General features: G+C 39.0%; 3 protein-coding genes and 1 long non-coding RNA gene across 5 annotated transcripts; 2 read left to right on the forward strand and 2 right to left on the reverse strand.

Annotated features, from left to right (window-relative positions):
* The first annotated feature begins 60,387 nt into the window (after positions 1-60,387).
* On the forward strand, positions 60,388-69,719 carry LOC110869223 (copper-transporting ATPase HMA4). Its single transcript, XM_022118509.2, has 9 exons — positions 60,388-60,433; positions 61,575-61,834; positions 63,088-63,833; positions 64,285-64,756; positions 65,511-65,678; positions 66,283-66,537; positions 66,640-66,762; positions 67,892-68,377; positions 69,244-69,719. The coding sequence occupies exons 2-9, from the start codon at positions 61,577-61,579 to the stop codon at positions 69,631-69,633; spliced, it is 2,898 nt and encodes a 965-aa protein (XP_021974201.1). The 5' UTR covers positions 60,388-60,433; positions 61,575-61,576; the 3' UTR covers positions 69,634-69,719.
* A 1,109-nt stretch (positions 69,720-70,828) lies between these two features.
* Positions 70,829-82,006, reverse strand: LOC110869222 (GTPase Der). Of its 2 annotated transcripts, none has more exons than XM_035982066.1 (12): positions 81,491-82,006; positions 76,231-76,298; positions 76,035-76,118; positions 75,654-75,950; positions 75,426-75,565; positions 74,667-74,754; positions 73,958-74,140; positions 73,045-73,206; positions 72,743-72,936; positions 72,020-72,170; positions 71,788-71,953; positions 70,829-71,133 (listed from the first exon to the last, which is right to left on the reverse strand). In XM_035982066.1, the coding sequence occupies exons 1-12, from the start codon at positions 81,867-81,869 to the stop codon at positions 71,069-71,071; spliced, it is 1,977 nt and encodes a 658-aa protein (XP_035837959.1). In that variant the 5' UTR covers positions 81,870-82,006; the 3' UTR covers positions 70,829-71,068. The 2 variants fall into 2 exon arrangements, with proteins under 2 accessions (XP_035837959.1, XP_021974200.1); XM_022118508.2 differs by having other exon boundaries at positions 76,231-76,301; positions 81,491-82,003.
* A 7,910-nt stretch (positions 82,007-89,916) lies between these two features.
* LOC110867242 lies at positions 89,917-90,548 on the forward strand. The gene is made up of 3 exons (XR_004877523.1): positions 89,917-90,111; positions 90,247-90,329; positions 90,460-90,548. It is a non-coding gene; the product is annotated as an uncharacterized LOC110867242 (long non-coding RNA).
* Positions 90,549-118,117: 27,569 nt separating this feature from the next.
* Positions 118,118-118,786, reverse strand: LOC110867241. The gene has a single exon (XM_022116367.1). The coding sequence runs from the start codon at positions 118,784-118,786 to the stop codon at positions 118,118-118,120; it is 669 nt and encodes a 222-aa protein (XP_021972059.1).
* Between the last annotated feature and the right edge of the window lie 25,393 nt (positions 118,787-144,179).

Genomic DNA, 144,179 nt, shown 5'->3' on the forward strand with positions numbered 1-144,179 from the left:
GCTTAGTGATGAAATCCATGGCAATGCTCTCCCACTTCCAAACGGGAATTATTGGTTGTTCGAGCAAGCCAGAGGGACGTTGATGTTCGGCTTTTACTTTGGAACACGTAAGACATTTAGAAACGAAGGTGGCTATATCCTTCTTCATTCCAGGCCACCAATAGGAAGTACGCATATCATGGTACATCATATGAGCACCAGGGTGAATAGAATATTTCGTGTTATGGGCCTCCTTCATCAGGAAATTGCGAAGATCGTCACGATTGGGAATCCAGATGCGATTGAGATAGTATAGAATACCATCGGGTTTGGACACGAGACTATTCTCAGCACCACATTGCATTTCGTTGTAGAGGTTACCCTCATTAACGGATGTATACTGGGCGTTACGTATGCGATTTTGAAGATCGTGGACGAGTTGGAAACAACGGATACTTTGGACGTGAGTTTTACGACTAAGGGCGTCGGCTACTACATTCGCCTTACCCGGGTGGTATTTGATTTCGCAATCATAGTCGTTTAACAATTCCACCCAACGACGTTGACGCATGTTTAGTTCCTTTTGATTGAAGATGTGTTGAAGGCTCTTATGGTCGATGAAGACTACACATTTAGTACCATAAAGGTAGTGTCGCCAAATCTTCAATGCAAAAACGACCGCACCAAGTTCAAGGTCGTGAGTAGTATAGTTTTTCTCATGAATTTTGAGTTGCCTCGATGCGTAAGCGATAACTTTGTCACGTTGCATAAGGACACAACCAAGACCAAGGTTTGAAGCGTCGCAATACACAACGAAATCATCGTTACCATCAGGAAGCGTTAGGATAGGAGCATTGCAAAGCATGTCCTTGAGCGTTTGAAAAGACTCCTCTTGTTCGGGACCCCAAACAAAAGGTCTCTCTTTTTGAGTCAAGGAGGTCAAAGGAACAGCGATTTTCGAAAAGTTGGAGATAAAACGACGATAGTAACCAGCAAGACCAAGAAACGAACGGATTTCGGACGGAGATTTAGGTGCGACCCAATTTTTCACAGCTTCGATTTTTGCGGGATCAACGTGAATACCAAGTTTGTTGACAGTGTGACCAAGGAATTGAACTTCTTGTAACCAAAATTCACACTTGGAGAATTTGGCATATAGGTGTTCAGTACGAAGGAGTTCAAGAATAAGGCGCAAGTGTTGCTCATGCTCTGCTTGCGTCTTGGAATAGATGAGGATATCGTCGATGAAGACGATCACAAAACGGTCCAAGTATGCTTTGCACACGCGGTTCATTAAGTCCATAAAGACAGCAGGTGCGTTGGTCAAACCAAAGGGCATGACCACGAACTCATAATGACCATAACGCGTACGAAAGGCGGTTTTAGGCACATCTTCTTCGAGTACTCGAAGTTGATGATACCCAGAACGAAGATCGATCTTTGAAAAGCAGGTTGCGCCTTGCAATTGATCGAAGAGGTCATCAATGCGAGGAAGAGGGTATCGATTCTTGATAGTAAGCTTGTTGAGCTCACGATAGTCAATACACATACGAAAGGATCCATCTTTCTTCTTGACGAACAACACGGGAGCGCCCCAAGGAGAAGTACTAGGGCGTATGAAGCCTTTGTTAAGAAGCTCTTGAAGTTGACTCGAGAGCTCTTGCATCTCAGAGGGTGCTAAACGATAGGGGGACTTAGCGACAGGCGTAGCGCCAGGCACTAAATCGATGCGAAAATCGACAGAACGAGCAGGAGGAGGACCAGGAAGGTCTTCGGGAAATACATCCGGAAAGTCACGTACAACAGGAACGTCACTTATGCTTGGGCCTTTATCCTTCTTTTCCACGATGTGGGCGAGAAAGGCGAAGGTACCCTTGCGTAAGCACTTGTTTGCCTTGATACATGACATAAGCTTAAGGCCTTGAGAAGGCTTTTCACCATAGACGTGTAGAGAATCACCATTTGGAAGAGGCAAGCGAATAAACTTCTCAGAACAGACAACTTCAGTACGAACTCGCCCAAGCCAGTCCATACCTACTATGACGTCGAAACTACCCATTTGCATAGGTATGAGATCGATTGAGAATGTATGATCGTTAAGGATTAGAGAACAATTGGAGAGAACAGAATTGACATTGACGGTTTTACCATTAGCAACTTCGACAGCGAAAGATTTTGGCAACTTAGAGCGTTTACACTTGAGCAAAGACTCGAATTCTAACGACACAAAACTTTTATCGGCACCAGTATCAAATAGGCATGAAGCATAGACATGGTTAATGAGAAACGTACCAGTGATGACGTCGTTTGCATTTTGAGCCTGAGCTGTGGTGAGAAGGAAAGCTCGACCCCTAGCGGGTTCTTGAACCTGTTGTTGTTGTTGGGGTTGTGGCTGTGGTTGTTGCTGTCGAGGTTGTTGTGGTTGATATCGTTGAGGACACACATTGGCCATGTGGTTGGTATCACCACACGTGAAGCATGCTCGCACAGGAGCGACTTGATTTGGAGCCAAAAGAGCTTGGTTTTGGTAGGCCTGTGGGGGGATACGACAGTATGGCGAGAGATGCCCATACCGGCCACACTTGTCACACTTTCGACAATGAGCGTTTGGGGGGTGATGATATCGGCATTTGTCGCACTTTGGGTGCGTTCCAGTATAAACCTTGCGTTCACCATTGAAAGCAGGCACAGTTTGAAGGGGTTGTGGGTTTGGCGGAGTGACGACCGCGCAGTTTTGGCTTGAAGCCTTCCGCTTCTTGCCTTGGTTTCTCTTAGATTGCTGGGAGGGTTTAGACTCATTAGGAGAGTCAATGGTGGCTTGGTGCGCATTCTTTGTTGAAACCTTGTCAAAGGTTCCACGAAGAACACAATTGTTGTTAAGTTCGGTAGCGATGCGGTACGCGTCTTCAATGGTTTGAGGGTTGGCAGATGCAAGATGGTTTGTTAAGGAAGGTGCAACACAACGAATGAACTTGGCCACGGTTTTGGGGGCGGTTTCTACTTGACCAGGGCATAGAACACTAAGCTGTTTGAAGCGTGTAATCAAACCATCCATGTCACTCCCTTTTTGCGTGAGGTTCCAGAATTCATTTTCCAACTTTTGGAGTTCGTGAGGGGGACAAAAGTGATCCTTCATAAGTTGTTTGAGATCGTCCCACGGCATAGCGTGTGCGACCTCGTTTCCTCTCTTGTTACGCTCAGTTGTCCACCACTCAAGTGCCTTTTCACGAAACACACCGGTTGCATTCAATGTTCTCAACTCGTCAGGGCAACCACTTTGTAAGAAGGTAAGCTCGATGGAGTCAAACCAATTCATCATGGCGGTAGCGCCATTCTTGCCGGTAAATTCTAAGGGTTTGCAAGCCATGAATTGCTTGAATTGGAAGGTGGCTTTGGGTTTGTCGGCCTTTGAGTCGACCGAACCATGTGGTGAATCGGTTTGGATCTTGCTAACAATGTCGGGTAGGACCTTTGCAAATTGTTTAGCCATAAACTTCATACAATCCTTTTGGGACATGGCGGAGGAGGTCGAACCCTTCTTTGACCTTTGTCTCTTGGATGAACTAGAAGACATCTAAAAGATTTGAAAGAGAAGGGAAAGGATGAGACTTTGATCATTAATTGAAAACAAGGTTCGTGTATGCAATGCAAGTAGATGTTCAAGTACCAAGTAAAGTTCACATAAAGCATAGGTTCCCAACACACATTCAACATGTATAGCACATAAGTTGCGAATAGGAAAATATAAATTTAGTTGGTTCATGAGAATTATTATTGTTTGTGATTGCGATAATGTGCGACATGATTAAAACGACATTTCGAAATGAATGAACGTTCAAGTATAAAATCACATATAAATTGAGATACATAAAAGAGAGGCTCAATAAAACATAGGAATGTTTCGGGTAGAGAAACGTCGACAATTCCAAAGTGGGTCGAAAGTCCTTTCGATTTAGAGATATTGTGCTTTGGCCTATAAGTAAGATACTCTCGTCGAGAAGCGATTAACGGTATCTTACCCTTCCGGTTACTACACATCTCTAAATGATTGGAACATTCGGGACTTTGGCGAGAATAAAAATCAAGGAATGGGACTTAATCGACAAGATGCGGGTTTCACCCCTAACTTGACGATTTCGTACCCTAAATGTGGTTGGTACTTGTCGGCCAAAATAAAATTTTGACACTTTGACAAGGGTCCACTAGAGTTGAAATGGAAATTACCATTAAGTTGTGGATGTCACTCCTAGCTTAATGGTGAAATTTCGTGCAAAAATAGATTAAAGGTAGAGTGAGAGTCGTTTACCAAATTGTGGGTTTCACGCCTATTTTGGTAAATTCGTCTCGATAATGTATCAAGAATATATAAAAATATAGCATAAGTGTATTTGTGTTTGCCTTAGGAAAGGCACATAAATTTATTAACAAGAAGTGTAGCTAGGAAGCATGTAAGATAGAGCACAAATGTTTTAAACAACAAATAAGAGACAAAGTTCCTAAAACTATAGACTAGGGCAAAAGCATGGCAATTTTCCTAATTCCCTATAGTTATGGCTCTGATACCAATCTGTCACACCCCAACCAATGGCGGAAACATCGGGATGAGACGAAGTGTGAAGATTGCTCGAGACATCATAACACTATTTGTGACAATAATTTAATAATCCAAGTTTCATTTCATAACTTCAACTAGTCAACATTACAAGAAATTCCAAATACAACAAGTTTAACCAATACAACATGATAACATAACAAAATTTGATACAACATATTCAACCCTAACGTCTATATGTGTATCTAGGCATCAACGCTACTTCTTTTATAGCATCATCATCAACCTGTAACATGTTTAAAATACAATTCAATGCAAAAGCAAAGGCGAGTATACAAGTTTGGTACGTACATAGCATAAGATAAAAAGTGTGAACAATTCCTCATGGCAAGCATATGATTCAAGATAAACATTAAATATGGCATGTGTCTAACATATCAAACCAAGAAAACGCAATATGCTCAAGACATAACCTCAAGTTTACGGGCGGGTCGTTAATCCTATAGCGCTACATATGTCAAGGTTTGGCTCGTACGAAGTTAATGATAAGTTCAACACATAAGAATAACCCAAGTTTAAAGTATCAAGTCATCACGTATACAAGCATGTTATAGGAACGTTCATGTGTTTAACAAAGTGTTCATGTGTAAGTTTTTCAATAGGTAAACATGTTACACCCCAAAAGTGGTAAAAGTAAAAAAAAGGGGGAAGTACGAGTATACTCACGGTTTATAAGTGGTGACTTGAAGTTCCGAGAGCAAGTTTGTGGATGAATTAGTTCGGAGCACCTTGTCCTTCTACACAAGGAAACGTAGGTGTGTGAGGTTGGCGTATAACGGAAGATTATAGATTCGGGGTTTTTAAAATATAGAAAGTAACATAGGTGAAAATAATCATCTTGTACACATAACTCTTGTTCTTGACACTATTGAAACTCAAAAGAGTTGGTATGATTTCATGGATTCTAAGATCCATTAGAGTCGTAACAAGGGCATGGTCATAGATGATGTAACGTCCACTTAACAAATAACTATTAAGTCATCATCAAGTCTTAGTTACTTAGATGTATACATATAGAATAACTTAGATATTATATAGTTTACAAGTCTTAAGATTCAAGCATGAGGTAGGAGATTAATGTCTCCATTTAGGTACCTCTTTGTGTCATAGAATACATACATGAGGTAGGAAGAACAAGCTTCCATTTAGGCACCTCTATTGTTCACCACTACACTTGTTGTTATAAACAACAAGGAGGGTCATGAACATACAAGTATCAAGGTATTAACAACAACTAATCTATAGCAAAACATCAAGTAATGAGTGGATTCTTATGAAGGATAGCCCAAGCTAATCCAACCATCACACATTCAACAAGTTTCACACTTGAACATTACTTGTGGGTAAAACCCTAATTAAAAACAGAAAGTTTATGAGGTTTTAACCTCTGATTTAGATGTCTCAACCATGTTTTTAAGCTTAACCAACCATAAGAGGGGTTGTAAGCATTAGGACATTGGTTTGAGATGTGTTTCACACAAGTTAGATGAAGTTTGTATAAGTTTGAAACAAAACAGAAAGTTTTTGGTCAATTTCGGAGCAATTCCAGGTCTGATTTCTCCAAGGAGAAGTCTAGGAATCGAACCCCATGATTATACAAGCAAGTAGGAAAAAGAATCGAGTGAATCGGATAAGAATTGAGTGAGTTATGCTCATTTTCGTGAAGGGGTGTCAATCTACTCGAACCTTTGCTTTCAGCTACGGTTTGGAGGATGTTTTGAGAGTTTTTAGTGTTGCAAAAGTGGTAGGGAGGCTGGTTATAAGTGGTATTTATAGGGGGAAGGATTAGGGTTTCAATGGGTTGGGCTTTGGAAGTGTTTAGAAGGGGTTACACCTTGAAACTAGCCCACAAAACCCAACTATATGGGGCTGAATTTTGCTGAATTTGGGTTGCCATGTTTCTTTATTTTTTTATTTTTTTAAAACATTATAATGAGTAATTTTGTTAGTTAAGTTGTGTAATAATATGCAACAATGTTTCCCCTAACTTGTAATAAGGTGAAATATGAAATAAAACATGATTTAACTAGGTAAAAAGTGTAATGTACAAGTATGTAACATGTTTGTAAGTGACAAGTATATGTCACATATTTACAAGTTCAACATATGTTTGTAAGTATCACAAAGAAGTATCAAATGATCTCATGATTAATCGTATTATGGTGTATGTATAGTATGTAACAAGGAAATGCAAGTTTTCATTCATGATCAAAATCTCGAGTTTACAACGAGTACTAGAAGGAACGAGTACAATGATACAAAGCTTCCAAAATTAGCAACACGAGTAAGACAAGCTATAAATAGAAAGTACAAAACACAGGGCGTTACAATAGGCTTGAAAAAGTCTGTAGCCGCTTATGTAGCCAAATGCTTGACTTGTGCGCAAGTCAAAGCTGAGCATCAAAAGCCGTCAGGCTTGCTACAACAGCCTGAACTTCCCGAATGGAAGTGGGAATGTGTAACTATGGATTTTATTACCAAGTTACCCAAGACGAGGAAAGGAAATGATACAATATGGGTTATAATTGATAGACTGACTAAGTCAGCACATTTCTTACCCACCAACACGCACAGGGCCACGTGGCATCACGAGGGCTCGCCTGGTGCCACCTTGTCGGCTCGAGACAGCCTGGGGTTGCCTGGGTCGCGCCCTGCGAGGACTCAGTAAATTTTGTTTTATTTGATTTTTAATTAATATAATTGTATTTTAGGCCCGTTTTCATATACATAGTGTATTTTAGGATGTATAGGGATACTTTAAGGGTGTCGGGAGAGTTGTTATATAATTATACCAATTACCCACCAATTTACCAACCCGTTAACAATGTAAGTATGTTGCCAATACGCTTGATAAACGACAAACAATTCAAATATAATAAACGTTTCACAAAACCAACACAAGTGGTCAAGATTTACCAGTTAATAAGAATCAGATAAACAAAGTTCAATGTGAAAATCTGGAAATCAATCATCCGGGGAAAGTCGCATAAGATAAAGGTAAAGTCCTCCAAGTTTCAGATTCTAGGTTCACACCAAACTCAGTTTAATCATTAATTGGACACCACATAGACATGGTGCTGAAAGTCGGTTAATTTAAGTGGTAATAAAAAATAGGTCTTTGTCATCAGATCTTTTATAATTTAATTACCCTATTTACTAATGTGAGTCAACCTACTCTATGTCACCCAACAAGCTACAAGGTTTTGTCATCAACCGAGCAAGTTGTAAAGCAAGAACTCAAACACATGCAAATAGTATAAATAAACCAACTCATCAAATTGTTTATACGACGTTGTCAATGTCAAAAACAAATCCAAATATAAATAAACTATGAAAAGTATTAAACCCTACGAACCGTCACCCGAAGGAAATCACATAGAACTAGTCGTGCATATTCGTCATGTCCCGTGCACCTTGAACTCCGTGTCAGTGCCAGCAGCCGTGCAGCAGCCAAAAGGCTGCTGCCTTATTCCCTCCGTGTGACAACTCGAGTTTCCAAGATTCCACTTTCGCATTTATTGCACGTTCACTGTTTGTTTAGTTGTTTACTTGCACAATTGGTTTGCTTTGTAACTGTATATGTTTTGATTCGATAAAGTGTATTGTAATTGTGCATGGTTATGTGTTACTTATGAAAGATTTGACAAATGCATGAACTTGGTGGTGAAACTGTAAATTACATTGTGATAGGTGTGCCTTATGTAAAAGATGATACTTAGGGGTGAGTAGAGTAGTTAGTGAAATTTCAATCACTCTTAACCCTAACCTCCTTCACTAATCACAACACAAAAATCAATATACGTACTTTCACATTCTCCAATCCTCTCTACAATCACCTTCTTCATCATTGGCACAAGCTCTCAATCATCACTCTTGATTCCTCTCTTTATCTCGAATCAATCCAAGGTAATTGTTTAATGATTGTTTGTTGTTAATCGTTGATTGATTGATTCATGCTAAAACCCTAGTTCTTCGTATGATGATTCTGTGTAATGATAAATTCTGATTATTATGAAATGTTTATGACTAGAAGTGTAATCAAATGATTGACAATGAGATGCTTGTAAGATATAATGCTTGATTTACTGATTAGATTACTGCAATGCAAATGTATGATATTAGGGTTCTTGATCGTAACTGTTACATTGCCTGGGAATGATCGTAGAAACGTAACTGTTCCAATGAAGATTGAATGTGCGCATAATGATGTTAGTTAGGTCCGACCTTTTGAAACTTAATCTGACTTTTAAACGCTTATACATGGTCTGAACTTTAAAGGGGATCATAGTCCGAACTTTGATGTTATAATGGTCCGAATTTTTATTGGAATGTATGATCCGAGTTTCAATTGTAAACACATGTTCCGACTTTGTGATATAACATATGGTCCGAAATTATGAGTGAATGTTTGTCCGAATTTTATAAGGGTATATGCTAGTCCGTGTTTTGTATAAATGACATGAGTCCGAGTTTTGTATAAGTGACATGAGTCCGAGTTTAGGTGATAGGTTATGGTCCGACTTTTGAATGAAACAAGGGGGATCCGACTTCTAGGATGATTATAAAGGGTCCGACTTTTAAGCTCACATGATCCGAACTTGTGAAGGCCATTGGGTCCGAGTTTCCTTTTAACTATGATGCCTTGTCCGACTTTGTGATGTACTTGTCCGACTTTTGTGGTGTTAACCTTGTCCGACTTTTGTTGTGATATATTGGTCCGACTTTTGTTTGTGATACATGTGGTCCGAACTTCATAAGATATTCATGGTCCGAACTTTGCAAGTGATGTGTATCCTGAGCTTTGTTAATGTTTATACAGTCCGAGATTGTTGAGTTGTTAACAGAATCAAGTAAATGTTGAATGAAAAACACTTAGTCCTGCCACCACTGTATGTATGTTACTGTATGTTACTTAATCGATACTGTATGATCATGAATGATACGTGAGCTATGTGGATATAAACTGATTGTGTATACATGCATAACTATAGGACTTGACTGATTTCTTGTGAGCACATAGTTTAGCATACCGCGCAAACCAAGGTGAGTTCACACTCTTACCAAGGCATGGGATTCCCGGGTTTTGGGAATGGGATTGAAGGAGTGGATTTGTACTTACACTGTTACTAGACTATCTACCATCGTCCTCGGATGCGCAGGATACATACGTAAAACCTACGTATACTTGTACACATCACTGTCCTCAGGTTGCGAAGGACACTTACGTAAAACCTACGTAAACTTATACTCACTACTGCCTCGGTTGTGTCAGGCACTTACGTAAAACCTACGTAAACCCCCGCGTACCCCTGTCCTCGGTTGTGAAGGATACTTACGTAAAACCTACGTAAACTTTGTACGTACTACTGTTCTCGGGTTAAGGAGAATACTTATGGTTACAAATAGTCTAGTGTATATACAACTATGGGAAACCCCCACCAATAGAACATACTATCGGCCCAGTAGAGCCACACGTTACAAACGAACTTACTATTACGAACTTACTATTACGAACTTACTTTCTGTGAACTCGCTCAACTAGTTGTTGACTCTCTGTTACATGCCTTGCAGGTCGTTAGGTATACATGGAGCTTGCACTGGGAGGCGCGGTCGTTGTGGACAAGGATCGCGAATGCTTGATTTAAACATTTTGACATTGCATACTTTATTTATAATTGGGCTTTTACTCACACGCTTCCGCTAAACGTTGAATTTATACTCATGTTTGAAACACCTTTCATATGGATTGGTTTGGTTTAATGACATTTACTTTTACTATATACGTTGTTCTATATGATTGGTGGCTTGATCCTGGTCAGTCACGCTCCCAAGCGGTGATACTCCGCAGGTGGATTTTGGGGGTGTGACACTCCGTCCCACAAAATTGCCGTCCAAAGAATATATCTTGTGATCTTCTCACCAAATTTCCTCTCTGACTTGTGAGCCATTGTTTATTTTTGTTCTCCACTATCTGGCCCAACCCATGACCTCATCGTTGCCGAGGCCCATTTACATTTTTCTTTTAGTTAACGAATTACTAACTCATTAAACCACATTTAATTTGTAGATAACTCAAGAGTATATCTTTTCTTTCTTTTGATTTCTCGTGGCATTTAACAAACCCATTTAATTGTTATGTAACCACATTTAAGATATCATCATTATTATTATTATTAATCCATTATTTTAGGCTTATTTTCTTCATAACATATTCAATACAAAAACGGATCAATGGAACATATTTTATACCAATATCAATGCATTTTACCATAACTAATATTAAATAACGTGTATCTAAAATGCACGTATCACATCCCCACACTTATCTTTTTTAATCCCGACAAAATTATCTACAATGGAATCACAATCAGAAACATCGGCATTCGATATATTCTTTTAATTTATTAGCAAGCCAAACCACACGTTAACCAAGATTGCATGTATATGGTCCACTTAAACCCAACCGCCAGCTTCCAAGCCCTTATTCACGATTCATTTAAGTTCAAGTAATTTATAGTCATCTATGGATCTCACAATCAAAAGACTACAACTCCACCTAATCCCGTTTCAAGCTTATAAGATTAAAAGATAATAATCTACCGTCTTATATAAAAAACCCTTATGCTATTCCGATTAAACTTTTGATGGATAGATGGATGATATTGCGTGCTTTTCATGTTTTTGTATACGATCAGTTTAGCGGACATACCCCACACGAGTCACCATCCCCATGGTTAATGCCATAAACTTCACATATTTTTTATAACTCCACCTAGAGGGTATGTACCGCATGAATCACTATCCCCGTGGTAATACCATAGGCTTGGCTTTTTCTCTTTTTTTCACATGTGCTCAAATGAATTGATGGAATATTTTTTTTCAGGCGCCACACTGTTTCGGATTTGTTTTCACAAAAAGAAACAGGTGTGCCAATTTAGTCGGAAAAACTTATAAGCTATTTATTTATGGCGTACCTCTTATACTCTCCATGGTTTCAGTTTTATCACAGCTTCTAAGTCGAGAACCCACAAGATTCCTAATTTAAGTTATTTTATATCATTCCTAAGAAACTTTTCAACTTCCTGGGCCTACCCACATATCTTAAATTAGACGCGTGACCGACCATTCATTATCTCTTATATATAATAATCAAACGCCAACGAGCCAATTATATCTATCATTTTCCATTTATTGCAAAAACTTTCTCGAAACATTTTCCATTTTTTTCAATTTTTTTGGATTTTAAAATTTTTCAATTTCTTTTTTCAAAATTTTAATTTTTTTACGACACAAACGACTAAGATACACTAGACACAACTAGACACTAGTCTCCTCTCCCCACACTTAATTCCTACATTGTCCTCAATGTGGAAGAAAACTACGACTCAAAGATAAAAGAAAAAAAATATATGTACAAAAGATTGGAACAGACTCCCCTGGTTAAAGAAGCAGGATCCTCGTGAATATTCCAATGCGACCGTATAGTACTTCTTTCGCGGTCGCGTTCAACAAAAACTTGGGCTGCTCTCTACAAGTGATGTTCAAATCATCGCCGTCCAAATGGAGATTGAGTATCGACAGTTCTGACTGAATCTTGATCTGATAAGCTCTATTCATGTTTCGAAGAATTCACCTGTACAAACTCAAACAGGACACCCACAAAATTGTCGTCCAAAGAATATATCTTGTGATCTTCTCACCAAATTTCCTCTCTGACTTGTGAGCCCTTGTTTATTTTTGTTCTCCACTATCTGGCCCAACCCATGACCTCATCGTTGCCAAGGCCCATTTACATTTTTCTTTTAGTTAACGAATTACCCTGCAAAGAATTGTCAAAACAAATATGTTTAGTTTTCTTTTATTTCTCAAAACAATTACTAACTCATTAAACCACATTTAATTTGTAGATAACTCAAGAGTATATCTTTTCTTTCTTTTGATTTCTCGTGGCATTTAACAAACCCATTTAATTGTTATGTAACCACATTTAAGATATCATCATTATTATTATTAATCCATTATTTTATGCTTATTTTCTTCATAACATATTCAATACAAAAACGGATCAATGGAACATATTTTATACTAAGATCAATGCATTTTTACCATAACTAATATTAAATAACGTGTAGAGAAAAATGCTCGGATAGTCCCTGTGGTTTGCTCATTTTTCACCTTTAGTCACTAACTTTCTAAAATTACACCTATAGTCCCCAAGTTTTTGAATTTCGTTCCCGGATAGTCCATGGCATGGATGGGGGTTAGTTTTTGGTGTTAGGTGCGTGTGAAATGACAAACATACCCTTGCTATCAAATTAATAACTAAAAATTTGAAAGAAATATAATTAATATTTTACAAGTTATGTAGGACCCACTACCCACCCTACCCACTTCATCTTCCCCAATCCACACCACCATCACCATCTTCACCTTCAACTACCACCACCATCTACCCCCCCCCCCCAGTTCACCGTAACCATTACTGCCACAACCATCCCCAATTAAATCAACTTTCCAAACACTCTGCAAACCTAACCTAAACAAAATCACTTTCACAGGCACCAAATCTAGCACAAAACAACAATCAAATTTGAACTTAAATCACAAAACTAAATCTCTGTGTAAATCAATTAATCATCACAAACTGAAACAAAAAAATATAAAACTAGCATTCATCAAAAACCATAGATTCGTAATTAACATCAATTCGCAACAAACATCAAAATAATTTTCAGAATTTGAAAACTACATCACAAGTATCAATCACACAATGTAACATCGATTCATAACAAAATCGAAACAATATCGCGATGAAATGTACGAACAGGTGAATGAGAAATCATATTCGCTGCGATTGAAATCTTCATAAGCAGAGACCTGAGATGCGTTCGTATTGAAGCTCCGATGAACGGAAGGTGTAGTAGAAACGAAGCGAATAGGAAGAAAAACCTTGTTGAAGAGATTTGCTGCTGCAGTTGTGCTTCTCTTGAGAAGGGTGGAGGTAGCCATATCTTACTGATGTTGATATGAAGGCGGCAGAGTGAGCTAAAACCAAAATCGAATTGGGTTTTCCAGTTAATCAAACAAGGAAGTACCCTGAAGCTAGAACCAGGTTCCTTCTGTCCATCATCATCATCATTGATGAAAACAACATCAATAGATCGAAACGACGGTGGTTGTGGCGGGGGGGGGGGTGATGATGGCGGCGGTGGTTGTGGCGGGGTGGTGATGATGGCGGCGGTAGTGGTTGTGGTGGAAGTGGTGGCTGTGACGATGGTGGTGGCGGTCAGTGGTGATGGCGGCAATGAAGGTGGAGGTGGTACCAGAGAGAGAACGAGAGAGAAAGGGATAATCTCAGATTATTGATCTGTGTGTATGTATTTACAAAGATATATTTATTTTATACTTATTTAATTTATTTTGTTTTATTTTATTTTATTTTATGTTAAGGGCATTTTAGTCATTTCACACCCACTTAACATTAAAAACTAACCCTCATCCGTGCTAGGGACTATCCGGGCACGAAAATTGAAAAGTTGAGGACTATAGAAGCAATTTTAGGAAGTTAGGGACTAAAGGTGAAAAGTTACGAAACCACAGGGACTATCCCGGCACTTAACTCTAACGTGTATCTAAAATGCATTGATCACTAACACGTCGTAACTTCAGTGTTGGTGGTCGCTGATAGTAGTGTGGTATTGGTGTTCGCCCCCGTCGCTACGCGGGGTGCTTAATACTAGTTATACATATAATTAGCAAACTATAAATGATATTACACTTTTAACCCAAAAGTTTTCATCTTTCTAATCAAATAGTTCAGTTTTTCATATCAGTTTAAATTAAGTCATCCAAATTTTATGTTAATTTCTCATTAAAAGACCAAAATACTCTTCGTCCATTTTTAAGCTAAGGCCTTTGGGTATACTTTAACCCAACTTAACTCCATCTAAGTGACACATCAACATTTTTTCCTCATTTCACTTTACCTCACTCTAAGGAAATGGTTAACATGTTAACACATAACTCATTTAATGCACTTTAACATTGGGTTTTTGTCTAAAAAAGAAAATAATAATTAATTTAATCTCTTAACATTGGGTTAACATGTTAACACATAACTCATTTAATGCACTTTAACACAAGGAGGGAGTGGTTTGCAATGTTAGTTAACATGCCATGTCATTGTTAACATTATAGATGTTAGAGTACACCCCATGTGGAGGGTTCAAATGAGAAGAAATTGTTTGTAAGAAGAAAAAAGAAAAAAATTCAACCAATAGAAATGCTTCATTAGACTTCATTTAATATTTGTACTTAATGTAATTATAAGGGTATATTAGTAAACTTACATACATCATTAATTGGTAGTTTCATATTTAATAACTAACTATATTAAATTTGTAACTTATTTTTAAGATATATATTTTTCACAAAAAATAAAAATAAAAATTCATTTATAGTGTAGGATAAATACGAGGTGTGTAGGATGTGTAGGATAAATTTCAATATGTGTAGGATAAATTTCGAAATGTGTAGGATAACTTTTGATGTGTGTAGGCAAAAATATTTAGTGTGGAGGATTATAATCTTAATGACTAATTAATTAGTCAAACACAATAATAAATGAGATGAGAAAAAAACTATTTAATGTTTTACAATTATACCCTTTTATTATTTTTCTTCTCAATAAAATTTTCTTCTTAAATGAACCTTCCCCTACACCCCATAGCCTAATGTTATATCATTTTGTAATAATAAATGGAAATCAATCTGGACACATCTCCTTCTCTTATGCATTTTTCTCTTTTAAACAATATTATATTATTTTTTTTGAACATCATTAAATAATACTTAATTAAGTATAATTTAGATTATTACATTAACATACACAACACTAAAAAATAATGTTAATAATATTTTTTTCTATATACATGTTATTAAGATAGTCAAATAATAACCGGAGCAAAAAAGCGTCGACTATTAAGCCAAGCAGACCACCTTAATAATACAAAATATATAATTTTGATATAAACAATAATTAATAATTAAACCAAATAACATCTAGTGTCACACCCCTATTTCCACGTGTCTCACCGGTGGGCCCGGTGGGGGATTACCGTGACGATGTTGGCAACAATATAGTCAAACCACACAATTATATAATGCACAGCGGAAGCATAAGATAATTATATAAATTTCAACCTCTGATTGTAATATCAAAATGTATTACAGGGTTGAATATATCCACAGCGGATCGTAAATAAAGGTAAAGTATTGTTCCATTAGATACTGCAATCAAGCTTGCGAGGCTTATCCCGACGCTAGGGAGCTAATACCAGCCAATTACGTTTAGGTACCTGCACTTAATCTTTTTGGGGAAAATACGTCAGTTTACACTGGTAAATACATTCAACTGACACATTTGAAAATGTTTAGTAAAATTTATTTGAATGCACTAGGCACAAACTCTTTTATAACTTGGGAAAATTCATAATAATCTTGTGAACGTTTTACATGTTCTTTTATGCGTTCAGTAGCCCGGGTCGTGCCGGGTTAAAGATTTATAGACACACCACGTTTGCGTAAAACCGTAGTACAGAAACCAACGGCTACGTCTTTTAGTTTTTAATGTCGACACTTTATACCGGGTGTACGCCTACACCGGGATGTCGATGGTCGTGGCCATTTCGTAAAATGATGCCGAGGATATCCGGGACAACGGTCATTAAACCCCCCAAAGGCTTATAAGCAACAAAACTGTTTAAATGAGCCAATCATATTTAATCAATTAACCACCTAAGCGATGGAAGTATATAATGCTCAATCAAGCGGTATTAATATACCGTAACCCAAGCCCATATAGGGGAAATAAGTCAAAAGTATTTACCTTTGCAAGTATTAATCCTTAATTTAGATCAAGTCACCGATAGCTTTTACTGGGGCTCCTAATCTGGAACGAAGGTTTTAATTAACCTCTTAGAATCCTAACGGTCCTTGTATTAGCCGTAGCTTTAAACCGGTTGATTCCGATATATAGATATGGTTAATTCGCACGAAAAGGCGAAAACCGAGAATGGAGTATGATTTGGACCCAACAAGTTCAGAGACTTGTTTTATATGGGTTTATAGTTCATACTCTGGATTTTGGGGTTCAAATAATATAATTTGACCCATATCGGCTATTGCACGAAAACTAGTTTCATGAGCCGTACCGTGTGCGCAAATAGGCGAAACGGTTAACCATAAGAGTCGTACGCTTATTTCCTAAGTCAATATGCCTTAAAAGTATTTTGGTATCAGTAGGATACCTTCCGTAATGCCCGTAACGAGTTTAGGTTTATATTATGCCCCGTAGGGGCTTTTCGGTCATTTTAAAGACTTTAAAAGGGATTTTCGAGTTCTACAGGAAATCTGAGTTTCCCGAACAGCTTTTAAAGCTCAAAATACTTTATTTATTATTTAAAACCAGTGGCAACTGGAATCGGGTCAAAAGACCTTGTAGAACTCTCGTTTTGGCCAAAAAGGGCATATTCGGTATTTACCGAACCGTAGCCATAACCGCAGGTTATGAGCAAGGTAAAAATTTTTAAAAATCTTTAAAATTCCCAAAATATTATTTTACCACAGTGGGTAAAAGTTTTGGTGATGAAAACTTGGGTTAGATGGGCGTTATGCTAATTGCGCCGTTAATTACAAAACTTTCTTAAAAGTGCGCCTTTTAGCATAACTCTCATTCTAGACCTCGGATTGACGTGAAACTTTAGGGACATGCTTATAATTTAACAAGCAAGGTTTTGGTCCGTTCACGTGTCCGAAATACTTGTTTTAATTTTAAAAGGCCGTTACGGTCAACTTTTAGGCGAATGACGGAAATGCGCTAAAGACTCGGATAACTCATGAACCGACCACAGAGGCCTATACCAACATGTGACCTGGTCCTAAGAGAGTCCTAAGGTATATTTATACCTCACTAAAACGGGTCAGAACTGAAGTCAAAGCAAAAGTCAAACTTTTGCGACTTTCGGCTCCGAACCGGTTCAATATAGTAAATGATCGATTCAAACGAGCGCAAACAAGTTTATATATACTTATTATCATATTTTATGATTGTCAAAACAGGTTCCATAACATATACATTACAGATTATGCATAAATCGCTAAAATAGCTTTCTGTTGACTTTTTAACCGCACGTTTGACTCGATAATTGACATAGTTAGAGTGGTGATCAGGGGGAACCATTTTAGAGGTTTAATACCCACATAAATACCAACTCATAACCATTTTTGATTCGTCATAAGACTGAATCATTTGCGAGTTATTGTAATGACAACCGTTAGTTACGACGGTCGCATTTATGAGCTATAACTATGGAAATGTGAAACCAAAATGGTTATGAACGACTTACAGAAGTTGCTTCTTGATTATAGAGCAGAAGAGAATGCTTGGGAGCACTTAGAATGATCAGAGAGGTGTTGTTTGATTTGTGTGAATGTTATGTGCCAAACTTGGCTATTTATAGCCAATGTCAAGCAAGCATGATCATTACAAGCACTACAACAGGTCAAGGGTGATGGGTAGGTGTCCCCTGAAGTTATGGGTCAAGTGTAGGGTGCCCATGCCTCATACATTGGTGTTTGATCATTCAAAAGCTCCAAAAGCCAAGTAGTTACAACCATTCTGCATCTGGGCACTTTACGCGGCCCGCATGGGAGTTCCCATGCATTTTAATGCGGGTCGCCTAAAGGTTAAGAAATCAGGCGAATTAGTGAGGAGGCTCGCGGCCCGCCTCAACTAATCCCTAACCTTCACGCGGGTCGCCTAAGGTTATGATTTCAGGATTTTTAAATCTTTTTGTAATAATTACAGAATCTGGCCATTAATAACGAAATCTTTCGTAATGATTCACCTGACCTTTCGGGTTTGAAGGGGTAACTTTGCGGTTTGGCCCTCGGTTATTTACCGATAGGGGCCTCGTGTTAATTACCCGCATTATTAAGTCCCCGGTTTATTTATTAATTATATTGGAAAGCCTTAACTTTCACTGTTGACGCTTTTAACCCTTCTTCTACGAATTCGATCGTAACTTTCTCGTTTCATATCGAAACTTCGCGAAATTCATATATATTATTTTAGTGAGGGTAAAATACCGTTACAAAGTCTTGGGAACGTTAAAGGGTCACTCAGAGGTATTATTAAACATGTTGACACAGTTAACCCCTGTAGTTTGTAATCTCTCACTTTCTTCCGCGTTTTATTTTTGTACGATCTATAATTTATTCGTTTGAAGGTTTAAGCATTATTTAGGGATACTTTACAGTATATTTACCCTTGTTGACATTTATAACCCTCGAATTTATATACTTTCAAGGTTTGTCAAAATTAGTCCTTTATTTATTATAGATGCCACGTGTAAACAAATGACACGTGTTAACACATCATTGGACACAAAAATTCGAGGTGTTACATCCTCACCCCCTTAAAATAAATCTCGACCCGAGATTTACTCAAATAAATAGGGGTATTTTTCTTTCATTGTAGCTTCGACTTCCCACGTATATTCAGGACCTCTACGAGCATCCCATTTGACTTTTACAATCGGTACGTGCTTTCTGCGAAGCTTCTTCACCTGTCGATCTTCAATCGATAAAGGTTTTTCTATGAACTTTAAGCTCTCATCTATATGCACATCTGTGTGTGGAATCACCAACGATTCGTCGGCGAAGCACTTTTTGAGATTGCAGATGTGGAACACATTGTGAATTCCACTGAGCTCTTCAGGCAAGTTCAGTTTATAAGCAACTGATCCGACTCGTTCAATGACCTCAAAAGGCCCTATGTATCTCGGACTCAGTTTGCCTTTCTTGCCGAAACGCATCACCCCCTTCCAGGGTGACACCTTAAGTAATACTTTTTCACCCACTTCGAAGTGAAAATCCTTACGCTTTGGATCAGCGTAGCTCTTCTGCCTATCGCGGGCAGCCTTGAGACGTTCCCGGATCTGGACAATCTTGTCCGTTGTCTGGAATACAATCTCTGGTCCCGATAATTGGACCTCTCCTACTTCCGCCCAACAAACAGGCGATCTGCATTTCCTACCATATAATGCCTCAAAAGGCGCAGCCTTTATGCTGGTGTGGTAGCTATTATTGTAGGAGAACTCGATCAGGGGTAGGTTTTTATCCCAGTTACCACCTAAATCGATCGCACATGCACGAAGCATGTCTTCTAGCGTTTGGATAGTACGCTCACTTTGACCGTCCGTCTGTGGATGGTAAGCCGTACTAAAGTTCAAACGTGTGCCCAAAGATTGCTGGAAACTTTTCCAGAAGTGAGATGTGTATCTAGTATCCCTGTCGGAGATAATAGACACAGGTATGCCGTGTAAGGCTACAATCTTATCAACATAAAGTTGGGCTAACATATCGGAGCTATACGTCTCCTTGATGGGTAGAAAGTGAGCTGATTTAGTCAGCCTATCGACTATGACCCATATTGTATCGTTTCCTTTCCTGGTTTTGGGTAACTTGGTTATGAAATCCATAGTTACGCATTCCCACTTCCACTCGGGAAGTTCAGGCTGTTGTAGCAAGCCAGACGGCTTTTGGTGCTCGGCTTTGACTTGAGCACAAGTCAAGCACTTTGCTACATGGGCGGCAACAGACTTCTTCAAGCCTATCCACCAATAATTTGCCTTTAAGTCTTGGTACATTTTATCAGCACCAGGATGGACTGAGTATTTGGAACTATGGGCTTCCTGGAGAACAACATCTCGTAGTCCCCCATAAATCGGAACCCATATACGTCCATTCAGCCTAAGAATTCCATCCTTGCTAAGAGTCAACTGCTCCTCAGTTACTCCCAGCTTTTCATTTGGATAATTAGCTTCCAACACAGCCTCACGCTGCGCAGCTAATATCCTTTCCATCAAATTATTTTTAACTTCAATGCTCTTGGCATTGATTCGAATGGGTTTTACCCTTTCTTTCCTGCTCAATGCATCGGCGACTACATTCGCCTTGCCGGGATGGTACCTGATTTCACAGTCATAATCATTCAGGGTTTCCATCCAACGGCGCTGTCTCATGTTCAACTCCTTCTGGTTGAACAGGTGCTGAAGGCTTTTGTGATCTGAATAAATCACAAATTTAATACCATAAAGGTAGTGCCTCCACAACTTCAGTGCAAATACAACGGCACCCAACTCCAAATCATGGGTGGTGTAGTTCTTTTCATGCACCTTTAATTGCCTTGAAGCATAGGCAATCACCTTGCCCTTCTGCATAAGCACACACCCCATGCCTGTGTGCGATGCATCGCAGTAAACTACGAATTCATCTGTACCTTCCGGTAATGTCAACACAGGTGCGTTGCTCAGCTTCTGCTTCAGTATTTCAAAGGACTCTTGCTGCTTTGGGCCCCAAATGTACTTTTCTTTCTTCTTGGTCAAAGAAGTCAAGGGCGCAGCAATCCTCGAAAAATTTTCGATAAATCTCCGGTAGTATCCTGCTAACCCCAGGAAACTACGAATCTCGGTAGGCGTCTTTGGCTCTTGCCAGTTCATGACTGCCTCTACCTTAGCGGGATCCACTTGGATACCACGCTCACTCACAACGTGTCCTAAAAACTGAACTTCTCGTAGCCAGAATTCACATTTCGAGAATTTGGCGTAGAGTTTCTCACGTTGTAGTAATTCGAGAATGCAACGGAGATGCTTCTCGTGGTCAGCTTGATTCTTGGAATAGATAAGGATATCGTCGATGAAGACTATGACGAATTTGTCCAAGTACGGCTTGCAAACGCGATTCATGAGATCCATGAACGCAGCCGGTGCATTTGTGAGCCCAAAAGGCATCACTAGGAACTCGTAATGACCATAGCGAGTCCTAAATGCTGTCTTATGTACATCTTCATCTCTGACCCTTAGTTGATGATAGCCCGACCTTAAGTCGATCTTTGAGAAGTAGCTCGCTCCTTGCAGCTGATCGAACAGATCATCGATCCTTGGCAAAGGATATCTGTTCTTTATGGTAACTTTATTCAGCTCTCTATAGTCGATGCACAACCGCATCGATCCGTCCTTCTTCTTTACAAATAGGACAGGAGCTCCCCAGGGAGATGAACTAGGTTTGATAAAACCTTTCGCCAGCAGTTCATCCAACTGGGTCCTCAGTTCTTTCATTTCCGTTGGCGCTAATCTGTAAGGTGCTCTGGCTATCGGAGCTGCTCCAGGAATGATGTCAATTCTGAACTCCACTTGTCTATCTGGTGGCAAACCAGGTAGTTCTTCAGGAAAAACCTCGGGGTATTCAGAAATGACAGGAAGATCCTCGATCTTCGGCTTTGGTTCTTCAATTATCACCTGAGCCATGTAAATTACACAGCCTCTGTTCAAACACCTTGAAGCTTTCAGCATAGATACGTCTTCGGGCAATCCGTAATGCGTATCCCCTCGAATGGTAAGAGATTCACCACTCGGAGTCTTTAAAACTATTTGCCTTTTGCCGCAAATGATTTGGGCCTGGTTATGGGATAACCAGTCCATGCCTAGCACGATATCAAAACCCGCCAATTTGAAGGGAAGTAGAGATAAAGGAAAAGAATGGTTCCTAATGGATATTTCACATCCTTCTAGAATAGTAGAGACGGTTTCTATCGTGCCGTCTGCTAACTCTACTTCGTATTTTACGTCAAGGGTTTTGATTGGCATATTTAGTAGTTGGCAAAATTTCTGGTCTACAAAGGACTTATCAGCGCCAGAATCGAACAGTACTCTTGCAAATATATTATTTACGAGAAAAGTACCTGTAAGCACATTGTCGTCCTTAACCGCTTCCTTTGCATCCAAGCGGAAAACTCTCGCATTTGATTTCTTCGTTTCTTCCGCCTTCTTGGCATACTTCGGGCAATTACTCTTTATGTGCCCCTTCTCGTTACAATTATAGCAGGTTGCGTCCTTTATCTTTTTGCACTCCACTGTCTTATGATCCTTGGACTTGCATAGCCCACAGGGTGGAGTCTTTTGTTGCGACTGTGAACCAGACGCAAACCTACACTTTCCGGAGTGAGGTTTCTTGCAGACCTTGCAGTAAGGTCTTCCATCAGCTTGCCCCTCCTTCCTTGCCTCCGACCCTTTCTTGCCCTCACCGTTTCCACGGTGCTTTTTACCGGACTTTCGTGAGGTATCATCCTCACGCTTTCGCTTCTCAGCCTCCTTGCTCCTTTGTGCCCTCAGACGGACAGCATCAAGTGTAAGAGACAAGGAGAGGTCAGTAACTGACCTGAAGGTCGTCGGCCTAGAGGCCTTTACGCTGGCCTTAATCGCCGGCTCTAAGCCCCCAATGAATCGGGCAATTCTTCGTGGTTCTGGTGTCACAAGATATGGCACCAGGCGTGACATAGTGTTAAAGCTTGTCAGATAAGCTTGACAATCCAGGTTTGTCATCACTAGTGAGACAAAATCAGCCTCAATCTTCTCAACCTCGTGCTGAGGGCAGTAGTTCTCTTTTATGAGGGTAATAAACTCCCCCCATGTCATTTTGTACAAGGCAGACTTACCTGAAGCCTGCACCAGAGCTCTCCACCATGCCAGGGCCTCGCCCTTGAATGACTGGGACACAAACTTAACCACGTCCCTCTCAGCGCACCCGCTGATGTCCACAATCGTGTCCATCTCGTCCAGCCAGGTGATACAATCAACCGCACCCTTCTCCCCTGTAAATTCACGGGGCTTACATGATACAAAGTATTTGTAGGTGCAACCCTTAGCACTTGACGCATCAGTATATTCTCTATCGCGATGAACGCTGTGCTCAGTAGACGAGTGCTTGTCGTCATCTTTCTTGGGTTCAGAGGGTGGTTTGGAGTGTGTCTTTGGTTTAGAGGGTGGTTTTGACACAGTTCTGCCTTGGGACTCAGTATTTTGACGATCAATAGCTGCCTGGACAGCATTGTCAATCAGAGCCTTCAGTTGTGCGCCTGTCAAATGCACTGACGCGTTGTCATAGTCATCTTCGTTTGTGTGGCTGTTCTCTCCATCGGGATCCGCCATTTGTAACTTGAATCTGTTACAGAAGATAACAAAATTTTAATTTAGGAGATTATCATATGATTGTCTTTTATGACAATTTGTCAACCATGGTACAGAGACCATATTTGGTTAACTTTTTATTAAATATTAGGATTTGAATATATCCTATTTCAACTATATAATTAGTATTGGCGGCATACAGCCTAATCATGATGATGTTTTATAATATTAGCCGAGATCCCAGAGAATCAAAGGCATAGAGAATTGAACCGTAGTTCTTTCATCTCTTTCTGACAGAGAGTCATAGACTACCACTGCCTTTTGTCCTTATAAGACAATTATTATGGCCCATAGGCACTACACCTCTAATGGATGTCTTGATAATATTGGCCCGTAGGCACTACATCTCTAATGGATGTTTTAATAGGGTTGGCCCGTAGGCACTACATCTCTAATGGATGCTTTAATAATACTGGCCCGTAGGCACTACATCACTAATGGATGTTTTAATAGTTCTGGCCCGTAGGCACTGCATCACTAATGGATGTTTTAATATGTTGGCCCGTAGGCAATGCATCACTAATGGATGTCTTTATAATACTGGCCCGTAGGCACTACATCACTAATGGATGTTTTAATAGTTCTGGCCCGTAGGCACTGCATCACTAATGGATGTTTTAATAGTTCTGGCCCGTAGGTACTGCATCACTAATGGATGTTTTTAATATTGATCACCTTCATTGGTGATTTAACCCACGATTTATAAATCATTTAGTTGGGTTTTGAAATCCTTAAAAGGATTAATGTATATGAATGACGTGCGTGATTATAACGAATCACATCTGCCATGAATGTTAACATGCGTACAGAGGTTAACAGGGAATCAGAATCTTTTCAGTTAGGTCGTACCATCTTGATTAGATCTTAAAAGACCCCAAGCTAGGTTTCACCTTTTTAAGATTCTTTATTTAGGCAGATCAATATAAAAGGAATGGTTTTGATTTATTTTTATATATATTAAAACAACACTCATAACATACATTCCATAATATCAAATACAATTACATATTGCCCTAAACGGGTCTTTCAATTAATACATACCTCCATAGAGGTTTTTTTTTTTAAATAAGTGATAAGTCCACGTAGGGACTAATACAAGATAGGTGTCCATGCAAGGACTAAAGATAAGTCCACGTAGGGACTAAAATATGATAAGTTGTCCACGCAGGGACTTATTTTAAAGTAGAAATTACAGTAGTACAACGATTAAGGGCTAATGGTCACGTTTCTTCTTTTTGCCCTTTAGTAGGTTCGCCAAGCCCTTGAGAAATCCTCGGTGGCTTTTCTTCTCTTCCTCGAACTCTCTCTCCACGCGATCTAGTCGATGGAGTATTTCTTCCTGTTCAGGAGGAGAAAATCGTGGTTGTGGCGCTTGATGCGGAACGGGAGGTCTGGGAGGTATTGGATACCCATGAGCTGAGTAATCCGGTGGTCCCATGTTTCCATGTGCTCCGTCAGGGTAGCGCGCATTATATCTAGCCGACACCACATATGGGTCGCGCTCATAGCCGTAGTTGTATTGTGCTTGTGACGGTTCAAACGGGTTGTAAGCCGTCGGACCCGTATAAGCAGGTATGGGTTGGTCATACCCAAATGGTGGCGAATTTCGTGCAGTAGGTGCGGAGTTCGCCTCCTGTATAGGACTTGAAGGTCCTTCTTCATGTAGTGGCGGATAGTGGCTACTACTAGAATGCCGAGGAGTGCTGAAGTGGTTACCCCCTCCTCCTCGTGTAGACATACGAGCATTGGTCCTCCTACGCCTCGGCGGATCAGGTATAACTGGTTGTGCCGGTGGCGGAGGTGGTGGCGTAACTGCCTCAAAGCGTGAATCCTCAGAGGGATCCTGTGGATGTCTCGGTTGCGACGTCTGATGAGATGGTGTGTTGTACCACTCATGTCGGTCAAACAAGGCCATAAAGTTGTCTGGGCCTTGATACTGCGGACCATGATATGAAGATCCATCAGATACTTCTATCGGATGCGTGGGCGTACCACGAGCTGGTTCAGTTGGATCCTCATCTTCCTCCATGGGATCTTCAGAAAAGTGGTCTTGTGGACCTAGCGGAACAAATCCTGAAGGTTCCTGTATGTAGTCAGCCGGATTAAACTGAGCTACGTAGTATGGACTAGGGTCATCGTAGTTCCGGTGTGATACCGAACGTTGTAGAGGTATGAAGGAAGGTTGTGGGTTGTTGGGATTATTTTCTGAATCTGGCCCAAAGGAGTGCCGGTAGGATGGCGTTGAGCTGTGCGAAGTGGAATGCCTCGCTGGTTCGTAAAGATCTCTTCGTCGTTGTGGCTCTTCGCTCCTAGTCATCGAAGGATGTCTTGTACCAGATGGTCCAGCTTCTTGATCGTGATGTGTCACGATTTCTCCTCGGCCTCTTCGTCCCCTTCCTCTTCCTCGGAATATAACAGGTGGCATTTTCCTGCTCCAAAACTTATTAAAAATCAAATCGAAAAATAAAGACAAAAAGGAGTATTAATCCGAATTTGTCCTAAGTTCTTGTCTAGACTCAAGTATGTGCAATTGTGTCACTGAGATTAAACACAATAGGATAGTGTTTAATTCACTCAATGTTGGCTCTGATACCAACCTGTCACACCCCTATTTCCACGTGTCTCACCGGTGGGCCCGGTGGGGGATTACCGTGACGATGTTGGCAACAATATAGTCAAACCACACAATTATATAATGCACAGCGGAAGCATAAGATAATTATATAAATTTCAACCTCTGATTGTAATATCAAAATGTATTGCAGGGTTGAATATATCCACAGCGGATCGTAAATAAAGGTAAAGTATTGTTCCATTAGATACTGCAATCAAGCTTGCGAGGCTTATCCCGACGCTAGGGAGCTAATACCAGCCAATTACGTTTAGGTACCTGCACTTAATCTTTTTGGGGAAAATACGTCAGTTTACACTGGTAAATACATTCAACTGACACATTTGAAAATGTTTAGTAAAATTTATTTGAATGCACTAGGCACAAACTCTTTTATAACTTGGGAAAATTCATAATAATCTTGTGAACGTTTTACATGTTCTTTTATGCGTTCAGTAGCCCGGGTCGTGCCGGGTTAAAGATTTATAGACACACCACGTTTGCGTAAAACCGTAGTACAGAAACCAACGGCTACGTCTTTTAGTTTTTAATGTCGACACTTTATACCGGGTGTACGCCTACACCGGGATGTCGATGGTCGTGGCCATTTCGTAAAATGATGCCGAGGATATCCGGGACAACGGTCATTAAACCCCCCAAAGGCTTATAAGCAACAAAACTGTTTAAATGAGCCAATCATATTTAATCAATTAACCACCTAAGCGATGGAAGTATATAATGCTCAATCAAGCGGTATTAATATACCGTAACCCAAGCCCATATAGGGGAAATAAGTCAAAAGTATTTACCTTTGCAAGTATTAATCCTTAATTTAGATCAAGTCACCGATAGCTTTTACTGGGGCTCCTAATCTGGAACGAAGGTTTTAATTAACCTCTTAGAATCCTAACGGTCCTTGTATTAGCCGTAGCTTTAAACCGGTTGATTCCGATATATAGATATGGTTAATTCGCACGAAAAGGCGAAAACCGAGAATGGAGTATGATTTGGACCCAACAAGTTCAGAGACTTGTTTTATATGGGTTTATAGTTCATACTCTGGATTTTGGGGTTCAAATAATATAATTTGACCCATATCGGCTATTGCACGAAAACTAGTTTCATGAGCCGTACCGTGTGCGCAAATAGGCGAAACGGTTAACCATAAGAGTCGTACGCTTATTTCCTAAGTCAATATGCCTTAAAAGTATTTTGGTATCAGTAGGATACCTTCCGTAATGCCCGTAACGAGTTTAGGTTTATATTATGCCCCGTAGGGGCTTTTCGGTCATTTTAAAGACTTTAAAAGGGATTTTCGAGTTCTACAGGAAATCTGAGTTTCCCGAACAGCTTTTAAAGCTCAAAATACTTTATTTATTATTTAAAACCAGTGGCAACTGGAATCGGGTCAAAAGACCTTGTAGAACTCTCGTTTTGGCCAAAAAGGGCATATTCGGTATTTACCGAACCGTAGCCATAACCGCAGGTTATGAGCAAGGTAAAAATTTTTAAAAATCTTTAAAATTCCCAAAATATTATTTTACCACAGTGGGTAAAAGTTTTGGTGATGAAAACTTGGGTTAGATGGGCGTTATGCTAATTGCGCCGTTAATTACAAAACTTTCTTAAAAGTGCGCCTTTTAGCATAACTCTCATTCTAGACCTCGGATTGACGTGAAACTTTAGGGACATGCTTATAATTTAACAAGCAAGGTTTTGGTCCGTTCACGTGTCCGAAATACTTGTTTTAATTTTAAAAGGCCGTTACGGTCAACTTTTAGGCGAATGACGGAAATGCGCTAAAGACTCGGATAACTCATGAACCGACCACAGAGGCCTATACCAACATGTGACCTGGTCCTAAGAGAGTCCTAAGGTATATTTATACCTCACTAAAACGGGTCAGAACTGAAGTCAAAGCAAAAGTCAAACTTTTGCGACTTTCGGCTCCGAACCGGTTCAATATAGTAAATGATCGATTCAAACGAGCGCAAACAAGTTTATATATACTTATTATCATATTTTATGATTGTCAAAACAGGTTCCATAACATATACATTACAGATTATGCATAAATCGCTAAAATAGCTTTCTGTTGACTTTTTAACCGCACGTTTGACTCGATAATTGACATAGTTAGAGTGGTGATCAGGGGGAACCATTTTAGAGGTTTAATACCCACATAAATACCAACTCATAACCATTTTTGATTCGTCATAAGACTGAATCATTTGCGAGTTATTGTAATGACAACCGTTAGTTACGACGGTCGCATTTATGAGCTATAACTATGGAAATGTGAAACCAAAATGGTTATGAACGACTTACAGAAGTTGCTTCTTGATTATAGAGCAGAAGAGAATGCTTGGGAGCACTTAGAATGATCAGAGAGGTGTTGTTTGATTTGTGTGAATGTTATGTGCCAAACTTGGCTATTTATAGCCAATGTCAAGCAAGCATGATCATTACAAGCACTACAACAGGTCAAGGGTGATGGGTAGGTGTCCCCTGAAGTTATGGGTCAAGTGTAGGGTGCCCATGCCTCATACATTGGTGTTTGATCATTCAAAAGCTCCAAAAGCCAAGTAGTTACAACCATTCTGCATCTGGGCACTTTACGCGGCCCGCATGGGAGTTCCCATGCATTTTAATGCGGGTCGCCTAAAGGTTAAGAAATCAGGCGAATTAGTGAGGAGGCTCGCGGCCCGCCTCAACTAATCCCTAACCTTCACGCGGGTCGCCTAAGGTTATGATTTCAGGATTTTTAAATCTTTTTTGTAATAATTACAGAATCTGGCCATTAATAACGAAATCTTTCGTAATGATTCACCTGACCTTTCGGGTTTGAAGGGGTAACTTTGCGGTTTGGCCCTCAGTTATTTACCGATAGGGGCCTCGTGTTAATTACCCGCATTATTAAGTCCCCGGTTTATTTATTAATTATATTGGAAAGCCTTAACTTTCACTGTTGACGCTTTTAACCCTTCTTCTACGAATTCGATCGTAACTTTCTCGTTTCATATCGAAACTTCGCGAAATTCATATATATTATTTTAGTGAGGGTAAAATACCGTTACAAAGTCTTGGGAACGTTAAAGGGTCACTCAGAGGTATTATTAAACATGTTGACACAGTTAACCCCTGTAGTTTGTAATCTCTCACTTTCTTCCGCGTTTTATTTTTGTACGATCTATAATTTATTCGTTTGAAGGTTTAAGCATTATTTAGGGATACTTTACAGTATATTTACCCTTGTTGACATTTATAACCCTCGAATTTATATACTTTCAAGGTTTGTCAAAATTAGTCCTTTATTTATTATAGATGCCACGTGTAAACAAATGACACGTGTTAACACATCATTGGACACAAAAATTCGAGGTGTTACATCTAGGCTAATATAAAAAGAATAAATTAATATTAACCTATAAAAAGAATAATTAATCAAATAACATCTAGGCTAATAATTACTAATTAAATTAAGGATCTGTTAGAAGTGTATAAGTCGATGAACGGAAGCAAGAAGGGGAAAAAGATTGTGCACGGGATTGTCATTGTCACCATGTGGTCGATGTGGAAAGCGAGGAATGATTCGATTTTTAATGGGAAGCGGCCTAACATGGAAAACATCGTGGCGAGTGTAAAGTCTATCACGTTTTTATGGGCTAAAAGTAGATTAAAATGTAATAGGGTTGTTTGGAAGGATTGGTGTCGTTTTCCATTGTATATGTTGTAATTGTTGTGTGAGCCGTCGGTCTGAAGTCCGGTCTTGGCGTTTTGTGAATGAAAGCTTTTTTCCAAAAAAAAAAAAAAAAAAAAATCAGTTATGAAGCCGGTTTAACATGTCGTTATTTTTATAGTTCCTTTTTTTGTTTTGTTTTTGTCTAATCTTGACTCAAACCATCATCACCACTATAAATTATGGTTGTAAAGTTGTCTCTCCACACATTTTCAACATAAACAATATGAAATTATGGAACATAAATATTTATCAATGACACTACTAAAAAAACATGCATTTGTTATGGATTTTCGTTATGAAAAAAAATCAGTCGTAAATTTTGCAACGAATTAGGTGCAGATTTGCTTCAAACATGTTTTGCTACAAATTAGCTACGGATATTTCATAGCAAACGAAATCCATAGCAAAACACATAGCTAAATTGGGGGAAATAAATATAATAACTATATTTAAGAAAATCGATAGCAAAATCCGCAGCAATACCATGAAAATAAATATTCATAAATAACTAAAAAAAAGTTAAATAAAATTTGTAGCAAAACTGATGATATAATTGTTTAAATATAAATAAATAAAATTCATAGCAACAATAGATTTTTGCTCCGGAAAAATAGGTTGCAACTTTTGTTATGAAACCGAATAGCTTTTTTTTGAACGGTTAATTTCTTTAATTCCATCTGTGGGACTTGAACCCAAGATCTTGCTATTCCCAACCTATGTGTTTTAAAGGCTTTGTCTTTGCCAATGAATCACCATCCCATTGGTATGAAACGGAATAGCTATGCACACGTTTTGCTACGATATTTTGTTGCAACCGAATTTTTAGCGAAATTTACAGCAAGATTGAGAAAAAAAAACCTTTTAAAAAAAATACTTGGGCAAAAATCATAGCAAATTTGAGAAATAAACATTTTTAAAATAATTAGAAATATTATAATAAAATCGGTAGAAAAACCGTAGCAAAGAAAAAAGAGAAGTAATCATTATAAAAACTAATTTAATAGAGATCGTAACAAAATCAGTAGCAAAATTAGGGCCGTTCAAATCGCTCGCCGCTCGTCGCTCGCTCGACGCTCGTTCGAAAACTGCTCGGAAAATGCTCGTTCGATTTGTCGCTCGGTTGCAAACGAGCCGCTCTGCTCGGTTCAGTTTGTAAACGAGCCAAGCATGAGCAAAGGTCCGCTCGGCTCGGTTCGGCTCGAATTATTATTTTAATTAGTATACATATACATATACCTATACACATACATATATAAACATGTATATACACACACATATATATACACAAGTATAAATTATACATAATACATACACACCTATATATGTATACACACTTAGACATACATATATACTTAAACATAAATTAAATTATAAATTAAATTGATAGTTTTATATGTACCACTCTATTAGATAATTGGTAAACGATATACAAATTTACAACTATATTTATACGTACTAGCCCAACCACGCCAATAAAAAAATTAATATTAAAACTAAAAGTTAAACCCTAAACCGATAAAAGATAGTTTGTTCATCGCCTCAATGTTTCATGTCGTTACCCTAAGTCGATCATTTCCTGCTCTCAACGTAATTGTTTGTGCAATATGATCATCGCCTCGTCGGCCTCAACATTGTTATTAATAAGAAAAATAGTGTGCTATTAAATGTGCATATTTTTAAAGACATAAAAACTTGAGACCCAACATTGTCAATTTCTTTCTCAGCAAATTTAAATCGGGCAACACGGTTGTCCAAATCGCTCGAATTTCGCTCGGCGCTCGCTCGAAATTTTTATTGCTCGAAAAATGCTCGATTGATTTGAGGCTCGGTTTTAAATGAGCCGCTCCGCTCGGTTCGGTTTGTAAACGAGCCAAGCACGAGCAAAGGTCCGCTCGGTTCGGCTCGGCTCGTGAACAGCCCTAAGCAAAATCAAGAAAACAGATGTTAATAATAACTGAATAAAATTCATATCAAAATGCGTAGCAAAAAAACATATCTTTAAATATTTAAAAAAAAAACTTCATAGGTAAATGAAAGATGAATATTTAAAAAATAACCAGACATAATTTAAATAATTTTCTAAAAACTTCATAGGTAAATTCAGATGGCGTGAATTTCAACCTCAATCTCTACTCGATCTCGTTGTTATTATCTTCGCCAACTCATATAGTATTTGCTAAACCTAATTTCTAGATTGTTATACATTTTTTTTTTTTTATTTTGCCAGTTCTTTTATTATCTTTTCTTTTTGTATGTATCTTGAAGCTGATAAAGTGTTTTGTTTCCAGGAACTCATAAACTATGTTGCTTTCATCTGGAACAAGATCAAACTTGATTGTTGAATTGAATGATTAATATTGGGTTTGAATCTTGAAATATCCGTACTTTTATTTTAGTTTATTGTAGAGGTGGAATTTTTAAAACTTTTACTTATAAACCCAGGGGTGAAGCATAGAGAGAGGGGGGGGGGGGGGGCGAACTTTTCACTTAGTAGTGTTCTATATGTAGTTTTCGTACATAAATTTTTGGGTATATACGTTTTCGACCCCCTCTCCCCCCGTCATTTGAGTCAAGTTTCGCCACTGTTATAAGCTGTACCGGGATAGTATTCATCTAAACGGGTCAACAAATAAATTATTTTAGAAAAGAAAAAAAAAGGAACTCGCTTCAAATAGGTTGATGTAGCTGATAGTTGTTTAACTTGATTTTTAATGCATACAACATTTAGTTCATTTTATCCATACATGTTGATCATTCTTGTAATAATTAATTTTAACATAAATTTACTAGTGCAATAAAGTATTTTTAATACTTGACCACATATGCAGGTTGAACTTGGATGTGTGCTCAGAGGTCCACTACAGTAAACAACTAATAATTATGTGAGTAATTACTATTTGGTAATTATTACTAGTCCATTTAAACTTTGGTAAATGTATATTAGATAGTAAATTGCCACACGCGTTGTCGCGGTGTTTCGTAAAAAAATACGCTAAAACATGAACCAACCGAAAACGTACATAAAGATAAACACGAAAACGTATTATATTTGACCCGACTCATTTCCGAAAAAATTTACGTCGAAATTAAATCAACTTGAATTTTTATACCCACACTTACATAAAAATAAACACGTAAAACTCGACTACAAAGTCTTTAAGAAATTAAGAGGTTGTACGTGAATGCTAAAATTTGAAGGGTAAAAATATACAAACATACAAAAGGACAAATAAAACAAAATAAAAAAAGAAGTCAAAACAAAACCACTGTTCACAGTGGTTGGTAATTGTATTATATCAAATGTATGATAGGTCAATTTGTAAACTTGAGGTTTGCCCCGGAACTATATATCTGTTTGAAGATTAGAGTTTGAACTCTTCATTGTCGTTCAATGTTTACGTAATATTATGTAACATAATTAAGTTTTTCTTTTATATGTTTGGCATATTGCTTCATATATGCAATCCGTTTCATGAACTTGTAGAAGCAAGCACACTGGCTTTTGATTATTTGCTTCAAGATTGAACAAACAAGTAACGAAGTTAAAACAAGATATCGTAGAGAAGTATGCTATGACAGATAACATCGAAGAAAATGCAAGTAAATTGTTGTCACAAAACCTGCCAAAGAATTTTCCGTCATGTTAAGATATAGGTTTACCGTTTATCTTAGAAAAAAATTATAATTCATGTTTTTATTGTCTTGCTTTTGAATAATTTGAATCTTTATTGTAATACATGTGGATATTGATATTTGATTATATAATTTATCTTAGGTATAATTTGTATCTATTTATTAAGATTTGAGTACATTGTATATAAGAAACATTTAGAAAATTATATATATATATATATATATATATATTATATTGAAAAGCAAAAACTTTACATAACTTCTAGCAAACATCATAAAAAATCTATAGCTAGCTTCTTACCAAAAACCTTACAAAGTTTGTAGCAAAGTATAGAGCTAAATAATGTAGCGGAATTGTAGCAAAAACAATAGCCAAATTTGTAGCAAAAACTCTATCGTATTTAAAATTTCATAAAATTTTGTAGCTAAAAATCCATAGCTAAAACGTTGTAGCAAAATCCATAGCAAGCATTTTCGTAGTGGGAGGCGTAACTAAAATAGTGATGTTATTTTTTGTAGCTAAAATCGTCGCAAATATGATATCAATAGTTAAATTTTGTAACAAATAAATTAGCGACGAGACTTGTAGTTACAGACCAAATCTGTAGCAATTCCGTAGCAAAATGGGTGTTTGCTACGAGTTTGGACGTACCAAATATCTATTTTTGTAGTAGTGTATATACAAATATGAAAAGTTAACCCATAAAGAATCATTTGATTTATCAAAAATGCCTATCAATGGATCATGGCATACATTCGCATTTGGTTTTGCATGGCTTTTGCTTTGTTTTGTTGGCTTCCTCTTATTAAAGATTAAAATCCTATTAAAGGCTTCATGAACTTGCATAATGTCTTAACTTATTCATTAAGGTTTGTTTGAGCATCATCAAGATTAGTTAAGATCCCGGATCGAGTCGTGCTCTCATGACTCATGAGCAACCTTTGATAGAGATGATTTCAATACATTAGGTATTTGTTATATTAATAATTTGATGTGTTTCTTCTTTTAAAGCTTTAATACCCACTTTTCCTTTTAAAAAGGGGCCAATTCATATGCCTTTTCAATTTACAACATGTTGCTAATGGTAAGTCGTGTAAAAAGAAGACGAAAAACCAAAGTTACCATTTGCCATTGGTTGCATGATCAACATATTTTATAACTCACATGAATCGAAAATCGTCCAAATTCATAGGAAATGTTAACGTTGTTTTGAGCTTTTAATTTGTTGGATATCCTCGTGTTACCCACATTTAGACTTTAAACTTTACACAAACTTTTGTTATAGTGATGTATTACATATCTTTCATTTGGAAACGACATATTTCAAATCAACTTATTAATAACACTAGTAGTAAAACTCGTGTGCAAACACAGGTTGTTTTTAAAAAACCATGCATACCACATTTTAATAGAAAATATAGATAGGTGTATAGATATTGTAATTTTTGGTTTAGTTTTTCGTTTGATTAATATTAAAATAGTCATGAGTTATTCTTACAAATCTTGTGTGTTTATGCATTTGAACTCTGATTTACAACTAAAGAAATAATCAGCCTAAACAAATAATCAAAAGTAGTCACTACCTTTCACCGTAAAAAGTGAGAACTACTATTTTAAACAGTGATATCTGGTTGAAAGTATGTGTAAACAAAGGTTGTTTTTTAGAAAACCATGCATACTATATTTTATGTGTAAATGTAATAAGTAGCCTAAGCATGTGTTGTTTTTGTATATATTTTACAAAATAATTATAACAAAATAATTATAAACATATGATATATGTTCCAGAAAACTAAAAACAAGTAGATATTGGTAAAACAAGAAAACGTTTTTATACCTAAAAAAATTAAGTAGAGAATTTCGGGGAATTGAGAATCACATAAACATTTTTACGTATTGCAAGAATAATAATTACATGTAATGGGATAAATAAATATTAGGTAAGAATCACATAAATATTTATCATTGATTTGGATAAGATTTAACGATTTTTCATTGCAGGGAAAAATAAGAAAACAATAATTTGATTATGGAAGAAAATAAGGAACCGATTAAAGATTTTAAAAATGGGTCGATGGTGGATCAGGATAAGCTAAAAAAAGTGGAAAAAAATTGTTAAAAAAAAAAATTGATACTCACATTTACTTATTTATCAATGTATAAGATTCAACATTGAAATACACACTAAAAATAAACATTAATGTTTTCTGACGTGCCCTTCAATATGTTCCAGAAAGGCAAATACAACATATTTAGGACGTGGCAATACTTCAAATACCAATCTAGGATTTCACATTTATATCTTTCACTAGTATTAAGCCCCTTTGTTGCAGTGGTTGTCGTAAAATTGTGTAAGTAGTCCTAGGGGTGTAAATGAGCCGGGCCGAGCCTGAGCCCGACTAGACTTGAGCTCGGCTCGTTATGTTTTTATGAAGCTCGAGCTCAGCTTGGTTCGAGCCAACTTATTTGAGCTCGAGCTCGGCTCGAGCTATTTTGAAAACAAGCTAAAAGCTCGGTCTAAGCTCGCTTCAATATCGCTTAAACGAGCCAATCCTCGGCCCGAGCTTGCCTCGCCAATGTTATCATCATTATTAATGTGTTATATATAAAAAAAGATAAATTTTATTTGGGCTCGTTTAGGCTCGCGAGCCTAAACGAGCTTTGTATTTCAGGCTCGGGCTCGATAACTAAACGAGCTCTATTTCAGGCTCGAGCCCGGGCTCGTTAAAGCTTGGCTTATTCGAGCTTTTAACCGAGCCGACAACGAGTAGCTCTCGAGCCTCTCAGCTTGTTTACAGCCCTAGTTGATACTAATTCCGATTTTTCTAAACTTTAAGGTTAAAAATGGTTAAAAGTTGAGGGTTAAAAAATCTAGGCTTTAGTACCAATCTAGGTGTTTTTTGTTTTTTCAGAGGTAAATGTCTGCAGTCTGCGGACCATATCTGCAGACATCTGCAGCAGAAGAGGTGGACCAAACCTCTTCAGTCTGCCAGAAGAAGACTGTTTGTTTTTTAACCTCTGCAAGCTGCTGAACATCATACAAATTCTAATTACCATTTTTACACGATGAATATCATAATCAAACAGTATAACATGCATGCGTAACACCAAAATTAACAAATCATCTTCAATAGCAGCAAATTCAGCAATCAATTAGCAAACAAATCGTCGAACAACTGGTGTGCATTTTATCAAACAGTTGGTGATCACTATACTACCACTGTTCTAAACATTGTGTTCTCAAACTCATCATCATTATCATCATATACACAATCCCATTTGTAGAAAGATCACACCAACATATACTAAAGAGTAAAAACACTTTTTTTTATCAATTTATTTCAATTTTGGCCCAAATAAACACCCAACAAAATTCTGAAAAAAAAAATTATTTCATGATCATACTTCCGTCAAAACCCTAGGCTACCCTCATTTGCCTCAATTAAAGGAACTGCAAAAAAGGAGTGGAATTATAGGACACAATACATACCTTTCTTCAAAGCATATAACCTTTGAGTGGTGGAGAAGATGTTGGAGGAGGTGTCGGCTGGAGTGGAGGGGCGGCGGAGGTGGGTGTCGGCTGGAGTGGAGGGGCGACGAAGGTGGGTGTCGGCTGGAGGAGGAGGGCGACGAAGGTGGAGGGGGTGGCGGAGGTGCATGGCAACGGAGGGGAAGGGGTGGCGGAGGAGGTGAGGTGCACTGGAGGAGGAGATGGGTGCTAGGGTTCGGTGTTTTGAAAGAGGAAAGATTGGAGAAGAGGAATAAAGATGGTGGGCCTTGTCTGCACGAGGAAGTGGTGGGGAAGAGGTTTTTTAATGAAACCTCTTCCAAAAAACAAACAGGCTGCAGACCTCTACGTCTGCGTGGTCTGCGTGAAGAAGACAAAAGAGGTTGTGAAGTACTTTTTCTAAAAAACAAACACCACCTTAGTCATTGAATTTCCAATATTTTCTATTTTTATCAATTTAGGTTTATAAAATAACTAGTAATGAGACTCGCGCGACGTGGGTACATCACAAATGTAGAATGGATTGGTCTATCGTTATGTGAAACACATGTTTTGATGTATCTTATCTAACTCAATAGCATTGTGGTTGGATCAAAATGTAAAGTAATTGAGTTTATATTATACAATCATTACGTGTTTACATATGACCCAACTCACACATAGGAAACGTAAAAAAAACATAATCAAGGTTGAAATATTAACTCTAGCGCGTTGCGGCGGGGTCGAAACGTATAGTAACTTGAATTTATACCGTATGAGAACATATTATATTTGACCTTATTTGATTCGGAACTAAATTTACGGCGAAACGCCGAATGAGAGCATATTATATAAAAATAAACACGTAAATTTTGTTCGAAACGTGCGGCAACGCGCGAGGCAATTTACTAGTTCTTTGACAAATTATATTGTACTTACGAAAAAATCATTTGTTTATAACTTTTTGTTTTTTGTTTTTAATTTTATTTTATTTTAAGTTATATTAGTCACACCCCCCAAATTGCCACCTACGGATTCTACCGCGAGGCGTGTGACGTACCAGGATCTAGCCACTAATAATGTCGAACTATAGTAAACAATGTAAAACACGAATATCATGTCCAACATAAATAGTGTATTTCAAAATAAACATTTCAAAACAAATTACGTGTTCAGCGGAAGCATAAGTAATTGTCAATCAACCAAAATCTTATTGTTTCGAAAACATAAACGTAACAGTAAATGTTTCAATAAGTAACACGACCCATGACATCTCTAGCTCCTCATACTGCAAGTTCCAATCCATGGATGTTTCCAACGACCTGCAAGCATGCAGAAAAGTGTGTCAACATAAAGTTGGCGAGTTCACAGTTTTGTTTAACGTAAATCATGTAAGTGTTTAGTTTAAAGACATATCAAGAATAATAAATTCGATACCGAATGACTGTTATATTTGTTGTGCCCTTATCAATGTCTATCAGCATTGATCAAAAGTGTTTAAGTCCTTAGTTCACGCCCGGATCCCAGCACGGTGTGAGGTTTGTCAACACTGATAGCGCTAACAACTAATACCCTGTTGCCTCCCAGCCAACTAGCTCGGTAGTAAGTAAGGACTTTCATGATAGAGTTTGAGTTTATTAATCAACATCGAATTTAAACTACAACATTTAACAAAAAAGTATTCCTCCCAAGAATATTAGTTTGTCCCCCCGGGATGCATGCTTGTGAAAGAGTAGTGAACTCACCTTAGTTTGCTCGGTATGTGTTAACGTACTTCTAGCGTTAGTAATATGTTAGGCCCGTTACACGCGACCTAATGTACAATATATGTAAGTAAGTATACGAGTAGGGTTTGCTATACCCTAAGTGTCCAAACAACCAAGTGTTTATGTGATCAGATTAACATGTTTATCATACAGTAACACAGTGGATTCTCTTGTTGGTGACATGCCATGTAATTTATAAGAACTTATAAATTTTCATGTTGGGACTTAGATATATAATTTATCAATAACCACAGACTTATACGTATATATATTCGGAACATGTGCCACTTAGAATAAACAAATGTATACATAAAAAAGGCAATTAACATGTAACAAAATAAACTCGGATCACATGATATTATTCGAATACCCTCCTTTTATCTAACAAATTCGGAAACATTATATATAACAAACGCGGTAATCATCATACTTATATATATATATATATATATATATATATATATGTATGGAACTGCAGGCCCATATAAGCCCAGACATCATCATGGCCCAATATCAAATTTACAAAACTCGGACCTACCTCAAGAAACTCAGAATATTAAATTAACTCACATAAATTTGGAATATAAGCAGCAAACTCGGACATGCGTTTTTCACCATTAAACCCGGAACATAGAAAAAAAAAAAACCCAGCCAATCAGAAAACTCGGAACCTCCTTTATATTCATGTCCGGAATTAATAAAACCCGAGCCCATTAATTTATGTAGACCCGACCCACTACTCATGCAATATATACATTAAATTCAGAACATCTTAATCGAACTCAGATCACCTTAATTCTTTAGCAAGTTTGGAACAATTATATATATATATATATATATATATATATATATATATATATATATATATATATACGGACATATGATAGAAACTCGGGCACCCTTTTCTACAATAACCCGGATACTCAGAGCCCAATAAACCCGGCCCACTTAGAAGTAAATTCGGAACATTATAAGGAACCCGGACCATATCTACTTCGGATTTATTCTTAAACTCGGACCATCCTACACCTTTATATTAAATCCGGACTCGTGTTATACGCGCACATAAACAATCCCGGATTCAAGTGAACTCGGATATCAGGATTCATGCGTAAACTCGGAACATCATCATCTATATTAACTCGGAACACATGATCTTGATATTTCCAGACTTTAATAAACTAGGATATGAATCTTTAATAAATAAACTCAGAAACATGATAATATAATATACTCGGACTCTTGTTTGTATAATAAACTCGGACTTTGTGACTTCACAAAGTTGGACTAGTTAACAACCGCACATTAACAAGCAAAACCATAGTTTTCAATGTAACCGTTACAGTTTACGATCAAAGCCCTAATCAAATGTTACGAATCAATTAGCATATTAACAGTCCTAGCATATCAATTGCATCACTAATCTCTAATCTTTGATAAACAATTTACACATTTACATACAAATAATCACACATTCATCAGGCATAATCAATTAATCACAGATGATTGTTTGGGTGTCTAGGGTTTGCATGAATCAAAGGAACAAAATAACAACGTGTAATATAAACATTACCTTCGATTCGATATAGGGTTTGTTCTTGAAGAATTTAAAGATCAGAATTGCCAATGATTTTGTGTGAGATTGGTGTAGAAATGAATAGAGAAACTGATGATTAGGGAACTGTCGTATGATGAATTATGAGTAGTTTTAGGGTTGCAGTAGATTATTAAAGTTTCTAACTTAACCATAAAGCACCCCTAATTATGTAACTTTCATACAAAGCATATAACAACTTATAATTTACAATTAAGGCATATAATTCACGTATTTGTCATGCAATACATAAGTTTCGTATAAACCGTCTGTTTATAATTATTATTCATGTTAGTCACCAACTTTCGAGAGTTATCATGTCGCAGCCCCCGACCCTTGCCCGGAGGCGGGTGCCGCGAGCTCAGATCGATGGTATCGGTGTTTATTAATTTGGCAGCGGAATACATCAGGACCGTAGTTAGGAAATATTTTTATCAGAGTTAAACACCAAACTTTTATAATAATAAATCATTGGGATAAAACCCAAGTTCATTTGACAATACATTTGTAGGGATAAACCCTAATTATTTAAAATAAAAACTCCTTTTTATTTAGGTAACTTTTATAGCCACTTTTCCAAGCCTTCAGTGCTCTCCAGCTGGCTTCTATTGGCTTTCATATTTTGTTACCTGAAACGCGTTTTAAAAAGATTTTATCAGCAAGAAATACTGGCGAGTGCATCCTAGTTTAATCAAAATAGTTTTATCACTTTACAATATTGAGGGCACCCGCAATTACATTTGCTTATATCTGCTCAATTACTCATTCAGTACTGTCAACACCTGACTTGTAGGTCATATTACTCATTGGCTAACTCTTTGTCCAATGGTAACGTCTTTCACATTTTGTATACAAAACCCCAACATACCGGCAATAATTGTAGAATCACAAATACTTAATTACTTTTAAGTGTTTATTTAAAACATTTGAGGTTTTGGTAAACCTTTTGACTCACAAGAATATATTTAAAAAGGTGACAAAAAGAGAATGTACTCACATTGTTTACTTAGGTAAAACTAAAGCTTCCTGGTGTATCTCCTGATTACTATCTATTAAAATTAAACAATGTACACGTGTTAGTAAGATAACCCAAATCACATTAACCGTACAACTCGAGATAGAACTCCAATGACTGAGTCAGGCAGAGCCTTGACATGCATTACGTAGTCCTAGATCAATCGGGTGTAACACGAGACAGAACTCAAACGACTGAGTCAGGCAGAGCCTTGGCATGCGTTACTGTCACACCCCCAAAATCCACCATGCGGAGTATCACCGCTTGGAGGCGTGACATGACCAGGATCGAGCCACCAATCATATTGAACAACGTAGTAAGTAAATAAAATCAACCACAATACAATTGGTGACCAAAGCTAGTTAACTAAGTTCGAATTAAACAGCGGAAGCATTAAAAGTAAAACCCAAAACATAAGTCCATAGTTCATAAGTTTAAAGTCTAAAGCGTAAGTTTAATAAGTTCATAAGAAGTTAAATATTAAACACGGAACATAACAGTCCGTATCCCACAACGACTCCTTCCTCATGCAAGCTCCAAGCATTTAACGACCTGTAAGGCATGTAACAACGAGTCAACAACAAAGTTGAGTGAGTTCACGGTTGGTTGATTAGTTTTAAGTTGTTTCTGAAAACGTGGTTTGTCTTTCGTTGGCGTAATTGCCGTGGGGGTTACCCCGTAGTTGAAAGCATGATTAACCAGTTCATTCTTTATTACCCAAACCGTATCCATGATCAGTGGGGGCTTCCCCATGTGAACCACTAGACTGTACCATATCGATTACTAACGCAAATAAGTTGTGCCCTACATCAGTGTCTATCATCACTGACAGTTTGCCATAGTCCATTAGTACACGCCCGTCCGAACGGCACGGTGTGAGGTTTGTTAAACCTAATAGCGCTATTAACTAATGACCCGCTCGCCATTGGCCTCGGCGATTAAGTCGATATAAATTGAGGGACTTCATGATAGAGTTTTGTCTAGTAAGTTTAAGGTTGTTGTCCTACCCAAGGAGGACGAACGTACGTAGTTCTACCCAAGTAGAATACGCAGGATTAATATTGGCATCCTACCTATGGAGGATGGCCGTGCATATCCTACCCAAGGAGGATATGTAGATTCCGTTTTAAATTCTTTTACCCATTCCCAACCACCGGGAATCCCATGCCTTAGAAAGTGTGTGAACTCACCTCGGTTTGCTCGGTTAGATTCTCAAATATAGCTAACAGTCAAATTCGGTCAATCACGTCCTAGTAGGATTACCACTTAGTTTATTAGTGACTTCAAATAAGCACTAAGTTTCTACACGCATCTACCACATAACATGCATCATTTTAACGGTTTATGCCCATATAAGCTTCCCATCTATTCCCCACTCATAAATAAACATACAACATTGCACGTAATATTTTTATAGACATATAACATGTTATATCACTCTCGGATAACCTACCCGACATTTAGACACGCAAATCACTACTTATGTCGTTTCAGCTTTATATTCAAAACTGGGCTGTTTTCGGGGATTTTAATAAAATAGTTAACTTGTTCCAAAAATTCCCAACTTTTTACAGAAGGTGCTAAATGATCTAAATATTATTGTGTAAAAATATCGGGATCTAATTCATCACCAATATTTTATTAAAAATCATTTTCTGTACTGCAATCAGATTCATTACTTTCTGACTGCAGTCCACGGAATAATTCATTAAAAATTTATTGTAAGTCGGATTGACGAAATTCTAGTAGGACAATTACTAGACATCAGTGTCCATCTACAGTACCAATTTCGTGATCTAACTCTACACAGAATTCAAGTTATGACGGAAAACAGAACACATATTTTCAGCAGTAAAAATGCAGCTCTAGCTGCTGTTACAAAACGACACTTTAAAAATAGTAAACGAAGTCCAAAAATTATGATTCCAGTGCCATTAGAACCGTATTTCATAATACATAAATCTAGGCTTCAGAAAATACATTTTTCGTTAAGTTACGGTCTAGTTACAGCCAACTGAAGTTGGCTGTAAAAACCAACCAGCTTTCTATTTTAGTTCCCTACCTTCTAACGCATGTTCGATTGATTCTGTTAACATGTTTAGTGATCACAACAACATCAAACATCAATATTAACCAGCAAATTATCAGGAAATCAGCAAGAATCATAACAACATCATATTAACATCACTTCATCTCTAGACTAGTTTATGTTCAAGACTTTCTTTAAGGTTCTTTAGAGTTTCTTATCATTTTGATCACTACACATCTTTAACCACCTAAACAAGATGTAAGAAGCAAAGATCTAAGTTCTTACCACTAGTTCAAGACTAGGGATGTTCAACAGGAGAAAAGTGGTGGTTAATAGCGAATAGAGAATGTCCTTCAACTTCCGAGAACACCAAGCTTCGTTGTATGACCCGTAGCACCTTTGTATGCTTGTGGAATAGATAGAACAAGTTTGAAAGAATGAGGGTGATGGTGGTTGGTTTGGGGTCGGTCGAACAAGAGAGAAGAGAGGGGAGATGTGTGATGTTGAGTATTGTGAATGATGATAATGAGAATAACTAATGAATTTATAATAGAGTTCTTCCAACATTTTTATTAACCATTGGTCACAATGTTTCTAATGTACATAACATATCCATTAAACAATTAAGGAAAACAAAGGGGTGTCCCCATGTCTCATAACCGGTTTGGGGGGGGGGGTAAAGGGTTGGGTTTCAACTAAATGGTTAGGGAATTAGTTAGGATTAAGTTGTTAAGTTAGTGCATGAAGGTGTGTTATATAATATAAGGTGTGTTAGGGTGTTCGGGGACCCTTACTAGCTCAGAAAAATAAAAACAATGCTTCTAGCATTATTTTGGTGTTCCAGGTAAAGTCCGGTTGTTCGGTTCGGTGTTGTTCCGTTAAAGTGCTTAATTAATCCGTAAAGTGTCTTTTATGTATATTTTTGTAACACTTTTAATTTCTAACACTTAGGAAAACACATAGGACTATTTAATGACTTTTCTGTACACTATTAGTATGTTAACAAGTACATGTAAGTATAACACAGTAATCAGATAGCAGTTAAGTAATTCCACACAGTCGTCAAGCACTTTAATTATCATTAATAAATTGTATGGAATACATGGAATTTTGAGGGTTTTCACAGTTACGGATCCCTAGATCGATCGTGTAGGGTTACAAGCAGGGTTATAATACTTACAACGAGGCAGAGCTTCGCTTTATATGAGTATAATACCCGAGTATTATAATTGCTACGGAAAGTTGAGAGAGATTCCACAATTTGAACGACTTGCAAATGAAGCCGATCGTCCCTATTTATAGGCTGATTCGTAGGCGGCTCGAGGCCCGCGAAGCCCATCTCTAACTCTCTCGCGGCCCGCGAGAGCACACGTGTCGAGTAAAGCTTGGTCGAGTCAATGTATAGGTTAGTCGTGTCACTGGACACGTGGCACAATGCAGTGTCGAGCAAGCAAAGCCAGTCGCGGCCCGCGACACATAAGGCTAAGGGAGTCGTGCCCCGCGAGCGGCTCCCAGATTTTGTTTTTCTTGATTTTTATAAATATAAAAGTATTTCAGGCTCGTTTCTCGCATCCGGGGTATATTTTAGGACATTTAGGGCTGTCCAAATATGTTTTAGGAGGGTTGTTATATATCATGTGTGTGTTCCGATAATTTCTTGAATTACCAAAGTAGACTCATTTAAGTAACCCTAGTGAAATGCAGTGCTATGAATGTATGTCTAAATTAACTGTGGTTAGGTTAAAGTAGTAACCTGAAATTGCGGGTTGTCACAATATCATCAATGCTTGTGTATTTTTATTATATTGTTTTTCGAACAATGTTTATTGTTATCAATTTATTGAATCTGAAAAGAAAAAGAAAAGACAAACGTTGAATAATATTTTACACTACTGAAATTTAAGAGCTATATTTTAATTTTTCATTTTAAAATCAGGCCAAACCAAGACGAGCCAGCTCGGTTTAAAACCAAGCAAAGCCCAAACTTAGATTTTTAGCTCGGTTTTAAATTTGAGCCGAGACAACTTGATTTATAATCGAGTTGAGCCCGAGTTTGTTCTGGCTCGACTCGGCTTATGAACAACCTTATTTTCCCCCACTTTACTATTTTGGACCCTAGATCTTTATACTTATGAGAAGAGTATCACCATGCCAAATATGTTTTGCTAAATCTCAGTTGCTAGCTTGATTTTGTTTAAGATAGCAAATTTGTCTATCTCCAAAAATTCTTTCGTAATTATATAACCCTATAAAAAGCAACTTGGGTTATGACTTTTCGTTTAAAAGTTGCGTCGATTAGAGTATTATACTATATTTATACATATTAGACACGCGCGTTCATATATATTAATTATATGGAAAACGTAACAAAAAAACATGTCTGTTCGCTGGTTGTTGCGTCTCTAAAACAAACTAGAGACGCTGGTTCGATTCTGTTACACAACATTTTTTGCTACTTCTTTCTTTTCCTTGTTTGCTTCTAGAAGGCAAATTCAATTCAAAATGAAATCGTATCAACCAAAAGATGCAGGTTCGAATCCCTTCCATGCCGTTTTGCTACTTCTTTTCTTTCGGAAGGCACCGCATCAGAATCTAAATAGATGACGCCATGCAAATCATATTCATTTAAATTTAATTAACCTGAACTACATTCTTCAAATATTACACACCGACTTCGACTCCCCAAGAGTAACCATCTCCATTCATTTGTCAGTAAACATTAATTTCTTTAATTGGTCTTTTACAAGGAAATCTCATATTTGATAAATTGTTTTTTATTAAAATTTTACAACCCCTTTTTACTTTAGTTGTCTCAAATCCCAAGTGTTCCTCAAATTCAATCAAAGGTGTTATTTTATTGTTTTAAGAACCATTTTTTTAAACAAAAAAGTTCAATACAACAAATTGTGATAAAGAAACGGAAATCAATCATAGGATATTGTATGTATTCTTAATGTATTCATGAAATTAAAATTAACGATCAAAGGGTATATGAACACGTTGCTGCAAGTTATACCCACCCTGGCGATAGTCTCTGTTTTTACATGTCGAGTTGATTCTTTTGGTTCCGACATCAGACCCGATAAATGGAAGGGAGTATTCGGTTGTCCAAAGAATTGGTTATGTAAGATTAAATATATTATGTATTAATATTTAATCTATAGCCATCATAATCATTTACATGATAGAGATCAAAATATATTAGAACCTATTAAATAATTAGTTGGTATTTGTTGATGGACCATATTACCCTCATTAACTAATTAGGTTTCCTCCTGGGTGCTTATATAAGGAGAGTTATGTGGAGGTTAAGGGTTACTCAGTTACACAATTACACACACCCCATTAGCCATAACATCATCACGAACGACCTCCTCTCTTAACCGATACCCTTTTCGGTTTTCTAAGTCCCCATCATTAGTCAGCATCCTAAGGAGGAACCAGATCACGATGACAAGCATGTCGAACTCCATTACTGGATTCTCCAACGCACTGTCTGCTATAACAGGTATGTTTTATTGTTTTCCTTCATGTACAAACAGAATTGAACCAACATGTGGTATCAGAGCATATGTTGATTAGTCAGTTCTGTTTTGCATCCGAAAATCTGGATTAAATCTGGAAAACAGACTTGAAAACTATAACAGAATCCGTTTTCTGCCATCCAAAATATCATTCCGGATGGATCACGGATGAAGTTTTCATATAACTGCATCCGAGATGCCATTCCGGATGAAATAGATGTCATTCCGGATCATCTCGGATCCATTACGGATCAGACATTCATCCATTATAACTGATCCGAAATCATCAGTCTTGATTTCGGATTAATGTTTGAATTTTCTAATTTAGGGTTCATCATGAGTTCTTGATTAAATTCGAAAAATTCCTTTAGTTTTGGAATGAATTCGGATTATTGGGTGTTTTTGTTCCTGTTTGATCCATTTTATCTAATTAAATTTTCGAAAAAATATGTTTTTCTATTAATGGATATAATTTTCGAAATAAACGGATAAGTGTAATTAACATTTAAACAGGAAACTCAATCCCATAATCCCTAAGATTTCGGATTTAAATCTTATCATCATTAACTGCCTAAATTAAGGATATGACAGCTTGAGGAACACATTTCGAATGATCATTACGGATGATCATTCCGGATGAATATTGTTCACCCATTACGGATCAGCAACTATCTGATCATTCCGGATGAACATTGTTAACCCATTACGGATCAACAACTGATCATTTCGGACTAACCATTTCGGACTAAGCGTCCATTACGGATCAACATCTGCCTGATCATTACGGACCATCACGGATCATTTTGGACTAACTATTTCGGACTAAGCATTAATCATTTCGGATGATTTCAAGGCATATTTCATCCGGAATCATTCATCCGAAATCATCCGAAATACATCCGAAATCATGAGTGTTCATAAAATGTCAAGACTTGTCCGAAATCCTATTATTTCATTAAGCTGTTAATATGAACTAAAATTTCGCTCGGGTGGTTTGCTATTAAATAATTGGTTTTGTAATTATTTAGTTAAATAATCAGAATCAGATAATGTAATGTTTTGCAAAACCAAAATAGCTTAACTTGAATGAGCTTCTGATGTATCATTTCTGGCCAAAGCTGACTTGATACATCTACTTATCATTCAAGTATTACGAAAGCTATGTTAAGTGTGCATCATAAGTATGAATGTTTTAATATCTGGCCAAAGCTGATTTAATTCTTTCATAGATGGCATACTTAACAAGTGCATAACTAAAGTGATTGTTTCAATTTCTGGCCAAAGCTGATTTGTTACAACCACTTTGCACATATGCTTAAATGATTACACTTCTTGCCAAAGCTGTTTTGTCTTCGTTTAAGTAGAATTTTTTTAACTAAGTCTATTATTTTGATGTTAGTAATAGACAATATCACAGCTTCATAATGTAAAATGGTCATTATTTATGCATGCCTTAGTTTAACGTGCCCTTAGATCACATTAGGACTTCTTCCTTAGTATCATAACTTGCTCATCTTATTTCCACTATCAGCGCCCAATCAGGGGATTCCATCCTTGACGGGTGATAACTTTGCTGCATGGAAGGATGCTCTTATGCTTACGCTTGGGCTGCTGGATTTTGATTACGCTCTTAGGGAGAATAAGCCAGCGGACCTTACCACTCAGAGTACTGCTGCTGAGCAGATACTTCATGAAAAGTGGACTAGGTGTAACCGCATGTGTCTCATGTTTATGAAGCAGTCCATAAGCAACGCTATCAGGGGAGCTATTCCTGATTCTGAAGATGCTAAAACCTACTTGGCTTCTGTGGAGGCACAGTTCAAGGGGACGTCTAAAGCACACGCTAGTACCCTTATTCTCAAGCTGGTGACTACTAAGTATGATGGGAGGAGCGGCATTCGCGAGCACATCATGATGATGAATGACATGGCCAATAAGCTGAAGGGGCTGGAAATGGAAATCAGTGATGGTTTCCTTGTTCATTTCATCATTACTTCGCTTCCTTCGTCCTTTGAAGCATTCAAGATCAATTACAACACTCAGAAGGACAAGTGGACAATGAGCGTATGAGGATGGATCGCCATACTGATGTTGCAAACTTCACTACCTCCAATTCTAAGAAAAGGAAGAACAATTATCAGAGGAAGGATGCTTCAAAAGTCCAAAGGCCTAATCCTAATTCTAATACAAGTGCACCTTCCAGCTCTAAGAACTCCTTAGGCAGTATCCGCTGCAAGTTCTGTAAAAAGACAGGACACATGCAGAAGGAATGCCCTGACTTTAAGGAGTGGCTGGCTAAGAAAGGTAACGATTATTTTATGATACTTGAGTCCTATAATTTAAGTGTTCCTGCTAATTCTTGGTGGTTTGATTCTGGTTCTATGGCTCATGTTACCAATTCTACTCAGGGATTCCTTTCAATCCGGAAGCTGGAAAGAAACCAAAGAACGCTTAAGGTTGGGGATGATCGAGAATTAGAAGTGAAGGCCATTGGAACATTACAATTAGTTATGAAAACTGGTTTATGTATTAAACTTTATGATACCTTATATGTTCCTGAGGTAACTCGGAACCTTGTATCAGGACCAAAGTTAGACATGGACGGTTTTATTGTTTCCCATGGCCATCGCAAACTCTCTATCCTCTATGATTCTGTTCTTTATGGTACTGGTATTCTGGATGGTGGTCTCTATAGATTAGAACTAGAAGATAACTTTTCCAAATCTTTGTTGTCATATAACATTAATGAATCGCTCACAAAAATGGAAGAGAAACGAGACTTAGAGACTTCATCCATGTTGTGGCATCAGCGTTTAGGCCACATTTCAAAAGAACGATTAAATCGTCTCGTAAAGGATGAAGTCTTACCTCCTCTCGATTTCTCTGATTTTGGAACATGTGTCAAATGTCTTAAAGGTGAAATGACATTAGCGAATAAGAAAGGTGCCACTAGGACTTCTAATTTATTAGAACTCATTCACACTGACATTAGTGGTCCCTACCAAATCGCTGGCATAACAGGACATACTTCATTTATCACTTTTATTGATGATTATTCTCGTTACATGTACTTGTATCTTATTAAGGAGAAATCTGAACCTCTTACAACTTTTAAAGATTATAAGGCTGAAGTTGAAAAGCAATTAGATCGTCAGATTAAAGTTGTGAGATCAGATAGAGGCGGTGAATATTATGGAAGACATACTGATGTGGGTCAAGCTCCTGGTCCATTTTATGAGTTTTGTAAGGGCCAGGGGATTGTGAACCAATACACCATGCCTGGTACACCTCAGCAGAACGGTGTCGCTGAAAGAAGAAACCGTACCCTTATGAACATGGTGCGCAGTATGTTAGCCAACACTAATTTACCATTATTCCTCTGGACTGAAGCGTTAAAAGCAGCTGTTCATATACTCAATAGAGTTCCTTCTAAGTCTGTCCCTAAAACTCCTTATGAACTTTGGACAGGAAGGAAACCGAGTCTTAAATATATGAAAGTATGGGGCTGCATTGCTGAAGCAAAACTTTACAATCCTTTCCTAAGGAAACTTGACCCTAAAACAGTTACCTGTTTCTTTATCGGGTATCCTGAGAACTCTAAGGGTTATCGTTTCTATTGTCCTTCCCATGTCACCCGTATTGTTGAAACCAAGCGTGCCGCGTTCCTGGAGAATTTCAAGGTCAGTGGGAGCAGTACCAACCCTTACGAAGAATTGCAAGAAGTACAAGACGCGGGGGGGAGAGACTCGTCGCTTACCATTACTCCGATTACTCCTCTTGTACCCAATGCAAATACTGCACCTGAAGCTACTGCACCAACTCCAAATTCACCTCCACAATCAGAACCCATTATACCTCATGACGAAGGCACATCAAACACTCAAAACCAAGACAACGCTGAACCCGATATTCCACTCAGGAGGTCATCTAGGCAAAGAAGGTCTACTAATTGGGATGATTATGTTACCTACCTGACTGAAATGGATCCCGGAAAGCTCAATGATCCTATCTCTTACAATGAAGCCATTAGCAGTGATCAGTCTTCTGAATGGAATAAAGCAATGATTGATGAGCTTGAATCCATGAACAAAAATGACGTTTGGGATTTGGTAGAATTACCCAACGGAGTCAAACCCGTAGGATGCAAATGGGTGTTCAAAACAAAACTGGATCCGAATGGGAACGTTGAACGCTACAAAGCGAGATTGGTTGCAAAGGGCTACACTCAGAAAGAGGGAATTGATTATCAAGAGACGTTTTCACCTGTCTCTCGTAAAGATTCATTAAGGATCGTCATGGCCCTAGTAGCTCATTTTGATTTGGAGTTACATCAGATGGACGTTAAAACCGCTTTCCTTAACGGATATTTGGACGAAGATGTTTACATGAAACAACCTGAAGGCTTTAAACCTGAGGGTCAGGAGCATCTAGTCTGTAAGTTGAAGAAATCCATTTACGGGTTGAAACAAGCATCACGTCAGTGGTATCTCAAGTTTGATGAAGTCATGAAGAGGCAAGGTTTTATGAAGAATCAAGTGGATCAATGCACCTACCTCAAGATGAGTGGGAGTAACTTTACTATACTTGTCCTTTACGTAGATGATATTCTATTGGCAAGTAATAGTTTAGACATGTTGCATGAGTCGAAGCGTTTACTCTCGCATAACTTCGAAATGAAGGATCTTGGAGATGCTTCTTACGTCATTGGCATCGAAATTCATCGAGATAGACACAAAGGGATTTTAGGATTGTCCCAAAGGGCCTACATAGATCGTGTCCTTACACGTTACAACATGCAACAGTGCAAACCCTCCGTCACTCCAGTAGTTAAGGGAGACGTTTTCGGTTCATTCCAGTGTCCGACAACAGAGGTTGAGAAGGAGCAAATGAGCCAGATACCTTATGCGTCAGTAGTCGGGAGCTTGATGTATGCTCAAGTCTGTACTCGCCCAGATATCGCTTATATTTCTGGAATGCTGGGCCGTTATCAGACTAATCCTGGCCTAGATCACTGGAAAGCAGCTAAGAAGGTACTTTGATATCTGCAAGGGACGAAAGACTATAAACTGACTTATAGAAGAAGTGATCATTTAGAAGTGGTGGGCTATTCTGATTCTGACTTTGCCAAATGCAAAGATGACAAGAAATCCACTTCGGGCTATATCTTTATGTTAGCAGGCGGCCCTATCTCATGGAAGAGTCATAAACAACAGTTGACCACAACTTCCACAATGATGGCAGAGTACATTGCTGTTTATAACGCAACCTGTCATGGAATGTTACTTAGAAACCTGGTCACTGGACTCAAAATCGTTAATTCTATTTCCAGACCATTGAAGCTTTACTGTGATAATTCAGCTGCCGTTAGTTTCTCAAACAGTAACAGTTCGACTGGAGCTGGTTTATATCTCGATACAAAATATCTATTTGTACGTGAACGTGTTGAGGAAAATAATCTTTGTATCGAGTATGTTAGTACTAAGGATATGCTTGCGGATCCGATGACTAAAGGTCTCCCTCCTAAGGTTTATGAAGAACATGTTCGGAATATGGGATTTAGTAAAGACCTTATTTGAGCATATTGTACTAGCTTATGTTTTATGATTAATGAAATTTCCTCAGTTTGATTTTGTATGTCTGTTAGAGTATGTTCAACCGGTATAATGGCATATAGACAAATAAAGTTACAAATCAAACAAAGGGCTTACGCGTATTTTGATCATGACGATTAGGTTTTAAATTAAGGCTATAGTATGATTAATGGGGGTCCTGAGTCGCATAATGATTCAACGGCTGTATTTTTCTGCTATAGTACTTGTTTAAGGCTAAAATGAGTGTTAACTCCTGATCAGGCTTATCTAATACTCATAGTAAATGATTACTCGGCTAAGTGGGAGAATGTAAGATTAAATATGTTATGTATTAATATTTAATCTATAGCCATCATAATCATTTACATGATAGAGATCAAAATATATTAGAACCTATTAAATAATTAGTTGGTAATTGTTGATGGACCATATTACCCTCATTAACTAATTAGGTTTCCTCCTGGGTGCTTATATAAGGAGAGTTATGTGAAGGTTAAGGGGTTACTCAGTTACACAATTACACACACCCCATTAGCCATAACATCATCACGAACGACCTCCTCTCCTAACCGACACCCTTTTCGGTTTTCTAAGTCCCCATCATTAGTCAGCATCCTAAGGAGGAACCAGATCACGATGACAAGCATGTCGAACTCCATTACTGGATTCTCCAACGCACTGTCTGCTATAACAGGTATGTTTTATTGTTTTCCTTCATGTACAAACAGAACTGAACCAACATGTTATCGAAACTCAATTTATATTTGAAATCTTGGTTGTATTTGTGACATACCAATAGTAAGCTTAGCGTAATACCGTGATACCGATTCCGATTTTTAAACTTGCATTGACTATTGATTCATTTTTTGATTTACCGTGGTTTTTTTTAGAAATCTTGGTCGTCGTATTTGTTTTGTATCAAATAGTAGGCTTTGCGCGAAACCGTGATTCCGTTCCGATTTGTAAACTTGAATTTCTTGACAGATCTATTATTAACAAACTTTGATGTTTGATTCTTTTTTAATTTAATTGCCGTGGATTACTATCCAGTATCCAGAGACTACCAAAACGAATCAATTTATTTTTGCAAACACTAAATTTTTAGTTTTGTTTTATGTAGTTAGTTGTCTAGCATCATTAAAAAAATTCTTTCAATTATGGGTTTTTGATCTTCCAATGATAACTAGTAAGTTTTGGTCATCAAAACAAAATTAGAAATCTGGATTCTAGAAAACTAATAATCGTATTCTTTTGTAGGGCATGGTGTGAAACTGAAATCAATTGATACATAGATGCCCTTTTACCGATTCACACGAACCAAAATGAATAAAATGACTTTGATTGCAAGTGTATTTTTTTTACTATTGTCAATTGACTTTGATGGAAACTATAATAATTTTGCTGTTGATCAATAATATTAGAATGGACTTATGGTCATTATCTAAATTGATCTCTAATGAGGTAGAGGTTTCTGTAAAATAAAGGGTTTTTTTTTGTGAGAAAGGTAAGAAATAATCTACACCTTGATCTAATGGTTGAGATCATAATGGCAAAATTGTAAATAATGTTTACTATTAAACATATTAATTTTCTGTAAAATAAAGGGTTTTTTTTGTGAGAAAGGTAAGAAATAATCTACACCTTGATCTAATGGTTGAGATCATAATGGCAAAATTGTAAATAATGTTTACTATTAAACATATTAATTTTCTAGATTAAGGGTATATAGGTAAATTTAACATTTTTAAATTAAGAAACTTACATTGATGCACATGTAACTTCCCGCCGTCTTTTTTAAACACCAATAACTTTTTATACGTAACTTTAAAAAAAAAATTACACCATAATAACAATAACGAGCGTTTTTTTATCTTTAATATAAGTACCATATTATTATACTTATATAGAGAAAAAAATATGTTTCGATCAGATGTTTAGTATATAAATGGTGTTATATATTTGCTGAATGGTGTTATATATTTGCTGAATGGTGTTATATACTTACTGAATGATGTTATATACTTGCTGAATGATGTTATATACTTGCTGAATGGTGTTTATAGAGATCTTATAAAAAAATCTATTTCCTATAATTAAGGTGGCGGTTATGGGAAGTTTTTAATTAATTGAATTAATGATAAAATTACTTGTTTACCCTTTTGAATTAATTTAGATTTAGGACACATGTCATCTCCACAATATTTCTCACTTTTCTCACACTTTTAATCTTTTTTACAATAACCTTATCCTCTCTAATGATGGGTAATATTTCTGCAATGAAGAAACTAAAAATGAAAGTTATGCAATTGAAAGGTTAACATATGGAATTATTTACTCGCAACCTTTTGTTTTCTATTATGCAATATGATAAATATTATTTCTAAGAAGCAACAATTGAAATATTGGCCAAATCTCTGATAATTTGGTTTAAAGTTTTTAGATTTGTTTGCATCGTTAATATTAATATGCTTTGATGAACTCACAACTCTAATATCGATGCTAAAGACATTCATAATCAACATCCGCAGCAACGCGCAGCTTAGCGTCAACTCGTTATAAATAAACAACAAGTTTTAGCTTAGTTGGTTGTACTTTTAGCTTTGTGTGATTTAAAAAAATTTGAATTATGTGGTTTTAAATGTTTTTATATTAGAAAATGAAGTGCATTATTAATAAACTAAAATATATATAATCTATTATTTCTCTAATATTTGTTAGATCCAGATATCTAATTAATAATAAATAAAAAATAAACCAAAGAATTATAAAATTCAACATATAACTTTATGTTTTAGAAAATATTTATGTAATATAATTAAATAAAATATGTCTACTTAATTTTAATTACCCAATAAATATTGTCAATGAGTGGAGTGATTTGAGAAAGAATTGGTGTTTTTTGTCACTCAGGTTCGATTCCCACTCTTCTCATTATTTTCTGCGGCATCCAAGTGAAGAGCAAATATGGGTGGCGCCGGTTCGACTTGGATGGGGGCGAGGTTTTACCGATTAATCCACTGTCGTGCCTTCGGGCGGGTGCAGGTCGAGTTTCCGCGCATCTGGGGAGAGCTAAGGGGCTGGCGGCAGCCGAGTAGTCCACCTTGGCCACAACGCCCGGTGTCACGGAAGAAATACAAGATCAGTGGAGCAGGACATTGTCATGTGCAGCTGTGAGCTGTGTGTGTCCTCCACTCTACTCGCCTCCGCATCATTGTCTGATCTTGATAATGGGATCAAGACAGGACACTGGTCGTTCTACAATGGGAGCTCACACTATGACATGGCCCAGTACAACGAAGACATGATCAAATTCAGAAAAATGGCTTTGGGCATACAAGACTAGGCCAATAGTGAGTACAGCCGGCCCAGGAGTGAATACATATTGCATCCATCTGGGTTAAGTAGTGAAGAGCCGAATACTCGCAAAATGGAGACAGTTAGGTTGCGGTATGACAATCGTGGCTCGAGCGAGGGGTTCTAATTATAATTGTACAAAAAGTATGTTAATTTTTTTTGTTTATTTTTAAATTCGATTTAATGAGTCCATGTACGATTATTGAAGTTGAAAGATTAAAAGGGTTTTGGTTAAATCGGTGAGATTTATGGTCATTTGACAATTGGTTTGAAGGTTTAGGTTTGACAAAATAACGTGTGTACACAATGGATTTGTTATAATCGGCACCACATTGGCACCAGGTTTGACAAAATAGTTGCCGTATGGCATGTTTGCTGTCATTGCAATCACATTTTTCGGCTTCTAGATGATATGTAGAAGACTATGCCACGAATAGTTATTCTTACTAATATGTGTACACAATGGATTTGTTATAATCCGCGCTAAATAAAAGCTAAGAGACGCAACGACTCGGCTCGATTTAGTACGACGTATGTGCACGCTTTAACGTGATGTCCGCACGTGTTGTCCGCGGCAACGCCCGCGGGGTATTATCCTAGTTAGTGATTATTTTCAAAGAGAATTATGTCAAATAATGAAAAAAAGTAAAATTACTATTTTCATGAATTTTATAACTATAATTTAAAGATACATTTTTGCCATGTGTGATTATATGTTTACTAGATCTAAAACTACTAAAAGTATCCTTTTTTCTTGAAGCTAAAGGACAAAATGAATATATCACAAAATATAATCATACAATATATTGAGGCAAACATTATTATTATTTTTTCTTATGATTAGCATCATTCAAACATGTATTACTAACTTCTCGAGGTATCATAGACAAAGTCAACCATACAATATTAAGTTCTTGGAGTTATTTATTTCATTACTTATTAATGTGAGAAAAAATGATTTTACATAAATCATGTGTACCATTATTATGAAAAGTAAAAGTTGAAATAAACTTTGTTCTTTCTATAAAGGCTACAATATAGCATACAAATGGCAACCTTCACCCTTTTCTTTTGGTACCATACTCATATGTTTGAGGACATTCTTTTCATCGTCTTTTTCTTTATTAGGAAAAGTACAACATTATTTTCATTATTTTTAACAATTTGGATCCTTTAACAACATATTTATCTCACAATATTGATTCTCTCATCTAAAATAATACTTAGAGGATATTTCTTTAGCTTTAAATGATTCAAACCTCTTGCTGGTTCAGACTGTTTGTTCCGCAAGTAGATGTCTGAACGGTCCATACATTTGCCTCTGAATGGTTAAGCATTATACTGAGTCTGAATGATTAAGACCTCTAATATGAATTGGTTAGACATTTGTCTCTGAACGGTTAAGCATTATACTGGCTCTTAATGGTTCAGACCTCTTACTAGTTCAATACTTAATGGTTTAACACTTAACCATTCAGAAGTTGTCAAAAAGGCTTAGTCTTAATGAATTAGTGTATATTAAAGAGGTCGTAAAATGATCGAATGTGTGTATATAATTATATGAGTTAAATGTCATTTTAGTCTCTATGGTTTGGGCCATTTTGTCAGTTTAGTCCAAAGGTTTCATTTTTCGTCTGTGGGTCCAAAATGGATGAAGTTAACCAAGTGGACTAAAATGGCAACAATGAAACCTTTTTGGAGCCACACACGAAAAATGAAACCTTTGGACTATACTGACAAAATAACCCAAACCACAAGGACTAAAATTGCATTTAACTCTAATTACATACTACATCAAAGCACATAATCACCTCTTTATTATTCTGTTTTTAGTGGTGATAGTGTATATATGATTGTTCTTTTTGTGTATATATATTTCGGCACATAATGTTTTTAACCTAAAAATGATGAGAAATGTTTATATTTAAACAAAAAAAAAGTGTTGCCATGTAACAACACATGTGTAGTTACATATCAACACTTTACTATTGCCCATGTTGCCGGATTTAAACCCACATCACTTTGATAGAGATAATTGGATAAACACCTAATGTCACTAGACTAAGACGTTGATTGTTCCAATATGGCCGAAGATATTATGGAAAACTGGAAACTACTCTAAATTAAATGACACCAATATACATATATAACAAGGGTACACGTATATCTTTATAGACATAAATATACAAAAAAGTTATATGTTTTTAGAATTTATCATAATTCTCTTCGAAATATATAGTTTCACCCACTTTTTTTCTAGATCTCAATTGAAAGCATTTAGAGATAGCAAAAAGTGTGGATATTGAACATAGAAAAGGTAAATCATAGTAGATTCACTAAAAGGCAAAAAAAAGTTATCGAGTGGAAATGAAAAAGGAACCAACCCAAAATGAACGTTATCATCTTTGGTGGGAAATGGCGTTTTTCTTTGTAAAAGATAAAGAGACTCCCATGCCGATGGAAGCCAAAAAGAAAACGATTCTTTCAAGTCATTACCTTCTTTTTTTTTTTTTTTTTGAACGGCAAGGAAAGACGTGCCAACCACCGTGACACCGGGCGCTGTGGCCAAGATCGACTACTCGACCGCCGCCAACCCCTTGGCTCTTTCAGATGCGCGGAAACCCGACCTCCACCCGTCCGAAAGCATGACAATGGAATAATTGGTAAAACCTAGCCTCCCATCCAAGACGAACCGGCGCCACCCGTATTCGCCCTTCACCTGGATGCCGCTGAAAATAATGAGCAGAGTAGGAGTCGAACCTGGGTCACAAGAAACACCAAGTTTTTCCCCAACCGCTCCATCACTACCTTATTGGCCATTACCTCCTACTTTTAACTTAGGGTTTTTCAAATAAACTTAAAATACACTTACTAACTAATTTTATTATTATTATAAACCAATGAATGTAGTTTTTTAGGCTACCCGGGGCGCCCCGTGGTGAGCATTTGTTCACGTGTGGAATGGAGTGAAACACTGCCGCCGGTGGGAATCTTCACGCGTTGAATACATAACATGTCCTCACCATCACGCGTTGGAATTCAGTTGTTTTGTTGTTTTGTGAATGATTTTGATGATGGAGATGAGTGTGTGATGAGCATTTCCACTAAAATCCATCACTAGTGATGGAATAATGCTCGATGACATGCCAGAACTTGATTGGATGTTGTGAGTGATGAAACTCCATCACTAGTGGACCGTCCCTACCCCACTTAAAGACTTGGTTTTGCTATTTAAAAACGGGTAGTAGCGCAACTTTTTGCCCATTTTACCCTCTATTTTGATGTAATTTCTTATGAAGTTTAATATATTACAAATTTATTATTTTGTCAAAAAAAGTTGTTTAAAAAATATATATGGGATACGTTACGTGTTTATGTACGAAAAATATGTGGTTGTCTTTTTAATGGTACACTTGTATAATAATATAACTAACTTTAGTAAATTTAAAACAGTATTAAAATAGCTTTTAGTTCAAATAAAATATTGTACAATACAAATTGAAGATGATCAAATAAAAATTTGTGAAAAAAAGTAAATAGAAAATTTGGTGAAACAAGGAAATGGATCAAGGATTAATATAGATTATTTAGTAGAGATAGGTAGCAAATCGTTAGCCTTGTCACGATTAAAAGAGATTTTCTTATATGATTAAGTTAATACGTGATGATAAGTATTTGTAAAAGTAGGAGTGAGTAGATAAGAATAGAGAATATAGTGAACTTGATCTATTGAGAGAGAGGGGTATTTATACTGGTTGTACTGTTGTGTCATGTGCAAACCCGATTATATATGCATGGTAGATTGTGTCGCTGATTGTCATTGGTTTATAGCGTCTAAGTCATGGATCACAAGCGATGCAACACACTGCCATGTCAGCAGTGGCGGATCCAAGATTTTATTCTAATGGGTTCCTTTTGGTAAATTCTCTTTAATTCTCACTACTTTTTTCTAAATTTTATAAGGTTCTCACTATTTTTTTTTTCATTTTTTCCGAATGCAATGGGTTTCTAGAAACCCACAAATGTGGATTGGATCCACCACTGCATGTCAGGTGCTAGGGTACGATGTATCAAATATAATTTGAGGGACATGAGATGGTTTTCAATTAATATTTAATGACCGTTAGTGTTAATATCCTAATGTGTTACAAAACTGAAACCATAAAACGTAAACCTGTCTGTTATCTGAAAACCATAGTATCTAAAAGTGTTATTTTTTATAGCAAATAAAAATAAAAAATTAAAAATATGTTTCCAATTCCAATTCATGTTATAAAAAATATTAAAAAAAAAAAAAAAACACTTGGCGCGGTGACTGCTTTGGTTGTCTATATATATGTTTTTGAATTCTCAAACTTCATTCCTCCTCTTCTGCTGCAAAACCCTAATCACCAACGTTGCCAGCAGGTAAACCAAACCTCTTGCTCACGTCATATATGTATACATATAGTCATTATATTTTTTCCGGATTCTTATTTGATCGTTGAAGTTTCAATTGCTATACATTTTGTTACAGTTGAACATGACATATACATTTTATTAGGGTTTGAGTTTGTAAATGTATTGTACTTGCCCATGGTGTGCATGGTTCGGTTCGGTTTGGTTTGGTTTGGTTTTGAGCTTCCACTTAACTGAAACCGAATTTTTCGGTTATTGGTTTTTTGGTTAATCAGTTTTTGCCATTGGTGTAACATTCAGCGTCCCGTACCACCAATATTGTTCGCTTTGCTCCCATAGTTGTCACTAGCAAGCGTAGCGATCGCTATAGCACGCTACGTAGCGTATAGGTCTAGGCTCGCTATTAGGGTTGTAGCGATAGATAGCTGTAATAGCAATTAGCGACAACTTTTTTTTGAATATAAATAGCAACTAAATATAGCTATAAAATAGTTGGATTTTAGGTTTTTGTTAAATATACATGTAAAATAGCATACATACCAGGGTATTTTGATATAATATACATATATTTTTTTTAAGTGTATCGCTGTTTATGAAATAGCCGCCTGCTATTTATCGCTATTCGCTATGTAGCATATAGCTACCTCATCGCTATTTGTTGCTATTCGCCATTAACAACTATATGTTTGCTCCCGATGGGTTGAGTATTTCAAGGATTTGTTTTTGGTTGCCGTGTCGGGGACTTTCCAGGAGCTCACACATCCTAGTACTACTCCCACCGAGTATGCTTAACTGTGGAGTTTTCATTCGCTCCATATCCAATGTGCCCAAAACACGTTGGTAATATAAAAAGCATGCCTTTTTTATGAACCACGAATCTCTCCTGGCCATGACCGATTTGGGAGTTGCGTAGGATGTTACAATAAGTCATGTTAATTTTCTCTGTATCGTTACAATTGGTTCGGGTTAGTTAACCGTTTTTGCTGGTTAACTGATCCATGTTGCTGTTCATGTGATACACCATTGGTTATTCATTCGGCTTGGTTAATTCGCTTCGGTTTTGTCAATCATTTCGGTTGATTTAGCTTAAAAATATGTGAATTGCTCATGATTTTTTTTTTTTTTTTTCATTTTTAAATTTGCATTGTAGGAATGGGGAATAATTCAAAGGAAGATATGAAGTTACCATTACTGCAACAATCTAATGACATGAATCTAGATGGTTCTAGATCAATTGGTAATGTGGATCAAAGAGTTACAACCATAATTTTCAAAATTGGTGGAGTTGAATGTGCATCATGTTCAACCTCGATTGAATCCGTGCTTCAGAATCTAAACGGCGTCATGAGCATCACTGTGTCGCCGATTCAAGGCCAAGCCGTAGTTAAATACGTATCCGAACTTGTTAGTGTAAGTCGCAGTTTATATAATATATACTAAAACACAAACCTTTAGCTACAGCGCTAAGAGTTTTGTCTTTTAGTGTAGTTTTTTACTTTTTTAAGTTTCAGCTTTTGTCTTTTTAGCCTTTATTCTTTACTATATTTTACCATAACTGTACATGTTTAGCCTCTCAAATTTAATAAAGTATTGAGTAAACTGCCAAAATGGTTCCTGAGCTTTGGTCACTTTTGCTACTTTAGTCCAAAACTCAAACCTTTTGAATTTGGTCCCTAGGTTTCAATTTTGTTGCCATTTTCATCCAAAATCAAAATCTGGTCAGATTTTTTAGTTAACATCCAGCTTTTTTGTCTTTTTCCTCTCTTTTAATAAAGGGCAAAATGGTCTTTTGACGTTTTATTATAACAAATTAAAAAAAATTGACCATTTTGCCCTTCATTAAAAGGGAGGAAAAAGACAAAAAAACTGAATGTTAACTAAAAAATCATACTAAATTTTGCTTTTGGATGAAAATGACAACAAAATTGAAACCACAGGGACCCAGATTCAAAAGATTTGAGTTTTGAATTAAAGTGATAAAAGTGACCAAACCTCAGGGACCATTTTGACAGTTTACTCTAAAGTATTTTTCCTCATTAGTTAACTTTGTATATATACATGTCTAGTCCTTATACTTTAACTTGATAAGGGTTTGTCTTTTTAGCCCCTGTTCTTTACTATATTTACCATATGTTCCTTCTACTTTAACTTTCATAATATACATGTTTAGTCCCTCTACTTTGATAAAGTATTTTTCCTTCATTAGTTAACTTTGTATACATACATGTTTAGTCATTCAACCATAACTTTGCTAGTATACATGCTTAGTCACTCTACTTTTATATTGAGTGTTCGGGTCGACCCTGCCGCGGAACGCGGATGTAACCCACTAGTTATTATTTTTTTTTTTAAACAAGTAATTCTTGTGTTAAATAGAATACCACTTTCCTCCAATAATAGTTAAACACGTATCCGAACTTGTTAGCGTAAGTCGACGACATTATAAGCGAAGTGAAGATGGTTAGGGTCGGTCGACATTATAAGCGAAGTGAAGACAGTCGGTTTTATCTGGTTCAAAAACAGGTCTAGGATAAAAAACGATCACTTGGGATAACCGGTGTAAATTTGTAATTATGTGGTGTTTTTCGACTGGTCGCCCTGTTTTGGGGTGGGCCGCTTTTTTTATAAAAAAAAAAACTGATTATTTGATTATTGTAATTTAGGCAAAAACAATCAAAGATACCATAGAAGCAGCAGGATTCAAAGTAACTGAATGTATAGAACAAGACATAGCAATATGCAGACTCAAAATCAAAGGCATGTCATGCACAAGCTGCTCGGAATCAATCGAAAGCGCTCTTTTAACAGTCGAAGGTGTCAAAAAGGCGGTTGTTGGTTTAGCTCTCGAAGAAGCGAAAATAAACTACGACCCAAACGTCACCAACACAACACGTATCATTAAAGCGGTTGTAGACGCTGGTTTTGGAGCCGATCTTAGACGATCCGAAAATGACGCAAATAAAGTTCATATAAGACTACAAGGTATCATATCTCCACAAGATATGGATTCAATCATGCAATCTCTAGAGACGTTAAACGGTGTGAATAATGTTGAAATGGATATAAAAGAAGCCATTGTGATTGTTGGCTATGATCCGGATTTGACCGGGCCAAGGTCAATACTATCGTTTATCGAAGATTCTTGCGTTGGATCTAATCGTTATCAAGCGAGTTTACACATACCGGAGAAACAACGCGATACCGAGAGAAACCATGAGATTAAAATGTATAGAAATCAGTTTTTCTGGAGCTGTTTTTTTTCGGTTCCGGTTTTTATATTCTCTATGGTACTTCCAATGGTTCCTCCTTATGGAAACTGGTTAAGTTACAAGATTCATAACATGCTTACTATCGGCATGGTTTTACGATTGATCCTATGCACACCCGTGCAGTTCCTAATCGGTCGAAGGTATTATTTTTGTTAATCGAGTAAAAGGCCAGTTTTGCGACTTTCGTCCAAAGGTTTGTTTTTCTGCATCTGGATTCAAAAGGTTTGAAATCTTGTCATTTTCATCCGGCTTGTTAACTCCATCCATTTTTCCCTGTTAAGTCAGGGGTATTTCCGTCTTTTTTTGTTAAATTAAAGGGAAATTCGGTTTTTTCGAGGGTGTGGTTTTTTTTTACATAAAGTGAAAAAGACCGGATTGCCATTTAAGTTAACAAAAAAAGACGGAAATACCCCTGATTTAACGGAGAAAAATGGATGGAGCTAACAAGCCAGATAAAAATGGCAATATTTCAAACCTTTTAGATTCAGATGCGGAAAAACAAACCTTTGGGCGAAAGTCGTAAAACTGGCCAAATTAATTTTATAAAAAATATTACCAACTTTTATAAATAGTTTGTGAATTCGTGTTCAGGTTTTACGTGGGATCGTATCATGCGTTAAGGCGAAGATCTGCTAACATGGATGTTCTAGTTGCACTTGGTACTAATGCTGCATACTTTTATTCTGTATACACAGTAATAAAAGCATCACTTTCGGATACATTCGAGGGCCAAGATTTCTTCGAAACAAGTACGATGTTGATATCGTTTATTCTTTTCGGTAAATATTTGGAGTCTATGGCTAAAGGAAAGACATCCGACGCATTAGCAAAGCTTATGGATCTTGCTCCGGATACAGCGTGCCTATTAACGGTTAACAACGAAGGAACCATTCTTTCGGAGACAGAAATTAACACGCGATTAATAGAACGTAACGACATTTTAAAGATATTTCCTGGCTCGAAATTCCCTGTTGATGGTATCGTTGTTAACGGTCAGGGGTACGTGAATGAAAGTATGATCACCGGAGAAGCAACACCCGTTGCTAAAAATGTCGGTGACAGGGTACGTTTGTTTGTTTGTTTTCTTTTTTCATTCTAACAATGATACAAGAGGTGTTAGATCAAATGGATTCGGGTTAGTACGGGTCGGGTTGGTTTGACCCAAAACATCTTTTCTCTAGAAAAGTTCAACTTCTTAAATAAAATACACTTTGGGTGACTTTTGACCTGTTTGACCCGTTACAAATACTAGGGGTGTGGAATTCTGACACGACACGAACGTAACACGAAATTCCCGTGTTTGGGTTTAGTCTAAACGGGTTCGGGTCAGTTTCAGGTTGAACACGCGAACCCGTTTAGCTAAACGGGTCGGGTTCGGGTCAACACGGTTGGTTTGACCCGTTTAACCCATGTATATTATATTATATTTTTTACAATATGTTTTATGTCATAAATTAGTTTGGGTCTGTATTTTATGCCATAATTATAACTTAAAAAGAGAAATTGACGTAAGATTTATAATTTAAATGTAAGTGTATGATATACATTTGTGTTCTTTTGTAGTAGATTTTAATATATTAATTTGCGAAAGAAAACCAAAAAAAAAAACGGGTTAAATAGGTCGTGTTCGGGTCAACCCACAAATATTCGGGTCGTGTTCAAGTTCATACGTTTGACATAGTTTTCGGGTTCAGGTCGTGTTAAGGTTCGTCTAAAATTTTCGGATTAGCGCCGGGTTGAACCCACCAACCCGCGAACACGACCCGTTTAGCAACCCTATTAAATACAATCCGTTCTTAAGAATATGCGCTGCACAGGTTATTGGTGGTACAGTGAATGAGAACGGATGCTTGTTGATCAAGGCGACTCATGTCGGTTCAGAGACCGCACTCTCACAAATCGTTCAAATAGTCGAGGCGGCTCAACTTGCTAGAGCGCCTGTACAGAAGCTAGCTGATCAGATATCAAAGTTTTTTGTACCCGCAGTGAGTTATTACTTATTCAGCTAGGGGTGCAAACGAGCCGAGCCGAGCCCGAGCTCGATTAACTTATGAGAGCTCGGGCTCGAGCTCGGCTCGATTCGAGTTTTGTTTTCAAAGCTCGAGCTCGGCTCGTTTGTATTTTATCAAGCTCGGCTCGTTTATTATCTATTAATTAGTATATTAAATAAAAATAATATAAATAACAGACTTTTTAGGCTTGCGAGCTCGATAAGTAAAGCTCGGGCTCGGGCTCGTTTACTAAATAAGCTTATTTTAGGTTTGAGGTCGGCTTGTATACAAGTTTAAATAAGCTCGGCTCGACTCGGCTCGTTTACACTAAGGCTCGATAAGGCTCGACGAGCCTAATGAGCTTCACATGTGAGGCTCGAGCTCAGGCTCGATAAACAAACGAGCTTTGTTTTGAGGCTCAAGCTCGGCTCGGGCTCGATAAGGCTCGGCTCGTTTCGAGCTTTTTCTCGAGCCGATCTCGAGTAGCTCGCGAGCTGCTCAGCTCGTTTGCACCCCTACTTATTACCATTCCTTCATACGGTTAATTCCCAATGTCGGGTAACTTAACAGTTAAAACATATCGTATTCCGAATTTCAGGTGGTTGTGGCTGCTGTTATGACATGGTTGGGATGGTTCATCCCTGGAGTAGCGGGAATGTATCCGAAAAGTTGGATACCAAAGGCAATGGACGAGTTTGAGCTTGCGTTACAGTTTGGTATATCGGTTCTGGTTGTAGCGTGCCCGTGTGCTTTGGGTCTAGCCACTCCAACCGCGGTTATGGTTGCAACGGGCAAGGGTGCATCACAAGGTGTACTCATTAAGGGCGGAAATGCTCTAGAAAAGGCACACAAGGTACTACGCACTTCGGAGTTTCCGATCATGAACTGAATCATAAGTTTATTTACAACTTATTTAATTTGGCATTGGTTTAAGATTGTTATTTGAATTATGTAGGTTAACACGGTCGTGTTCGATAAAACAGGAACGTTAACGATTGGAAAACCCGAAGTGGTTAGCGCGATACTATTTTCAAGAATTTCTATGGAGGAGTTCTGCAACATAACGATTGCTGTAGAGGTATGTAAACGAACTGATGAACATGAAAAAAAGACTTGTTCGTGTTCATTTGTTTAACTTTAACCAAACAAACAAACATGACCCGGTGGCGGACCCAGAAATTATTTGCTGGGGTGCGGATGAGGTGTTCAACCATATTTTCAAGGGGTGCGGGCGGTTTTTTTTGCCTAAAATATACACTAATTTTTTTTTCGAGGGGTGCGGCCGCCCACCCTGGCCAAAGGGTAGGTCCGTCCCTGACATGACCATGTAAACGGACATATTTTGTTGTTTGTGCTCGTGTTCGTTTGTTAAGAAAATGAAATTGTCCGTGTTCCTTTACGTTTGTTCATTAATATTCTAAATGAACATAAACAAACGCAGCGTAGATAAGCAAACACAAACGAGCGTAAACGAACACAGATTAAAATTAAATAACAATATCAAAATTATGGTCTTAATACCAAATCAACAACATTTTAACATTAAGCCACAATTTGGGTTGGACTCTTAACTATTTTCGATGTATATGTAAACAAACATGAATGAACATTCACCGCCGTCAATAAAAGGATGAGACATGTGATCATGATTGTTCATTTAATTTAATCAAACAAACAATACATCGTGTAATTAGGGATGAGATCAGTACATTACCCGTACCTGTATCCGTGCCGAACACACCGGTACCGGATTTGAGCAAAACTGGGTACCAAATACCGCACCAAATATATTGGTACGGTAAGGGTATCACTATGAGTATTTCGGTATCGGTACGGTACCCATTGGGACCACTTTGTTTTTATTTTTTATTTTTTGAGCATTCGTACGGGTACCAAATAGGTAAAATCCGCACGAGTAACAATACGATACGAGTACCATAAATACCATAATAATACGAAATAAAACATAATCTAAAAAAAAACTCTTAAAGTTCTATATAAAATTCGGTACCGGTACCATTTTTTACCCGTACTCATACAGTCATACCGATACTGAATACCAAAATTAATAAAACTGGGTACCGATAAATGTACTGAATACCTAAAATCGGTACGGGTACGTGTACGAGTAGTTGGGGAACTTTCCGTCAAACGGTTCACGAACAGTCCACTTGACGTTTGTTTCATACAATTTCATTTGTTTTCAGGCAAACAGTGAACACCCAATAGCAAAAGCCATAGTGAAGCATGCCAAGAACAGATTACCGAACCACAAGACTCAAACTACCAACGACTTAACAATAAACGAATTCGAGGAGCACCCAGGAGCCGGTGTTGGGTGCAAAGTAGGACCCAAAACAGTTTTAATCGGTAACAAGCGACTAATGCGATCATACAACATCCCTATAGGTCTCGAAGTCGAAACATACTTTTCGGACAACGAAAAACTAGCTCGCACGTGCGTGCTAGTCGCCATTAACGGTAAAATCGCTGGTGCGGTATCCGTCACTGATCCTGTTAAACCAGAGGCTGCAAGTGTAGTATCATATTTACAAACAATGAACATTAAAACCATAATGGTTACCGGTGATAACCGGTCAACAGCAACCGCGATCGCAACGGAAATCGGTATCGAAAACGTGTTTGCAGAAACTGATCCGTTGGGGAAAGCGGAGAGAATCAAGGAGTTGCAGGTAAGGGTGTTGTTTTAGATTTTTAACAAATTTCATCATGCTACTAAAAAAAATATTATCAAAATTTAAACATCATTTAACAAGGGTGTTAATCAAGCCACACCTCGGTATCTTATTTTCACACCCTCTATACGGGTCGGATAGGGCTATACGACCCGTATAGAATAATCTGACATGACAAATATTGGGTCGTATAATGCTATATAGCTCGTATAGATGGAGAAAATATAAGGTCGTATAACATATTATACAGGCCGTATAACATTATATGAGGTTTGCGTCGTATAACATTATATGGGTCGTATAACATTGTATACGGGTCGTATAACATTGTATACGGGTCGTATAATGTTATACGGCTCATATACATGAAGACAAAAAAACATTTTCTAACATATTTTTTGTGCAAGATTCTCCTATACGGCCGTATAACTCTGTGACATCAAAATAAGATTCTTCTATGCGGCTCGTATAGGTTATCGTATAGCTGTAGGGGTGTGAAAATAAGATTTTAGGGGGGCGTGGGAATAGTGGGAGCCTTTAACAATATGACATCAAAATTCAAGGAATTTCAATTTCCGTCCCTGACGTTTGACCACTTTAACAACTTTCATCCAAAGGTTTGTTTTTTCGCATCTGGGTCCTTGTCGTTTCAAAATCTTGCCATTTTCATCCTTGAGATTTAGCAATTTATTGCGACTTTCGTCCCTCGAAATATGGGTCTCAGGAATGAAAATGGCAAGATTTCAACCTTTTGAATGAAAAACAAACCTTTAGACGAAAGTCGTAAAAGTGGCCAAACCTCGGGTTCCAGGGGCTTCGGTTTTGAGTTGGGTCTTGGGTAAAAATAACAACTCTAGTTACAGGAGAAAGGAATGATCGTTGCAATGGTCGGAGACGGAATCAACGATTCACCAGCGCTGGTTGCGGCGGATGTTGGAATGGCGATAGGTGCGGGAACAGACGTGGCGGTTGAAGCGGCGGACGTGGTGTTGATTAAGAGTAGTTTAGAGGATGTGATTACGGCGATTGATTTGTCAAAGAAGACGATGTTTCGGATTCGTGTTAATTATGTGTGGGCGCTTGGGTATAATGTGCTCGGAGTTCCGGTGGCGGCCGGAGTTTTGTTTCCGGTTATGGGAGTTAGGTTGCCTATGTGGTTGGCTGGTGCATGCATGGCTGCTTCTTCAGTTAGTGTGGTTTGTTCTTCTTTGTTGTTGCAAACTTATAAGAAACCATTTGTGTATTCTAGATGAGGAAAACATGTTTGGAAATGGGAAGGAAATCTTTTTAAAACATGTAAAATGTTATAATTAAGAAATAAGTTGGTGTGTGTACTTGATTTTTCAAAGAAATTTTCAAATTGTGATAATATATTTGTTTCTATATACTTTTATTAAAGTTTAAGTCATATAACTAAATTTCCTCATCCATTTGTTATCATGTCTTTATGCAACAAATCAAACTACTATGTCTCAAAACTGATTTAAGTATTGAAGATCCAAAAACCAGTCCTCCGGGAACGACTATTGGATTGAATCGATGATTCGATGCACATGATGAAGATTAGGGGTGTAAACAGGCCTAAAGGCTCGAGAGCTACTCGTGATCGGCTTTGTTAAAAGCTCGAACGAATCGAGCTTTAGCGAACTCGAGCCTGAAATAGAGTTCGTTTAGTTATCGAGCCTGAGCTCGAGTCTGATGTACAAAGCGTGTTTAAGATCGCGAGCCTATAGATGAACCCAAACAAAATTTTAGTTTTTTTAAATATAATATAATAATAATGATGATAATAACATTGGCGAGCCAAGCTTTGGCTCGTTTAAGTGATATTGAAGCGAGTTTGAGCTGAGCTTTTAGCCCGTTTGAGGTTGTTCTCAAAATAGCTCGAGCTCGAGCTTCATAAAAGTATGACAAGACGAGCTCGAGCTTCATAAAAATATGACAAGCCGAGCTCAAGCCTAGTCGGGCTCGACCCGGCTCGTTTAGACCCCTAATGAAGACCTACAAAACAAAAAACCGTTAGGCTTGCTGCAGAAATGGGAGGGCCACACTGTAACCATCCTCTGGCACGATGACTAGTATTTGTTCCAAGAGAAATTAGTGAGAGATAAGGCAGGATAGTAAATTAGTAAGAGAAAACGTACTTCAAATATACTTGGATTTGGGTATTTATTCCCTTAGATTTGGATGACGTCACCCAGACCAGTTATGATCTGGACTGGTATGCGGTTTTACCCCAGTAGTAACCGGAGTATCTGATCATTCCTGAACTGGGTGCCTATCTTTTATGGTCCGGTAGCCGGACCTTTTGGTTTCTGTAGTCCCTTCAAGTACAAAATTATTTTAGTTTTTTAAGTTATTATAAAATTCTAATCATTTGTTGTAAAACATAGATATAGTGAAAAAGATCAGTTGCTTCTATCTCCTTATTTAGGTAAGGCGTTATCGTAACGAGAAAGCGGTATTACACATGTATTAGCAAAAAAAAAGAATACAACATTACACTTCAATACATTTAATGTTGATAGTACAAAAGTGTTGTCTTTCAAACCTATTGCATATTTAAATCTAATTACTACAATCTAAGGGCCAAATTAGTAACGCTATAGTTTGCGTTTTCTCTCTCATGCACCCACGAGCACCCTCGGGTTGACCCAACTTTATAACTGATCTTACAAGATTGATTGCTCATGTAGCAACACTCAACTTCTTATGTGTGAGATTCGGTTTCGGTTTTGATGCTGGAGATTGTCCTGGAAACAATACATAGATGGATGTTATTTCTTTCTGCTTGTGAATGATATCACCAACATGCACAACATTCATAAAACCACAATAAATGAAATGCAGGGTGCTAAACGAGTCGTGTTCGCGAGTTCAACCCGACCAAACCCGAACCCGAACCCGAAAATCGTGTCATACATATGAACCCGAACACGACTCGAATATTCATGGGTTGACCCGAACACGACCCGTTCAACCCAATTTTACTTTTTTATTTTTTTCGTCATACTAATATATTAAAATTAAAATTTAATACAAAAAAAAAACACAAATGTATATAATACAATTACATTTAAATTTTAATTATAAAATCTTATGTTAATTTCTGTTTTAAAGTTATAGTTATGGCACAAAATACCCCCAATTTAATTAATGACATAAAACATATTGCAACAGAATATAATATAAATGGGTTAAACTGGTCAACCCGCCAACCCAACCAGGTTGACCCGAACCCGACCCGTTTAGCTAAATGGGTTCGTGGGTTCAACCTGAAACTGACCCGAACATGTTTAGACTAAACCCAAACCCACAAATTTCGTGTTATGTTCATGTCATGTTTTCGGGTTGTGTCAGAAATTCGCCCTCCTAATGAAACGGTTCGGTTGTGGGTTTTTGCTTACCTGCATCTCTCTCTGACTTCCTCCTACTGCGCCATAATAAACGAATCGGTGTGCCCGAAAATCCAGCATCAGATCTAAGTTGTTTCTCCATGTAACGTCGGTATGTTTCAGGGAAAAGTTTTGCATCATTCACAAAGAAGACAAATGTAGGTGGCCTAATAGCTGCCTGTGCATGGAATTAAATCAGGTATGCGAAAAACAACCGTAAGAAAACAAGAGGAAACACGAATACCTGAGTGCAGTAATATAGGCGGCCTCTCTTCCCGCCTCGTGTCCTAGGTGGCGACTTAAATGCTAAAGCCTCATGAACCACTTGATTCAGTGTGGCTGTACTAAGCCTTCTAGATCTCTCCTTTTCAACTTCACTTGCAGCGACAATGATTCTAAAATTCCATTACAATATTAATCTTTTAATAGCAAGTTCATAAATATAGAATAAAAGGCCATTTTCGTCCTTGAGGTTTGGTCAGTTTTGCAACTTTCGTCCAAAGGTTTGATTTTCCGCATCTGGATCCAAAAGGTTTGAAATCTTGCCATTTCCATCTGGCTCGTTAACTCCATCCATTTTTCTCCGTTAAGTCAGAGGTATTTCCGACTTTTTTGTTAACTAAAAGGGCAACTTGGTCTTTTTCGGTCTTTATGTAAAAAGACCAATACCTCTGAAAAACCGAATTGCCCTTTAAGTTAACAAAAAAGACTGAAATACCCCTGACTTAATGGAGAAAAATGAATGGAGTTAACAAGTCGGATAAATATGGCCAAACCTCAGGGACGAAAATGGCATTTTACTCTAAATATATTATAAATGATTGAAAAATGGAATCCTTTGCGGGCAACTTAAAATGTGACGGCAAAGTGCTGCCACGATCCATTGAGATTCAGTTGTAGGTCACTCATATTTTATATAATAGTGAAATGAAATAAACATATGTGGTTTATATCGATAAAAACGTACCTATCAACGCTGTTACCGGCTATTGCGGTTGAATAAACAATAGGTGCCCAGTTAAGAATACGAAGCTTTGTCCTCACATCATCCTCATAATGCAACGTTGTCTGTTGGTTTTTATTCGGTATCGTATCCCACTTATTTACAACAATTAGACAACCTTTGCCTTCTCTTTCTATCCTTTCGGCAATCTTGTAATCCTGTGACACGAAAGCAAAGTACGACATGACGTAATTAAACTTTCAAGTGAATTCACCTTGCTAATGAACAATTTTCAAGAGAAACCATATTGTTTTTTACGGTTTTACCTGTTCTGTGATGCAGGCTAAGGCCTCGATAACAAGAGCCACCACATCAGAACGTCGAACTGCACGGAATGCTCGGTTAACGGATAAAGCCTCTGTTGTGCTACCTGATGAAGCTACAGCTGCCCGTTTCCTGATTCCAGCAGTATCAATCAGACGAAATTTCTGCAAGAGATTCAACAATCTATAAGTTTTTTTAAGAATTTGTTAAGATGTATAGTTATGGTAAAACTAAAACCGTAAACAACATGTTCGGTTTTTGGTTATTGAAAACCGTTCGGTTTCGGTTTTTTCGGTTCGTTTTTTATAACAAAATTACGTAAGATTCAAAAATAAAAAGTATAATCCAAGATTTAATAACATTTCTTAAATGTTTACATTTAAATTATTATGTTTAACCTCTTTAATTAATACCGTTCACATAAACCTAACTTCTAATCTATGTTTATGTTTCTCCCTCGTTTTTTCTTAAGACATTTTCTTTTATAATACATTGAAAATCATTTAATTTTTATGTTAAATTTTGTTATTTCTTGTAGGAAATTAATAAATCATTTCAAAGATAAATAAACATGTTAACGTTTTTATTATAAATACTTACCATTTAAGAATAAAACTAATAATTCCTAAATCAATATATAACAAACATTAAGAAAATGATTTTTTCGGTTTCAGTTCAATTTTTTCAGTTTTCTGCTCACCCCTAACTTGAGACACAACCGGGATATGTATTTTAAATCAAATCTATTAAAAGTATCGAACTTTTTTATGGTCGAAAAAAAACAGATATTAGACAAAAGCAAGTCACTTTTAAACTTTTAATTGATTTTTCTTATTTTTATAGTTTTCCTGGATGATTTATACACAACTGCCAGTCAAAACAGACCGTATTTTCTTATATAAGAGCAAAACAAACCTGGCCATCAGGTCCTTCAAATTCAGTATCAATAGCATCTCGTGTGGTCCCACTAACTGGACTAACAATTGTTCTGTCTTCTCCGACCAAAGCATTCAGTATGCTACTTTTACCGACATTTGGACGCCCCACAATCGCAATTGAAGGAACATAACCTTCTTCGTTGTTCTGAGCGTCTGAATCCTGAGTGTACAAAATAATAGTTGTCTGAATAAAAATGCCATTTTCGTCCCTGAGGTTTGGCCAGTTTTGCGACTTTCGTCCAAAGGTTTGTTTTCTGCATCAGGATCCAAAAGGCTTGAAATCTTGCCATTTTCATCCGGCTCATTAACTCCATCTATTTTTCTGTGTTAAGTCAGGGGTATTTTTGTCTATTTTGTTAACTTTAAAGGGCAATTCGGTCTTTTTCAGTTTATGTAAAAAGACCAAATACGCCTGAAGAGTGAATTGCCCTTTATGTTAACAAAGAAGACGGAAATACCCCTGACTTAACGGAGAAAAATGGATGGAGTTAACGAGCTGGATGAAAATGGCAAGATTTCAAACCTTTTGGATCCAAATGCAGAAAAACAAACCTTTGGACGAAAGTCGCAAAACTGGCCAAACCTTAGGGATGAAAATGGCATTTTACTCTACAATTAAATTAGAAAACAACATACTGATTAAAAACCAGTAGTTTCTGATTACTTGAATTGGGGATAAACAATACCTCGATTTTCCCCAAACCCGCGCAAACAAGATCAAGAAGCTCTCCCGTTCCCGTTCCAGAAACCGCAGATATGGGAAGTGGTGAAAACCTAATCATTCCATACAGAGTAGTTTAACAAAAAGGTAACTAAAATCAAGAAGAGTCTAAAACTAAGAACTTGAGCTTTGTTGATGGCTGGGGCTGCAAACGAACCAAACGTTAGGCGAACAATTCGTGAACCGTTTGGGGGAGGTTCATTTGTGTTCGTTCGTTTATTAAACAAACGGACACGAACAAGAAATTTTGTTGGTTTAGTTAAATGAACGAACATGAACAGAGGTTGCGTTCGTTCATTTATGTTCGTGAACATTCGGTAACGTGTTCGATAGTTCATTAGTGTTTTTAGTTTTTATATTTTATTTAAATATTTCAAAATTCTGACAAATAAAATATTTAATAAGTGTCGGTGTATTATACATTCTGTTCATGAACGCTTGGTTGTGTTCATTTGTTTCATGAACATTAGTTTGTGCACATTTGTGTTCATCAACGTTTGTTTTCGTTCGTTGCCTAAACTTAACAAACAAACACAAACGAACACGAACAAGTTTATTTCCTTAACAAATGAACACGAACATAAAATCTCGTTCGGTAAGTGTTCATGAACAGTCCGTGAATAAATGAACACGATCAAGGTCTTGTTCGTGTTTGATCGGTTCGTTTGCAGCCCTATTGGGGGCAATTTACCAAAAGTGAAAAAAAAAAAACGAATCAGCTTACCCAACAGACCAAAATTCTGATGCTTGCATTAACCCTTTACGTGGAGACTCACATTTATTAACAGCTAATATGATAGATTTATGTGAATAATTCTTCCGAAGCCAATCCCCTATTTCCACATCAGCTGCATTCAAGCCTGCCTGTTCAAAGTTAGTCATGTAGGGCCCACACAACAAATAGAATACAACGCAAACGAGCAATGAGACGTTGCTAGTTTATGAACCACACCTGTCCGTCAACTACAAATATGATGACTGATGATTCTTCTACTGCGACAGTAGCTTGTTTTTCAATCATCGATGGCATTCTAGCGACGGCTGCTTCTCTAGAAGCGAGTGAAATACCTTCCATGCCAATGGTTGTCGAGACAGATAATTGTTGTTCCATAACATCTGTCGGTGATTTCGAAACTGTGATAACGCCTCCTGTGTCAATCACCATAAATTCCATAGCTCCCCAAAAGGCTCTACCGTACAAACGATCTCTAGTAACTCCAGGTTCATCAACTACGATTGCTCGGTTTCCCTGAAACAAATACATCATTGAGACCATATGGGAAAAGATAGTACAATTGGAAGAAGAGGAGACGCAGAGGGATAAAATTTATACCCCAACGAGACGATTAAATAATGCTGATTTACCAACATTTGGCCTTCCGACAATCGAAACCTTTGGAAGAAGATGATCAGGTACCTGCATTCAGTTGAACAAGTTTTTTTTTTTATCATTATTGTTAAACTTCAAAACACAACATATACAGTTCTATCAACAACAGAATGGTCATAGAAGGATAAGGCTTACTAACATTAACGGCGTTGATACTTTCGCGCTTCTTCTTTCTTCCACGAGCTTCTTTTTCACCAACTGGCTCCTCTTCTTGAACATGAGACAATACCAACACATTTGGCAACCAAATTTAAGCTAGCAAGTTAAATTTATACAGAAGAAACACAGGTTCCTTTGTAAGATACAAGTCAAACCATCACAAATTTTCCATATAAGCTTTGGTTTAGCACAAGTTCAAGTACTTCTCATTTGTCACACATAAATCAAATATTCAAATCTAACGAGTTCCACATAAAACTGAATATATACTCAAACAGTCAGAAATAAGAGTCTATAAAATGGCAGTACCCCCGAATTAATCATTGCGTAATCACTAATCAGTTTTGTAAAAATCGGGATTAATCTGTAATTTACCTATTATATTTCAACTAGTTGGACCAAAAATCGGTAATTGGTCAAAATTTCGGTCCACGTTGGTCCAGTTTAGGTCAAAATCGTTAAAGTACTTAGGTTAACTGAATCACTCGCTCCGGTGAGCCTATTCGAACAGGACTTATTGCTATTAATAATCAGTTGTAATTGAATTGTTTATTGTATTTCATAATGAAAGATTACAAAGACTATATTTAAGGACAAAGTTACACATTGATCCCTCTACTATTAAACTATGTATTTTACTGTCTAATATTCCACCTCAAGCTAAGGCCGGGGAGCGACATGTAGCTTGGATCTAAGTATAAGTATTGAAGACCTTCCGGTTGTATTAATAAGATCTTGGGTTACTCCCTCTATCACCAATTGGTTTTAGAGTGGAACCCCATAGACTTCAATACTAAGAAGAAGAAACCGTTGTGAGGATAGAGGCTTTGTGAACACATCTGCAATTTGGTCATCTGTCTTGATAAACTGAAATAAGAGTTTTCTTTGAGCGACGTTTTCCCTGATAAAATGAAAATCAATCTCCACATGTTTCGTGCGGGCATGAAATACGGATTAGCCGAAAGATAGGTGGCACCAAGATTATCACACCACAAAATAGGAACATATGTCATAGAAACATTGAGTTCCTTTAGAAGCGACTCAAGCCATGTTAATTCGGCAACCGTGTCTGCTAGGGCTTTATATTCAGACTTTGTAGATGACCTAGAGACAGTACATAGTTGTCGATAGTGAATAGCGACAAGGCACCTATAGGCTACGTAGCGAATAGCGACAAATAGCGACGGCTATTTTATAAATAGCGATTACACTTGAAAAAGATTTTTGAAAATTTTTATATGTATATTACATCAAAATACCCTTGTATATATGCTATTTTACATGTATATTTAACAAAAACTAATAGTTAGTAGCAAAAGTTTAGGACTTATATGTTGGGTGTGTGAATGAAAGTCTCAAAAGGTGGTAAATACTTTGTCCCACATTGGTGTGTGAACAAAGTTAGTGGTTGTTTATAAGGTAAAGTCTTTACTTCTGCAAACGAGAGGTGAAACTTAAAAAAAAAAAAAAAGAAAAAACGGTTGCTGCCTTCGCTATTCGTCGCTATGACACCATGAAATGAGATTAGATCCAAGATAAATGGCAAATCCCCCCGTGGATCGACGGTCAACAAGAGAGCCACCCCAGTCTGCATCAGAGAAAGCGGTTGAATCAACAAGCCAAAATGAGAGGTCCCCTAAAGATACCGAAGAATCCTTTTTACCGCGAACTAATGATTCTATGTAGGGGAGTGCATAAACTGACAAACTTTGTTAACCGGAAAGGAAAGAGTGAGGTATTGTAGTGCCCACTATTTGTCTATATTTGACCGGATCATCAAAAGGAGGACTATCGCCAAGAGCCAACTGTGAGTTGGTTACCATAGGAGAGTCTACCGGTTTAGACTGAGAAAGACCAGCTTTATCAATAATTTCAGAGATGTACTTTTTTTTTGTGAGAGAAGTAAATCATTACCTTTGCGAACCACCTCGATGCCTAGAAAATATGAAAGCCGACCCATGTCTTGGATCGCAAAAGCCGTGCTAAGGCACTGAATGATGTGGTCAATGAGTCGGGGATTGTTGCCAGTCAAGATAATGTCATCCACATACACGAGAATCTTGGTTTAAAAAAGCGTGAAGCGCACAAAAGCGACAAGGTCTAAAATCAAAGCGCGAAGCGCAAATCGCAAAAGTGGTGGGCTTTTCGTACGTGAGGCGCAAGGTGCTTATATATTTTTTATACATATCCATCCTATAGGCTTTTAGCATCCCTTACCCAAAATATAGTGATAAATAAGGTTTATATATGATTTAACGTATAAATCATATAATGTACAACCATTTTAGCTGCATGTATAACACTTTAAAGCACAAAAATACCTTCTGTACAAAAAGCGCGCGCCTCAGTGGGATTTTTTTCCAACAAGCTCGCTTTTTTGCGCATTTTGTACAGAGCTCGCTTTATGTCACACAAGGTGCAGCTCTTTGCGCCTAGGGTCGCTTTGTGCTTAAGCGCGCTTAAGGCACGCTTTTTTAAACCAAGACGAGCATATAGAGTAAATTACCACTATGGGAGTAGATAAACAAGGAGGGATCAGTGTTAGATCCTTTGAACCCAAGCTGTAACAAAACCCCTGAAAGACGATTGAACCAGGCCCTTGGAGCTTGTTTGAGCCCATATAAGGACTTGTGAAACAAACATAGATGATCTGACTTTTGCAGATCAGTGAAACCTGGTGGTTGTCGTAAATAAATCGTTTCCTTAAGATCACCGTGTAAAAAGGCGTTTTGTACATCTAATTGACGTAGAGACCATTGCCTCGTAACAGCAAGTGACAAAACCACACGAACAGTTGTGGATTTAACCACCGGACTAAATGTCTCATGATAATCAATCCCTGGTTGTTGGTTAAAACCTTTGGCCACCAAACGAGCTTTGTAACGTTTTATACTACCGTTCTCATCAAGTTTCAACCTGTACACCCACTTACAATCAACAATACTGGCATTAGGAACAGCTGGTACTAAAGTCCATGTACCGTTTCTCATTAAAGCTTTGAATTCCTCTATCATGGCAGCACGCCATTGAGGACTCTTGTTAGCAACAGCAGAGGTGGAGGGTTCGGTGATGGAAGAATCAGTAGAGGTATGAAAGGCAGAAGCATTGTAGGGATTTTTCTGTTTTGGATTTTGTCTTAGATTCGGAGGGGCCTAGGACGTGGTTGATTTTCTGGTGTCGAAGAATGGGTGGGCGGTTGGTGTTGGTCATTGACAATGGGTGGTGTAGTGTGGGTCGGCTATAAGTGAATTGCAAAGGTGGTTGGGGAAGGTTGTCAGGAATAGTATGAATGGGTGGAATCTCGGTATTGGGTGTGGTTTGGTTGGCGGGAGTTGAGGTTGTGGTAAAGTTGGGTGGTTCGGTTAGAGTTCGGTTGAGACATGGAAGTCGAACAAGGAGATGAGGAGGCTATTTGAGATGGGTCGTTGGTGGTTTGGGTCGTGGGTGTAGTGGTTGTTTCAGTTGTAGTGGAAGCGAGTGGACTAGAAGGTTGAGGACTTGGACCAGGAGAGGGATAGGATGAGAAATATGGATCAGGAGAGGATGTGAGAGGTGTAGGGGAAGAGGGTTGGAGAAGAGGAAAATATGCTTTCATTAAACCTTACGTGTCGGGCAATGTAAATGCGATTTGAGGCATTGGTAATTGACGGCTGATTAGGGTTTAGATAAACCAAGAGCATAATAGCTCTGATACCATAATAAGGACAAAGTTACAAAGACTATAGGGGACAGACAGACTGGTAAAACAACACATCAGTAGTAACAGTCACAGATACACTTCTAGATCAACAAGGCCAAAATGTAATATGCGTGTATGTAGCTGTTGGTCAAAAAGCATCTTCTGTGGCTCAAGTAGCGACAAGAAAAATTCTACTTATTAATCCAATCCGATTGATAAGTTTGAAAATTATATATAAAATTTTAAAAACTCCTGTATTATGTATAAAATAACATATAAAATTCCAATCACATTGATTATGTGAATAGGGCCGCAAACGAGCCGAACGTTCAGGAAACAGTTCATGAACCGTTTGGCGGGAAGTACGTTTGTGTTCGTTCGTTTAATAAATGAACGAACACGTTGTTCGTTTAGTTAAATGAACGAACATGAACAGAGGTCGCACTCGTTCATTTATGTCCGTGAACGTTCGGGTTCGTGTTCATTTTTATCCATTCATGTTTGGGGTTTTTAAAAATTTTATATATATTAATTAATAATTAATAATATATATATTGATATTCTTTTATTTTTATTTATTTTATTCCCTTATTATATTTAGGGTAAAGTTCTTGTACAAATAATCTTAACATACTAAACATACAAATTGAAGGAAAACTCAAAAAGACAAGGTGGCATTTTTGTAATTATCAATAACTATCAAAGTTACTCTACAAATATACCTAAAAAAACCTAACCACTCCCCCCACCCCCAAAAGAAACCTAAACCCCCCACCCCCCAAAAACCTAAAAAAAACCTACCCCCCCCCCCCACCCAAGCTAAAATGCTAAAAACTAAACCCCCCAAAAAACCTAAAAAAATAAAAAAAAACACACAAATTATTTTATTTTATTTTTTTAACATTTTTTATTAAAAAATCGCTACTTTTAGTAGCAGCCAAAAAAAAAAATTTTTTTTTTTTTTTTCTAACGAAATGTAGCGATTTTTTAATAAAAAATGTTAAAAAAAAATTTGTGTTTTTTTAGGTATTTTTGGTTGTAACTTTGATAGTTGGTGGTAATTACAAAAATGCCACCTTGTCTTTTTGGGTTTTCCTTCAATTTGTATGTTTAGTATGTTAAGATTATTTGTATTTGATCTTTTGCCTTATATTTATTTATAGATATATAACGTTCGTTTGTGTTCATGAACACTTGTTTGTGTTCATGAACACTTGTTTGTGTTCGTGTGTGTTCATAAACGCCCATTTTTGTTTGTGTGCGTTCATGAACGTTCGTTTGTGTTCGGTACATATATTTAACAAACGAGCACGAACAAATTCGTTTCCTTAATGAACGAACACGAACATAAAATCTCGTTCGGTAAGCGTTCGCGAACTGTTTGTGAACACAAGTATATCCTTAACAAACGAATTCGTTTGCAGCCCTAACCGACAGATATGAAATTATACTTGCAGTACTAAGAGTCTAAGATTAACCTGACCTAAAATTCAACTCAATTACCTTGCTTAAACCCTAGAAAACACAATTGAACAACAAAAAGTTATAAAAAAACACGCACCGATTTTCAATTCCTGTGATAACGAAATCGAGTATTCACGAACGGCCTTAACCGCCTCCAATTCAAGCTCATCCACATCCAGATTCTCATCATCAACATCTTCAAAATCAGCCTCCACGTCATCACCAACTCCACCTAACTCCTCTTCTTCTTCTTCTTCTTCAACTGACTCAAACTCTCCTTCGAACGAACTACACGGTCGAATAACCGTTAAACGATGTCGTTTTCGAATAGATAACGCCGATAGATATAGCGATAGGTTGGAAGATGAAGCCGGAATAAGCACGGAACAAGATGGAGTGGTTCTGGAAACTGGAGAGAGGAGAGAGAGGATTCTAGAGAGAGAAACCTGTGTGGTGGTGTTGTTGAAAGATGACATTGTTGATTCAGAATGAAGAAGATGAAGTTTCGCGGGTAAAACGGATACGATTGATGTTTTATCTTCTTGTAATTTGTTTCAGGGTGTATGGCGTATGATAAACACTTGTTTGCTATATTGCGCGTGTAGTGAAGTTAACCGATTTGGGCTTATTATAGTTCTGGGCTGATCAAGTCCCGTAAGCGAAAGAAGAACATAAGAAGAACCGGAGTAATAAACTATAAGAGCTTGACAATTTTAGACACGGGGCTGTTAACACGAAACGAAACGTTTTTAACAGGTTTCGTGTCTTAAACAGGTTAAAGTGTTTAGGGCACGGTAAAATTTGTGTCAAAACGTGTTAAAGACCTGTTAGTGATATGTTTACGTTCGTAATAGATGTTATGATGATTGACTTTTATGGTTTTTTGTTTTAGATTAAACTGCTAAAATGTTTCCTAAGGTTTGGTCACTTTTTTTACTTTAGTTCAAAACTTAAATCTTTTGAATCTGTGATTTTAATTTTGTTGTCATTTTTATCCAACATATAAATCTGGTCAGATTTTTCAGTTAACATCCAGCTTTATTGTTTTTTTCCTCTCTTTTAATGAAGGGCAAAATGGTCTTTTAAGGTTTTATTATAACAAATTAAAAAAATCTGACCATTTTGCCCTTTATTAAAAGGGAGAAAAAAAGACAAAAAAGTTTGATGTTAACTGAAAAATCTGATCAGATTTTGCTTTTGGATGAAAATGGCAACAAAATTGAAACCACAGTGACCCAAATTCAAAAGGTTTGAGTATTGGACTAAAGTGGCAAAAGTCGCCAAACCTTAGGGACCGTTTTGGCAGTTTACTCTTTGTTTTATATATGCAAAAGATTATTATGTTATGGATTATTGTTATGAACAAGCCTAATAGCAAGAAGATGAGAAGAGATAATTGGGAGAGAAAAGATGTTTATTATTAATGAGTGTGTCATACACAATAGAATACATAGACTATTTATAGGGGTAATAAACTTGGAGAACAAGTTGGTTTATATTAGGAGTTGATAATCTAAATATATTCTTTATAATACTCCCCCTGATTATCAACTTCATACGCTTAATGCTGCCTCATTAAAAACCTTGTCAGGAAAACCCAATGGGACAAAACCTTGACTAAGGGAAAAAGAGTGCAGCGCGTATTATCTCCCCCTGATGATGGTCACTTAAGCTCCTTGAGTCGACGCATCCCGATCCCATGAACTAACTTCTTGAATGTTGAGGTCGGCAATGATTTAGTGAACAAGTCTGCTAAATTTTCGCTGGAACGAATTTGTTGAACAATAATATCTCCATTCTTTTGTAGATCATGTGTAAAAAAGAACTTTGGCAAAATATGCTTTGTCCTATCACCTTTGATGTATCCTTCCTTTAGTTGAGCAATGCATGCTGCGTTGTCTTCATGTAAGATTGTTGGTCCCTCATCTCCCGAAGAAATACCACAAGATCCACGAATGTGTTGTATTACAGTCCTTAACCAAATGCATTCTCGACTAGCTTCATGTATCGCCAATATTTCTGCATGATTAGATGATGTGGCTGTGATTGTTTGCTTTACCGAACGCCATGAAATTGCAGTACCTCCACTTGTAAATAAATATCCAGTTTGAGATCGCCCAGTGTGAGGGTCAGATAAATACCCTGCATCTGCAAAACCAACCAAACCTGTTTTTGATTGATTTGTAAAATACAAACCCATATCTTTTGTACCTTGAAGGTATCTAAATATTTGTTTTACCCCATTCCAATGCCTCTTTGTTGGGCATGAACTATATCTTGCCAACAAATTTAAAGAAAATGATATATCAGGTCGTGTATGACTAGCAAGAAACATTAGTGCACCAACTGCACTTAAATATGGTACTTCTGGACCAAGGATTTCCTCTCCATCTTTGGGAGGTCGGAATGGGTCTTTTTCTACATCAAGCGGCCTTACAACCATTGGAGTACTCAATGGATGTGATTTTTCCATATAAAATCTTTTTAGTAGTTTCTCTATGTAAGTTTCTTGATGCACAAGGATTCCACCCTTAAGGTGTTCAATTTGTAATCCAAGACAAAACTTTGTCTTTCCAAGGTCTTTCATTTCAAATTCTTTTTTCAAGTATTCAACTGCCTTTTGAAGCTCCCCTGGAGTTCCAATTATATTCATGTCATCAACATATACGGCAATTATAACGTATTCAGATCCTGACCTTTTTATAAAAATACACGGGCAAACAGAATCATTTTTATAGCCTTCTTTCGAAAAATACTCACTAAGGCGATTATACCACATACGCCCAGACTGTTTTAGCCCATATAATGATTTGTTTGGTTTGATTGAAAGATGTTCTCGAGAACTAGATTTACATTAGTTTGGCAATTTGAATCCTTCAGGAAGTTTCATGTAAATATCAGTATCAAGTGAGCCATAGAGGTAGGCTGTCACAACATCCATTAGACGCAAATCGATCCCTTCTTGTATTACCAGACTAATAAGATAACGAAAAGTTGTCGCATCCACCACTGGAGAATATGTCTCCTCATAATCAATTCCAGGTCTTTGCGAAAATCCTTGTGCTACTAATCTTGCCTTGTATCGTACAATTTCATTTTTCTCATTACGTTTTCGCACAAAAACCCATCTATATCCAACAGGCTTTACACCTTCTGGTGTGTGGGCCACAGGTCCAAAAACTTCTCGTTTTTTTAGGGAATTCAATTCTGCCTCTATCGCGTCTTTCCATTTTGGCCAATCATTTCTTTGTTTACATTCCTCAACTGATTTTGGTTCTTGATCCTCATTGTTTTCCATTACTTGTAGCGCTACATTATATGAAAAACTATCATCGACGTCGATTTCGCTTTGGTTCCATACCTTTCTAGACATGATATAATTAATTGAGATCTTTTCGTTTTCAGGTACCTGAGGTTCTTCTAGAACTATCATGTCTAGTGTCTCTTCTGGAGACTCATTTTCTTGAGTTATTGTTACCTCGACTTGACCATCTACATTATTTGCTCCCTTTTTCTTTCGAGGATTTTTATCTTTGGAACCGATTGGTCTACCACGTTTTAGGCGTGCATTAGACTCATTACCAACATGTGGTTGTCCTTGTGGGACATCTATTTTAACTGGAGCATTAACAGCTGGTATATGTGACTTAGTCACTCTCTTTGGGTCTGTGAATGCGTCTGGTAATTGATTTGCTAATCCTTGTAAATGAATTATCCTTTGAACTTCTAGTTCACATTGTTTAGTTCGAGGATCAAGATGAGATAATGATAATTCATTCCAAATAATACTATTATCCAGCTGCTTTTTGTCTCCCCCTAATGTTGGGAATGTTGATTCAACAAAATGACAATCACTAAATCGAGCTGTAAATAAATCACCCGTTGTAGGTTCTAAATACTTAATGATTGATGGTGATTCATACCCAACATATATTCCTAACCTCCTTTGAGGCCCCATCTGTGTGCGTTGTGGTGGAGCGATTGGAACATATACAGCACAACCAAAAATCCTTAGATGGGAAATATTTGGTTCCTGACCAAGAACCAACTTTAATGGGGAGGAAGTATGATAACTCGTTGGCCTGATGCGAATTAGTGTTGCCACTACTAGAAAATACACATATCTTGACACGCGAACAATGAGACACGCTCATTTTATGACGTGCGAAAGCATGTGTCAAGAAAAAAATGTCATGGTTTACAAAATTTAATAAATGTATGACGCTCTTTTTTGTGTGTCATCTTTTTAGCGTCATAAAAAAGAACAAGACCATTTTATGACATTCGAAAGCACGTGTCAAGAAAAAAATGTCATCATTTAGAAAATTCAATAAATTTATGACACCCTTTTTTGTGTGTAATCTTTTTTGCGTCATAAAATAAAAAAAAAAACAATACCATTTTATGACATTCGAAAGTGTGTGTCAAGGAAAAAATGTCATGGTTTACAAAATTCAAAAAAATTATGACATTTTTTGTGTATGTCATCTTTTTAGCGTCACAAAATGAAAAACAAGACCATTTTATCACATTCGAAAGCGCGTGTCAAGAAACAGACGTCATAGTTTACAAAATTTAATAAATATATGGCACTCTTTTTTTGTGTGTCGTCCTTTAGTATCATATAAAAAATCAAACTATAAAAAAGTATGTCATGTTTTAATGTTATGTTATATTTTCTAAATTAAATTCCTCAATTTAATTGATAATTACACAACCTCTCATATCCTCGGCTTAGCTCTCCCACGTACCCGAATAAACGCTAATTCCCACTCAATCAAACCCTCCCACACTCCATGATGTTATGATTCCGAAGATTAAAAAAACCCTAATGACGTTGTGATTCCAACAATTCCCAACAACACAGTCTCTGACCGTTTATCAAAGGTTAAGCCTTTATGGCACGTATATTTGTTTGTCAATGTTTAAGTATCAAAAATATAAAACACTATCGAATACGCATTTCATCTCCACGTGTCATCTAAAAATAAACTTATGCTTAAATATAACAAAAAAGAATTATTATTTTAAGCAATCAAAATTTAATTGTGATATATATGTGAAATAGAAATATAATATAAAATACAAGTTAATTTATTTAAGTAAATATATAATTAAAATACTAATATACAATACTTATTATAATATAAAAATAATTATTATTTTAAGTAACCAAATTTGATTCTGATATCTACCTAAACTGAAATATAATATAATTTAAACTAGAAGATTGATTTGTGCGCGTTGCGTCGCGACCAACGAAATTGACATGCTGTTGATCAGATTCACATTTACAATGTGTTAAAGATGTTTTTGTCGGTTATATCTGTATTACTGTCTTATACAAATAAGTAATTCACCAAATAAGCTCAATACAATTAATAGTATCATAATTACTACGTTACATGACTTGTATCCATATAAATAACCTATCGTATTAAGCTCCACGCGTTGCGACGGGGGCGTAAAACCGTGATAAATAGCACCAATGTCACACTATAGCTAACGACCACCAACATTGAAGTTGCGGCGTCTTAACGTGGAAAAATTAGACCGACATATAAAACATAGAAAATGACTAACTCGATATAGGACTCGCGCGTTGTGACGAACTTATTAAACGGGGAAAAAAATAGACGACGTAAACACACTAAACCAAACGTACGTTGTCCCATGTTAACTCGCAAAATTTAGAATGAAGCGTATAACAAAACGTAAAATTATTGAACCACGCACACACATTGTGCCGTGTTAAGCCGCAGAATTTAGATCTAAACGTAAAACGAAAATTTTTGCAAAATATGAAAAACATAGGGGATCAAAGTTGAAAGTAAAAAGGTTGTGAGGTTAAATTGGAAAACTAAAAACTTTTGGGTTAAAACTACAAAATCAAGTAGTTTTGGGTTTAAAGTGAAACATCAATTTTTTTAAACCCCCCAAAAAATGGGGTACAATACTCCAATGCCTCAACTTGTTGTAAATTTATATTATGTAAATTTAGAGTAAACTGCCATTTTGGTCCTGAGGTTTGGTTACTTTTGCCACTTTAGTCCAAAACTCAAACCTTTTGCATTTGGGTCCTGTGGTTTCAGTTTTATTGCCATTTTGGTCCCAAAATGAAATCAGGTCATACTTGTCTTATAAAATCCTGCAATTTTGTCATTTTTCTCAGGGGTAAATCAGGTCATATTTGTCTTATAAAATATGGTATTTATTTATAAAAAATAAATGATCATTTTGACCATGCGGAAAATGACAAAATAACAAGATTTTAAAAGACAAATATGACCTGATTTCATTTTTGGACCAAAATGGCAATAAAACTGAAACCACAGGGACCCAAATGCAAAAAGTTTGAGTTTTGGACTAAAGTGGCAAAATTGACCAAACCACAGGGACCAAAATGGCAGTTTACTCGTAAATTTATAATATAATCACCACACTTGGCAAACTCTAAATAACTTACAAAGTACAACAATTTGATGCATAAAACATACATAAAGCCAAATTAACGTATAACTCAGTTAAGCTCTACAATGTTATAAATTAATAGTATATTATAGAATATAATGTAAATTTATAATATAATCACCACACATGGCAAACTCCAAATAACTTACAAAGTACAAAATTTAAATGCATAAAACATACATAAAGCCAAATGTACAACTAAGTTAAACTCTACAATGTTATAAATTAATAGTATATAAATAACAACGTAATTAATTAGTTTATTTATTTAATTTAATATATAATTCAAATAACTTGATACTAATCTAATAATATCAACTTAAATATTAGCCAAATGGTCCAAATCTCCTCTTAAATGAAATTACTTCAAATTATTTTACTTTACCGCCCAACTTTTCCCTTTCTTCAAAAACCCAAATTCCCTCTTTCTCAAAACCTAATTTGAAGATTCCACATCAAATTTTCCTCCCCACACCATGGATAGTTGGATACGGTTTGGAGATCACCCTCAATATCTGTCTACGATGACATTGAAATTGACGGCGTTAAAGAGTTGTTGGGCACCCAGGTAGTCAGTCTGATTCCATTCTTTGAGTTTATAGATTTGGTTCGTCTTTATTTTGATCTGTTTATGATTTATTCATCCAGTGATGGAAGAGGGTCAATTGTGGATTTGTGGGTGGTTTTGAGTTTAGTAACTGGGTATTTTTAAAGTGCTGATAGAAATAAATGCTTGACACCAAAAACAAGAATTGTGAATTTTGTTTGGGATCCATTTTCTCTCGTCACTCAAGAATTCTACTATTTATTTTTTAGGCATTTTACATTGAAAGTAATCTTGCAAATTAAGTTAATTATATTTAATTAATTCAAAGATATTATTTAATTATCTTTTTAATTGTTTTCTTTGCCACAATTTTGTCAGTTCCTGATGATGATGATGCACACCAACAATAACCATGTAAGACTTTGAGTTTAGTTTGTTGGTTATATACATTTGTGGGTGCATTTGATGGTGTGTAGATACACTGAATTATTTGTGTGTGAATTTGATTTATATGTTGCCCGTCTATTGTTAAATATGAACTTCTTCTGATTTGATGGTTTTTTCTTGGTGAAAGAGGATAATTTGTTCTTACATGTTGATTAAGAGTTTGAGTTCATTTTGTTGCTTAAACTTTTGTTATTTAATTACTTTGGTTTGATTTTGAGGATTAAATTAGTTGGAGGGTATTGGTATCTAATTTGCAAGATTAATATACGAGCTAGGCTGGTAGAAAGATGTTAGTTAAGCTGCTGCTAGTTTTTTATTTAACAAGGTATATATAATGATTTAACAAGGTCTATTTGAATTTGCAACTTCACTGATAATTTATGCTTGGCTGTAGGAAGTAGGGATGCAAATGAGCCGAGCTCGAGCTCGTTTAACTTATGAAAGCCTAAGCTTGGCTTAATTCGGGCGTTGTTTCTAAAGCTCGAGCGTTGCTCATGCTTGGCTTGTTTATTATTAATTAACTAAGTTTATAAATTACAAGTATTTTATATATAATTTAGCTATTTATAGTTTATTTTAGTTCAACTAAACAAAAGGGTTTTGCTTGCTTAACTGATATGGTATCGATCTATCCTCTGCTCCAAGTCTAGTAGCTTAGTGGCCAACCCTTTTTTGTGGCTGTATCCAATTTTTGACGTAGTGACTTTAAATTTATATTGCAATTGTTTCAAATGTCTTGATTTTTTTAAATGTGTAGTGTTCACGTTAGCCGGGAAGTATGTTTTATGAACCCGTCTACAATTTCGCGGGCTGATCAACGCAAACCCAAACCCAAACACATTGAGGATGCAAGTAGAGCGATGGCAGACCGATTGTATAAAAGAAAGGACAATGATATCATCCTATTGCCCTACAATCCCGGGTTTGATTTTCCTTTTAAATAAGTATTAGTAAAGTCCTATTATCTTAATTTATTTTGATTGAATTTTAGATTTTGAAGAAACCATTGAGTGTTAGCAGTACCAAACCTAAAAATAACTACTTGCTATTATCTTGATTCCTTACGGCCTAGAAGTGTCGATGAGCAGTTGAGGCAAATTATTGATACATAAGTAATACAAATTATCATAATGGATGATAAAAGAGTTGGAATATACTTTGATATAATTTTGATTTTTTACAGGGCAATGGCCATGTATGCTTCAGAAAGTGGTGCCAACATAAGGGTTAAACTCGTATGGATTAACGCTAGGGTAAGCACTTAATCCCTTATGTAAATTGTGGTTGTAATGATATTGTAAATATTGAAACCCTTTAGTTTAAACTTAAATCGCAATGGTTTCACATTTCTTGATATTTTTAATTGTGGTAGTGTCCACGTCAGTCAGGAGGTACTGAATGCGGCTACTATGTGATGAAGTTCATGAAGGAGATAGCTTACGAAGGAGTTGAAATACTTGACAATGATAATGTAAGTTTAGGCATATTTTAGTCTGTATATTAGAGAAATATGTACTTATATATCCAAACAAATGCTTAAATTCATATATTATGATTAAATTCTGATTTTTAAGATTTATTTTATTTAATTGTTGTCTCAGGTTGGGAAAGGAGTAGAAGAATACTCGGCTGCGGATATGGATGGCATACGTGAAGATTGGTCGACTTATGTGGTTAACTCTCTTTTTAAGTTATTGAAGAAACACTGATCTAATTATAGAGTTAATTAGATTGGTTTATGTTCCTTTCATGATGGTTAATCTTCTTAAGGATATTTGAGCTCCGACTTGGTAATCAATCCTGCAAAACAGAACACCGTTACTCGTTAAGAGGGGAATGTGGGGGTTTCCCTCTTAACCAGGCTCCGGCGTGAGAATAAGCGACCGCTTTGAGAGTAATTAAGTGCTAAGAGTGAGAGTAGAGGGAATAGAATGTTTAACCTGTGGAATGAGGTCCCTATTTATAGCCGGAGAGGTGTAAGGGGTTATGGGCTGATGGGCCTTGGGCCGGAAGCGGACAACAAAACGGATATGCTCTTTGTCTCACTGGCGTCGACCGCTTAGTGGCTTCTAGACGTTCGTCGGTGCTGGCGCACCTTGATTGGAGCCACGTGTCGTTGTTGTCGGCCTTGTTGTCCTTCTGTCATCAGCAGACAAGTGGAGATCGTGGGACAGTTGTCTCCGTCCTCTGATTGGTGCCACGTAGGCATCCTTGTGTACTTCTCGTCAGGCGATCGTGGCGCACGATTGACCAGAGCCTGCTAGACGCTCATTGGCTCCTTCTACTGCCACTTGTACCTTATGTACCACTGTAGGTAGCTGTGCGCTTCCCTACTGAGTGGCTCTTGTTGGACAGCAAACTAACCCGCGCGGGGTTAGTATGCTCATTTGTTCCATTGTTTTATGCTAAGTGCTGATATCTGAGCCTCTTGTGGGCCTTGCCTCGCGCGGGGCAAACTACAACGTGTGTAGGGCGCGCATGGATATTATTAATAAGTTTTCTGAAATAAGGAGTATGGTCTCGCGCGCAACCTGGGCGGAGGTTTGCGCGACTTTTTGGGACCATACCCCTTCAAGTCCCCCCAGTCCAGTGCTGCACCATGCGCAACGCAAGTGGTTGGAGCTCTGGACTTAATAGAAATAAGAGAAATAAGTGTAATAGGGGAAATGTTCTTTTGATCCTGATTGGTGTGGCGCATGTGGAAAATGTTGTTTTCAATTGCGCAGGTACCAAGGCAAGTCTTTAGGGATTATTGTTTGTCTGATCAGGCGCGCAGGTTTATTGGAGGTGATGTTTAGCTTGCGCGGCTCATGTAACTTTTGCATGAAGTTACTTATAGTTTTTATGGCGGGAAACTTCGAAATTTGAACTTCTGACAAGTTGGTGGGATAAGTCGTTGAGTGCGACGTTTGAGTTGACCTCTGGCACGGGTGTCATCATGCCGTCTGCGGCGGTTGCACTTCGTGTCAGGAGAGTGAGGCCCACGCGCGCGTGGTAACCGTCACCCCTGGTTTCCCGCTTGACGTGGCAGCTTCTCATTGGTTAGCCTAGCGGCGAAAGCGGCACGGTTACCCATCGCATTAAATGCGATGGGTATATATATCCGAAGAGAGGTGAGAGATTCTCACTTCTCTTCGTTGCCTTCTTTACTCTCTCTCAAACTTCTCTTTGAATCTTCAAAGTTGGTTCTTCACATCTTCAAGATTTCTGCAAATCTTCAAGTTTTTCTTCGAGTTTTTTCCCAGATTTATTCTCTGATACGATGAGTGAGGAGCATCAGGAAGTTGCTGCTGTCGAGGAAGGTCCAGTTCCTGTCCTCAAGTGGGATCTAGGGCTTTTTGAACAGATTGTTCGGAGCTTTCGATTCCCACCGGAGTGGGATGCCCGGTATCCGGCTTAGGGCCAGACCGCGGCTGATGCACCACCTGGATACATTACCCTGTATGAAGATTTCTTTCTTCAGGGTAACTTCAGACTGCCGGCGACCAACTTCATGGGCCATATTCTTCATCACTACAACTTTCATCTATCACAGATGAGCCCACCCGGGATGGTTAGGGTTCGGCACTTCGAGTTCTTGTGCCATTCTCATGGCATTGAGCCATCGGTCGATAAGTTTTGGGCCTTCTACCAGTTGCAGAGGACGATGGGTTTCTTCTCCTTTGCAAGCCGTGGTGCGGCGAAGAAGATTCTGCTAAACCCACCGAAGAGTTTCCACGACTGGAAACCCAAGTTCTTCTTCATCCGTGAAGAGGTGTTGCCGATTGCTATGCCTTTTAGGGAGTGGATTGAAGCGATACCCAAGGAAGATCTTCCGATTCCGAAAAATGCCCGGTGGTATCAGCAGCTGACCCCAACCCCAAATCGGGTGTTTGGGGAAAACGTTTTGGTCGCGGCTAAGATGAGTGATCAGTGGTCACCCAGCAGCAGGGAGGTTCCGGTGTTGAAGATCGGTGATCAAGGTTTGTTATCTCTTTGTTCTTTTTTGAAGTAGCTTGCTTTAAGTGTTACTTACTTATGTTCATGTTTAGAGGCGCAACTCTATCAAGCTGCCTTCTCCACATTTGGTGGTTCCATGGGCGTGCGCCCCTTGCGCGATGATGAAGAAAGCTGGTATGACCAGATTAAGGGCAACTTCATGTTTCCGGTTGAAGGTGCCTTTGCTTCACCGCCAACCGCTACTGAAGGTGCGCCATATCCTAAACCTCGTCCTTTGCGCTCTGTGACTTCTGCTGGGAAGGAGATTCTCTATCTTTCCAGCGAGGAGTCAGTAGGGTCTTCCAACGGCGAGCTAAGTTCGTGGTCTAAAATCTTTGCAGGTGTGTTGCGCGATCTGGGGATTGACCCAGAAGAGAAGAAGAAGAAACCCTCGAAGAAGAAGAAGACGAAGGTAGATGCTGAAGTGACCAGCAAGGGGACTGGCCCTAGTCGCGCAACCGCTGCTGCTGATAAAGGTACTCTTCGCCTCCGACAACGTGACTTAGGCGATTTTGTTATAGTCAGTGACTCACTTGAAGGCTTACCGCGCACAGCTAAAACAAAAACTGGAGCAGGCGGCTCAAAGAGCTCTGGGAGCGCGGGTTCTCGTAACCCTGATGCTGGCGCGACCCCTGAAGATGATGAGGCGGAAGAAGAAGATGCTGCTGCCCAACTGATTGGCAGGAAGAGAGGTAGGAGCGAAACCACGGCTGGTGTGGCTTCCGCGCCTACTGCCGTTGTGCTTCCCGTGGTTGGGAAAACGAGCAACTTGCGCTCGTTGTATAAATTTTCTCCGGGTATGTTCTTTGCTTCTCTTGTCAATACTTTTCTCTTTTCTTAAATGTACTTTCATTATTTTTGCAGAGATCAAGAAGAAGACCCCTGAGAAGGGTGTCACGTTCAGTGAGGCTGCGTCGAAGAGGCCGAAGAGGCCGAAGATTACTATTAAGTCCTCTGATACTGCTGCTCAGGACGCCGCGAAGGCTGCTGAGGCGCAGCGAAAGGCGCAGGAGAATCAGAAGAGAGAAGAAGAAAAGAAGAAGAAGAATGAGGAGGAGAAGAGGAGGAAGGATGAGGTAGAGAGGAAGAGGAAGGAGGAGGAGGAGAGAAAAAGGAAGGCTGAGGAGGAAAGGGTGGCCGAAGCGGCGAAGAAGAGGGCCCTGGAGGAGTTAGAAAAGAAGAAGGCTATGGAACAGCCTGTTAATGTCCAAGGGCCTGAGGTCACAAAATCTACCCACTCCGCGCACGTCCTTACTTCTAAGGGGTCAGGACGTTTCTCCTCTAGCGGCGCGAGCTCTGGTGGAGCTGGGGGTTATAACCCAAATGTGGTTGGGGCGAAGGACACCGTTGGCGATATCTACTATAAAACTTACAATGAAGAAGAACGCGACGATACTCCTCACCAAGCCCCTTGGAGCTTAAAGCAAAAAGATACATTTCATGAATTTGCCCCTTGCCGCGAGTGGTTTTTGAATTCGTTTACCCCTGCAGAGGTCAACCGGCAAAGGGCGAAACCCCATGAAATGTTATATCGCACCTTTATACTTGGAGAGGCCAACGCTCGTGCTGCCAACCACCAGATAGTTCGCGAATGGCGAACAATGATTAGAGAGCGCGCCGACTGGGAGGGTTATCGTGAGCGCTCGTTAAAACGCATTGCTGAGTTTGAAAAGTCCAAGGCTGCTCTTGATGAGGAGAGAGCCAAATTTGAAGCCGATAAGAAGGCCGAAGAATGGGGCCGCGAAGGCCTGCAAAAGAAACTCCATAATGTTGAAGAGCAACTGGCCAAGAAGAAGGCCGAGTTTAAACGTATTTGCGCCCAAGACAACGAGCGCGCCTACGCGGCTCGACAGAAGATTGTTGATCTTGAGGCTAAAGTTGCTGATTTGACATCGAAGGTAGAGGAGGCGCATGGAGAGAAGGCTGCCAAGCAGCAGATGGAGGTTAGTTTCTTTGTTTTCCTTTATTCTTGCTATGTTGTTAACAAACCGGCCTAAGTTGTTTTGTCGGCTTCCAGGTTGAGTTATCTGAGGCCAAGGTGCAGCTGTCTAGCAAGGACAGAGATCTCCACGCCAAGGACGCTGAGATTGCGGAGCTCAAACGTCGCTTGAACGAGCAAATCGATAGATGTGAGTCGTTGGAGATCGACCTTGAGGCCGAGAGGGTTAAGGCTGCTACAGCTGAGGAGGCGCGTGCTGTCAGCACTGCCGCGCTTAACGTGGCTCAGACCAACTACTCCGAGGCCCAAGGCATCGTTGACACGCTTGTCTCGGAGGCTGAATGGATGCGCACTCGTGGAGTAGCGCTGGTAAGTTTGTACTTCTTTCTTTTATGATTCCATCTGGTTAAGGGTTGTCCTTAACGCTTTTCTTTTGTTGAAGGTTGCCAACTCCATCTTAAATGCTGGCGAGCTCGATCGCGCCGTTGCTGCTCTCACGGATGCGGCGCGTGCGGTGGGTCATCGAGGAGGTTACTTGGAATGTGCCAGTCACGTTGAGCAGGTGCTAGGGCAAGAATTTGATGTAAGCCATTGCTCGGTGACTGAACGTGCTGATGCTGCGCTTGCACATGCTGAAAACTCGTATGACAACCTTACCTTGCCTATCATGGATCTGGTTGTGGAATCTTTGAAAAAAGACGACTGGTGCCAGCGTCTCAAAGCAGTCCTCGACCCACCAGTTACTGTCGAACTATCCGATGAAGAGCCAGCTGGTGATGACGGTGGAGATGGTGATGATGATGGCAACGATGACGATGGTGAGGATGACGGAGAGGATGATGGTGATCGGCGCGATGAATAGAATAGGTTGTTGAATAGGTTGTTGATAGGCGTTTGTGCCTTGTAATTGTCTTTTGCAACTTGATTGTAAATGCTGCGCTGTTGCGCAAGTTTATTATATGAATCGTTTTCGTTTTTTCCGTTGCAATTATTGCATTGCTGTCAAAACTTAGGTTAAATTAGCTCGAATAAATGGAAGTGTCTTTTAAGTAAAAGGTGACCGCCCGGTCTCGCGCTTTGTTCGCGGAGGACCTTGGAGGCGGTTCTTGTCAACAAATTTTTAAAATGCTGGAGTGTTTTCGCGCTAATCAAAAGTTTAGCATGCATTTGTAACGAAAAAATGTAATAGAAAAACATGTCGTATGTTTTCATTAAGTCTGGAATGGGCGCATAGGCCTTCATACATTAATTGCTAATGGCGTATAGCCGACATAGGAAAGTGAAAACGGGCGCAAGGACGAAGTAAGTTACATATAACATTTGCGCAGTTGTTGCGCGTTCCATGTTCGCGGTAAGATGTGGCCATCTAGGGTGCGTAACTTGTAGGCCCCTTTGCCCAGGACTTCGTGGATCAGGTATGGGCCTTCCCATTTAGGTGCCAACTTCCCTGGACGTTCCGCATTTGACGCTTCATTGTCGCGGAAGACGTATTCCCCTGGGGTGAAGGTACAGATGCGGACCCTTGTGTTGTAGTACCTTTCTAGCTGGGTCTTGTACTTGGCCTCTTTGATTCGCGCGATTTCGCGCCTTTCTTCTAACAAGTCCAAGTCAAGGCGTCTTTCCGCTTCATTGTCAATTGTGTTGACCGCTGTCATGCGTGGTGAGGGTAGGCCAATCTCCGCCGGGATAACCGCCTCTGAGCCATAAACCAAGCTAAAGGGGGTCTCGCCGGTACTTGTTTTTGGCATGGTTCGATGAGCCCATAAGATGCTCGGGAGCTCATCAACCCATCCTCGTCGCCTTGTCCCCAATCTGGCCTTTATTCCCTCGACAATGCATTTGTTCACGCTTTCCACTTGTCCGTTGCCTTGGGGGTGCACAACAGATGTGAAAGTGTGTTCAATTTTCATCTCCTTCATCCACTTCTTGAGATCTTCCGATGCAAAGTTAGTGCCATTGTCTGTTACAATCTTGAGTGGGAGGCCAAATCTGCATATGATGTGCTCCCAGATGAACTTGCGCACAATCATAGCTGTGGTGGATGCAAGGGCTTTGGCCTCCACCCACTTTGTGAAGTAATCGACAGCCACTATGATGAATTTTACGGCGCCGGGAGCATCAGGGAAGGGTCCCACCATGTCAATTCCCCACTGCTGGAAGGGCCATGCAGTGGATACAGGGATAAGATCGTTCTTGGGGCGCAGTGTTTTTGGAGAATGCCTCTGGCAAGAGTCACATTTGCGGATCTCCTTCAGCGCATCTACATGCATACCAGGCCAGTAGTAACCGGCGCTCATGATCTTTGCGCAACCATCCGTGGCCCGGAGTGAATGCCGCAGATCCCCTCATGGATCTCCCTTATCAGGTAGTTCGCATCCTGGGGGTCCACACAGCGCAGTAGTGGCCCCAGGAAGGACTTTCGGTACAAAATACCGCCGTTCATTTCATATTGTAGGGCTTTGTTTTGGATCTTCCTCGCTTCCGCTTTGTTTTCAGGGAGTACCCCTTCTTGCAAGTACTGGATTATCGGGGTCATCCATGAAGGTTGGCCCATTTCGATCACGTTCACTTGTCGCAGCAGCACCGATGGATTCTTGAGTACCTCTATCCTTACATCTTTGGCAAGATGTTGAAAGGAGGTCGAGGCAAGCTTGCTCAAGGCATCAGCTGGCTTGTTTTCGGAGCGATTGATGTGTATAACCTTGTGAGATTTGAATTGTTGGAGCAATTCTTTCGCTTGTTCCAGATACAAAGCCATGACTTCTCCCTTCGCGTCGTATATGCCATTTACTTGACTGGCTATCAGGAGTGAGTCAACATGTGCGCGCAAGCTTTTCACTCCCATTTTGATGGCGAGGCATAAGCCTGCCAGAAATGCTTCGTACCCAGCCTCGTTGTTGGTGTTTTTGAAGTCCAACTTAATGGCGTAAGTAAACTCGTGATTCTCTGGGCTCACTAGGCGCAATCCTGCTCCCGCGCCATCTTCATTTGATGCCCCGTCGGTGTAAAGCATCCAAGTTTCATCTGTTGCATCTTTCTCTGGAGTCTCTATCAGCTCGCACTCCTTGATTTTATCGGCCGGCACTTCTGTGATGAAGTCGGCTAGGACCTGACCCTTAATAGCTGGTCGTTGCCTATACAAGATGTTATGGCCTCCTAGTTCAATGGCCCATTTTGCCAACCTGCCTGATGTCTCAGGCTTTTGCAGTATATTGCCGATGTGGAAATTTGTAAGCACAGTTATCACATGGCCTGTGAAGTATCGGCGCAGCCTTCGGGAGGTGTGTAATAGCGCAAGAACCAGCTTCTCCATTGTGGAATATCTTGTTTCTGGGTCAGTGAGTACCCTGGTGACATAGTAGATCGGGGTTTGTACTCCGTTTCTGTCGACCAATAATACTGACCCTACTGCCTTATCCGAGGAGGACAAGTACAGTACGAGGGGCTCTTTTTCAAATGGTGCTGTCAGGGTAGGGAGTTCAATTAGACACGCTTTCATCTGTTGAAAAGCTGTTTCTGCCTCCGGTGTCCAATTGAACTCCTGTTTCTTCACGCAGTTGCGCAACGTACTGATGAAGGGATACGACTTTGCGGCGTGGTTGGAGAGAAAACGATTAAGCGCGACCAGCCGGCCGGCCAGTCGTTGCATTTCCTTGATGTTTCGCGGTGAGGGCATTCGTTCTATAGCTTGTACTTTCTCTGGATTCACCTTGAAACCGCCGTTTGTGACAATGAAGCCTAGAAACTTCCCTTCTTCCATGCCAAAAGAACACTTGGCTGGATTTAGCTTCATATTTACGCTGCGCAATGAGTTGAACGTTTTCTCGATGTCTTTCAACATTTGGTCCTCCTCGGGACTTTTAACCACTAGATCATCGATATAAACCTCAATATGCTTTCCGATGTCACCTGCAAAGGTCTTGTCCATCAAGCGTTGATATGTCGCGCCTGCATTCTTCAGGCCAAAAGGTATCTTTGTGTAGCAGAAGATTCCAAGATCAGTTCTGAAAGCTGTCTTGTCTTCATCCTCTAGCTTCATCTGAACTTGATGGTATCCTTTGTAGCAATCCAAAAAGCACTTCCATCGGTATGGCGCGAGAGAATCTATTTTTTTATCGATCTCAGGCAAGGAATAGCAATCCTTTGGGCACGCCTTGTTGAGATCGGTGTAATCTACGCACATGCGCCATCCGCCGTTTGATTTTTCGACCATCACGGGGTTCGCCACCCAACTCTGATATCTTACCTCTCGCAAGATCCCGGCTTTAAGCAGCTCACATACCTGCTCGTTCATTGCTTTTGTCTTGTCTGCACCTAGGCTGCGCCTTCTTTGGACCTTTGGCTCAACAGAGGGGTACGTGTTTAAGCAATGCTCGGTGATGTTGCGCGGGACACCGGTCATGTCTGCCGGGGTCCAGGCAAATATATCCATGTTTCGAAACAGCAGTTGCTTTAGACGTGTTATGATGTTTGACGAAATGGCGTGGCCAATTGTCAAAGTCTGCTCAGGGTATTTTCGGTTTAAAACCCATTTCTCTGGCTCGGTCGTGGAGACCTTCGCCGTCTTTGTTGGGCGCAGCTCTTCAGTTGACATTACTTCTTTCTTGGCATATATGATTGCTACTCCTGTCTTGGTTGGGAAACCTATCGCAGAATGAGGCGTTGAAGTCACCATGTTTAGCTCGCCTTGTGTTTCCCTTCCAATAAGTACATCATGCCTCGATTTCACTGGCATTACCATGAAGTTCACATTTGTTGTTCTTGAGTGTTTCCCGTCAGAGAGCGTGACGGGGAAACTGATCTGTCCGAGAGGAAAAACCATCTCGTTGCAAAATCCAGACAAAGGATAATCGACTGGCTCGAGTCGCGCTTTATCCTCCTCATCCAACTGATTGAAACACTGTTCGTAAATGATGTGGGCAGTACTTCCCGGGTCTATGAATATGTAGTCAGTTTCATAATGCCCGATTATACCGGTAATGACGACGGGACGTGTGGCGCGAGGTCCGCCGCGCACTACCGGAAATATAACTTGCTGCTCTTGCCAAGAAGGTTCATAAGGGCGTTTGCCTTTCTCTTTCGCGCTATACCTGGGTCCGTTGACCATGTGAGTCTCTAGTCGTCGGACCTTTTTGTGGTTCCCTTCATCGTGGCGCTGGAGTTGACGGGTTTCCTTGCGTACATTCTTCACTAAATGGCTTAGCTTACCGCTTTTGAGCGCTCTCTCGATTTCTTGGCGCAAGCTATAACAGTCGTCGGTCAGGTGCCCTGAATCTTTGTGAAAATCGCAGTACAAGTTGGGGTCCTGCCCTTTCTTGTTTGTCATTGGCCTGGGAGCCTTGAAATCGTGATTTTCCGTCATCAATACCTCCTTTGGCGTTTTTGTGAGCGGAGTCCAGTGTTTGTCACGATTGTCGTCTCTGACCGCCTTCTTGTAACCAATTCGGTCGATCGTTTCTCGCGCATCTTCTCTGTAGTGCGGCCTGTCATCGCGACCTCTTGGTCTCTCAGACTTCCAGTCATGACTCTTGTATTTGTTACGCTTGTTGTTGTTGTCGCGCGTACTTCCTCTTGAGAATCGATCTTCAGGGTAGTAGCCCTTTCCACCAGCAAGGGACTCCTCAGTTTGCGCGACGATTTTTGCGGCTTCCATTAGTTTATCCCACTCCTTTGGCATTCCATCTTTGCCTGTGATGGTTCGAATGAGACTATCGCAGCGTATAGCCTTTTTGAAGTGACAGCGCATGAGTTGCTCACTGACGCCGCCTATTTCCAGACATTCTTTGTTAAAACGCGTGATGAAGTCCTCCAGACCTTCACCATCTCTTCGCCAAATATCTTCCACTTCGGCTGTGTCGCGCTGGTAGCGACGTTGTTGGCTAAAGTAGCTCAAGAATTGCGTCTTGAAATCTGTCCACGATTTAATCTTCCCAGGCGGAAGGCTGTCAAACCAGGCGCGAGCCGCCCCGGTAAGCGTTTGAATGAACAGGTGGCACCACATGGGCATGTTCCAACCTCCCATGCCGCCCACGCTCGTGAACGTTCTGACGTGATCGTCTGGATCAGTCAATCCATTGAATTTCCCGACAGTCGGGGGTAGCTTCTCTCGTGAAAGCGGCGCGAGTGCAATTTTCGGGATAAACTTGGAGTGTTCCGCAGCTTCCGCTGGTCTGTATGCCAGGCGGAAATCTCTTTCAGCTTCTTCTGTGTAGCCAATGTGTTGTCTTGGCTTGTAGTACTCATGGTTTTTTGGTAAACGATTAAAGACTGACGATTCCTCGTCACCTTCCCATGTGGGATCATACGGGTCCGTTTCTTCCCATTCGTTGTTCATGTTGCGCGGCGTGAGCCGGCTATGAACAGGGCCTCGTTGAAGGTTCGACGGATAGTCGTAGTAACTATCCGTTTCCCCTCTTGTATCGCGCGTGTCTTGTACGCTTAAACGTCTTGTAGGGGGAGGCCTGTTGATTCTGCCTTGTAGATTGGCTGGTGGGGGCACTTGGCGCACCCCCTGACTCTTAGGGGTGACCAAGGACGGTTCTGCCGTCAAAACTGCTTGCTGCGCGATCAACGATTGGTATGCTGCATTGATGGTGGCGATGTTTTTGGCATACCACGAGGCTGGGGTTTCGCCTTCTGGTAAGCCAAGTAATGCAGATACGTTTTGAGGTGGTGCTGTGTTCGAAGGTCCTTCTCCGTTGTTCCCTGGGGTGACCACTTGGGTGATGCGGGTGAAGCTCCCGCGCGGACCCCCAGTATTGTTGATTTCAACTTCGCCGATTTCTTCGATTTGTTGGGCTTGGAAGTTTTGGATTCCTTCACCCAACGCCATGTTAGAGTTGGTTCCGAAACCGAACTATGGAATGGTTCCTTGACCAGTCATAGTCGAAGGATGAAAAAGATGTCAAAGGCTCAAATAAAAGAAGATGAGGTTGGTTACAGAAAAAATCGGTGGGCGCCAATGAAGAAACACTGATCTAATTATAGAGTTAATTAGATTGGTTTATGTTCCTTTCATGATGGTTAATCTTCTTAAGGATATTTGAGCTCCTACTTGGTAATCAATCCTGCAAAACAGAACACCGTTACTCGTTAAGAGGGGAATGTGGGGGTTTCCCTCTTAACCAGGCTCCGGCGTGAGAATAAGCGACCGCTTTGAGAGTAATTAAGTGCTAAGAGTGAGAGTAGAGGGAATAGAATGTTTAACCTGTGGAATGAGGTCCCTATTTATAGCCGGAGAGGTGTAAGGGGTTATGGGCTGATGGGCCTTGGGCCGGAAGCGGACAACAAAACGGATATGCTCTTTGTCTCACTGGCGTCGACCGCTTAGTGGCTTCTAGACGTTCGTCGGTGCTGGCGCACCTTGATTGGAGCCACGTGTCGTTGTTGTCGGCCTTGTTGTCCTTCTGTCATCAGCAGACAAGTGGAGATCGTGGGACAGTTGTCTCCGTCCTCTGATTGGTACCACGTAGGCGTCCTTGTGTACTTCTCGTCAGGTGATCGTGGCGCACGATTGACCAGAGCCTGCTAGACGCTCATTGGCTCCTTCTACTGCCACTTGTACCTTATGTACCACTGTAGGTAGCCGTGCGCTTCCCTACTGAGTGGCTCTTGTTGGACAGCAAACTAACCCGCGCGGGGTTAGTATGCTCATTTGTTCCATTGTTTTATGCTAAGTGCTGATATCTGAGCCTCTTGTGGGCCTTGCCTCGCGCGGGGCAAACTACAACGTGTGTAGGGCGCGTGTGGATATTATTAATAAGTTTTCTGAAATAAGGAGTATGGTCTCGCGCGCAACCTGGGCGGAGGTTTGCGCGACTTTTTGGGACCATACCCCTTCAGTTATAAATCGTATTTTAGGTGTTGATAATGTATTGACAAACAATTCTTTTTTTTGTTAATGTTAAAATATTTGTAGTATACTTGACAAATGATCATGTAATGGATTGTTTTGGTATATATATATATATTTATATTTGTTTTATGAAAAAGATTTATTGTTTTTTGTTATTATACATGTATCCAGGGCAAATTAGTAATTTTATAAAAAAAAATTATACAATTAAAAGCATGACACGTGTAAATGAATGTCATACGTATGTGTCATAATGCTTGTCATGAACGTGTGTGTCATAAAATGAGTGTCATGAATGTGTGTCATTAAAAGGTGTCATAAAATGTGTGTCATGAATGCGTGTCATTAAATGTGTGTCATGAATGCGTGTCATTAAATGTGTGTCATAAAAACATGACACACAAATGCATGTCATGTTAATTTTATGACCCCTCAATCAACGACTCACATTTGCGTGTCATAAAGACCCTTTTATGACACGCAATGCATGTCAAGAAAGGTGTTTTTTCTAGTAGTGTGCTGCATGTAAAATTGCATGTCCCCAAGCATATGCTAGTAGTTTTGATTTCATAATCATTGGTCTTGCAACCATTTTAAGTCGCTTGATAAGCGATTCAGCAAGCCCATTTTGTGTATGTACATGAGGTACAGGATGCTCTACATTTATCCCAATAGACATGCAATAATCATTAAATGTTTGGGATGTAAATTCACCAGCATTGTCTAATCGAATATTCTTGATGGGGTAATCGGGAAAACGTGCTCTTAGCCTTATTAATTGAGCAAGTAGTCGTGCAAATGCCATATTACGACTTGATAGTAGGCACACGTGTGACCATCTAGTTGATACATCAATTAAGACCATAAAGTATCTAAATGGTCCACTAGAAGGATGTATAGGTCCACAAATATCCCCATGTATTCTTTCCAAAAAAATCAGGGATTCAGTCCCCACCTTCATTGGTGATGGGCGAGTAATCAACTTCCCTTGTGAACATGCAACACATGTAATATCCTTGGACTGAAGAATTTTCTGATTCTTCAAAGAATGCCCAACTGAATTTTCTATAATTTTTCGCATCATTGTTGATCCGGGATGGCCTAACCGGTCATACCATATGATAAAATTTTCTTGGTCGATAAACTTCTTGTTTATGACTGCATTTGATTCGATTGCATTAATTTTAGTATAATACAAACCAGAGGCAAGTGCGGGCAACTTTTCTGACACATGCTTTTTACCCGAACTTATATTTGTGATATGAAGGTACTCATCATGTCCCTCAGATGTAGTCTCAAGATGATATCCGTTTAAACGAACATCTTTAAAACTTATTAGATTTCTTTGAGACATTGGGGAAAATAACGCATTGGTTATTTTAAATGGTGTTCCATCTGGCAACACTACATAAGCTTCTCCAAACCCTGTCACACCCCGATTTCCACGTGTCTCACCGGTGGGCCCGGTGGGGGATTACCGTGACGATGTTGGCAACAAAATAGTCAAACCACACAATTATATAATGCACAGCGGAAGCATAAGATAAATATATATAAACTTCAACCTCTGGTTGTAATATCAAATGTATTACAGGGGTTGAATATATCCACAGTGGATCGTAAATGAACATAAAGTATTTGTTCCATCAGATACTGCAATCAAGCTTGCGAGACTTATCACGACGCTAGGGAGCTAATACCAGCCAATTTTCGTTTAGGTACCTGCACTTAATCTTTTTGGGGAAAATACGTCAGTTTACACTGGTAAATACATTCAACTGACACATTTGAAAATGTTTATTAAAATTGATTTGAATGCACAAGGCACAAACTCTTTTATAACTTGGGAAAATTATAATAAAATCTTGTGAACGTTTTACATGTTCTTTTATGCGTTCAGTAGCCCGGGTCGTGCTGGGTTAAAGATTTATAGACACACCACGTTTGCGTAAAACCGTAGTATAAAAACCAACGGCTACGTCTTTTAATTTAATGTCGACACTTTATACCGGGTGTACGCCTACACCGGGATGTCGATGGTCGTGGCCATTTCGTAAAATGATGCCAAGGATATCCGGGACAACGGTCATTAAACCCCCCAAAGGCTTATAAGCAACAAAACTGTTTAAATGAGCCGATCATATTTAATCAATTAACCACCTAAGCGATGGAATTATATAATGCTCAATCAAGCGGTATTAATATACCGTAACCCAAGCCCATATAGGGGAAATAAGTTAAAGTATTTACCTTTGCAAGTATATTTCCTTATTTTGGATTAAATCACCGATAGCTTTTACTGGGGCTCCTAATCTGGAACGAAGGTTTTAATTAACCTCTTAGAATCCTAACGGGTCGTTATAATGGCCGTAGCCTAGACCGGTTGGTTCCGATATATATAGATATGGTTTAATCGCGCGTAAAGGCGAAAACCGAGAATGGAGTGTGATTCTGACCCAACAAGTTCATAGACTTGTTTTATATGGGTTAATGGTTCACACTCTGGATTTTGGGGTTCAAATAATATAATTTGACCCGTATCGGCTAATTTATGAAAACTAGTTTCATAAGCCGAACCGTGCGCGCAATAGGCGAAACGGTTAACCATGAGAGTCGTACGCTTATTTCCTAAGTCAATATGCCTTAAATGGGTTGTGGTATCAGTAGGATACCTTCCGTGACGCCCGTAACGAGTTTAAGTTAATATTATGCCCCGTAGGGGCTTTTCGGTCATTTTAAAGACTTTAAAAGGGCTTTTCGAGTTCTACAGGAAATCTGAGTTTCCCGAACAGCTTATAAAGCTTAAAATACTTTATTTATTATTTAAAACCAGTAGCAACTGGAATCGGGTCAAAAGACCTTGTAGAACTCATGTTTTGGCCAAAAAGGGCATATTCGGTATTTACCGAACCGTAGCCATAACCGTAGGTTATGAGCAAGGTAAAAATTATTAAAAATCTTTAAAATTCCCAAAATATTAATTTATAACAGTGGGTAAAATATTTGGTGACGAAATCTTGGTTTAGATAGGCGTTATGCTATTTGCGCCGTTAATTACTAAAGTTTATTTAAATTGCGCTAATTAGCATAACTCTCATTCTAGACCTCGGATTGACGTGAAACTTTAAGGACATGCTTATAATTTAATAAGCAAGGTTTTGGTCCATTCACGTGTCCGTAATACTCGCTTTAATTTTTTTAAAAGGCCGTTACGGTCAACTTTTAGGCAAATGACGGAAATACGTAAAAGACTCGGATAACTCATGAACCGACCACAGAGGTTTATACCAACATGTGACTTGGTCCTAAGAGAGTCCTAAGGTATATCTATACCTCACTAAAACGGGTCAGAACTGAAGTCAAAGCAAAAGTCAAACTTTTGCGACTTTCGGCTCCGAACCGGTTCAATATAGCAAATGGTCGATTCAAACGAGCGCAAACAAGTTTATATACTTAATATCATGTTTTATAAGTGTCAAAACAGGTTTCATAACATATACATTACAGGTTATGCATAAATCGCTAAAATAGCTTTCTGTTGACTTTTTAACCGCACGTTTGACTCGTTATTTGACATAGTTAGAGTGGTGATCAGGGGGAACCTTTTTAGAGGTTTATTACCCACATAAATACCAACTCATAACCACTTTTGATTCGTCATAAGACTGAACCATCACTGAGTTATTTTAAAGTCAAACCGTATTTACGACGGTTTGGTTCTTAGCCATTTACTAAGGAAATGTGAGACCACAAAGGGTTAGATCACTTACAGAAGTTGTGTTCTTCCTTATAGAGCAGAGAAAAGGACTTGAGAGCTCTTGCAATGATCAGAGATGTGTGTTTTTGATGTTGTGAATGTTATGTGCCTAAGGTGGCTATTTATAGCCAATGCCAAGCAACTATGATCATTGCAAACACTCACAATAGTCCAGAGATGATGGGTAGGTGTCCCTGAGAGCTATGGGTCGAGTGTAGGGTGCCCATGCCTCATTGATTGAGGTTTGATCGTTCAAAGGCTCCAAAAGGCAAGTAACTACAACAATTCTGCATCTGGGCACTTTACGCGACCCGCATGGGAGTTCCCATGCACTATATCGCGGGTCGCCTAAATTTCAAATATCAGGCGTGTTATTTAGGAGGCTCGCGGCCCGCCTACACTTAAGTCTAACCTTCACGCGGGTCGCGAGAGGTTATAATTTCAGAAACTTTAAATCTTTTGTCATGATTACGAAATCCTGGTAATTAATAACGAAATCTTTCGTAATGATTTAACTGACCTTTCGGGTTTGAAGGGGTAACTTTGCGGTTTGGCCCTCGGTTATTTACCGATAGGGGCCCCGTGTTATTTACCCGCATTATGAAGTCCCCGGTTTATTTATTAATTATTCAGAAAGTCTTAACTTTCATTATTGACGCTTTTAACCCTTCTCATACGAATTCGAGTATAACTCTTTCGTTTTAAAACGGAACTTCGCGGAATTTGTACAGTATGTTCTAGTGAGCGTATAATACTGTTACGAAGCCTTGGGAACGTTAAAGGGTCACTCAGAGGTATAATTAACATGTTGACACAGTTAACCCCTGTGGTTCGTAATCTCTCACTTTCTTCCGCGTTTCGCTTCCGTACGATTTATGATTTATTCGTTTGAAGGTACAAGCATTTATTTAGGGTTACTATACAGTATATTTACCCTTGTTGATATTTATAACCCTCGAATTTATATACTTTCAAGGTTTGTCCAATTAGTCCTTTATTTAATATAAATGCCACGTGTAATCAAATGACACGTGTTAACACATTATTGGACGCAAAAATTCGAGGTGTTACATCCTCACCCCCTTAAAATAAATCTCGACCCGAGATTTACTCAAATAAATAGGGGTACTTTTCTTTCATTGTAGCTTCGACTTCCCACGTATATTCAGGACCTCTACGAGCATCCCATTTGACTTTTACAATCGGTACGTGCTTTCTGCGAAGCTTCTTCACCTGTCGATCTTCAATCGACAAAGGTTTTTCTATAAATTTTAAGCTCTCATCTATATGCACATCTGCGTGTGGAATTACCAATGATTCATCGGCGAAGCACTTTTTGAGATTGCAGATGTGGAACACATTGTGAATTCCGTTGAGCTCTTCAGGCAAGTTCAACTTATAGGCGACTGATCCGACCCGTTCAATGACCTCAAAAGGTCCTATGTATCTCGGACTCAGCTTGCCTTTCTTGCCGAAACGCATCACCCCTTCCAGGGTGATACCTTAAGCAACACTTTTTCACCTACTTCGAAGTGAAAATCTTTACGCTTTGGATCAGCGTAGCTCTTCTGCCTATCGCCGGCAGTCTTGAGACGTTCCCGGATCTGGACAATCTTGTCCGTTGTCTGGAAAACAATCTCTGGTCCTGATAATTGGACCTCTCCTACTTCCGCCCAACGAACAGGCAATCTGCATTTCCTACCATATAATGCCTCGAAAGGCGCAGCCTTTATGCTGGTGTGGTAGCTATTATTGTAGGAGAATTCGATCAGGGGTAGGTTCTTATCCCAGTTACCACCTAAATCGATCGCACATGCACGAAGCATGTCTTCTAGCGTTTGGATAGTACGCTCACTTTGACAGTCCGTCTGTGGATGGTAAGCCGTACTAAAGTTTAAACGCGTGCCCAAAGATTGCTGGAAACTCTTCCATAAATGAGATGTGTATCTAGTATCCCTGTCGGAGATAATAGACACAGGTATGCCGTGTAAGGCTACAATCTTATCGACATAAAGTTGGGCTAACATATCGGAGCTATACGTCTCCTTGATGGGTAGAAAATGAGCTGATTTAGTCAGCCTATCGACGATGACCCATATTGTATCGTTTCCTTTCCTGGTTTTGGGTAACTTGGTTATGAAGTCCATAGTTACGCATTCCCACTTCCACTCGGGAAGTTCAGGCTGTTGTAGCAAGCCAGACGGCTTTTGGTGCTCGGCTTTGACCTGAGCACAAGTCAAGCACTTTGCTACATGGGCGGCTACAGACTTTTTCAAGCCTATCCACCAATAATTTGCCTTTAAGTCTTGGTACATTTTGTCTGCACCCGGATGGACTGAGTATTTGGAACTATGGGCTTCCTGGAGAACAACATCTCGTAGTCCTCCATAAATCGGAACCCATATACGTCCGTTTAGCCTAAGAATTCCATCTTTGCTAAGAGTCAACTGCTCCTCAGTTACTCCCAGCCTTTCATTAGGATAATTAGCTTCCAACACAGCCTCACGCTACGCAGCTAATATCCTTTCTATCAAATTATTCTTAACCTCAATGCTCTTGGCATTGATTCGAATGGGTTTTACCCTTTCCTTCCTGCTCAAGGCATCGGCGACCACATTCGCCTTGCCGGGATGGTACCTGATTTCACAGTCATAATCATTCAGGGTCTCCATCCAACGGCGCTGTCTCATGTTCAACTCTTTCTGGTTGAACAGGTGCTGGAGGTTTTTGTGATCTGAATAAATCACAAATTTAATACCATAAAGGTAATGCCTCCACAGCTTTAGTGCAAATACAACGGCACCCAACTCCAAATCATGGGTGGTGTAATTATTTTCATGCACTTTTAATTGCCTTGAAGCATAGGCAATCACCTTGCCCTTCTGCATAAGCACACACCCCATGCCTGTGTGTGATGCATCGCAGTAAACTACGAATTCATCTGTACCTTCCGGTAATGTCAACACAGGTGCGTTGCTTAGCTTTTGCTTCAGTATTTCGAAGGACTCTTGTTGCTTTGGGCCCCAAATGTACTTTTCTTTCTTCTTGGTCAAGGAAGTCAAGGGCGCAGCAATCCTCGAAAAGTTTTCAATAAATCTCCGGTAGTATCCTGCTAACCCCAGGAAACTACGGATTTCGGTAGGCGTCTTTGGCTCTTGCCAGTTCATAACCGCCTCTACCTTAGCGGGATCCACTTGGATACCACGCTCGCTCACAACGTGACCTAAAAATTGAACCTCTCTTAGCCAGAATTCACATTTCGAGAATTTGGCGTAGAGTTTCTCACGCTGTAGTAATTCGAGAATGCAACGGAGGTGCTTCTCGTGGTCTGCTTGGTTCTTGGAATAGATAAGGATATCATCGATGAAGACTATGACGAATTTGTCCAAGTATGGCTTGCAAACGCGGTTCATGAGATCCATGAACGCAGCCGGTGCATTTGTGAGCCCAAAAGGCATCACTAGGAACTCGTAATGACCATAGCGAGTCCTAAATGCAGTCTTGTGTACATCTTCATCTCTGACCCTTAGTTGATGATAGCCCGACCTTAAGTCGATCTTCGAGAAGTAGCTTGCTCCTTGCAGCTGGTCGAATAGATCATCGATCCTTGGTAAAGGATATCTATTCTTTATGGTAACTTTATTCAGTTCTCTGTAGTCGATGCACAACCGCATCGATCCGTCCTTCTTCTTTACAAATAGGACAGGAGCTCCCCAGGGAGATGAACTGGGTCTGATGAAACCTTTCGCCAGCAGTTCGTCTAACTGGGTCCTTAGTTCTTTCATTTCCGTTGGAGCTAATCTGTAAGGTGCTCTTGCTATCGGAGCCGCTCCAGGAATAATGTCTATTCTGAACTCCACTTGTCTATCTGGTGGCAAACCAGGTAGTTCTTCGGGAAAAACCTCGGGGTATTCAGAAATGACAGGAAGATCCTCGATCTTCGGCTTTGGTTCTTCAATTATCACCTGAGCCATGTAAATTACACAGCCTCTGTTCAAACACCTTGAAGCTTTCAGCATGGATACGTCTTCGGGCAATCCGTAATGCGTATCCCCTCGAATGGTAAGAGATTCACCACTCGGAGTCTTTAAAACTATCTGCCTTTTGCCGCAAATGATTTGGGCCTGATTACGGGATAACCAGTCCATGCCTAGCACGATGTCAAAACCCGCTAATTTGAAAGGAAGTAGAGATAAAGGAAAAGAATGGTTCCTAATGGACATTTCGCATCCTTCTAGAACAGTAGAGACGGTTTCTATCGTGCCGTCTGCTAACTCTACTTCGTATTTTACGTCAAGGGTTTTGATTGGCATATTTAGTAGTTGGCAAAATTTCTGGTCTACAAAGGATTTATCAGCGCCAGAATCGAATAGTACTCTTGCAAATATATTATTTACGAGAAAAGTACCTGTAAGCACATTGTCGTCCTTAACCGCTTCCTTTGCATCCATGCGAAAAACTCTCGCATTCGACTTCTTCGTCTCTTCCGCCTTCTTGGCATACTTTGGGCAATTACTCTTTATGTGCCCCTTTTCGTTACAACCATAGCAGGTTGCATCCTTTATCTTTTTGCACTCCATGGTCTTATGATCCTTGGACTTGCATAGCCCACAGGATGGAGTCTTTTGTTGCGACTGTGAATCAGACGCAAACCTACACTTCCCGGAGTGAGGTTTCTTGCAGACCTTGCAGTGAGGTCTTCCATCAGCTTGCCCCTCCTTCTTTGCCTCCGACCCTCTCTTGCCCTCACCGTTTCCACGGTGCTTTTTCCCAGACTTTCGTGAGGTATCATCCTCACGTTTTCGCTTTTCAGCCTCCTTGCTCCTTTGTGCCCTCAGACGGACAGCATCAAGTGTAAGAGACAAGGAGAGGTCAGTAACTGACCTGAAGGTCGTCGGCCTAGAGGCCTTCACACTGGCCTTGATCGCCGGCTCTAAGCCCCCAATGAAACGGGCAATCCTTCGAGGTTCTGGTGTCACAAGATATGGCACCAGGTGTGACATGGTGTTAAAGCTTGTCAGATATGCTTGACAATCCAGGTTTGTCATCACTAGTGAGACAAAATCCGCCTCAATCTTCTCAACCTCATGTTGAGGGCAGTAGTTTTCTTTTATGAGGGCAATAAACTCCCCCCATGACATTTTGTATAAGGCAGACTTACCTGAAGCCTGCACCAGAGCTCTCCACCACGCCAGGGCCTCGCCCTTGAATGACTGGGACACAAACTTTACCACGTCCCTCTCAGCGCACCCGCTGATGTCCACAATCGTGTCCATCTCGTCTAGCCAGGTGATACAGTCAACCGCACCTTTCTCCCCTGTAAATTCACGGGGCTTACATGATACAAAGTATTTGTAGGTGCAACCCTTAGCACTGGATGCATCAGTATATTCTCTATCGCGATGAACGCTGTGCTCAGTGGACGAGTGTTTGTCGTCATCTTTCTTGGGTTCAGAGGGTGGTTTGGAGTGTGTCTTTGGTTTGGAGGGTGGTTTTGACACGGTCCTGCCTTGGGACTCAGTATATTGACGATCAATAGCTGCCTGAACAGCATTGTCAATCAGAGCCTTTAGCTGTGCGCCTGTCAGATGCATTGGCGTGTTGTCATAGTCATCTTCATTTGTGTGGCTGTTCTCTCCATTGGGATCCGCCATTGTAACTTGAATCTGTTACAGAAGATAACAAAATTTTATTTAGGCGATTATTATATAATTGTCTTTTATGACAATTTGTCAACCATGGTACAGAGACCATATTTGGTTAACTTATTATTTCATTTAAATATTAGGATTTGAATATATCCTATTTTAGCTATATAAATAGTATTGGCGGCATAAAGCCTAATCACGAGGATGTTTTATAATATTAGCCGAGATTTCAGAGAATCAAAGGCATAGAGAGTTGAACCGTAGTTCTTTTATCTCTTTCTGACAGGGAGTCATAGACCACCACTGCCTTTTGTCGTTATAAGACAATTATTACGGCCCATAGGCACTACACCTCTAATGGGTGTTTTAGTATGGTTGGCCCGTAGGCACTACATCTCTAATGGATGTTTTAATAATATTGGCCCGTAGGCACTACATCTCAAATGGATGTGTTTAATAAGGTTGGCCCGTAGGCACTGCATCACTAACGGATGTTTTAATAATATTGGCCCGTAGGCACTACATCACTAATGGATGTTTTAATAATACTGGCCCGTAGGCACTGCATCACTAATGGATGTCTTTATAATACTGGCCCGTAGGCACTACATCACTAACGGATGTTTTAATAATATTGGCCCGTAGGCACTACATCACTAATGGATGTTTTAATAATTCTGGCCCGTAGGCACTGCATCACTAATGGATGTCTTTATAATACTGGCCCGTAGGCACTACATCACTAACGGATGTTTTAATAATACTGATCACCTTCATTGGTGATTTAACCCATGATTTATAAATCATTTAGTTGGGTTTTGAAATCCTTAAAGGATTATTGTATAAGAATGACGTGCGTGATTTTAACGAATCACATCTGCCATGATTGTTAACATGCGTACAGAGGTTAACAGGGAATCAGAATCTTTTCAATTAGGTCGTACCATCTTGACTGGATCTAAAAGACACCAAGCTAGGTTTCACCTTTTAAGATTCTTTATTTAGGCAGATCAATATAAAAGGAATGGTTTTGATTTATTTTATATATATTAAAACAAAACTCATAACATACATTCCATAATCTCAAATACAATTACATATTGCCCTAAACGGGTCTTTCAAATAGTACATACCTCCATAGAGGTTTAAAAATAAGTGACAAGTCCACGCAGGGACTAATACAAGATAGATGTCCATGCAAGGACTAAAGATAAGTCCGCGTAGGGACTGAAATACGATAAGTTGTCCACACAGGGACTTATTTTAAAGTAAATTACATTCGTACAACTATTAAGGGCTAATGGTCACGTTTCTTCTTTTTGCCCTTTAGTAGGTTCGCCAAGCCCTTGAGAAATCCTCGGTGGCTTTTCTTTTCTTCCTCGAACTCTCTCTCCACACGATCTAGTCGATGGAGTATTTCTTCCTGTTCAGGAGGAGAGAAACGTGGTTGTGGCGCTTGATGCGGAACTGGAGGTCTGGGAGGTATTGGATACCCATGAGCTGAGTAGTCCGGTGGTCCCATGTTTCCATGTGCTCCGTCAGGGTATCGCGCATTATATCTTGCCGACACCACATATGGGTCGCGCTCATAGCCGTAGTTGTATTATGCTTGTGACGGTTCGAACGGGTTGTAAGCCGTCGGGCCCGTATAAGCAGGTATGGGTTGGTCATACCCAAATGGTGGCGAATTTCGTGCAGCTGGTGCGGAGTTCGCCTCCTGTATAGGACTTGAAGGTCCTTCTTCTTGTAGCGGCGGATAGTGGCTACTACTAGAATGTCGAGGAGTGCTGAAGTGGATACCCCCTCCTCCTCGTGTAGACATACGAGCATTTGTCCTCCTACGCCTTGGCGGATCAGGTATTACTGGTTGTGCCGGTGGCGGAGGTGGTGGCGTAACTGCCTCAAAGCGTGAATCCTCAGAGGGATCCTGTGGATGTCTCGGTTGTTGAGATGTCTGTTGAGGTGGCGTGTAGTACCACTCATGTCGGTCAAACATCGCTTGGAAACTGTCAGGTCCTTGATAGGGCGTTCCATGGAAGGATGACCCATCAGAAACTTCTATCGGGTGCGTGGGCGTACCACGAGCTGGTTCAGTAGGATCCTCATCTTCCTCCATGGGATCTTCAGAAAAGTGGTCTTGTGGCCCTAGTGGAACAAAACCTGATGGTTCCTGTATGTAGTCAGCCGGATTAAACTGACCTATGTAGTAGGGAGTAGGGTCGTCATAATTCCGGTGCGAAACCGAACGCTGTAGAGGTATGAAGGAAGGTTGTGGGTTGTTGGGATCACTTTCTGAATCTGGCCCAAAGGAGTGCCGGTAGGATGGCGTCGAGCTGTGCGAAGTGGAATGCCTCACGGGTTCGTAAAGATCTCTTCGTCGTTGTGGCTCTTCGCTCCGTGTCATCGAAGGATGTCTTGTACCAGATGGTCCAGCTTCGTTATCGTGATGTGTCACGATTTCTCCTCTGCCTCTTCTTCCCCTTCCTCTTCCTCGGAATATAACAGGTGGCATTTTCCTGCTCCAAAACTTATTAAAAATCAAATCGAAAATAAAGACAAAAAGGAGTAATAATCCGAATTTGTCCTAAGTTCTTGTCTAGACTCAAGTATGTGCAATTGTGTCATTGAGATTAAACACAATAGGATAGTGTTTAATTCACTCAATGTTGGCTCTGATACCAACCTGTCACACCCCGATTTCCACGTGTCTCACCGGTGGGCCCGGTGGGGGATTACCGTGACGATGTTGGCAACAAAATAGTCAAACCACACAATTATATAATGCACAGCGGAAGCATAAGATAAATATATATAAACTTCAACCTCTGGTTGTAATATCAAATGTATTACAGGGGTTGAATATATCCACAGTGGATCGTAAATGAACATAAAGTATTTGTTCCATCAGATACTGCAATCAAGCTTGCGAGACTTATCACGACGCTAGGGAGCTAATACCAGCCAATTTTCGTTTAGGTACCTGCACTTAATCTTTTTGGGGAAAATACGTCAGTTTACACTGGTAAATACATTCAACTGACACATTTGAAAATGTTTATTAAAATTGATTTGAATGCACAAGGCACAAACTCTTTTATAACTTGGGAAAATTATAATAAAATCTTGTGAACGTTTTACATGTTCTTTTATGCGTTCAGTAGCCCGGGTCGTACCGGGTTAAAGATTTATAGACACACCACGTTTGCGTAAAACCGTAGTATAAAAACCAACGGCTACGTCTTTTAATTTAATGTCGACACTTTATACCGGGTGTACGCCTACACCGGGATGTCGATGGTCGTGGCCATTTCGTAAAATGATGGCAAGGATATCCGGGACAACGGTCATTAAACCCCCCAAAGGCTTATAAGCAACAAAACTGTTTAAATGAGCCGATCATATTTAATCAATTAACCACCTAAGCGATGGAATTATATAATGCTCAATCAAGCGGTATTAATATACCGTAACCCAAGCCCATATAGGGGAAATAAGTTAAAGTATTTACCTTTGCAAGTATATTTCCTTATTTTGGATTAAATCACCGATAGCTTTTACTGGGGCTCCTAATCTGGAACGAAGGTTTTAATTAACCTCTTAGAATCCTAACGGGTCGTTATAATGGCCGTAGCCTAGACCGGTTGGTTCCGATATATATAGATATGGTTTAATCGCGCGTAAAGGCGAAAACCGAGAATGGAGTGTGATTCTGACCCAACAAGTTCATAGACTTGTTTTATATGGGTTAATGGTTCACACTCTGGATTTTGGGGTTCAAATAATATAATTTGACCCGTATCGGCTAATTTATGAAAACTAGTTTCATAAGCCGAACCGTGCGCGCAATAGGCGAAACGGTTAACCATGAGAGTCGTACGCTTATTTCCTAAGTCAATATGCCTTAAATGGGTTGTGGTATCAGTAGGATACCTTCCGTGACGCCCGTAACGAGTTTAAGTTAATATTATGCCCCGTAGGGGCTTTTCGGTCATTTTAAAGACTTTAAAAGGGCTTTTCGAGTTCTACAGGAAATCTGAGTTTCCCGAACAGCTTATAAAGCTTAAAATACTTTATTTATTATTTAAAACCAGTAGCAACTGGAATCGGGTCAAAAGACCTTGTAGAACTCATGTTTTGGCCAAAAAGGGCATATTCGGTATTTACCGAACCGTAGCCATAACCGCAGGTTATGAGCAAGGTAAAAATTATTAAAAATCTTTAAAATTCCCAAAATATTAATTTATAACAGTGGGTAAAAGATTTGGTGACGAAATCTTGGTTTAGATAGGCGTTATGCTATTTGCGCCGTTAATTACTAAAGTTTATTTAAATTGCGCTAATTAGCATAACTCTCATTCTAGACCTCGGATTGATGTGAAACTTTAAGGACATGCTTATAATTTAATAAGCAAGGTTTTGGTCCATTCACGTGTCCGTAATACTCGCTTTAATTTTTTTAAAAGGCCGTTACGGTCAACTTTTAGGCAAATGACGGAAATACGTAAAAGACTCGGATAACTCATGAACCGACCACAGAGGTTTATACCAACATGTGACTTGGTCCTAAGAGAGTCCTAAGGTATATCTATACCTCACTAAAACGGGTCAGAACTGAAGTCAAAGCAAAAGTCAAACTTTTGCGACTTTCGGCTCCGAACCGGTTCAATATAGCAAATGGTCGATTCAAACGAGCGCAAACAAGTTTATATACTTAATATCATGTTTTATAAGTGTCAAAACAGGTTTCATAACATATACATTACAGGTTATGCATAAATCGCTAAAATAGCTTTCTGTTGACTTTTTAACCGCACGTTTGACTCGTTATTTGACATAGTTAGAGTGGTGATCAGGGGGAACCTTTTTAGAGGTTTATTACCCACATAAATACCAACTCATAACCACTTTTGATTCGTCATAAGACTGAACCATCACTGAGTTATTTTAAAGTCAAACCGTATTTACGACGGTTTGGTTCTTAGCCATTTACTAAGGAAATGTGAGACCACAAAGGGTTAGATCACTTACAGAAGTTGTGTTCTTCCTTATAGAGCAGAGAAAAGGACTTGAGAGCTCTTGCAATGATCAGAGATGTGTGTTTTTGATGTTGTGAATGTTATGTGCCTAAGGTGGCTATTTATAGCCAATGCCAAGCAACTATGATCATTGCAAACACTCACAATAGTCCAGAGATGATGGGTAGGTGTCCCTGAGAGCTATGGGTCGAGTGTAGGGTGCCCATGCCTCATTGATTGAGGTTTGATCGTTCAAAGGCTCCAAAAGGCAAGTAACTACAACAATTCTGCATCTGGGCACTTTACGCGACCCGCATGGGAGTTCCCATGCACTATATCACGGGTCGCCTAAAGTTCAAATATCTGGCGTGTTATTTAGGAGGCTCGCGGCCCGCCTACACTTAAGTCTAACCTTCACGCGGGTCGCGAGAGGTTATAATTTCAGAAACTTTAAATCTTTTGTCATGATTACGAAATCCTGGTAATTAATAACGAAATCTTTCGTAATGATTTAACTGACCTTTCGGGTTTGAAGGGGTAACTTTGCGGTTTGGCCCTCGGTTATTTACCGATAGGGGCCCCGTGTTATTTACCCGCATTATAAAGTCCCCGGTTTATTTATTAATTATTCAGAAAGTCTTAACTTTCATTATTGTCGCTTTTAACCCTTCTCATACGAATTCGAGTATAACTCTTTCGTTTTAAAACGGAACTTCGCGGAATTTGTACAGTATGTTCTAGTGAGCGTATAATACTGTTACGAAGCCTTGGGAACGTTAAAGGGTCACTCAGAGGTATAATTAACATGTTGACACAGTTAACCCCTGTGGTTCGTAATCTCTCACTTTCTTCCGCGTTTCGCTTCCGTACGATTTATGATTTATTCGTTTGAAGGTACAAGCATTTATTTAGGGTTACTATACAGTATATTTACCCTTGTTGATATTTATAACCCTCGAATTTATATACTTTCAAGGTTTGTCCAATTAGTCCTTTATTTAATATAAATGCCACGTGTAATCAAATGACACGTGTTAACACATTATTGGACGCAAAAATTCGAGGTGTTACACACAACCATGATGATAACCTCGATCACGTCCGTAACTTTCACTTTGGCCATTATATGTTGCCACATTAGCTTCAGGGATTGGGGTTGCTCCAACCGGACGAGTCTCATGATTTTTCATTAAGAGCTCATTGTTTTGCTCGGCCACAAGCAAACATGATATTAATTCACTATATTTGGTGAAACCCCTTTCACGATATTGTTGTTGTAGTATCACATTTGAGGGGTGAAAGGTTAAGAATGTTTTTTCCAACATTTCTTTATCAGTAATATTTTCACCACATAGAATCAATTGTGATGTGATTCTAAACATTGCCGAGTTGTACTCGCTTATAGACTTAAAGTCTTGCAACCTTAAATTGATCCACTCGTAACGAGCTCTCGGTAATATTACCGTTTTCTGGTGGTCATACCTTTCTTTCAGGTTGGTCCAAAGGACAAGTGGATCCTTGATAGTGAGATACTCACTTTTCAAAGCCTCATGAATATGATGACGTAAAAAGATCATGGCTTTTGCCTTATCTTGGGTACTTGCTTTATTTCCTTCTTTAATTGTTTCACCCAGATTATTGGCATTCAAATGTATTTCAGCATCCAATACCCATGACAAATAGTTTTTCCCAGTAATATCTAAAGCCATAAATTCAAGTTTTGCAAGATTTGTCATGGTAGAACTATATTAAAAAAAAACAAAACAAAACACATGCATTAATGTATGTTATTCGAAGTGTAAACCAATAAATATAAAAATTTTCAAGATTTGGTTAACGTTATATTTTAATAAAGGAAAAATTTATACATATAATATTAAAAAGGTCCTAATATTAAACCCCGTGTGACAGCAACAACATCTACCTTATTAAAAAAAATAGCAAAGTATCATAAGATGCAGAAGATAATAAATAATATAAGAAAAGAGTGAATTTCAAATTTTGTCCTTTATCTTTATACCTAATTTCAACCGGTGTCCTTTGTCTTTAAAATTGACAAATTTTGTACTTTATGTTTCCAAATCTTGCATGTTATGTCCTTTAGGCCTAATCAAGTTAAGTTTTTATGTTAAGTGGAGGGCAAATTGGTCTTTTTATTTAATTAATTTAACAAAATCATTATAATAATTATAACAAAATAAATTATGTTTTATATATAAAGTCACACGCTCTCTCTCTATATCTACCCTCTCTCTTTATATATCCAGCAGACCACCCCTACAAAATTGACAAAAAAGAAGCAACCCCCATTTTAAAACCCACAAATAAAGAACACCAAATCAAAACTCTAATTCAAACCCACCTCAGCATCATAATTAACAAACTCAGTGCAGATTTTCACTATCGCACTCTTATCTTCCAACCGTCCAGCAGCTACTACAGCAACTTCATTCCATAAACCAATAGTTACAGAATGTTCTTCGCAGAGCTCCGCCCATACTTGTAACACTCGACTTCGAGTAAAAGCTGAAACATCTCTAGCACGTTCTAGAAGAATTTCCAGCATCGCCTGCTTCGTTCGAAGACGAATAGACTTCGTACTTACTTCACCTTCGATATCATTAAAGGCTTTTGCTACTAACTTCCCCAACACTCCACCGAAATGAGGAACCAGTTTCGAAACCCACAAATAAAAAAACCCTGTTGGAAAATATGTGAAAATAGCATTTTGCACAAATATAGGAAAAAGATTTTTTCCTACTTTGGACTAGAAATAAATATAATAAAATGAGCGGGTTTTATATATTTATTTGTGGGTTTGTGTTCTATGTTGGAAGAGCTTCGCAACGAACTAAACCACGTCCAAAACCGAGCTAAGATGAATGAGATATCGATGCTCAAATTTGGGTGTTTGGAACATTCAATGCTGAAACTAAAGGGAAAGTAGCACCTTGTCCCACATAGGAGGAGAGATGGAACTTAAATGGGTATTTAAGGTGGAACTCTCCATCCTTATTGTTTCATGGAAGCACACACTAGTGTCCTCGCGAAGGGTGCGGAGCACCCTAACTCGCACTCGCACTCGCACACGCTCGCGCGCGCGCACGGCTTGGGCGATGAGGCGCAATGTGGCGCTTTGATGGCGCACTTTGCACTTCGCATCGCCGCGAGCCGCTTGAGAGCCGCCTTTGTATTTTTGACCGCGCGCGCGTGGTGGATCACAAGGGTTGCAAGGACCAAGTGGTAGGTGATGCGGCGCATGACGTGGCAGTCGTGCGCGGCGCATGGACTTGAGCCAAGAGGACGCACCGTGCATGGTGACGTGGCGCACGCGCGCATGGCCAGTGAGCCAAGAGGATGCACCGCGCATGGGCATGCAGACCTGGGCGCGCGCGCACCAGAGTGACTTGCGCGCGCGCGCGCGCGCAGAAGCTTCCAACATTAAATGTCAGTGCAGTTTCAGTCCAGCTTCGTAACTGACGAGTTAATAGGCTTTGACTGAGAATTAAATGACGTATTAAATTGCATTGAAGACGTTTAATGCAATTTAAACCTCTCATTTAATTCGTTTTTTGGCTGTTTCAAACCGGGAGCTGTATAAATACAGCTCCATACCTTGTTGAAGGACACACCAACGAATACCAGCTACATAACAGCAATCTAAACTTTCTCTCAAGAATTTTCTTGCAGCTTTCAAGGTAACCTTCGGGTTGTAGGCGAATTCCGGCAGTACTACTGCTCCGGCTGTTGTACCCTGGGAAACAAAACGAGTACTCCTCTGAGACTCGGAATTTGTTTTAAGGGAAGCGTGTGTACACGTGACTCAGCCCTTCAGCTTCTACTCTTTTCTTCTTGTATTTGGTTATTTCAGTTGTATTCGTACTAGTTTTTTAGCTTTCTAATTTCTGCATTGTAATCGTATTAATAAAATTTGTTTTATTTTATTTAATTACGCGAACGGTTCCTACAATCTTAAAACAAATTTTTAAAACCGTTCGTGTAATCAAAACCATTCTGTTTGTGATTCAAACCAGTTTTGTTTTCACTCAGTTTGTGTTTTAAAAACATATTTTTTTTGTTTTCTTCTTCAAAGGAGCGACTTTGGTTGAAAACAATTTTGATTACTTCTGAATTGTCCTAAAAATTGGTAATAAACTTTCTGATTTGGTCTTCAAAGTTGGACTTAGAAGCCAATCAGTAAGTTCTAATTATTAAAATTTTATGTTTTGGTCTTCAAAGTTGGACTTAGAAGCCTAAACAGTAAATTTGTGGTAAAAATTAAAATTTAATTGTTTACTTCTGGTTTTTGCGTAAATCAGAATTTTTTGACTAAACTTTTAAAATTTTAATTTTTTCAGCATGTCGAACGAAAATGTCAACGTTAACAACACCACAAATGTTGTGACGGGAACCCCCCTCAACGCCACCACTGTGGGAGCGTCCACAGTGGCTAATCACGCTGAACGACCCGAGAAGTTCTCGGGTCTACACTTCAAGCGGTGGCAGCAGAAGATGTTCTTCTACCTGACCACCATGAACCTTGCGAGGTTCTTAACTGAATCCGCTCCCCAACCTGCGGAAGGGGAGACCAGCGCTCAGGCTCTGAGCGCGGTAGAGGCTTGGAAGCACTCGGATTTCATTTGTTGAGGCTATGTGTTAAACGGGCTTTCGGATGCATTGTATAACGTGTACTACAATGTCAAGACTTCCAAAGAGCATTGGGATGCCTTGGACAAGAAGTACAAAACGGAGGATGCTGGCACAAAGAAATTTGTGGTAGCCCGTTTTTTGGATTTCAAAATGGTTGATTCTAAAACAGTTATGAATCAAGTCCAAGAATTCCAAATTATACTTCATGACATCTCTGCGGAAGGCATGACACTTAGCGAGACATTCCAAGTGGCAGCGATGATTGAAAAGTTACCTCCTAGTTGGGTTGATTTTAAGAATTATCTTAAACACAAACGAAAGGAGATGACTATAGAGGATCTTATTGTTCATCTTCGGATTGAAGAGGACAATAGAATTGCCCTAAAATGCAGCCATGCGCAGACTAGTGCTAGCGCAAATTTGGTTGAGCATGGGCAATCCTCTAAGGGCGCGAAGGGCAAGGGGAAAAAGGACAAAGGGAAAGCAAAGGCTAGCAACCTTGGACCGAAGAAAGGGGTTGTGAAAAAGAAACCTCAAACGTTCCAAGGGACTTATTACAACTGTGACGAGCCGGGGCATCGGGCTAACCAATGCAAGAAACCAAAGTGTGAGCGTGCGCACCTGGTGGATGAAGACGGAATGCCTTTGGTGGCAATGATTTCCTACAAAAGCGCAATGATGGATGAGGTCAATACGGTGACCAACACTCCAAAAGGATGGTGGGTTGATACGGGCGCGACCCGTCACGTTTGTGCAGACAAAACCCTCTTTACCACCTTCAAGGCGCTTTCAGGAGAAGAAAAGCTGTATATGGGAAATGCAGCCACCGCTGACATCATGGGTGAAGGAACGGTGATCTTGAAGTGGACTTCAGGGAAGGAGCTCACTCTAAGCAACGTGTTGTATGTCCCGGACTTGCGCAAGAATCTAGTCTCGGGATGGTTGCTTAACAAGTTTGGATTTCGTTTAGTTTTTGAGAGCGATCAATTTGTACTAACTAAAAGAGGAATGTATGTAGGCAAGGGCTATGCCCAAAATGGAATGTTTAAGTTGAATGTAATGGCAGTCAAGAAAAACATGAATAAAATTGCTACTACTTCTACTTATATGCTTGAGTTTTCTGATTCGAATAAATGGCATGGTAGATTAGGTCACGTAAATCTTAATTCAATACGCCGTTTAATCAATTTAAATTGTATACCAACATTCCATATTGATTCACACTATAAATGTGAAACATGCGTTGAATCCAAACTTACAAGAACATCATCGAAATCGGTTGAACGAATAACCGAACCCCTTGATTTAATTCACACTGATATTTGTGATTTAAAAGCGGTACCCACAAGAGGTGGAAATAAGTACTTCATCACGTTTATTGACGATAGTACTAAATATTGCTATGTATATTTACTAAAAAGTAAAGATGAAGCAATAAGTAAATTTATCTTGTATAAAAATGAAGTTGAGAATCAACTTCAAAAGAAGATAAAAGCTTTGCGAAGCGATAGAGGAGGCGAATATGTTGCACCTTTTGCCGATTTATGCGCAAAAAGTGGCATTATACATGAGTGTACACCTCCTTATTCTCCACAATCAAATGGCGTGGCGGAACGAAAGAACCGCACATTGAAAGAAATGATGAACGCCATGTTGATAAGTTCTGGGGTGAGCCAGGAAATGTGGGGGGAAGCCATTCTCTCGGCTAATTATCTTTTGAACAAGATACCACTCAAAAAGAGAGACGAAACTCCATATGAGTTATGGAAAAGGAAGAAAACCTTCATACAAATACTTGAAAGTGTGGGGGTGCCTAGCAAAGGTGATTGTACCACCTCCTAAGGCTCTTAGGATAGGACCCAAAACTGTTGATTGCATATTTATTGGGTATGCACATCAAAGTAGTGCACATCGCTTTCTTGTACATGAGTCCAAGAATCCTGATGTACACGTAAACACTATCATGGAGGTGAATCCTAACGTTGTGTCTTACTTTGAAAATGTGTTTCCTTTGAGAAGACAAACACATGCAACGTCATCAACACCTAATTTTGAAGTAGGTGAAAGCTCATCTACACCAGTTGATGATGTAGTTCATGATAAGACACATGAACGACCTGAGGTTGAAGAAAGTGATCGTAGGCGAAGTAAAAGGCCAAGGGTTGAAAAATCCTTCGGTCCAGACTTCGTTAGCTATATGGTTGAGGGCGAGCCCAATACATATCGCGAAGCGGTTTCCTCTTCAGAAGGACCTCAATGGAAAGAAGCAATAAGAAATGAAATAGATTCTATATTGCAAAATCATACTTGGGAGTTAGTAGATCTTCCACCTGGTTGCAAACCACTTGGATATCGTTGGATATTCAAAAGGAAGATGAAAACTGATGGAAGTATTGATAAGTACAAGGCTAGGTTGGTGATTAAAGGATTTAGACAAAAGGAAGGTCTAGATTACTTTGATACCTACTCGCCTGTGACGCGCATAACCTCGATTAGATTGGTTCTTGCTATAGCGGCTTTAAGAAATTTGGAAGTTCACCAAATGGACGTTAAAACCGCATTTCTAAATGGCGATTTAGAAGAAGAGATTTACATGGAGCAACCTGAAGGTTTCTCTGCCCCAGGTCAAGAGGGTAAAGTATGTAAACTCGTCAAGTCTTTGTATGGCTTGAAGCAAGCACCAAAACAATGGCACCAAAAGTTTGATCATGTCATGATTGACAATGGTTTCAAAATAAATGAGTGCGACAAATGTGTTTATTTCAAAGACACAAATGAAGGTTATGTGATTTTATGCCTTTATGTAGACGATATGCTTATCATTGGGAGTAATGATAAAATTATCAAAGCTACTAAAAGCATGTTGAAAGCGAGATTTGACATGAAAGACATGGGTTTAGCGGATGTGATTCTTGGAGTAAAGATCATAAGAACCCAAGATGGTCTTGTGTTAAGTCAATCTCACTATGTGGATAAGATTCTTGAAAAATTCAACTCGGGAGATACGAGTGTAGCTCGAACTCCAGTTGATACCTCCCAACATCTTAAGAAGAATAAAGGAGATGGAGTTGCTCAGTTAGAGTATTCAAGAATTATTGGCAGTCTAATGTATCTAATGACATGTACTAGACCCGACTTGGCTTACGCGGTGAGTAGGCTAAGTAGATACACCAGCAATCCGTGCGCGGATCATTGGAAGGCTATCACGAGGGTGCTTAGATACATAAGATACACAAGAGACTATGGACTGTATTATACCGACAACCAGCAGTGATCGAAGGATACACTGATGCAAACTGGATATCGGATAATAAAGATTCCAAATCAACAAGTGGTTACGTGTTTACACTTGGAGGAGCTGCTATTGCTTGGAAGTCTTCTAAGCAAACGGTAATAGCAAGATCCACAATGGAATCCGAATTTATCGCCTTGGATAAGTCAGGCGAGGAGGCGGAATGGCTACGTCAATTCGTGGAAGATATTCCAAGATGGCCAAAACCTTTGCCAGCCATATGTGTACATTGTGATAGCCAATCAGCGATTGGTAGAGCTCAAAGCTTGATGTACAATGGCAGATCAAGGCATATGCAACGTAGACATAACACGATACGACAACTACTCTCAACGGGTGTTATCACAATTGATTATGTGAGATCAGCGGATAACATTGCGGACCCGTTTACAAAAGGCTTAAGCAGAGAGTTAGTAGAAACGTCGTCAAGAGGAATGGGACTAAAGCCCGTGGTAAATGGGAATATGAGGGAAACCTAACTTAGTTGACTGGAGATCCCAAGATCTAAGTTCAATAGGACAACTTAATCATATTACCAAAACGGAGTCACTGTGGGGGAGTACCCCAAACTAAATAAAAAGGGAGTTATATATACTTCCTAGTCCATTCCAATCAGTGACATGAAGTGAGGTTAAGCATATTAAGGTTAATGATTTCGGGAAATCAAATAACCATGATGCTTTTAATAATTCATGGGAATCACCTATGTTAGAGAGAAGTGGGGTCGCTTCAAATGGATTTGTGGGGTGCGCAAATCCTAGAGCTCTCGCAGAACCAGGCTAGTGTTCCAGGACCATAATAGGACACGACAATGAGGAGTTGGCCAAACCAGGGAGAGTATTGTGTGAAGTGTATTGTCGTTTACACAAATGGGGGTATGTTCAAGGACATCGCGTCTACACGCCGCTAGTAAGCTAAGTGCGCTTCACAAAAGAAGGTTCAAAGGCTTCAACCTACCTATCTTGCAATACTCAACTGTCGAAGTTTATCGTTGAAAAGTGTAAGGAAAAGATCCATTTCCATACATGTGGGGGATTGTTGGAAATTTGATGAAAATTGCATTTTTCATGTGGGGGATTATTGGAAAATATGTGAAAATAGCATTTTTCACAAATATAGGAAAAAGATTTTTTCCTACTTTGGACTAGAAATAAATATAATAAAATAAGCGGGTTTTAAATATTTATTTGTGGGTTTGTGTTCTATGTTGGAAGAGCTTCGCAACGAACTAAACCACGTCCAAAACCGAGCTAAGATGAATGAGATATCGATGCTCAAAGTTGGGTGTTTGGAACATTCAATGCTGAAACTAAAGGGAAAGTAGCACATTGTCCCACATAGGAGGAGAGATGGAACTTAAATGGGTATTTAAGGTGGAACTCTCCATCCTTATTGTTTCATGGAAGCACACACTAGTGTTCTCGCGAAGGGTGCGGAGCACCCTAACTCGCACTCGCACTCGCACTCGCACACGCGCGCGTGGTGGATCACAAGGGTTGCAAGGACCAAGTGGTAGGTGATGCGGCGCATGACGTGGCAGTCATGCGCATGCGCGCGCGAGTACACATGGCGCGCGGTTGCGCGCGTGGTGCATGGGTCCTGCTGTGTCGTGCGCGGCGCATGGACTTGAGCCAAGAGGACGCACCGTGCATGGTGACGTGGCGCACGCGCGCATGGCTGACGTGATGTCGTGGTCACAATCAAATTTAATCCCAAAAACAACTATAGATAGTGGTAATAGGGTATCGACCTCAGGGAGTATGTGGAAAGTATGTCGATTGTATAGCTTTGCACTTAAACTAAAATTAGACTAAAATGCAGAAATTAAAACTCAGTGATTTGATTGTTTTGGTTTTAATAACTAAAGTTAACTAATTAAATTGCAAATCAAAGACGTAGTTTGTAAACAGATTAGGAACAAGCAACCATCCTAAATTTCCGGTTTGCTTTGGACAATTGTGTTTAAATTCACTAGAAAGAATCACATAGACATGATTCGTGTGTAAGTGTTTGTTGTGATAAAAGGGAACTAAGTACTCGGATTATGACAATGCGAGGTTGTTACCCGATAACCAATTGACTAATATCCAACCCTAACCCCTCCCGTGATATCTCGATTGTCAACGACACCAAGAACGTACGGTTTAGAATATGAGTATAACATCAATCAGCAATTTACAAACAAACATCCACACACCATAATAAACAAACAAAGATTGCAAGTCTATTATTCTAGAAATACGAATCCAAACACAAAAGTCTTAGACAAACCTTCAATTCAGGATGATCACCATGAGTTTAGCCACACATAGCTTGGTGAATCATCATAGCATAAAGTTTAATGTTCATACGGATCGAAAAACACAAACGAAATGTTTAGACAATGTTTACAACCAAGCAAGATCACCAAAATCGCCCCTAACAAGCTCCCAAAAACGTCCAATGATGAGAATACTTGAAAAGACATCATAAAACTGCTTAAATGAGGCAGTTACACTTTGGATCGCAGCCGCCACCGTAAATTACGGCTCCACCGTAATTTACGGTGGACTTGATTTGTTTACGGTGGCAAGAGACTGATTTACGGTGGCCACCAATTGATTCTCAGGTCCACCGTAAATTACGGTGAGACCGTAATTTACGGTAGTGACCTGAATGTTCTTCTTTGTTTCATCTCTTGTTCCACGCTCGACCCGTTCATCTCCAAACCCTCCAAAGCTGCATTGAATCCATCTTTTAACTCCCGAACCGCACCTGAAACATAGGCAACAGTAGTTATCTAATTCAAGATAATTACACAATTAAGTGAAGGATTATTTCGTCTTTTAACATGATTAAGGGTTGTCCAACGGACCACCCGTCACATCCCCACACTTAACCGTTGCTTGTCCCAAGCAACTCATCAAATCAATTTCAAAACAAGTGATCAAATTAACCCAAGCAAAACATGCAATCTTTTTACTAACCCCTTTTTAACACCCAACCAATGCACCCCTCTCTAAATCTCTCCTCTCGGCTACAAGTGAAAACTAGCAAAGATAAGCTAGACACACACACTAGGCAAACGGGTGGTTGCACAATCATAGGCTTGTACCTAAATCGATCATTCTCCTAAAATGTGTCAAACATAAATGCAAATCAAAGGGACTTTCAAGGTTGTAACACGGCTGGGTGTATGGGTAAGAAATGGAATATATATGAAGTAGCGAAAATTCGACCCGGTCTTTTTATTACACAAATAACCAAAATAACAACTACCAAACTAGCTACTAAATACAAGGCAACAAACATCCTTTCTTTTCATTTTTCATATATATATATATATATATATATATTTTCAACAAGCACCATCCAATAAAGCATCACATATCTACGTTACATTACTACAACTACTACTAAAGCTAAAAGACCGGGTCAAATTGGGCAAATTTTTAGGTAAGTGACTAGGGGTAACAATTGATAGGCTTTTAGGCACAAAATTGGGCAACTAAATGACCAAACCCCCACCCCTCTCACTACCATGCTCATATATATACTTATGAGGTCCAACCCCCCAAATCCCACACTCACTCACACCACGACGAGGCTACCTAAATGCCCTTATCCTTTTTGCATTCATGTCTAACTAAGGACTCAAATCGCATTCAAGCACAAGTTCTAATGCACCCCCACCCGTAGCCACTCTCATCAAAGACAATCATTATTTATGTACAAGTGTGGCTACAACTCTCACCAAGAATGAAAAAGGTATCAAGGGTTGCCGGTGCACCAACTTGGGGTTAATCTAGGGTGTTCAAATTTTCACATCGTTTCGCTTGACTCAAAAATTTTCAAAATCTTTAAAATTTCCCCCCATCCCCACACTTGGGATACATTGACCCCAATGTATGGTTTTAGGAGGCATTGACCACTACAATTCTTTCCAACATCAACAAAAGCTTCTTCACTCAAACCACAAATTTCTTTTTGTATGTTTTCATTTTATATTTTTTTTATATTTTTTTTAACACATGACACCACCAACAAGCACCAACCCAACAAAACAACACAATCATACACCACCCAACCGCCCAACCATAATCAAAATAAAACCACAAATATGTACAAATTATACAAAAGAGAGAATACCACCTGATTAATAGTAGCGCGGTCCTGGAGGTCCAAAAATGGATGACATCATGTCATTCCATTCTCCGAATCCAAACGCGCTGCTGCTACTCCCTCCTTGTTGTTGGGCTCCCTCTTGCTGCCTCGGGTCAAGCCATTGAGAATGGTGAAGTGGTGGAGTCGGATATGAAATGCTACCATCATAAGGCGGTAACGAGGCATAATCCACATGTTGTGGATCCTCAACAACCGGCCTTCCGGCATGCCAATCTGCATGCATCCTCCTCGCTTGATCGTCATGATATCTATTATTCGTTTCCACCTCTCGGGAATACACCAATGTGCGGTTCCACGACTCTTGGCGATCAAAGCTACGTTTTAACGACCGCTCTATACTTGCACTATTCCTCGTGTTTTGATCATACAACGTCCTCTCCGACCCCGACCATGTATCAAAAATAGATGCCGGAGGACGTTGACTTTCAATCACTTCTTGCATTGTACCGTTATAAGCCCAACCCGGCTCATAAGATTGTTGCGCACAATCGTAAAACATACCACCGTAACCTCCACCATGACCCCCTTGACCCACATTCAAGTTCACCCCACCTTGCGGTTGCTCCTCATAATCTTCATCCCCGCTTGGGATCTCTGCTTCATTCTCGGGTTCATCCTCTTCACCCGGTAACAAATCTCTCGCATTCGCCTTAAGAGCTCTCCACCTTTGGCCTTCCGACTTTAACTTGTGATAACGCTCCGTCTGAGTATACGTCCAAACACTCCCCAACTTATCCAACGTAAAAGGCTGGTGCCTTTTTGTTGCTCCCCGATCTTCAGATGTTATCGCCTTCTGTTGTTTCATCAATCCCGTAATTATTCGACAATACGGGACAATGTCTCTTCCATACTTATTCCGGCAGATCCATAAGTGGTTCATGATAAGATAACGTATCGGGAAACGTGGAGCCCCATGCATTAACGAATAAAGAACGGGTACCTCCGGAAACCTCACCTGCTCTTTGTCTCCCCTTCTTGGAATGACATTGAGAAGACAGATTGTATGCAACAATTTAGCTTCTATCTTCAAATTCTTCCGGTATAGAATACCACTGTATTTACCGGGTAAAAATATTGCTGCCAACATATCATTCCATCGAACATGTTTCTCCGGTTTAAGCAAGAGGTCATCGAGAGTGGGAACCATGTAATCACGAGCCGGGAGACTATCATACTTCCCGAGCTTCTTTAACGTGTCAAATGACATCTCCACCGGTACCCCGTGCACCTCACCAATCAACTTCATCTGTGACGGCTTGTTAAAATTGTGACATTTCAAGGTCGCCATCCATTCTTGTATCTCGGTCATAAATAAGTTGCTTTTGTCTTTATCGAAACATTTAAGCGCCGATTCCCATCCTAACGCCCGAAACTTATCAAACACCCCAAACTGTTGGAACTCCACTTCCCGAACCTCTCGTTCACAAATGAAGGCCGCTGCCTTGTTCTTCAACTTATTCATGCAGTCATGGTAGAGTGTCGGTTGCCACTCCTCTGCTTGATCATCTAATGGACCCGAATTCCACAACGGCTTATCACTTGGATCCAATTCCATTTCTTCTTCGCTCTCACTTTCGCTTTCACTTATACGGCCCATATATTGCCTTTTTCGCGGTTGTTGTTCCTTTTGTTTGCCTTTCCCTTTTGATGATGATGAACTCGATCCCGCTTGTTCTTTCGTCTTAGCCATTTCCTACACACAATCAACAAAAGCAAACACAAAATTAGGCTCCTTCCTCCTAAACATCCCCACACTTGCTTGTTACTATGGTTGTAGATGCTAGTGAACTACAATGTATAAGTTTTTCAAAATTTTGGGCATGGTGTCTCTACAATGTAGAAATCCCCAAAAAGTTCACTACTTTACTAAACATCCTAAATCTACAACCATATTCATGTTCAAGAACAATTGGCAAGTAACACTATGAACAAGCAAGTGGGTATGAACAAACATCACAATAACCTCAATCTTCACAATGCACCATCAAAATACACAAATTAAACTTCCATACCTTGATTTGAAGATGAACAAGTGCTTATGAAACAAAAAACTCCAAAAACCCCCAAAAAATTTCGAACTAGGGTTTAGAATTCGGACCCTAAAACTGCGTTTTCTCTTAAGTTTCTAGGCAAAATCAGAATCTACGTGAAAAATTAGTCAAGATAGACTCCGATTTCACTCAGTTTGGTCAAGAATTGAAGGAGTTATGGAGGTTTGAAGGTTGGGGAAGAAGATGGCTTGTGGGGCTTGAGAGAGATGAAGATGGATGGTGATAGAGGGAGTAAGATTGTGTGGCCAGGGTATACTCACGTGATATGCTTTTGTGTTTTTATTATATATATATATTTTTTATATATACATACGGAACCCAGAACGACGGATCAACATATTCACAAAAATTGCGTACCGTAAATTACGGTCATACCGTAATTTACGGTATGATCTAAACATGAGCCCCCACCGTAAAACAGGAGACCTATACCGTAAAACTCAACAATTTTCATAACTCACCGTAAATTACGGTATGACCGTAATTTACGGTGAAACCTGAACATGAATTCTTACCGTAAATCAGTAGAGTTTTACCGTAAAGACCAACCATATTTCCTTTCCACCGTAAATTACGGTAAAACCGTAAATTACGGTGGATACTGGGCGATCCTGATTCGTGCAAAATGCTGTTTTAAGGTATCATTTTTTTATGTTTTTCAATTTTTTCGATTTTTTTATGGTTTTTAAATTTTTTTTTTTTTTAAAAACGTGTAAAATCACCCTACCCCCTCAAAAATCCCGTGTTGTCCTCAACACAATGTTAGAGTAATACCCGAACATCCCCATACTTGTTTCAAACGCGGATTTCGAGAAAATACGGCAATTGTGCAAATTATACAAAACAAACAAAACAAAACACTACTATGTACACTACCAAACCTGGGCCTCTCATGGTTGTTCTTCATCGACCGGGCGCAAGATGTAGCCCGCTTTGTCAAGCTCCAAAGTGTTGATGTCATTCCCATCCAAATACGGCTTTAACCGGTGACCGTTCACCGTTTGTTGTTTCAATGTTTGCTCGTCTTGGATGTCTACTTCACCAAATCTCCCAACTCTCCGAATGACATACGGACCCATCCATTTGCTTTTGAGCTTGCCCGCAAACATCTTCAATCTTGAGTTATACAACCAAACTTTTTGCCCCACTTCGAATGTTTACTTTCTCAATTTCGCATCATGCACTTTCTTGAGTTTATCTTTATAGGCCGATGCACATTCGTACGCCTCATCCCGAATCTCTTCTATCTCGCTCAATTGCAACTTTCTCAACTTACCCGCCTCATCATAATCCGCGTTAACCGTCTTAATCGCCCAATGTGCCCGATGCGCCAACTCCATTGGCAAGTGACAACCCTTACCATACACCATCCGGTAAGGCGTTGTGCCAATAGGAGTCTTGTAGGCCGTTCGGTATGCCCACAATGCATCGTCTAACTTGCTCGACCAATCCTTTCTATCCGTTCTTACCGTCTTCATGAGAATCTCTTTGATTTGACGGTTGGACACTTCGACTTGTCCACTTGTTTGCGGATGGTAAGGTGTGGCAACTCGGTGGTTCACGCTATACCTTTTCAATAATTTCCCGAAATTGAAGTTCTTGAAATGCGAACCACCATCACTTATAATAACCCGCGGGATTCCAAAGCGAGAAAAGATGTTGGATTGAACAAATTTACAAACAACCGAATGGTCGTTCGTTCGTGTTGCAATAGCCTCAATCCACTTCGAGACATAATCCACCGCTACCAAAATGTATAAGAAGCCATTCGAATTCGGGAAGGGACCCATAAAATCTATACCCCATACATCAAATATCTCAACAACCAAGATTGGTTGTAATGGCATCTCATCCCTCTTCGATATACTACCCATCTTTTGGCAATTTATACAATTTCTAGCAAATTCACACGCATCCTTGAAAATGGTGGGCCAATAAAACCCACATGAAAGAACCCGATAACCTGTTTTATGCCCACTAAAGTGACCCCCACATGCGGACGAATGGGCATGGGTCAAAATTTCCAACACTTCCGTTTCGGGCACACACCTTCGTATAACTTGATCCGGTCCAATCTTGAAGAGATCCGGTTCATCCCAAATGTATTGCTTTACTTGGACCATGAATTGTTGTCGAGGCTTTTTGGTCCAATGACTTGGGATGGCACCCGTGGCTAAATAATTGACATAATGAGCATACCACGGTGCAACGAAAGTGGAAACGGCTAAAAGTTGCTCATCGGGGAAACTTTCATTAATTTCACTCACATCATCGGTCCCTTCCACCGGAATCCGAGACAAGTGATCCGCTACTACATTCTCACTTCCCTTTTTGTCTCGGATTTCTAGATCGAATTCTTGTAACAATAATACCCACCGAATCAAACGAGGCTTCGCGTCCTTTTTCTCCATCAAGTACCGGACCGCACTATGATCCGAATAAACCACCACTTTGCTCCCCCAAATATACGAGCGAAACTTATCCAAAGCATACACCACCGCTAGTAATTCCTTCTCGGTTGTGGTGTAGTTAAGTTGTGCTTCGGATAAAGTTTTACTCGCATAGTAAATCACCACCGGCTTTCTATCAACCCGTTGACCCAAAACTGCACCAATAGTGGTGTCGCTTGCATCACACATTATCTCGAACGGCTTTGACCAATCCGGTGGTTGCAAAATAGGAGCTTTGACCAAGTGTTCCTTCAAAACAGTGAAAGCTTGCATACACTCGTTAGTAAAATCAAATGGGACATCTTTTAATAACAAGTTGCATAAGGGTTTGGTGATAACACTAAAACCCTTAATGAAACGTCTATAAAAACCCGCGTGTCCCAAGAATGACCTTACCCCCTTAACATTTTTCGGAGGTGGCAAAGATGATATTACCCGTATTTTTGCCTTATCCACCTCCATCCCCCTTTCAGAAATCACATGACCCAACACAATGCCCTCTTGCACCATGAAATGACTTTTCTCCCAACTTAACACTAAATTTTTCTCAACACATCTTTTTAACACTTTTTGTAATTCATTGAGACAAGCATCAAAACTAGTGCCAAAAATGGAGAAGTCATCCATAAATACTTCGAGCGACTCTCCAACCATGTCCGAGAAAATACTCATCATACATCGTTGGAAGGTTGCCGGAGCATTGCACAAGCCAAATGGCATTCGCCTAAAGGCAAAGGTGCCATATGGACAAGTGAAGGTGGTCTTGTGTTGGTCATCCGGGTGTATGGCGATTTGGTTGTAACCCGAATACCCGTCTAAAAAACAATAGTATTTTTGACCCGATAGTTTTTCAATAATTTGATCAATGAATGGTAGCGGGAAATGATCCTTAGAAGTGGCGGCATTCAATTTCCGGTAGTCAATACACACACGCCACCCGGTAACCGGTCGGGTGGCAATTTGTTCACCACTTTCATCCTTGACTACTTGAATGCCGGCCTTCTTAGGCACAACTTGGGTGGGACTCACCCAAGCACTATCCGAAATCGGATAAATAATTCCCGCATCCAACCATTTAATTACCTCTTTCTTAACTACCTCCCGTAGGTTCGGATTCAATCGCCTTTGAGCCTCTCGTGTCGGCTTTGCATCTTCAGTGGTAATGATCTTATGCATGACAATGGATGGACTAATTCCTTTGAGGTCGGCAATCGTCCATCCAATAGCTCCCTTGTTCTCTTTTAAAACCTCCAACAATGCTTGCTCTTGTGCCAATTCCAAATTAGAGGCAATAATGACCGGTAAAGTGTCATTATCCCCTAAAAACACATACTTCAAGTGGCTAGGCAAGTCTTTGAGCTCCAACTTTGGCGGTTCCTCCAATGATGGTTTCGTACCCGAATCAATCTCCACTGGTAGACCTTCAAACTGGTGGGTCCATGGCGGTCTACCTTCTTTCAACGCCATCGCATCTTGCTTTTCCTCTTCAACCCGGAGTGCATAAGCATGTACCTGTTCAGAAAAATCACACAGGCAAATATCCAAACCATCCTCCTCATACTCATGCGGGTTGCATCCGTCAACTATATCTGCCATGAAACACTCATCAACACCATTAGCATTAGAATTGTTAGTAAAAACATTCAACCACATTTTTCTATTTCCAAAAGCCATATCAACTGTACCAAATCTACAATCAATAATAGCATGTGCGGTGCTTAAAAACGGCCGACCCAAAATTATATTTTGTTGTTGCTTAGGGTCCGCCGATGAGTAATCCAAGACTAAAAAGTCAACCGGGTAATAAAACTCATCAATTTTCACAATTACATTTTGAACCATACCCCGAGGTAACTTATGAGACAAATCGGCCAAAACAACCGTTGTCTCCACCCTTGCTAACGGACCAAAGTCTTATTGGTCATATAAGCCCCCTGGTAAAATGCTAACTCCGGCTCCAAGATCTAGCAACGCCTTAGCCATTTGAAAATTACCAACTTGTATATTAATCAATGGCGTGCCCGGATCTTGGAGCTTAGGAGGAAGCTCCCCATTTAAAACCGCACTCACTTGCCCGGTTAAATCCACCCGCTTAGGCACTTTCTTTTTGTTTTGCCTTTTTTGTGTACATAATTCTTTTAAGAATTTTGCATAAGCGGGGACTTGTTTTATTGCATCGAGAAGTGGGAGATTTATTTTCACTTGTTTAAACATGTCCCACATCTCCTCTTTTTGAGGGCCTCTCGACACAATAAAATTTTTCTTTCCCAGGTCAAGTAAGGCCGATGGAAACGGGACTTGACTCGGTTCACCCTCAACTTTTTCATTCTTTTCGTTTTCACCCAAACCCGGTTTTTTAACAATTGTTTCTTTTGGTTTAACCGGTGAAACTTCATCATCACTTTCATTACCCGTGACATCCTCAACTACCCCCTCAACCAATTCGGGTGACAAATTGGCTTTGAACTCTTTTCCACTTCTCAAAACACTAACATGATTAATATTAACATTACCTCGTGACGAACCATGTGAAGGGTTTACCTTAGTGTCGCTTGGAAGTTGACCCTTACCTTTCTTCAATTCCGCCACATCGGTTGCTAATTGACCCATTTGGGTTGTTAGTGATTGGATGCTTTTGTCACGAACCTCTTCCTTTTGCATTCGCACTTCATCAAGTTGGTTCCGTTTTTGCATCTCCATTTGCATACTCTTTAGCATCTCCATCATCTCGTTTCCACCCGAAGACCCCCCTTGTTCTTGACCCGTTTGATATTGTTTTTGATAGCCTTGGTTATTTCCGCCTCGGTATCCACCTTGGTTATTGTAAGATTGGCGTGAACCAAAGTTACCTTGGCTACCTTGAAAGTTCGGGTTGGCTTGATTTGAAGGGTTCCCATACCGAAAATTCGGGTGATTCCTCAACCCGGGGTGGTAGGTGTTAGAGTTCATGTTATTGTAATTCCTACCACCTCCTCCTTGACCTTGACCTTGAACCGCATGGACTTCTTCGTATTGCCCTTCCAACATCCCTTGGCAATTTTCAGCCGCATGACCTATTTCATTACACAAAGCACAAACATCATAAATCTGGTTAGTGGTTTGAACATTACCATCATCTATGGCGTGCACTTGAGGTCGGGCAATGGCCGGTCAGGCTCTTCTTGAGGCTTGAGCTTTCCTCTTTGATGTAGTTGCCATGCTTTCCAAGAACTCCCAATCATCGTTCTCATAATTTGTTCCAAAAGTCCCACCGGTAATAGACATCAAGTCACGTGCATCTTCGGCACTCAACCCCTCGTGAAAGGCATTCATCAACTCCCACAATTCAATTCCATGGTGAGGGCAATTCTTTATCATCATATTGAAGCGTTCAAACGCCTCGTGAAACATCTCACCATGTTGTTGTTGGAAGCTTCTCAACCCCTTTCGTGCATCGTTAGTCTTTTGGGCGGTGTAAAACTCATCCAAGAAAGTTTGTTGCATCTCCCCCCATGTATATATGGATGCCGAAGGTAACGTGTAAAACCATTTCTTCGCCTTATCTTCCAAAGAAAATTGGAATAATACCAATTTGATATCGTCGGCCGAAAACCCTTTGACTCCCAAGAGTGTTGCAAATCGAGTCATAAGCCTCTAAATGAAAGTAAGGCTCCTCCGTTGCCAACCCCTTGTACTTTGGTAAACTTTGCAAAGAGTTGGTCCTTACTTCAAATGTTCGCCCTTGATCATTATGAGGAATGACTACCGGTGAAGGGTTTTGAGTGATTACCGGCCGAAAATGTGCTTCGATGCCCCTCACATTTTCTCTAAGGTGTCTCCTCGGTACACCAAACCTAGCCCTTGGGCGAATAGTACCCATTGGCCTTGGTACATACCCTTGTGGTGCATTTGGTTGTTGAAATTGCTGTTGCGGCATCGGTGGGCGTTGAATTTGCCTTTGGAATTGTTGAACATTAGGTTGTACATTTTGTGGCCGGACTTGTTGCAATGGGATAGGTTGTTGCATTGGTGGCCCTTGTGGTCTTGGCCGAATGTGTTGTGGTATGAGTTGTTGTTGAGGCATTCCACCAACACTTGCCATCCCTTGGGATTGACTTTGAACATACCCAAACTCCCCTTGCTCACCATAACCTCCATAAAAATACCCATCCTCATCATACCCCTCAAAATATTCAAATCCCTCATCATAACCATCTCCTTGAATTCCCGAAGTTTGCCCAAATGGGATGGTCGAATACTGAAAACCCGATTGTTGTGGTCTAAAAGATGAAGTAGTATGCACAATAGTTGAATTTGGTGCAATTGTGAAAGCGGATGATGATTGACCCGTAGTTGGGGGAAAGAAGTGGGATAATGGTGGGATTGTGGTGGATGGGTTGTAGGTGATGGCGGGTTCAGCTTGAGTGGTGATTGGTTGGGTGACATTGGATGGTGTGAATTCGGCGGTGGTATTAGGTAATGTGGTGTTTGGTGATGGTTGGGTGGAAGTAGGTATAAAGGATGAGGATGATTGACCCGTTGTAGGTGGAATTTGAGAATCAGCCATGATGTTTCTCGGTGTGATGGGTGAACCAATGATCTTGTTTTCTCGTACTAAAACTCTGTTTTGTCTTAGCGTTCTTTCAATTGCCGGATCAAACGATAGCGTTGATGACCTGTGAGAGCCCCTAGTATGCATACACCTGAAGTACCTGCACACTAAAACACAACCAGCGTAAACCCGAAAATAACAAAACAAAACTATTAAACTAACACACGTTGCGCACTACTCCCCGACAACGGCGCCAAAATTTGACGTGATGTCGTGGTCACAATCAAATTTAATCCCAAAAACAACTATAGATAGTGGTAATAGGGTATCGAACTCAGGGAGTATGTGGAAAGTATGTCGATTGTATAGCTTTGCACTTAAACTAAAATTAGACTAAAATGCAGAAATTAAAACTCAGTGATTTGATTGTTTTGGTTTTAATAACTAAAGTTAACTAATTAAATTGCAAATCAAAGACGTAGTTTGTAAACAGATTAGGAACAAGCGACCATCCTAAATTTCCGGTTTGCTTTGGACAATTGTGTTTAAATTCACTAGAAAGAATCACATAGACATGATTCGTGTGTAAGTGTTTGTTGTGATAAAAGGGAACTAAGTACTCGGATTATGACAATGCGAGGTTGTTACCCGATAACCAACTGACTAATATCCAACCCTAACCCCTCCCGTGATATCTCGATTGTCAACGACACCAAGAACGTACGGTTTAGAATATGAGTATAACATCAATCAACAATTTACAAACAAACATCCACACACCATAATAAACAAACAAAGATTGCAAGTCTATTATTCTAGAAATACGAATCCAAACACAAAAGTCTTAGACAAACCTTCAATTCAGGATGATCACCATGAGTTTAGCCACACATAGCTTGGTGAATCATCATAGCATAAAGTTTAATGTTCATACGGATCGAAAAACACAAACGAAATGTTTAGACAATGTTTACAACCAAGCAAGATCACCAAAATCGCCCCTAACAAGCTCCCAAAAACGTCCAATGATGAGAATACTTGAAAAGACATCATAAAACTGCTTAAATGAGGCAGTTACACTTTGGGTCGCAGCCGCCACCGTAAATTACGGCTCCACCGTAATTTACGGTGGACTTGATTTGTTTACGGTGGCAAGAGACTGATTTACGGTGGCCACCAATTGATTCTCAGGTCACTACCGTAAATTACGGTCTCACCGTAATTTACGGTAGTGACCTGAATGTTCTTCTTTGTTTCATCTCTTGTTCCATGCTCGACCCGTTCATCTCCAAACCCTCCAAAGCTGCATTTAATCCATCTTTTAACTCCCGAACCGCACCTGAAACATAGGCAACAGTAGTTATCTAATTCAAGATAATTACACAATTAAGTGAAGGATTATTTCGTCTTTTAACATGATTAAGGGTTGTCCAACAGACCACCCGTCAATGGCCAGTGAGCCAAGAGGACGCACCGCGCATGGGCGTGCAGACCTGGGCGCGCGCGCACCAGAGTGACTTGCGCGCGTGCGCGCGCGCAGAAGCTCCAGCATTAAATGTCAGTGCAGTTTCAGTCCAGCGTCGTAACTGACGAGTTAATAGGCTTTGACTGAGAATTAAATGACGTATTAAATTGCATTGAAGACGTTTAATGCAATTTAAACCTCTCATTTAATTCGTTTTTTGGCTGTTTCAAACAGGGAGCTGTATAAATACAGCTCCATACCTTGTTGAAGGACACACCAACGAATACCAGCTACACAACAACAATCTAAACTGTCTCTCAAGAATTTTCTTGCAGCTTTCAAGGTAACCTTCGGGTTGTAGGCGAATTCCGGCAGTACTACTGCTCCGGCTGTTGTACCCTGGGAAACAAAACGAGTACTCATGGGAGACTCGGAATTTGTTTTAAGGGAAGCGTGTGTACACGTGACTCAGCCCTTCAGCTTCTACTCTTTTCTTCTTGTATTTGGTTATTTCAGTTGTATTCGTACTAGTTTTTTAGCTTTCTAATTTCTGGATTGTAATCGTATTAATAAAATTTGTTTTATTTTATTTAATTACGCGAACGGTTCCTACAAACCCCAATTTCAAAACTCTAATTCAAACCCACCTCAGTTATCATCCGAATCGGAATCAAAATCAGATTATTCCAGACGAAAAATCAAACCCACCTCAATTATGTTCGTATATCTGGACGACGTTCCAGACTTCAGCTTCGCTGGAATCGACTATGGCCAGAGTTTGCAGGTGGATGCGCAGTTTTTTTAATGAGTTAAGGTTTGGATGATAATGTATCTTTGTTTGAAACAGAAGGATGAAGTTGGGTATGATGATGTATATGTGTTGAAACAAGAGGATGAAGTTGGGTTTGCAGGTGGATGCGCAGTTTTTTTAATGAGTTAAGGTTTGGATGATAATGTATCTTTGTTTGAAGTTGAGTGGATGGTTAGGATTGATTCTGGCAGTCTCCTAATATATGTAGAGAGATAAGAGTAGAGAGAGTGTGTCTTGTTTTAGAGAGGGAAGAGTGTGGGTGTTTAGATATATTTAATTCATTTTGTTTTAATTATTAAAATCATTAGAATGGGTTTTTTAATAATTAAATAAAAAGACCAATTTTCCCTTCACTTAACATAAAAACTTAACTTGGTTAGGTCTAAAGGACATAACGTGCAAGATTTTGAAACATAAAGTACAAAATTTGTCAATTTTAAAGACAAAGGACACCGGTTGAAATTAGGTATAAAGATAAATGACAAATCTTGAAATTCACTCTATAAGAAAATATGGTTTAACAATATAAGAATTCTTACTGAAGTTAAAGTACTTAACAACAAAAATTTAGATAACCAAAATATAAGTCGAAAAACAGTTCTAACTTCTAAATTCATCATAACTACTACTCATTCAATTCAATTATTTTACTGTAAAATCTTTACATAACAATGTGCACAAATTTGAAGCTGTACAAACATCCAATGTGAAGCAATTATATTTAAATAAAGTCAATTATGATTTTTATTTGTATTTGTTCATACCAGAATAACATATCGTATAATCTTGTGGTATATATACAACAAATATATAAAATAAAAAGGTAATTCTTATTTGTTTTTAAAAAAAATCATACACAAGTTTTAGTTTTTAAGAAGCACACTAAAAAAATTAAGTCACTGTATGTTGACTTTTGACAAAATAGCACTGACTGAATTGAAAGCAAGGACAAATAGGAAAACATAAAAACCATTAAAAGCATCGATAAAGCTTCACCCTTTTTACGCTTTTTTTTTACTATTTTCTAATATTAAAATTTAACAAAAAAAATTATTGTAATCACCATGGAAATCTTTGGTGAGGTTACACGGGAACTGTGTTACGATATAATTAAGTATTTTATTCTTAGAGACTAAAGAGAAGAATAAAACACGACTTTAACACAATTCAAAATTGTACGGATTAAAATATGGATCATGTGTGAGAATAATAAATAATGATAAAATAATTAGACAATATGATATACCTTATGATGTGTGATCCAAAGCAATCGTGCTGATAACGTGTTATGAACAAGCCTAATAGCAAGAAGATGAGAAGAGATAATTGGGAGAGAAAAGATGTTTATTATTAATGGGTGTGTCATACACAATAGAATACATGGACTATTTATAGGGGTAATAAACTTGGAGAACAAGTTGGTTTATATTAGGAGTTGATAATCTAAATATATTCTTTATAATAATTATATATTAGTTAGACTTTTATGAATTTTTGACAATTTTTGTTTCACTAAACAGGTTCTTAAACATGTGATATTTATTGTGTCCATAAACAGGTTTGTCAGTATGTCATTTCATGGTGACTGGTTTCTAAGCAGGCCATGTCTGTGTTTGGAAAAAAAATGACACGATAAGTTATCATGTTGTGTTCGTGTCTAGCATCTTTGGTCATCTTGTCTTATCCTGTCGTATTTGATCTATTATACCAACCTAACTCTAAGCCATTACGCCCATGTAGTTAATCAATTTCATCACTTTTACTTCACTAACTTTGTTTCTTTATTTCGTTAACTTTGTTTATTTATTTCGTTCACTTGAAGGGTATTTTAGTTTTTTTTATAAGTATATCATGATGAGAAAAAAAGTTTTGGACATGAAACTGAAATTTTATCCTCTTCTAATTTGTTTCAGGGTGTATGGTGTATGATAAACACTTGTTTGCTAACTTACGCGCGTAGTGAAGTGAGCCGGTTTGTTTTATATCATTTAATCGGCTTATATACGCGCATAGTGAAGTAAGCCGGGTTTTTTTTTTTTTAATCATTTAATGGGCTAATAGTTATGGGCTGATCAAGTAGAAAGTAGGCCGGGTGATTGGATCACTGATATTTTCTTCACAAGGCCATTAATCAAAACTTCAAAAGAAAAGAAAAGTCTAAACTATTACGTCCATGTAGTATGTAGTGGTGCATAAATCGGGTTTTTTTTTTTTTTTAACCGGTTTCGGGTATGGAACCGGGTTTGGGTAGGATCGGGTTTTACAAAATCGGGTTTTTTTTTTTTTTTTTTTTTTTTAAGCCGGGTCCGGGTTTTCTACCAAAAATGTATACCTATATACCCGGGTTCGGGTAGGGTTTTATAAAATCCGGGTATTATAATACCTTATTTCCAGGTTCGGGTCCGGTTCGGGTATTCATCGGGTAGGGTTCGGGTATGCATCGGGTTTGGAAGAAACCCGCACCGGGTATTAAAAAAACCCGACCGGGTATTAATGCTTCTTTATATGTTTTAGTGGATGGTGCCTATTCAAATTTTAATGACATTTCTAAATTTAAATTCGATAGTGCTAGATCGAATGAATAGTCCTGATTTGAATCCTTTTGGATTACATAAACAACAATATTTTTTATTTGCTATGTTATGTTTTAACCAACAATATATAACCGGGTATAAAAAAAACCCAGTTCCGGGTATTTATAAAACCCGGTTCCGGGTATTTATAAAACCGGTTCCGGGTATTTATAAAAACCGGGTTTCGGGTATAAACCAGGTATAAAAAAAACCCGGTTCCGGGTTCGGGTTTTAGATCAAATATGAATACCCGATCCCTACCCTATGGGTAGGGCCGGGTTCGGGTATAGAAAACCCGGTTTTTATAATACCCGGTTCCAGGTTTTTTTTTCCGGGTCCGGGTTCGGGTTTTTTGTGCACCGCTACGCCCATGTGTATGTTAATCTATAGTTGCAAAAGTCTTTAGGCGTTTCATGTCGGTTGATTGTGGAGTTGCGGGTACTGTACTTAAGCGGAGAGTACTGAGATATGTTAAACTATAAAGAAATTAACTTTAGAAAAATTATATATGTGTGAAATATCATAGAATTACTAATATTTATAACAAAATACGTAAATAACAATATAAATAAAAAATAAATGTTCAAATAATAAAGTATTTCAAAAATTGATATTCATTCCTTGAAAATGATATGATAGATATAAGAATTATGTTTTTTAAGTCAAATTTAGTCCAAGTTGACCAACTAGATCCGATTCTGGCCGATTGTGACCACGTTTGATCGAGTCCGAGTAATCAGGCGGAGTAGAAGCAAATTACATCAACAACTTACTTTGTAACGATTACTCAACAAATACTCGACCTTCTAGACTATGTTTACAACATTGCTTTTAAGGTTTTTTTTCGCATTGAGTTTATGTGGTTTCAAAATCTTGTCATTTTCATTTATTTCACTACCTTCGTTTGTTTAATGTGTTAGATCGAAGGATATTTTTAGTCTTTTTAGCTAAGATACAGGTTTATAATGGCTAGAAAAAACTTTTAGGATAAAAAGTGGCTAAAATGGCCAAACCACAAGAACCAAAAGAGCATTCTAATCTAAAAGAAAATATAAATTATTATTTGTTCCATCTTAGTAATAATAATAATAGGGATATTGGATTTAAAGATTTAACTGTCATTTTCGTCCATGTGGTTTGTT

This window comes from Helianthus annuus, chromosome 13 (assembly GCF_002127325.2).
Source record: "Helianthus annuus cultivar XRQ/B chromosome 13, HanXRQr2.0-SUNRISE, whole genome shotgun sequence".
In the NCBI taxonomy this organism is placed as follows: Eukaryota; Viridiplantae; Streptophyta; class Magnoliopsida; order Asterales; family Asteraceae; genus Helianthus; species Helianthus annuus.

Bases quoted from the DNA above. Each gene is read 5' to 3' on its own strand.
- LOC110867241 (XM_022116367.1), bottom strand. From the start codon at position 118,786: ATGACAAATCTTGCAAAACTTGAATTTATGGCTTTAGATATTACTGGG.
- LOC110869223 (XM_022118509.2), top strand. From the start codon at position 61,577: ATGGGGAATAATTCAAAGGAAGATATGAAGTTACCATTACTGCAACAA. The intron at 66,538-66,639 runs GTACTACGCACT...TGAATTATGTAG, and splicing joins CTCTAGAAAAGGCACACAAG to GTTAACACGGTCGTGTTCGA. The intron at 66,763-67,891 runs GTATGTAAACGA...ATTTGTTTTCAG, and splicing joins ACATAACGATTGCTGTAGAG to GCAAACAGTGAACACCCAAT.
- LOC110869222 (XM_022118508.2), bottom strand. From the start codon at position 81,869: ATGTCATCTTTCAACAACACCACCACACAGGTTTCTCTCTCTAGAATC. The intron at 74,141-74,666 runs GTATTGTTTATC...TTGTACACTCAG, and splicing joins CGGGTTTGGGGAAAATCGAG to GATTCAGACGCTCAGAACAA. The intron at 72,937-73,044 runs GTAAAACCGTAA...TTCGTGTCACAG, and splicing joins TAGCCTGCATCACAGAACAG to GATTACAAGATTGCCGAAAG.